Genomic DNA, 144179 nt, shown 5'->3' on the forward strand with positions numbered 1-144179 from the left:
AAGATGAAAGTAAAAATAGTTCTGCATTAAATAAGATACTAGTTAATCACAATGCAGATTACTACAAGGACTTAAAATGGAGTAATAACAGCTGGTGATCATGAAATAGCTTCATCCCCAATCATTTAAAACATATTTATAGAACACCTACTCTCTCTTATGTCCGAAGAAAACAAGGTGAATAAAATATAATTACATTGTGTCTGATTTCTCTTTCATCCTCTTATTCCTCACTTCATCTTTCACTTCAAGATTTCCCATCTTACATGGGAAAGACTTAGAGAAATAAGCAGGCACATTCAGTAAAATATGTCAAGTTTTATAATAAAGATATGCATAGTGGTCTTACTCCTTGGGAATTAGCGAAGTCTTCCAGAATATGTCATTTGGCCTATATAATAAAGCATCGGAGAGAACAAGGGATGGAAGACCAGATGTGGAAGGGAGAAAGTGATTCACAAAATTAATGTACATGAAGATCAGTTTGATTGCATGGCAAGTAATCACTTAGAACTTTGGTATAATGTTAAGTCAGTATCCTGAACACTCATAACATGAGAGACTTAGAAGTAATATTCAATTTTCAATAGCTAGTGAGGACTAGGAAGAGAGAGTATATATGACTTCCCCTCCTCCATCTTAAGTTATCATAAATAGAAGTAAATATCAAGTCACTGAATACTATTTTTCAAACTGGTAAACTATGACTTTTATATACTCCTTTTGCGATCCCTTTAATCTCAAAAAGCTCAGCTTTCAAATTCTAGTAACTTAAAAGCTTTTACACATTCATTTGATTGGTTAATAATTAATAGTATCTCATGGCACAAAACTGCTACTTTGTTGGTTTTTAATATCATATCTACACACCTGTGTGAAATGAAGGACTAATTACTGCGTCTATTAACATTATTTTTAGAGGTAGAACTGATAGAAAAATATAGCAATACATTTAATTCAGTATGATTAAAGTAAAATTGTCTTAAATTTGAAGCACATGAGAGGTGCCTGAGTGGCTCAGTCAGTTAAGAGACTCTTGATTTCACCTCAGGTCATGATCTCAGGGTCATGAGATGGAGCCCCACATCAGGCTCTGTGGGTAACACGGAGTCGGCTTGGGACTTGCTCTCCCTCACCCTTTCTTCTTTTTCTTCTTCTCCTTCTTCTTCTTCTTTTCTTCTTCTTCTTCTTCCTTCTTCTGCTTCTGCTTCTTCTTCTTCTCTCTCTCCTCTCTCTAAAATAAGTAAATAACTTTTTACATGCCCCCACCAAAAAAGTTAATCACATGAGCAACTGGAGAAAATGATCTTACAGAAAATGCTTTCACTTGATTTTGAAAAATACATATATACACAATAATGCAGTTCTCTACTGAATTCATATTTTTTTGTTTCATCCTACTTCTTTTCAGCATCTCTTCCATTATTCCTTTCTCCTCATACCTTAGCAATTTACCTTACATATGTGTCTATTTATTCTAAAGGTTATAAAAATACAAATCATATTTCTCAGTGATCTTTTGTAAATTAACAAATAGCTAGATGAATTGTTGGGTAAATATAGCTACACACTAGAAGGTGTGAAGCTTTCTGAGAAACTTCAGAAAAAATGTTTTTCACACCAAAATAATATGGAGAATGTTTCACATGCAAATAGACCAAGAAAAAAAACACAAGTAATAAAACAACAACAACAACAACAAAAAAAACACAAGAGTAGTCATACCTGTAAAAAAAAAAATGTACTATACCAGAGGACCTTAGCCTTTAGGGATTTATACTTTTGGTAAAGAAAACATTACATATTATGTAGTTTTAAGGAGTAAATTTTACATTAAAAATCATTTAAAATGTCATAGAATCTACTCATTTCAGTGAAGTCATTCTTTGAATATTTATTAATCTTTCCAGTTACATGGGTCCATTTTGTAAGGTTTTTTTAAAAAAATTCAAATACTATTCCTTAGTCACTGAATAGAACTTCAGTGAAAAAGTTCAAGTCCTTCTAAAAGATGAGAAATTTCACAAATAATATATAATTATATGAGCCATAAATATGTCACAATATGAATGTATTAATTTTAAAAATCTTAAAATTGCTTACAGAAGATTTTAAGATATGAGAAACTGGATTAAAATAGTAATATTTTATATTTATACATTTTCTCTATTATTTTCCTCTTATTTCCAAAACAAAGCTTTAAATTCCTCATGAGTTAAAACTACTGCCCTCAGGGACCACCATCATGTCCATCAAGCAGAATACTAGGAAAATATCAGGAACATACAAGGTTCTCATAAGTATTGTTTATTTAGAGAGTAGCTTATATATCATTGTTAGCTGCCTTATACTTGATACTGTATAAAATATTTAAAATAAATATACCTTCACTTAGAACTTATTTTGCATGCATTTTGACATACTATGAGTCATATCATTTAGAAATAGCTTAAGCAAAAAGATTGAATTTGAGCCATTTAGTTGGTTGGGGAACATAACATCTATTTTTAGTTTGACTCAACCTTTCGTTACTCAGACTGTTTTGGTTTTGGGTAAATACAGCCCAAAATGTTCATTCTGAATAAAGACTGTTATAGAAATTAAGATCTTCACTGTGAAGCCAGCAGGAATATTATCTGGTGTTTTATATTTTGGAGGCGTTATACATTTATTTTTACTAGGATTACAAATCAGGTTAAGAGAAAGTTATCAAATCTGTTTAGAGATATGCTTGTAAAGAGTTAGGTTACTTTATAATACTAATTAGTTTATAATGACTGAAATGGTATTTGCAGTTGATGGTATAGATTCAATTTTCTTAGGTGAAAAGAAACAAGAGACCCTCTTTTTTTTTTTTTAATTTGTGTAAATGGGCTTTTTTTTAAATTTAAATTCAATTAGCCAACAAATAATCCATCATTAGTTTTTTCTTAATGTTCGATGATTTGGAAGTTGTGTATAACACCCACTGCTCATCACATCACATGCACCCCTCTTTTATAAGCAATACACTCTTACAAGGCTTATAAAACTAAACTTCAAGTTCCCTCAAAGTCCACATTCAAGCCTGCAAATGTATAAAGACAAATTCCAAGATCTTTCTATTTCAACTTTTGATCTGGTCCTCAAAAAATAACTGAAATCTTTTTATTTAAAATTGCAATGTCCTTCCTAATGACAAATTTAAGTCCAACATAATAATACCAATAATGCCAATCTACATTGGCATGTTTACAAATTAGTATTTTTGGCTGAGAATAAACTAGACCATATGGATACAGATATTCCAAACACCCAATTTGTTCCATATTTTTTGAGTTTATAAGTCAAGAGACCTAGCTATAGGCTCAACTTCTAACATTTAACTGCCTGTGACTGTTTGAAAGTCTTTTAATCTATCTATGCCCCAATTTCATCATCTTGGTAAGCAAAGGTCTTGAGGAATAACATGTGTACATGAGATGACGGCATATTCTAGTGATTTTTACCTGTAGAGGGATTGCTTCAAGGGAGAGAAGATGGTTTTCACATCTGAGAATCTGAGAAGAATGACACTGAGAGTTTACAGAATTGCTGCAGTAACTCCCACACACTGTTCAGAGGCAGAGGAGGCAGAGCATGTGAAGTGTGGCATGGAGACACAAGTAGGCAGGACCAGTGGGGCAGGGAGAGCAGTGAGAACATCTGGAGGAATAAGCCTGTGGGAGTTAGGAAAAACACAACTTCAACTGTGTTCCACTTGCTTCTGCCACGAGTCTGGTGAGTCTCAGCTATCATCTATAATCAGGACCATCGAGGGGCAGAATTACAGAATAAAGATAAAGAAGTGGAACACAATAATAAAAATGAGGCCTGAAGAAAGAGAGCAAAGTAAGGTGAAAAAGGAAAATCATGTCTGTAGGTCTAGCTCCTTCATCATTTGCAAAACTACAGGATGAAACAAAAGAAAGAAGAGTGAAAGTAAGAACATCTAAGAGACTTTTGCAAGGGAAAGAGGTCCATGAAGAGCACCTTCAGGAAGCTGCACTTCAAAGGGATGAAAGCAGCTCTTTCACAAGCGCTATGTGATGGAACCCATTAATGTCATGTGAATTCAAAGAAAACACAAGATTAATAGCAGGTGATAATAACATTTTGCCAAGTACTGTAGTTAGCTTTATCATAAGGTTAGTATTAATCATCTAAATCATATTGTGATGATTTTGATGAGTTTATTAATCAGATCTCAGATAAGGAGTATATTTTCTTTAGGAATAATCAGTGAAGATAAAGAAATTAAAACCTGATTAAAGAAACTGTCTGAAAACAGCACAGAAGTGCAGGCAAGGTTGAGACTTTTGGTCAAAGGAAGACAAACCATGGGAAGGGACTTTGGGATTGAATTCACTGAAATTTATTGTCTAAGACAATGCCTGACTCATGATAGAAACATAATAAATGTTTGTTGACTCACCTTACTGACATATAAAACTTAGTATTTTATTCACACAATTTGATATGGCTTCCATTCTGCCTCATTTCTGGAGTCACAAGCAGACTTTGTTCAGTTCTCTAGAGAGAGCCAGAGGTCTATAACAGATGTGCAGTGGCAATAGTCAGGTACTGGAAGGCAGAGATTGAGCTGCACATCCTGGAAAATGGAGGGAAAAAAAAAATTTAAAGGGCAGTTACCATACAGAGGTCAGAATCAAAGAATGACCTGAATAGAAGAAGATTGGTGCTAGTGTCTGGATACTGTACCACCAAGTTACAGATCCCAGGCTGTATTGTCAAGACCAAGAAAATTGTCATGATATGAAGTAGGCAAGGCCCAGTCCCTTTAAGGCACACATCTAGGTGAGGATTTGAATAGAAAGAATGTTTGGTTAGCCAGGACAAGGCAAAACAGCAATAATGAGAACCGTGCAAGTGTCAGACAGGGACAAGCAGGAAAGTTTTCTGTTCAGTCAAATAGAATTGAGCTAAAACAACTTAAACTCTTCCTTTTAAAGCCAGAACTTTTCCTTATGGCAGAAGTAGAACTGAGATTGCACATTGCAATCAATTTGTACTGGCTATGAAAGTGGAAGTCTGAAATTCTAGGAATTAGTCCTGACAAATTAGATATTAATGTATTGTGTCTTTAAAAATGACTCCTTGGAGATACAGGCAGTAAAACTCATATTTGACACTGGAAACATACAGTATTATCAATGCAAAGTACTTTATGATTTTATTGGGTTTTAGAGATGAGAGCAGACAGAGATGGCCAGTTGAAGTCAGGGTTCAAAGTAACTTGTTAACACAGTAAGACTGCAAACTAAAGAAATGTAAGGATTTAAAAAAAGGGGGAGGATATTGCTGATGTCACTAGGGCAGATATTTCAATGATGTTGTACAATATGATGCCAATAAATTTGCCATATGGGAAACATCCAGGTATTTGCAGCTCAAAATAGTTAAATTCAAATTCCTAAAAGGACTCTTCTAGGAATTTAGTGGACACAATTTCACAGAAAGCAGAATCTGTAAAAGATAGATTATTGTGCAAGGATCAGGTGGGGAAAGGATTACTGGGAAGGAAAATTAGAGGACCCTGATTGGTGACAACAGAGCATTGAGATGAAAGTACCGGGTCAATAAGGTTCACCACCAAGTGGCAAATGGCCAGGAATAATACACTAAATACATTAGGTCACAAAGGGACACTATTGGTGACTCCAAAGGATGATGACTTTTCTACTTGGAAGGGTTTAGGGAGTCAGCACCATGCTAACTATAAGCTACCACAATAACCATGGGGAACTATTCTGTACCTTGGTGATTTTTCCCTCTGATAACTCCACACACAGGGGTCTCTTCTCTTAGATAGTCAAAGTTCAGATCTAACGTGATAACAACCAAGATCTAGCAGAAGCTAGAGACAATGGTGGCACAAACAGGAAGAGCAGGGCAATGGGACCACAGAGAAGACCAAAAGCAGACACAATGATCCTGATGTGTTAAAAATCTTAAGTTGAGGGGCACCTGGATGGCTCAGTCGGAGAAGAGGATGACTCTTGATCTCGAGATTGTGGATTTGAGCTCCAAGTTGGGTGTGGAGATTACCTAAATAAATAAACTTAAAAAAAATAAAATCTTGAGGAGAAGTCAAGATGGCGGAAAAGTTAGCAGGCTGAGACTACTTCAGCTAGCCGGAGATCAGTTAGATAGCTTATCTAAAGATTGCAAACACCTGAAAATCCATCGACAGATCGAAGAGAAGAAGAACAGCAATTCTGGAAACAGAAAAACAACCACTTTCTGAAAGGTAGGACCGGCGGAGAAGTGAATCCAAAGCAACGGGAAGATAGACCCCGGGGGGAGGGGCCGGCTCCCGGCAAGCGGTGGAGCAACGGCGCACAAAATCAGGACTTTTAAAAGTCTGTACCGCTGAGGGACATCGCTCCAGAGGCTAAACCTGGGTGAAGCCCATGCGGGGTCAGCGTGGCCTCAGGTCCCGCAGGGTCACAGAAGGATCGGGGGTGTCTGAGTGTCGCAGAGCTTGCAGGTATTGGAACGGGAAAGCCGGCTACAGAGACAGAGCCGACAGTAAGCTCACAGCTCGGGGTTACCTTGAACCGGTCGCAGGCTCGGTGAGCTCGGAGCGCGGCCGGAGGTCAGGCAGACGGGAGTAACTGGGCGCTGTTCTCTGAGGGTACTGAGGAGTGGGGCCCTGGGCTCTCGGCTCCTCCGGGCCGAGACCAGGAGGCCGCCATTTGTATTCCCATCCTCCAGAACTCTATGGAAAGCTCTCAGGGAACAAAAGCTCCTGAAAGCAAACCCGAGCGGATTACTCACATCGGCCCCTGGTAAGGGCAGTGCAATTCTGCCTGGGGCAAAGACACTTGAGAATCACTACAACAGGCCCCTCCCCCAGAAGATCAACAAGAAATCCAGCCATGACCAAGTTCACCTACCAAGGAGTGCGGTTTCAATACCAAGGAGAGCAGCAGAATTCCAGAGGAGGAGAAAGCAAAGCACGAAACTCATGGCTTTTTCCCTGTGTTATTTTTTAGTCTTGCAGTTGAGTTAATTTTTTTCTTTTTCATTTTTTGTTTTTTTTCTCGCCTTCTGGTAAATTTTTTTTAACTTTTACCATTTTCTTTTTTAAAGTTTTTTAACTAGTTTATCCAATATATATATATTTTTTCTTTTTTATATTTTTCTTATTTGTTTTCTTTTTTAAAATTCTTTTCTTTTTTTTTCTTTTTTCTTTTTTTTCTTTCTTCCTTTTTGAACCTCTTTATATCCCGTTTCTCCCCCCCTCACGATTTGGGATCTCTTCTAATTTGGTTAAAGCATATTTTCCTGGGGTTGTTGCCACCCTTTTAGTATTTTACTTGCTCCTTCATATACTCTTATCTGGACAAAATGACAAGACGGAAAAATTCAACAAAAAAAAAGAACAAGAGGCAGTACTGAAGGCTAGGGACCTAATCAATACAGACATTGGTAATATGTCATATCTAGAGTTCAGAATGACAATTCTCAAGGTTCTAGCCGGGCTCGAAAAAGGCATGGAAGATATTAGAGAAACCCTCTTCGGATATATAAAAGCCCTTTCTGGAGAAATAAAAGAACTAATATCTAACCAAGTTGAAATCAAAACAGCTATTAATGAGGTGCAATAAAAAATGGAGGCTCTCACTGCTAGGATAAATGAGGCAGAAGAAAGAATTAGTGATATAGAAGACCAAATGACAGAGAATAAAGAAGCTGAGCAAAAGAGGGACAAACAGCTACTGGACCACGAGGGGAGAATTCGAGAGATAAGTGACACCATAAGATGAAACAACATTAGAATAATTGGGATTCCAGAAGAAGAAGAAAGAGAGAGGGGAGCAGAAGGTATACTGGAGAGAATTATTGGGGAGAATTTCCCCAATATGGCAAAGGGAACGAGCATCAAAATTCAGGAGGTTCAGAGAACGCCCCTCAAAATCAATAAGAATAGGCCCACACCCCATCACCTAATAGTAAAATTTACAAGTCTCAGTGACAAAGAGAAAATCCTGAAAGCAGCCCGGGAAAAGAAGTCTGTAACATACAATGGTAACAATATTAGATTGGCAGCTGACTTATCCACAGAGACCTGGCAGGCCAGAAAGAGCTGGCATGATATTTTCAGAGCACTAAACGAGAAAAACATGCAGCCAAGAATACTATATCCAGCTAGGCTATCATTGAAAATAGAAGGAGAGATTAAAAGCTTCCAGGACAAACAAAAACTGAAAGAATTTGCAAACACCAAACCAGCTCTACAGGAAATCTTGAAAGGGGTCCTCTAAGCAAAGAGAGAGCCTACAAGTGGTAGATCAGAAAGGAACAGAGACCATATACAGTAACAGTCACCTTACAGGCAATACAATGGCACTAAATTCATATCTCTCAATAGTTACCCTAAATGTTAATGGGCTAAATGCCCCTGTCAAAAGACACAGGGTATCAGAATGGATAAAAAAACAAAACCCATCTATATGTTGACTCCAAGAAACTCATTTTAAACCCGAAGACACCTCCAGATTTAAAGTGAGGGGGTGGAAAAGAATTTACCATGCTAATGGACATCAGAAAAAAGCAGGAGTAGCAATCCTTATATCAGATCAATTAGATTTTAAGCCAAAGACTATAATAAGAGATGAGGAAGGACACTATATCATACTCAAAGGGTCTGTCCAACAAGAAGATTTAACAATTTTAAATATCTATGCCCCCAACGTGGGAGCAGCCAGTAGAAATATATAAATATATATAAATATATAAACTACCACAACTGAACCAGGAAGAAATAGAAAGCCTGAACAGACCCATAACCAGTAAGGAGATTGAAACAGTCATCAAAAATATCCAAACAAACAAAAGCCCAGGGCCAGAGGGCTTCCCGGGGGAATTCTACTGAACATTTAAAGAAGAACTAATTCCTATTCTCCTGAAACTATTCCAAAAATTAGAAATGGAAGGAAAACTTCCAAACTCATTTTATGAGGCCAGCATCACCTTGATCCCAAAACCAGACAAGGATCCCATCAAAAAAGAGAACTATAGACCAATATCCTTGATGAACACAGATGCGAAAATACTCAACAAAATACTAGCCAATAGGATTCAACAGTACATTAAAAGGATTATTCACCACGACCAAGTGGGATTTATTCCTGGGCTGCAAGGTTGGTTCAACATCCGCAAATCAGTCAATGTGATACAACACATCAATAAAAGAAAGAACAAGAACCATATGATACTCTCATTAGATGCTGAAGAAGCATTTGACAAAGTACAGCATCCCTTCCTGATCAAAACTCTTCAAAGTGTAGGGATAGAGGGCACATACCTCAATATCATCAAAGCCATCTATGAAAAACCCACCACAAATATCATTCTCAATGGGGAGAAACTGAAAGCTTTTCCTCTAAGGTCAGGAACACGGCAGGGATGTCCATTATCACCACTGCTATTCTACATAGTACTAGAGGTCCTAGCCTCAGCAATCAGACAACAAAAGGAAATTAAAGGCATCCAAATCGGCAAAGAAGAAGTCAAATTATCACTCTTCACAGATGATATGATACTATATATGGAAAACCAAAAAGACTCCACTCCAAAACTGCTAGAACTTATACAGGAATTCAGTAAATGTCAAGATATAAAATCAATGCACAGAAATCAGTTGCATTTCTCTACACCAACAACAAGACAGAAGAAAGAGAAATTAAGGAGTCAATCCCATTTACAATTGCACCCAAAACCATAAGATACCTAGGAATAAACCTAACCAAATAGGCACAGAATCTATACTCAGAAAACTATAAAGTACTCATGAAAGAAATTGAGGAAGACACAAAGAAATGGAAAAATGTTCCATGCTCCTGGATTGGAAGAATAAATATTGTGAAAATGTCTATACTACCTAAAGCAATCTACACATTTAATGCAATTCCTATCAAAGTACCATCCATCTTTTTCAAAGAAATGGAACAAATAATGCTAAAATTTATATGGAACCAGAAAAGACCTCGAATAGCCAAAGGGATATTGAAAAAGAAAGCCAACATTGGTGGCATCACAATTCCGGACTTCAAGCTCTATTACAAAGCTGTCATCATCAAGACAGCATGGTACTGGCACAAAAACAGACACATAGATCAATGAAACAGAATAGAGAGCCCAGAAATAGACCCTCAACTCTACAGTCAACTCTTCTTCGACAAAGCAGGAAAGAATGTCCAATGGAAAAAAAGACAGCCTCTTCAATAAATGGTGTTGGGAAAATTGGACAGCCACATGCAGAAAAATGAAATTGGACCATTTCCTTATATCACACACGAAAATAGACACAAAATGGATGAAGGATCTCAATGTGCGAAAGGAATCCATAAATCCTTGAGGAGAACACAGGCAGCAACCTCTTCGACCTCAGCCACAGCAACATCTTCCTAGGAACAACGCCAAAGGCAAGGGAAGCAAGGGCAAAAATGAACTATTGGGATTTCATCAAGATCAAAAGCTTTTGCACAGCAAAGGAAACAGTTCACAAAATCAAAAGACAACTGACAGAATGGGAGAAGATATTTGCAAACGACATATCAGATAAAGGACTAGTGTCCAGAATCTACAAAGAACTTAGCAAACTCAACACCCGAAGAACAAATAATCCAATCAAGAAATGGGCAGAGGACATGAACAGCCATTTCTGCAAAGAAGACATCCAGATGGCCAACAGACACATGAAAAAGAGCTCCATATCACTTAGCATCAGGGAAATACAAATCAAAACCACAATGAGATATCACCTCACACCAGTCAGAATGGCTAAAATCATAAGTCAGGAAATGACAGATGCTGGCGAGGATGCGGAGAAAGGGGAACCCTCCTACACTGTTGGTGGGAATGCAAGCTGGTGCAGCCACTCTGGAAAACAGCATGGAGGTTCCTCAAAATGTTGAAAATAGAACTGCCCTATGACCCAGAAATTGCACTATTGGGTATTTACCCTAAAGATACAAACATAGTGATCCAAAGGGGCACGTGCACCCGAATGTTTATAGCAGCAATGTCCACAATAGCCAAACTATGGAAAGAAACTAGATGTCCATCAACAGATGAATGGATCAAGAAGATGTGGCATATATACACAATGGAATACTATGCAGCCATCAAAAGAAATGAAATCTTGCCATTTGCGACAACATGGATGGAACTAGAGTGTATCATGCTTAGTGAAATAAGTCAAGCAGAGAAAGACAACTATCATATGATCTCCCTGATATGAGGAAGTGGTGATGCAACATGGGGGCTTAAGTGGGTAGGAGAAGAATAAATGAAACAAGATGGGATTGTGTGGGAGACAAACCATAAGTGACTCTTAATCTCACAAAACAAACTGAGGGTTGCTGGGGGGATTATGGACATTGGGGAGGGTATGTGCTTTGGTGAGTGCTGTTAAGTGTGTAAACCTGGTTATTCACAGACCTGTATCCCTGGGGATAAAAATATATGTTTATAAAAAATAAAATAAAATAAAATAAAATAAAATCTTGGTTGAATGTTGGATTCATGGTTCAAAAATTTTTGTGTTTCATAACTTGTTGCATACACTCTTTTGTGTATTTTCAAAAACTAAGTAATAAATTTGAAAATAAAAGAAAATTTAAAAGAGTAGAAAGTAAACATGTGGACTTTAGAGTTAATGAACTTCATAACAAAGGAAACAATTAAGTATAATCATAACCATATTTTTCCTAAGACATCATCATTTCTACCTATTTTCTCAGTGTAATCATTAACAAAGTAATAGTGTCCTCTTCATTTCAAAAGTGTCCCATTTTGAACATTTGTTACCAAGATTCCTGCCCATCAGGAACTGCGGCTTTGATAGGTTTCACTGTCATGATTAGGTTATGTTGTATGGTACATTTGACTTTATGAGAGAGAGACTGTCTCGGATGGATCCATCTTAATCAAGTGAGTCCTTGAAAGGGATGGGGCTCTTCCTGAAAAAGAGATTTAAAGTGTGACAAGAATATGATACAAGGGAGATATTCCATTCCTTGTAAAACAAAGGTAAGTCACATGACAAGAAATACAGTCAGATTCTAGGGAGTTGAAAGTGATTCTGGCTGATGGATAAAAGGAAATTGGGAACTCAGTTCTACAACCACAAGGACATGAATTCTACCACGACTGTGTTATCTTGGAAGAGTTCCAGATGTGTTTCAGCGCTAGCCAACATCTTGGTTTCAGCTTTGTAAAACCTGGAGTACACTGTGCCCAGACTTATGCCCTACAAAAGTATGAGCTAATAAAGTATCTAACTCCATACACAGGGATCTCTTCTCTTAGACAGTCTGTGGTAATTTGTCTGTGGTAATTCGTTACATAGCAATTAAACTCAGTTAACCCTAGGAACACTTGAATATTCAAATTTTAGTTTCAAGCTATATGGTACAAGAAAAGTTACCAAAAAATAAGTTTAAAAAAATGTTGAGTTTAAACAAAAAGCACAGAGTTCAAAATTATGATCAAGTGCTAAAACTATCTTAATGAACCTGTCAACATAATAGATATACAAGAAGCAGGAGTTTGCTGAAAACTGAAAACTCTTAGACCAAAGCTGGTGATAAACAGCCATGTGCTTTACTTGCAAAATTTAAAACTTCAGGTTTGTGATTTATGGTTTATGTATTTAGCAAGAAGTATTTCCATTTGGTCACCAAAAATTCCAAGTTAGCCATACATTCAGCCTATGATAACTTGAAAAAATAATAATAAAGTGAAGTTACAATAAAGTGGCATAAGTACAGTATATTAGTAGAAGTTTATGTTGTAAAATATGGTTATATTTATATTCATGCTTATACTCCTAAATACATGGATATAACTCAACAAAATAAGGGGAGTTATTGCTTATAAACAAAACTGATAATATAGTCCTATTATTCAAATACTTCTGTAGGTTTGCTATTATAGCTACATGAAGATAGTTATTCAAAAGAAAAAATCAAATACTATGTGAAAAGTACTTAATATATTTTTGCAGTCTCTCTCTAAAGACTCTTGTCTATGTGTATGACTCCTCTTGAACTTGAGTGGGGGACTTCATGATTGGCTCAGCCAATAGAGCATAACACTGTAGCACAACGTGAAATGCAAGGCTAGTTGAGAAAAAAAAATGAAATATATCTTCACCTTGTTTGCTTGAGACCTTCCTGAGCTCTTAGAACCTACCTTTCCATGCTGTGAGGAATCCCAAGCAGCCTGTGGAGAGGCTTATCTGTAAAATACCCAAGCACCTCTCAGTCAATAGCCACCACCAACTAGCCAGATAGTAAAAGAGTCACCTTGAAAGGAGGCTTTCTAGTCACTAGTTAAGCTGTCCAATAGAATAAGCATTATTCATTTCTACCAAACACTACACAGAATACAGATTAATGAGTAAAATAAATGATTGTTGTTTTAAGCCATTAAGTTTTAGGGTTGTTTTATAATAATAAATAATTGGAACATCATCCTTAAAGATGCAGTTCAAAATTTATGTGTTCCTTATAACATTCCTAAAGTTCTAAGGCAAATTGGGTGTTTTTTTTTTTCCTTTCTCTTTGTTATTCTTCCATTTGGTTTATATCTCTTTTGCAATATCTAAAGCATAGTCTTTTATTTCACCTTTTGAATAACTGTCTTTCTCTTAGGACTATGAGATCCTTAAATGTAGTAACTGTTTCTATGTCTATCTATCTGGTGCATGAGTCAAGTAAAAGGAAGATAAAAATAGATACATAATAACTGCTTATTTATTGAAATATAAGCTGCATAAATGAAGTAATTAGAGAAAAGATAGCAATGATAATTTGATTATTGTGTTGAAATGGCCATTGCTTTTGTTTGCCAGGAGGTTTTCCTCACTGGTCCTCCCTTCTGTCTGTAACAGATTCCACTCCTTTAGACACAAGAAACACAAAATCAGTTCAATTATAAACCGATCCCCCAACCTGTGATCACAGGTCAGAGGATGGAAACTTGATCCAAGTTTATTTGAGTTTCTCAGACTCTTTTTTCTAGTTTCTGAAATGAGTGGAGACACTACCACTGAGAGTTATTATAAAATAGTGCTAAGTCAGTTCCCCAGCTCAGGGGTCAGCAAAATTTTTGTGTAAAGGCCAAGATAACAAATATTTTCAGTTTTGCAGGCAACAGGGCGACTGTCACTACTGTTACTACTCCACTACTGTGGAGCAAAAGCAGCCATAGACAATACATAAATAAATGGGTGGGACTATGTTTCAATAACACTTTATTTACGGACACTGAAATTTAAATTTTACATAGGTTTTATGTGCCACAAAATAGTATAGTATTCTATTTATCTTTTCAACCATTCAAAAATATAAAACAAATGAAATAAACCCTTCTTACATTGCAGGCTGCGCAAAACAGGCAATGGTGCTCTGTGTTTGGTCTATGCCATGCAGACTATCGTTTTCAAACTGTGGATGGAGAGAGAAGCCCCACTAGAGTCCCAGTTCTGAGTCCCCCAGCTGCCTGACTCTGCTCCGTGAGTTTCAATTTCCAGTAATCCCTCTGAGCATGTTAGCACCTGAGTCACCTTTTAACTAATCCTTTTATTTACTTATTTGTTTATTGCCAGTTTATTTGTTGGAGTTGACCCATTCTTGTACGTGTGTTCAAAAGGCACCAGTGCTCATTTAGTTTAACAATTGCAAGATTTTTTAATTAATTTTTATAACTCAGCAGCAGGAAAAGACTATACATGTGCAGGAAGAAAATAACTCTCCTAATTTAAAAGAAAACAATAGCTCAAGATAAATGATGTGCAAATAGCTTCACTATTTTACTATTTCACTTGACTATAAGAATACTGAAAGTAACAACTATGTCTAATGATTTGTATCCCCAAGTTCTCAAAAAATGATGAATTGATAAAATTTGTAAATAGAAAGCTTAGTAAAAAATGAAAGAAATCATCTCCTGAGTGAGGCTTTTAAATCAAATTGTCAGAGCAAGACTTCAGGTATGAATACATTGACTAGGTCCCTATGCTACTTCATGCAACTCAAAGTTGAAAAATAATTCTAGACAATAAATTTAAATATAATTTGACCTAATAGTGCCTGTATTACCACACTAAGTAACTACATGAGAAGTGTTTTAGTCAACTTGTTTTTTGTGGCGCATCTGTGAAAGCACATGAACAATTCAATTGGCATGTGACTGTTCTATCTTGTGGCTCCACTATTTATATAAACCAGGAATAAGCTATCCAGCTGCACATAGACAACTAGCCACTAAACAAATGGCATGAGAATAAATTGTTAATATGTCGTCTCCCAAAACAATTGTGCATATCCATTCATACATACACAAATTTTCTGGGTAGGAGATTGAGACTTCACAGGACCATCCAAAATAATAATATAAATCCTTTTGGATATCTATAGTAATTATGAACTGGTTGTAATTATTAAGATTAATGTTAGTACTTTCATTTTAGAAAACTCCTCAACTGGTAACAGCATACTACCTAAATAACAAGTATCGGGGAGTTGTTTAGCTCTGATGAATGTCTGCCCTGTTTCCTATTTGCTGTGAGTCACATGTGGGTGATGTGATATTTCATTTCAACCTTTTTTATTTCCTGTCACTGATTTTAAGTCAACAACAAAAGTCTATTAGAAACATAAGTGATACTCGAGTACGCACAATTCTTTTCGGTCAATCCTCTGCCCCTACTAGAGTCTAGATTTTTTTTTCCATTTATGATATTTTTATGCTCATGACTCATCTCTTCTTATACTTTTACATAAATAGATTTTGTCTCCTGGAGGCATGAATTATGCCCCCTTCTTAAATATTCCCAGGAGCCCTGAGTTGGTTTATCCTTTTCTTCACAGCTATGGGACGACTGAATCCAACACAGTATTTTAAAGCTTTAATTTTAATTACAAAATGCATGTATGCCTGGGCACACACAGAACTGCCTTTAAGAAAAAATGAGATTGTTAGGCCTTTAAGCTTCTCTGGAAGATCATTTAAATGGCTGTCATTTCTATTTTTTCAGCATGTTCATCAAATTAGGAAAGTATTCGAGTGAGAAAATTAAATCCTTATTTATCTTCATACTTTCAAAACAGCCACAGGCAGCTTTAAATGACTTTACATTTCTCTTAAAAATATGCACATGAAAAAAATATGCACAAGAATATTTTCAACTGAAATTTTCTGTAGTTGTTAAGTCAAAATTGGACTACGCATATTTATTTAGACAAATTTTTATTTTATTCACATTAAATCATATTAAAGGGATTAAAATAAAAACAGGCATAGCTGTGCTTAGCAATGCCTATATTATGAGCAACTTACATGGGAAAATCCTAAACATATAAATAATAATTTTTAAAATTTCTCTTACTTATTCTGTCACTCTAAAGTCATTCTAATTCTATATCTTGCTATATCTAGGGACTCTGAGAACATAGTTATGTCACTCTCTTGGCCTGTCCTGCAAATTGATTGGTTAGGGAACCAATCAATTAAATCATTTGATTGGTTAGGGAACCAATCATTAAATTATTTTCCCCTCTTTCTTCATCAGAGAAATGCAATGTGTACACAGAAGTTTAGTGGGTTTCCCGTTCCATCCATAATTATTCACAACTTAGTGTGTGCTACCCTAGATACATATATATTTATAACACGGACAAAGCCATATATATGAGTTAAATTAATTTTTGCAATGTATTAATGAAAGTACGTGCACATTCAGTAAAGCATTTGACCACCCAGTGTTTCTATTAGGTATAGATCTGGGATATGTTACCCAGTTGCATATATGCTGTTTATGACTATGTCATAGATATATAGTATTTACATAAAGTCAATATAATGTGAGAAATGAGTGGGTGGGCTCCAGAGCCAACCTTTCCAGGTTGAGATCCTAATACCACGAATTCTTAAGTGTGTGAAATTAGAAAGTTTTTAAATTACTTTATGCTTCGGTATACTCCATAGTGAAATGGGATAATAACCCCACCTACTTTACTGTATTGAGGATTCGTGAATTTCATATGTAGGAAATGCATAGAACAGGATCTGGCACATGGTTTGCACCTTTTGAAAGTTTTTTTTTTTATTGTCCTTTTTTACTCCTTAATTTTTTTACTCTAGGTTTTCCAGTTCTCTCAATTACCTTAAGAAGACCTCATTATTCTATATTTCAGATAGGTATATAGACAGATCTAGATCTGTATATAAAGAAATAAATGGTCCGTGCTGTCCTGGGAACTATTTAAGAAAACCTCAAATAAACTGGGCTTATCGTGCCTTTTTAAAAGCCCTACTATCCATCTACTTCTTTATCATCCCATATTTCTTGAATTCAAAACAGCAATGCTTTTTATTAATTCATTTATTTTTTAAGTATATTAAAACAAGCTGTTTCTCTACTTTATATAGAGTACTTTATTCACGTTATGGGTTTAGTTAGAGTAGCCCAGATAATTTTTGATCCTTGATAAAAATAAATAAATAAATAAAATGTTTCTGCTTTCCACGTGAAGGGAAACCCAGGTAAGAATTTAACACCAATGGCACTGGAACTGACCCCCACACCTGAGTAATTTTTATCAGCTTTTCTTTCTCTTTACTACTGACTCTTGGTTCAACTGGGTTCAACACATCCCACACGGAACAAATCATCAGCAATCACACTTTCCCTACACACCTGTCTAATTCCAGGTTTCATTCTAGACTCAGATGGCACAGCCTGAATGAGGACCATCTTTAAGTCCTTCCTTCTCCTCATTCCTCAAACCCCCCAAAATCACTAATCTCCATTGAGTCTTCCCCTAAGTACCTATCATATCCTTCCATTTGGCTTCATCACCACTGCCGAGACACTAGAATAGGGCTCTCACATGAACCTCCTAAAGTTTCCCTAACTGACCTCTTTATATCCAGGCTCTTTTCCCTTCAACTCATCCTTCATGACAGCAATGTGAGTTTTTTAAAGTGCTTCTTGTTTCTCCACAGATTATAAACTTTCAAAAGCTTTCTATTACTCTTGGAATGACAGTCAGAACCTTTAACAAGAATGACTGCATCAGCAGGGCCCTTTCCCTCTCTAGTCACATGCACTCATGGCCCTACCAACTGATTTTTTTCTATTTCTCCCCACATACAGTTAACTCTTTATCCTCTGCTGCTGCTAGCAACTCACTGTAATTCACCCTCTTTGCCACCGAATTCCATTTTAATCTAGCCGTCTCTTAGTCATCTTTCCTTTCTTTCTTTTTTTTTTAAGATTTTATTTATTTATTTGACAGAGAGGGAGATCACAAGTAGGCAGAGAGGCAGGCGGGGGGAGGGGTGGAGCAGGCTCCCCGCTGAGCAGATAGCCCAATGCGGGGCTCCATCCCAAAACCCTGAGATTACAACCCGAGCCAAAGGCAGAGGCTTAACCCACTCAGCCACCCAGGTGCCCCTCCTTTCTTAATTTAAATGGCTTGTGTTCTAAACAGAACTCCTCTGCACATGTTGGGTAACTTTGAAGCATTTTATATTTCCACTTTCAGATCACTTGTAGTATTCCTTCTAGTATTTTTTTGTTGTTGTTTAAAGAAACTGCTCCCTGACCTTACCACCCATCACCCTCCCCACCTATTGTAAACTTTTTGAGGCTAAGACATATTTTAGAAGTAAACACATAATTTAGTTCGGTCCCTTGTATATGGAATAAGGTATGGCACAAGAATGAAGAACAATAAACACCTGTTACATTTAGTATAATTGTCAGCCTCTCAAGTTTCCATGGATGGACAAAATACAACTGCAAAAAGTCAGAGAGGAAAATGTGAAGGAGAGTCATTAAGTGAATATGAAATCTCAATACGTTCTTGGAGCAAAGCAAATAAATAAATGGGTGCCTTCTAACAACACAGAGAGAAGGAAAACTGTGTCCCAGGATATGCTGTGAGGCGCTGTTATCTGAGATGAGTCTATATCCTTATAACCCTGGAGAAGACCCCACCTTGCAGTCAGCTAATATGATGGAGGGATGTTGAGAGTAGGACTGGCTGAACATATAAGAAACTGTTGATTCAGTCTCATTTCATTATTTTAGCAACAGACAAAACAGTATTTATCCCCAGGTTAAAAAAAAAAAAGTATCCTTTCTATAAATTATTATTATTTTTTAACATAGAGGAACCTCTGGCTTTTAGAACTGGCATGCTACTCCAGAGGTGTATGTAGAGCCCACAACCTTAAAGTTACCATCCCACCCTCTCATTTAAAATAGAACCTAACCGTGGACTGAATTCACCCAGAAACATAAAATTCCTCACCAATGATTCTTCTTCCTCAGGTGTCAGGAAAAGAGCAGAGGAATTCCAGAGCCATCTAGGGGGAAAAAATAAATAAATAAACAAACAAATAAAAAAATAAACCAGTCCAGTTCTTCAGCTTTCAGTATAAATGGACAACTAGGATCTTCAAACATGAGGATGGTTTGAAATAAGAAGTCGAAAAATAAAACAAAACAAAAAAAAAAAATATTGATCTCAAGAGAATCAGTATAATTCAGGAAAAAAAAAAAAGAAAACATTTAAAAATTCCTTAACAGGGATGTCTGGATAGCTCAGTTGGTAAGCCTCTGACTTCGGCTCAGGTCCTGATCCCAGGGTCCTGGAATCGAGTCCCACATCAGGCTCTTTGTCCAGCAGGAAGCCTGCTTCTCTCTCCACCTCTGCCTGCCACTTTCCCTGCTTGTGCTTTCTCTCCAACAAATAAGTAAATAAAATCTTTTAAAAAATTCCTTAAGAGATTTGTTATAGAGATATAAGAAAAAAATTCCATTTGTAAGGTAGGATCAGGAAGTTATGAAAAAGAAACAAAAAGAAAACAAAGAATTTCAGGAAATTAAAATATGTAACTGCTAAACAATTTAGTAGAAAGTCTATCATATAAAATGCATTAAATGTCTCAGAATATATTATAAAAGAGATAAGAAATATGAGAGAAAATATACAACATAGAAGATCAATCTTAAAGGGTCAATCCCAACTAAAAATAAATCCATGAAAAGGAATTAAAGAAAAAGATGCTATACATGTTCAAATAAAAACATGAAACAATTTCAAAAGGGTACCTAGTGAGTACCATGTGCTAAATTAATGAAATATCTAGGCCTAGATACATCTTTGTGAAATTTCAGAATTCCAAGGAAAAATAAAAGATCTTAAGAGTTTCCAGAGAAAGAAAAAGTATCACATACAAAGGCACAAAAGTAAAACTAGAGTAACCAAAGAAAAATCTGCATAGTAAAATTCAAATGCAGGGGGAATAATAAAGAGGAATTTTGGATTCCCAGTAATGTACACCGGATGGAAGTCTTGGAAATATGAAAACTTACACATGCACTTAAAGGTCAAACAGCTCTAAGTGAGTCACTTTGTGGACAATATTCCATCATTTTAGTTACAAATAACCTATCAAGCTTTTTCTCAGTTCCCAAGCATTCTTTCCACTCAGCCATCTTCTTTCCAATATATAATCAGGTACTGGAATCAACTGTGGTTCTCAATCAATAATCCTTTTGTATTGTGGAACAGTCCTGAATGGATTAATCCAACACAAGAAACTCAGTACCATTCCCTGTCAGCTTATGGTAACCCATTGGTTCAAGGACAGTGTCAAATATGAGCATATAAAAATTTAGACACAAAAAATTTTAAGACATGTAGCCTTGTTATTAGGAAAGAAACAAGAAAAAGGTGGCTGCTCTCTTTATCTGGCCATTAGCTAACATGGTCAGATGGCCCAGAGAGTCGGTAGCCATGTAGGTGCTAGCCTAGGAAACAAGTCAATGCACAGAGAATAGAATGAGGAGCATCATGGTAAAAGAGACCAGAAACCACACTGAAGCCCACCCTACCTGGAGACTTCAAGTCATACTGATAAGTTCCTTCATTATTTTAAGCCAATTTGAGCTGACTATTTTATTGTCAGGTGTGCTGCTGCAGGATTCTTAGGTAGAAGGACGTATGTATCATCGGCTCCATATTCTATATTCTGGATGCTCTGACCTTTTCTGAGATTTTTCTTGCCATAGGCCATGAGCCCTCCTGTTGATACGTATGAAGACAAAGCTTGATTGGTCAGTCATCACAAGTCCTATCCTAGTGCCCCTATTCAAGTCCATGGTCTCTCCTGTACTCATACTCTGCAGCTCCTTTATTAGTGCTTCATCTTTCAAAAACAAATGGATTCTCTCAACACTCCTTTCCTGTTCCTGCAAAGTGCACCAAAACTGTGTTATGCCCAACCAACCACATGCAGGCCTAAACAACTTGGAGTGATAGCTCTGGTCCTTCTATCGGGACACTTTTATTACTGAGACTACTCTGTTGTTTCTATGCTATGTTGCAGAAAAGAAGCATAAAATTCAATATGCAAAAATTTGATGTACCAACATGTGATCAAGGATATGTCTCTTCTCCTCTCCCCTTCTCGCTCTTATTTTGTTTTTGCCCTTTACCCAGTCTTCTAAAACTCAAATGAATTTACACTTCCAATCAAAGAGGATATTATCTTAAAACACATTATTTTTCACTATAGTTTATCCTTAAATTCTAAGTTCTAAAATTAAAAAAAAAATACTCTGGTTATATAAGTAAAAACTTAGAATTTAGAAAGCCTTTTTTCATTATAAGGCTTTCAAAATAAATGTTTTATCATACATTGAGAAAGTATAATTTGAACTGAGCAAAGATCACTATTTTCTAGATTGAATTGCTCTCCCATTGAATTGGATCTCATTGATTATTGAGCCATCGGAGAAAAAGGAACAGGGATTACCCAGAGCAGAGATGCATTAGTTTAATAATTTAAAAGTATTGTTCTGCTACATCAGTATCAGTTTTCTCACAAGAAAACTGTTAAAAGATAATCAAGCAACAATTTCATTGTTTAAAGGAAAGTGATTTGAACCTAGAATTCTATACCCAACAAACTGAAATCAACTGGAAGACAAAATAAAGAAATGTGCATAAATCAAGGGCTAAGAAAATGTATCTGCCATCTTTTCTTGAATGGTACTTAAAAATATATTTATCAGGCACTTGAGTGGTTCAGTTGGTTAAGCTTCTGACTTTTGATCTCAGCTCAGGTCTTGGTCTTAGGGTTGTAAGTTCAAGCCCCCTACTGGACTTAAAAAAAAATTTGTTTTAATTTGTCAAGAAAATATTAAGGGGTGCCTGGATGGCACAGTTAGTTGAGTGACCCACTCTTGGTTTCAGCTCAAGTCATGATCTCAGGATCAAGGGACTCTCTCCTTCTGCCCCTCCCCTCTATGTTCATGTGTGTACCCTCACTCTCTCTCTCTAAAATAAATAAATAAATCTTTTTTTTAAAAAGTTAAAAAATGTATGTGTCAAATTTATTTTAAAAAAGGAAACAAGAATCCAAGAAAATACAACTTTAAAAGAGAAAGGCAATGTGAAAAATCTTAGGGATTATAAAAATATAAATATATAAAGGATATAAGATGTTGAAAGGGTAGAAAGTAAAAAGGAAAGTTTTCTTCACCCTACACAGAAGAGGACTGAAGTTCAGATCAGAGTCAATGGAATAAGATGTAGTGTATTATTTGAAGTTGCAATGATAAATAATAAAAAATCAAACATTAGATTCTCAAATTAGTATGAGTTACAAAGACAAGAAGCAGACATTTATTTAATTCAATTTTTAAATTATGTTCTGCATTTCACAACCTAGAAGCATGTCCCTTGTCTATATCATATTATCCTTCTGCTCCAGAGTCCTGCCTCTTCTCTCTCCTTAGCACCACCTATTCAAAGCCAAAACAAGAGGCAATGAATAGGATTTTACATCATAAGGTAAGAAATTAATTTAATATTACATAACTTGAACTGCTAAGAAATCAGGCACCTCTCTCTTCAACTTGGACCACCTTTTTGTCTGCTTTGCCACATCTATAACTAACCTTATTCTTTTTGTTGCTAATCAACTTAGCTTCTATTTCTCCAGCCAGGTTTATAAAGATCCACATCTTTCTGACAAAACAGCTCTACACATGTCCATTTTTATACTAAGTCTTATGGTCTTCCTCTAAGAGAAAACTCTCCCACTATTCTTTTTCTCCTTTCTTTTCCTCTTTATCTCCAAATTTTATATATATATATGTATATATATATATATACATATATATATTAATATGTTAAACAGAGGTGAGTTGTTATATTTTATGAAGTAGCAAAAAAAAAAATCTTTGAAGATTTAAAAATTCCTCACCAAGGAAACTAATCAAAGATTATCCTTAAGATGTCTTTCATCTTTAAATGGCTGTCATTTATGAAATAAAAACTACCCTAGTTTAAGAAGTAAATCACTTCATGTATTTGTCATTAAAAAACATGGTAACTTGTAGATTTTTAATTTCCTTATAAGTACCTTCACCAAATAACATGTGATGAAGAAATATGAAGAACCCCAAAAAACTGAGAAAGAGATTCCAGTGCTATCTGGGAAGTCAAGGAGATGCTCAACACACCTCCTTTGGTGGGAGAACATCATAGACTACATACAAACAGTGAAGAAATGAACAAAGTACAAGTTTTGAACTTACATCAAGTACCTTTTCTGTGACTTTCTCTTCAAGCACTACGAGTCTGAGCACCTCCTAAATTATCTGCTCCTTTCCAAGTATGATTATATTTCTCTACAAAGATTAAAAAACCTTGGGATTCAAACTTCAGAGTTGTTTCCATCACAATATAATTCAATATTTCTTTATATCACAAGTGAGTACCTAAATAAGTGTTAATGGGTGACAATAAACTTTTTTAAAAGGACCTTTATGATCAATGCATTAAGCATAAATTATTAAAAAAATAGGGATAGTAGAGAGCATGGAAGAAAATGTATACTTGTAAAAGACTGTTGTGTGAATAATATATATGATTAAAGCCAATGTATTCTATCCCTAAACATCTTTTTCCCCCACCCAATTTCAGAATTGCTTTTGCTAAAAGTATACCACAAACTTATTATGACTATATCTATGTTCCAAAGCTTGACAGTTTTTAGGGTATGGGTTATATAGTGAAAGTGGGTAGGTACTGATGAGATTCAGCAACATTAAGGCAAACGGTTTCATTTCAGAGGAAACTAGAGGGGAGAGATCAGTCACTACAGAATTAAAGAGTTCAGTCATACTAAGCTCTATAAGTCATTAGTATGTGTCTTAATTCCTTTTTTATGTACAACAGTTTGAGGTTGCAAAGCACTTCCACTAAAATTGTTTTAGTGAATAAATGCAACTTTGTGGTTTTTGGGTGTTTTGCCTCATATGATAGCCACAAGTTTGTCCTACCTGAACCTGACCTAAGCTAACAGACATCAATCATCTTTTGTGAATTATATTATAATAATATATACTAGGAAGATAGGCTACTGAAATTAGTCATATATAAAATAAAATCTTATTATAATGCTCATACTGACTCATATAATGCACTATCTCCAAAACTTCCGTACTTCACTTATCATTTTGTCATACCATCACACAATCATATCATCAGTAACATAGCATGTCTCTTTCTAATGGTCTACATTTTTTTAAGACTTATTTATTTTAGAGAGACAGATAGCCCTTGTGGCCAGGGGGAGGGGCAGTGGAAGAGGAAAAGAAGCAGACTCCCTGCTGAGAGCAGAGCCCAACTCCAGGCTGGAGCCCAAGACCCTAAGATCATTACCTGAGCCAAAATCAGGAGTCAGATGTTTAACCAACTGAGCCACCCAGACCCCCATAATGGTCTACTTTTAAAAGATATCCTTCTGTCTCTCCTGAAATCAAGATTTGAATGTATTTTTCTAATTTACATAAAACAGTTAAAAAATAAAAAGATTGTTCTTGTGGCTACCCCTAATATTAGTTTCATATTCTATCAATGATATATTTATCTCCCCTTGGGAAATGCTATTTTAATGATATCTGTTGTATGCTATATATTATTTAATATTATATTTTCTCTTAATAAATAGGTATATATTTATCAGTTCATATTAAAGAGAAGTCATGAATGAATACAAAAATATAGGTAGAGGGTGTGGTCAACAACATGTTTGTCTTCAGATATAGTTACATAGAAATAAATATCTGTCAAAGGTATATGTGATTCACAGACCTGTACCCCTGGGGATAAAAATATATGCTTATAAAAAATAAAAAATTAAAAAAAAGGTATATGTGATAATCAAGATGTGCACAAAAATAAGAAAAATGAACTAAACTCTCTTTCTTTCTCCTCTCTTTCTTTCTTCCTTTCTTTCTGGATTAGGCTTTTGTTGAATGTTTGATTCTGTACAATTTTTAGACTTATAAAGAATCTGTCCTTTATAGGTCAGATTTTAAGTAGGTCTATTCACATTCTTTTCAATCAAGATACAATTTCAAAGTTCAGTTTATACTTAAAGAAAAACAGCATTATTCTTCTAAGCCCCATTACTTTATTAGACTGATTCCTCCTAACTTGATAAATCAAATGATAAAAAACCACAATAAAAACATTTATGACATAAGGAATTTTCCTGGCTCTATTTATTGGCTAACATATTTCACTAACAAAATTGAATAAATTCCGTAAGTTCATTCTGTTACAAACCTATAAAGATACCAGGAAGAAAAACTATGTGCAAGGATGACAGATGGTCCTAATGTTTGCAGTAGCCAGATGATTTATTAGTTTAAGCAAAGGGTACTTATGAATATTTCAAAAGATAACCAAAAAACAAACAAATAAATAAATAAATATAAATAAAGGCTGAACTCATCCAATATATTTCAGGTTTGTTTTCAGGTTTTTTTGTTGTTGTTGTTGCTTTGATTTTTTGGGTTTTTTTTGGGTTTTTTGTTTTGCTTTATTCTGTTGGGTAACAGTTGTTAAAAATAAACTCAACAGAGTATTGCCAAAAACAGACACATAGATCAATGGGACAGAATAAAGAGCCCAGAAATAGACCCTCAACTCTACAGTCAACTAATCTTTGACAAAGCAGGAAAGAATGTCCAATGGAAAAGACAGTCCCTTCAACAAGCGGTGTTGGGGAAATTGGACAGTCACATGTACAGAAATGAAACTGGACCATTTCCTTACACCAGGCACAAAAATAGACTCCAAATGGATGAAAGACCTCAATGTGAGACAGGAATCCATCAAAATCCTTGAGGAGAACACAGGCAGCAACCTCTTCGACCTCAGCCACAGCAATTCTCCCTAGAAACATCACCAAAGGCAAGGGAAGCAAGAGCAAAAATTAACTATTGGGACTTCATCAAGATCAAAAGCTTTTGCACAGCAAAGGAAACAGTTAACAAAACCAAAAGACAACTGACAGAATGGGAGAAGATATTTACAAAGGACATATCAGATAAAAGGTTAGTATCCAAAATCTATAAAAAAAACTTATCAAACTCAACACCCGAAGAACAAATAATCCAATCAAGAAATGGGCAGAGGGGGCGCCTGGGTGGCTCAGTGGGTTAAAGCCTCTGCCTTCGGCTCAGGTCATGATCTCAGGGTCCTGGGATCGAGCCCCAAGTCGGGCTCTCTGCTCTGCAGGGAGCCTGCTTCCTCTTCTCTCTCTCTCTCTCTCTCTCTCTGCCTGCCTCTCTGCCTACTTGTGATCTCTGTCTGTCAAATAAATAAAATCTTAAAAAAAAAAAAAAGAAAGAAATGGGCAGAGGACATGAACAGACATTTCTGCAAAAAAGACATCCAGATGGCCAACAGACATATGAAAAAGTGCTCCACATCACTCAGCATCAGGGAAATAAAATCAAAACCATAATGAGGTACCACGTCACACCAGTCAGAATGGCTAAAATTAAGTCAGGAAACAACAGATGCTGGCAAGGATGCAGAGAAAAGGAAACCCTCCTACACGGTTGGTGGGAATGCAAGCTGGTGCAGCCACTCTGGAAAACAGCAAGTTTTCAACAGAAAGTTGAAAATAGAGCTACCCTACAACCTAGTAATCACACTACTGGGTATTTACCTTAAAGATACAAATGTAGTGGTCCAAAGGGGGGCAAGTGCACCCAAATGTTTATAGCAGCAATGTCCACAACACCCAAACTATGGAAAGAACCTAGATGTCCATCAACAGATGAATGGATAAAGAAGATGTGGTATATATATATATATATATATATATATATATACACACACACACACACACACACACACACACATATATATACGTATATATATACGTGTATATATATACGTATATATATACACGTATATATATACGTATATATATGTGTGTGTGTATGTATATATATATACACACACACAATGGAATACTATGCAATCATCAAAAGAAATGAAATCTTGCCATTGGCAATGACGTGGATAGAACTAGAGGGTATTATGCTGAGCGAAATCAGAGAAAGACAATTATCATATGATCTCCCTGATACGAGGAATTTGAGAGGCAATGTGGGGGGCTTGGGGGGTAGGGAAGGAAAAAATGAAACAAGATGGAATCAGGAGGGAGACAAACCAGGAGACTCTTAATCTCACAGAACAAATAGCATTGCTGGGGGAGGGGAGTAGGGAGAGGGTGGTTGGGTTATGGACATTGGGGAGGGTCTGTGCTATGGTGAGTACTGTGAAGTGTGTAAGCCTGACGATTCAGAGACCTGTACCCCTGGGGCAAATAATACATTATATGCTAATAAAAAATAAAAAATTAAAATAAACATATAGTATGTTGCATACATGAAAGAAGCAAATTTGAGAAAGCTGGATACTATATAATTCCAACCATGTGACATTCTAGAAGGGTCACAACTATGGAAACAGTAAAAAGTTCAATGGTTGCAGGACATAGTAGGGATAGAGAGATAAATAAGCAGATCACAGATTTTTAGGGCAGTGAAACTATTCTGACATGACGTTATCAGGGTGCTTATATGTCATTATACATTGTCAGAAATTCACAGAATATACAAAAGCAAGAGTGAACCCTTATATAAACTATGGACATTGGATAATAATGATGTGTCCTTGTAGATTCTTCAGTCATAACAAATACATCTCTGTGGTATGGAACTCTACATTTTCTACTCAATTCTGCTGTATCGCAATTGAAAATCAAATTGCCCCCCAAAATAAAATTTTTCAAAATATTAAAGATTATTTTCAGCACTATGCAAATTAAATAGGGCTTGCCAAAGTACATATAACTCCCTAATAGGAAGCTAGGCAGTGGGAATAAAATGAACCGTTTATTAAGAAAAAATTAAATAATTATTGGTAAACTTCAGTGTTTTCCAAGGTACTCGTTCAAGAAATTTTCCCTTAGGAAATAATTTTGAAAAACTCTGCCATATTCTCTCTTAGAAAACAACAGTGTATGTTTGCTAAATACGTCCTGAAATAAAGAAACCCATTTAAATTTGTTTAATGCAGTGCTTATGTATTCAGCAAACCCGTATATGACATTTTCTTCACAAGGGGTACTCTTCTAGGCATTTTTTCAAATATTAACTCTTGATTAATCTTCTCACAAGAATTAATTCAATTGGGGGTGCCTGGGTGGCCCGGTTGTTAAGCATCTGCCTTCAGCTCAGATCATGATTCCAGCGTCCTAGGATGGAGCCCCTGCAACAGGCTCTAGGCTCAGCGGGAAGCCTGCTTCTCCCACTCCCAATCCCCCTGCTTGTATTTCCTCTCTCACTGTCACTCTCTCTCTCTCTCTCTGTCAAATAAATAAACAAAATCTGAAAAAAAAAATTAGCTCAATTGAAATTCCCATAAGAACTATTTGAGGGGGGGCGAGTCACAAAGAAATTAAGTAAATTATGCACGTCAGCAACTAATAATCTGTGGCTAGGATTCATCAAACGTGTAAGCATGGAGTCAGTTTCTAATATAAAACTATGAAAATAAAATGCAATTAGTACTCTGATACACTTTCGAAAGTAGTGGTAGATCACGTTTTAGTTTTCAAAAACATTTCCTTTGGATTTTCTCTTTTGAAAGTACAATCACCCTAGAGATAGGTAGCACAGAAATACTTTACAAATACTAAATGGGTTTTCCAAGATTTCAGAGGTAAGTAAGTGATGAAGTTAAAGTCTCAGTTTTGGTTTACTGAACTCTGAAGTCTGTTCTCTTTGCAGTATGTTCTGCTAAAAAAAAATAAAATAAAAATTTTTTTTTAAAAAAGTGAGATTTTTTTTCCACTCTACAAATGAAGATGGCCAAGGAAGAGGTGAGGGGATGATGTACTTTAAGACTAGAAGGAATTGAAGGCCAAATATAAAATTGTAAGGAGGCTTACTTCCAGGCTAAGGTACTGGACCTGATTGAATAAAAGAAAATGGCGAATTAGTGAGGGGGTTTTGTTGATTAGGAAACAATGAAAGGAGTTCTCTATAAAGGTGAATCCACACAATATGAACGATGCTTGGAACACTGGAGGAATGGAATCTGGGAGAACCAGACAATTATTAAATTAGCAGTGTGGTCTAAAATAAAGGGTTGTCTGATTAACTCATTTTATGCCCCTCAATTATACACAAGAAGGTTTATATGAGCAACATTAGAGTTAAACACATTTACATAAAACTGGAGTAATTTTCTCTCAATTTACTGTTTTTATACATCTCTATTATCCTATTTCCTCTACAGTCAGAGTGAAGGTCCTTCTCAGCTTCTCTCAGGGAGAGAAGAGTAATTGCTCTTTTAGACTGGAGAGATTACTGCTACCCTACTTCACAAAATGGGGAAGCATGTGCTATAAATCTACAAAGAATCCTTTGCTAACTTCTATATGTCTTTTATCTGCATTTTACAGCAAGTCCTTCTTTCTCTTTCAAGTCATCTGGGCTCTTTTCAGCTTAAAACCAACAAATTCAAAAGAACCTATCTTAAGGCAATTATATAATGCTGTTTTCACAGAATTAGGTCAATTTGACAAATACACAAAACTGAAACAGAACTCCAAACCATGCTGCTCACAAGGACATGAGTACAGCCTTAAAGGATTTTTTCAAAGTTGTGACAAGAACATGAAGCAGGAATCTCTTAAAAAAAAAAAAAAAAAAGGCAAATCTGAGGAATGGAAAGTCAATTTTGACCATGACATATATATGCATATCCTTCTTAATGTGATTTTTAATATTGGATAACCAACCCAAAACAACTACATATGTTCCCATCTTTAGGTATGAGTTCATTCAGTCTCAGAGAAAATGATCTCATGGGCCCACATACTTACCCATAGACTTGCAGAACCCATAGGACTGTTTTCAGACAGGCCATTATGCAAACAGGGTCAAGGCATTACAAGGATCCCCATCTTGGGTTGGGGGTAGGGTGCACATTTTTAGCCCATTCCTGCTGGCTCTGTCAGTTAATATACTGCAGTCTGCATGAAGTTTCTATTCTCGTTTCCATTCTGTTGCTTTCAATGTTTTTGGAATCAGTTGAAGTTGAAACATCTTGGAAGTAAAGTTTGGTTTTCTGAACCCCCTGGTTTCAATTATTTTTAAATCTGACGCACAAACACTGCTTTTAAAGATATGTGACTAAAGTGCCAAATAAGGATCTTTTGATTTTTTGAAATACATGTGGTTGAAATTTGAGACCTGGCTGCTGCCAAGCTGCAGTTCACAGAATAGAATACTGGCACAAGAAAACGAGCTGTTGTTCAGAGGATAATGTTAGAATGAACTGTCCTACAGAAGGAAAATGTAAATTTTCATGATTTAGCTTATGCTTGTGGGACAATTCCATAATCCTTTGTTAAACATGTAAAAGTTGAAATGCTGACTCTCTTGTTGTTCATTCAGGTTCTCAGCTATAAGTTTCTCCTATTTATAAGCCTGTCATAGAGTGATTCCTTATAATACTAATTTTTAAAAACACATTTACAAGATACCGAGACCCATTCATAGTAATTCAAACAGTTCCATATTTTTAAGTGTAACCTATAGGTAATAGGTATTGATTTCTTTAAAAGGAAAGTACAGTAATTTAATAGACCCTTCTGGGGCAACTGAAACTGTGGTAAGATCATTCAGGCTAAAATGTTATTTGGGGGAAAAGGATCAAAGTATAATTTACCTGTTTGTGGCAGGTATTATAACCAAGTGTCTCTAATAACTTATACTAGAGCATTCATGGTAGAAGTCACTGTAGTTCATCATCTAGTATTTTAGCTAACGTTACACATAAAAAGGAAAATCAATAGTACTATCATTTTTGACTAGGTAATGGTAAATGCCACATCTGGCAAAATATACCAGAAACTTTTATACCAACTGGAAAGATATAAAAGTTGAAACTAGATTAAGTTGCCAAAGTAGACCATGAAGAAATAGTAAAATCATATAAGAAAACTAACATGCAATAAAATCAAATAGGGGCAAATTTTAAGAACTGTAACAGGAATGGAAAAAGTACCATTTAAATATTTCCAGAGTATATTACCAAATTCTTAGAATTGGTTACCTCAGACAAGTAGGACTAGAAGAGTAAAGCTATAATTTTATTATTTTTCATAATTCTGTACTGTCTAAATTATTTGTATAATAAGTTACTTTACAGTAACAAAAGAATATATGGAGAAAGATAACAGGTCTCTTTGGTAACTTATGTTAACTATGCAGTTAAAGAACATCAAATCTACAGGTAAAATGCAAAAACAAGTCAAATAAACATAAGCATATAAAGTGTAAGCACCATAGTGCTGAATATCCAGATAAATTATTTTTTATTATTCATTCAGATGCTCTAATAGTATAAGGCACAACCCCCAAATCATTATTTACATGTAAGAAAGAAGGACAAGATAGACACATATCATATGACTTAAATTCATGTGTATTAGTGTAGTAATCATATGGGAAATCACTGAAGAAAATAGCTAAGTGTGGTGAGAACATTTTATGAATAATATATGTTTATGAGAGAGCCTGGACTAGAAGGTATCTTTTTTTTTTTTCCTACATGTTCTTAAAAGTGTTCCAGAAAAAAAAAAATAGTATTTCAGAAATGTTTATTTGGAAACTAGTTGAAGTTTGGTAAACTTAAGACAATGATAGATTCCAATTAGATGTTTGAAAAGAGACATGAAAGTAGACACTGATAAATGGTACAAAGAAACTCATATGAGGAATGAAAAAAATAATACCGTGATTGAAGTCTAGGGCATTCACGCTGTAGGAAAGCCCACTCTCCTCCAGATGCCTTATTTGGCGTTTTTTTATGAATACCTGTAGATGCATGAATCATGTTGAAAGGGATTGTGTACCTCTTCTTTTGACCTATCTTTAATTCTCTCCCTAAATATACAACTGGGCCAGGGAGAACATGGGTTTAAGAAGGTGAAAGTGAAAGCAGACCATCATAAATGCCTGACTTGACTTTTTGAAGTTTAAGGATTTGATGCAGTAGTATAATTTGCGGTATCAATTTTGTTAAATCACTGTTCTGTAAGAGGAGCTGTTATTATTCCATTACCGGAAACAGAATGTCTTTGTTTTGTAAGTTGGCTAGGTTTATCTAGCAATGCGTGCACATTGTGTTGTTTCCCACCAAATTGTGCTACAACTTAAGCAGATCCACATGCAGGTGACTTCTTCCCACTGAGGACCATAGTCTATGAGCAAAGATTTTTAAGCCCTCTCACATAATGGTGTTCATGGTTAAGTCTTCTACTGCTTTATTTTCATGAACTATATTTAAGGTCATAGCTTTTGCTCCTATTTACTACACAGATATACGCAAATACTAGAATATATGCAGATTAGCTCTGCTTCATGCAGATAGTACAAATTTATGTGCTCTAACTCCACTGGCACCTACAACAGTATTTGTTCCCCTTTGGGGCTGAAATAAAGGAATTAATAAATAATTCTGGGTTTTACAGGCAAAAACATACATATATTTATTTTTTTCTAGCTGCAGAGAGTAAAACATAAGAAAATTATCTCTTCTATTCCCCAAATAAAGAAATGATAGATCATGGATTATTTTTATTTAAAATATAGAGATAAATTTATGAATTGAACAGGTATATATCCATGAATCAGAAAAAGATAACTCAGAAGAAGGAAAAGTAATTGAATTGAATGTAGCCCATGAACGTAGAGCCAAATACAGGCTAAGAGGTCATAGTCTAGACCTGCATAAACCTGGAAGCCAAATCTGTGCCTTCTTCCTATGAAAGGAAATAAATTTTGTAAAAGTTGAAATAAACTACCAGACTAGAGCCCAGCATAGATGCAAAGTTAGGGGTGTGTGGGATGGATATTGGCCACTACACAGGCCAAGAATTTTAAGCCAAACAGCTACCATGTTCAAGACCCATACCTTATACACCCAGGACAGAAACAAACATAAAACAATTATATAGACCATTATAAAACAATTATATAGATCATCAAAACAATTATATAGACCAAAACAAACATAAAACAATTATATAGACCATCAAAATTTATACAGGATAAATTTACAAACAAGATTCACAAAGAACAAAAAGTACATGAATTGTTGATGCAACAATTTATTGAGTATCTCCTATATGCAAGGAGCTCTGCCAGTGCTAGAGAACCAACAGTGAAAAACAAATAGTTACAAATCATGCCCTCATAGAGCATACATTATGCATAGGTGGAGTAAAAGCAAACACAAAAATATGTAAGAGGGTTTACTGCCTCCAGCAGAAGAGAATTTGAACCCAGGAAATCAAGCTAATCAAGTAATGTAAAGATATTAAGAAGGTTTAAATATCTCAAAGAGATAAAAAGAAAAAAGATTTTAAGAAAGAATAATATGTGATGATGAAACAACAGACAGAGAAAAAAACAAATTGGGAATTTTAGAATTTAAGAAATAGAGTCATTAGGGACATTTTAAAACCTATAGGCTAAATCTTAGCTTAAAACCAAATCAGTGAGTAGTAAAAATAAGACTAATGGAATCTTTCAGAAACTAAGAGGGTAGGGGAGAAGGAGGGTAATCAAGAGACATGAGAAACAGTTTGAAGATCATATATATCTGCCTAACTCCAGAAAGATAAACAAACAAACAAACAAACAACAACAACAACAAAACAGAAAAGACCACAAAAATGTAATATCTAAAGTTCAAAGAGCTGAGATTTTCCCAGAACTATTGATATCACTCTTCAGGGTTAAAAAAAAAAAAAATCTGCCACATGGGTAATCCAAATCTCTATACATCACAATGAAATTTGTTACTCTTCGCAATAAAGAAAAATTTTTAAATTTTCCAGAAAAGGACTAAATTTTCTATAAGAAAACTTCACCAATCAGATTGATGGCTGACTTCTTATTGACAGAAATATGTGACAGAAGTCAGATAATTAATATATTTAGATAGCTCTGGGAAAATTACCTTGTATTTCATTATATGCCCAGACAGACTATCACTTATCTAGAGTTAAAGTGAATTAAAGACATTTTTAGAAATCAAGAACACAGAAATTTTCATCAGTCTCTCACTGAAAAACTATAAAGGGGCTATTTCAGCATGAAGAAATTCACTACATAGTAAGCCATAAAACCTGGTGATTCACAGACCTGTACCCCTGGGGATAAAAATATATGTTTATAAAAAATAAAAAATTATATAAAAAAAATAAATTCCAAATAATTGATATTCCAAGACTCTCTTCTCTCATCACAGTCCCATGAAGTTAAAAGATAGAAATCAACAGAGTTAAAACAAAAAAGGATAAAAATATCACATACTTGAACACCACAAAAATGACATTCAAGTAATGCAGTAATGCATGAAGTAAGAAGAGAAAATTACATTGCCCAGGACCTCCAAAACTGATTACAGTTTGAGCACTAGCATTGATAGCAGGCATGACTTTTTAAAATGTTTCTAAAGTTAAAAATTAATGGCTGTATAGTATTCCATTACATATATATATATATACCACATCTTCTTGCCATTTGCAATGACAAGGATGGAACTAGAGGGTATTATGCTAAGTGAAATAAGTCAATAAGAGAAAGACAATTATCATGTGATCTCTCTGATATGAAGAATTTGAGAGGCAGAACAGGGCGGTTTGTAGGGGGAAAGGAGGAAGAAAAATGAAACAAGATGGCACCAGAGAGGACAACAAACCATAAGAGACTCTTGATCTCAGGAAATAAACTCAGGGTTGCTAGGAGATGGGTAGGGAGGGATAGGGGGGCTGAGTTATGAACATTGGGGAGGGTATGTGCTATGGTGAGTGAATTGTGTAAGACTGATGATTCACAGACCCATACCTAAGAAGCAAATAATACATTATATGTTTAAAATAAAATAAATAAAATAAAAAGTGGACTTAGAGGGTCCTAGGGGTTGAGCTAAGATTGCCTTTTGCCCTTAGCAAAGTATCAACATTGAGTCAGTTGAGTCCCTAGAAGAATGTTATTCTTCCTGTTTCAAGGACTTGTCAGTGGACTGTAGGTAGTAAAGAAATTTAATAATTTTTCCTCTGCCTTTGTTTCCCACATCAAAAAGACAAATATTATGTAATTCCACTTAAATTATATATCTAAAGTTAAAATCATAGAGATAAAAAAAAATAGAATAGGGGTTGCCAGGGACTGGGATGAGAGGTAAATGGAATTTTGTTGCTTAATGGGTATAGAGTTTTAGCTTGAGGAGATAAAAATGTTCTGACAATGGATAGTATGATTGTTGCACAACAATGTGAATATACTTAATATCAATAACTGTATACTTTAAAAGGGCTAAACAGTATAAAAATAAAGTTAAAAATTAAGTATATTGGTTTACATTAAATTTCAGTAGATATTCACAAGCAGGTTCAATGAAGTTCTCTGCTATTCTTAATACACACATACACAGACACACATAGGCAAGTGTATGTGGGTAAAATATTGAATATTATTGAATTCCTTTTCTGCATCTATTGTGATGATCAACAATTCTACTAATAGAGTAAAAAGATATCAGTGATGAAGTGGTAAATATTGATGTCAAATCTTCCTTGCATAAATAGTATTAATTTTGATGCAATCTTAAAATAACTTCACAAATACAGACATTTCAAAGTGATGACCCACATTAGTATTTGTAAAATGCCATTTGCTCTTTTTACTAGATTTTTGATTTACTGAAGAAAAATAAAACTCAGGATAAATATTCAAACAGTATAGTTAATACAGTGAAAAGTACTTCTCTAATCCTAATTTTCCTTCCCAGGAGGACACTCTTAAGTTACTCTGCATCATTCCAGAACTGTCCATATAACTATCTATTTTTCATTTTAACATAATTTCACATAAATTTTAATACTATAATGGGAGGGATGCCTGGGTGGCTCAGTTGGTTAAGCAGCTGCCTTCAGCTCGGGTCATGATCCCAGCATCCTGGGATCGAGTCCCACATCGGGCTCCTTGCTCAGCGGGGAGCCTGCTTCTCCCTCTGCCTCTGCCTGCCATTCTGTCTGCCTGTTCTCTCTCTCTCCCCCTCTCTCTCTCTCTGATAAATAAATAAAATCTTAAAAAAAAACTATAATGGGAAATGATGTGTCTAGTTGAAATATATTTGAGATTTCTTAAGGTAGTGGTTTTATAATATTCCATGGTATAGGGATAGCATGAGTAAATAAAAGACATTAAGGTAGTTTCCAGTTATGCTATCATAAACAGGGCTGCAGAAAAGATCTTTGTAGAAATGTCCTTGCATACACATACAAGATATACATGATGAATTCCTAGAAGCAAAATTGCTAGGTCAAAGCATTGTACATTTATATTTTTATAGATATGACAAGCTGCCATTAAAAGACGTTACAATAATTTCAACTTCACCACCTTTTAATGAGAACTATGACTTCTCCATTCAATATATTTACATACTGTACATCATCAGGTACTTTAGTCTATAAGAAAATAAGTGTGAATCAAGTTCTTGTTATCTTAATTTTTATTTATTTAATTATGAGCAACATTATGTACTTCAATGTGATGATAACTCATTTGCACTTCGTTTCAGTTAACTGGTTATCCAATATTAAAAATTATAACCCAAACTATATGCATATATATTTCATGGTCACAGCTGATTTTCCACTCCTCAGATGTGCCCTTTTTTGAAGGGGTGGAGGGATTCTTGCATCATGTTCATGTCACCTTGAAAATTCTATTCAGGTTGTGCTGTATCTTTCTGAGCAGCATAATGCGGAGTTCGTTTCAGGTTTGATTATTTCTCAAGTTGACCTACGCATGAAAAAATACCACATAATTGCCTTAAGAGTCATTCTTTTGGGAACAACTTGTTGGTTCAGTCATTTGAGTATCTGACACTTGATTTCAGTTCAGGTCATGATCTTGGGGTCCTGGGATCAAAGCCCAAATAGGGCTCCACCCTCAGTGGGGAGTCTTCTTGAGATTCTCTCTCTTCTCCTTCTGCCCCTCTCTCCCTCTCTCTCAAACAAATAAATAAAGCTTTTAAAAAAGAGAAGAGTTATTCTTTTGTGTGACACAGATACAGTACCTATAACAATTGGCAAAGGATTCCTTGTAGATTTATAGCACATACTTCCCCATCCCCATTTAGGGTAATAATGTAGCAATAGTCCTTTCTTCCTAGAGGGAAACCAGGAAGGCACTTCACTGCCTGTTCATGTCTTCTATATAACTTTCCAATATGTTATAGGCCTTTTTCTTATTGATTAGTTATGCACATAACTAATCAATAAGAATATATGTTACAAAAAATATATATTAAAATTAAAAAAAAAAAAGAAGCAGCAGGAAGAGAGGAGGAAGGAAAAAGAAAAGGAGGAAAAGAAGGTGAGGAAGGAGCCACCTCACATGGGAACTGATTTCTTTGCACTGACTCCTAAATATTGGATCCCTGATTCTTGCTGGTCTCTTTATACTAGTCTTGATCAACTGCCTTTAGACTGGATATAAAATTCTATCTCTACCATCTTAACAGAGGGGAATCCTTTATTACTTTTAAATTACAAATTAACCAGTTGATTATCTGTGCTGATTCTTTCAAAGTAGTGAATTTCTTAAACAGTTTGAACAGCTGAGTACTTACTGACATAAAATAAAACTCAGAATTACACTGTTGCTATTAACTTATTGAGTTTCATCAGTATTCAAGTCTTCCCAGAATTAAATTTTCCACAGAAACTACAGTCTAGTTTTCTTAGACATAATATGGTTGATTGGTGATACTTTTATTTCAAAGGGGTACAATGTACTGAAGTTTACCAGCCTGAGAAGCTTCTTGGTCTTACATTTAAGAGTATGTAAGAGTCAGTTCTTAGGCCTTCACTTTTCAAATTACACAGCTAAATGACATCATGGTTTTTTCTTTAATTTCTCAAAGTTTTGGAAATTTAAAGTGCACTGAATATGTAGTTATATCCTTTTATTGGTTACAGATGCAATTATATAGTTTGAAGGCTTAAAACTGGTATTTACTACTTGTGTTTTATTTAGTATGATAAACACAAAATGCATGAAAAAGACTAAAGAATTAGCATAATTGAAATATCATAACCAAGTAGTCTATGCTACAAAATTTTCAGTCACTGAAGCATAAATTTAAAAATATCTATTGATAAAAAGCATAGAAGAAAGCAAAGACTATTCCACTTGGGCACAGATCCTCAGAGAGACTGAGAATGTGACAGTCTATAATGGCTAAAGCAAACAGTAGTACAAAAGGGACTTTCCTTACAAGTTATATTTCTGGTCTGCTAAAATATGACAGTTATTTTTTTACTATACAGAAACATTTTTGAGACCCTATAAATAAAGTAATTAACTTCAAAGAAAAAGTCAAGGAAATTTAATTACATAATCAACAGATGTTTATTTAAATAAGGTTAGATCAAAAGGGTAGAAATTATTTCAAAGACATAGCTTCCAAATTATTTATGTAAAAACAGTTTTCTGGTCATTAAGCTATCTTATAAGCTTATAAAAATAAAAGAGATAACAAAACCTGCTTGAAGAAATATAATTTCTCAAAGATTTTGATTTAAATCTTTATCTTGGACTATTTCCTCAAAAAAGTAACAGAGGTTAAGACACATGAGACACATTATCTGAACCACACTCGAGTTAACATTTACCACTGAAAGAGTCAACACCTAAGATACACAACACCTGGGAAGTAAAATGGCATAGTCTATATTTGCTTTTAGTACAGTGAGCTAAGAACAACACTCACATACACAACAGAATTTAGTCCCACTGTGGATGTACCACACTCAGAAATGGCAAGTGAGGCTTTTCCTCCCCTCTCACTCTCCCTAAAACTGGTTTACCTGGGATTGTGGGGGATTTGGCCTCACAAGCTGTAGTTTGCAAATCTCTGCTCTTTTGTTCTAAACATAGTTGCTGTTACTGTAGAGTCTTCATAAAATACATGTATAATCCAAATTAGCATGTATTTACTACTTACCTTTAATGAGAATAATATTCTACAGGCAAGTTAATTTGGAAAACTGAGTCACTTAGTCAGCCCTGACTCACATAAACAGCTGTACTTCTGCCCTCATTCATTTTAAGAATAAATTCAAAATGGTGTGAAATAATTTGAGCCCAGTTTGGACGCAGTTCACAATTCCAATGCCTATGGCTCAATGTACTGCTGCATCTATAAATTCAAAATAAACAATGATAGCATAGTGATTGTAAAGATGAAGAAACAGTACTTGAGTTACCTTAATATTGTAATTCTTTGCACAAATAACCCCCTGAATCTTGAAGAATGTATTCTTTTGAAGGCATTCTTCATTTGTGTCTTTTCTATTTTCCAAAAATAGTACCTTTATGAAGTTAAAAAATCTTAATCCACTACTTTTATTGTTTTTTTTAATTTTTACCAGCAGGATTTTATATATAAAACTCAGTTGCTATTTGTATTCATTTTTCTGTTATTATTATTGTTAATATATATTTCATTTCATGATTACTACTAAAATAATTGTTATCTAATGAGTATTATAAAATGATCCACTTTGAGGGTTCCTTATATTAGACACAGCACTGTTTCATGTTTTATTAAACAAGTGAATGCATTTTAAGCATCTATTTACTTGGTAAGAAGTTTAAATGTTTTAAGTATGAAAATAATTAATTTAAGATTAAATTAATCTGAGAAATCAACAAAGTGCTAACAATATATTAGTTAAAGGTCAGAGAATACAAAGATTGCAACTTGACAGGACTAATCAGATAAAATAACAGATGTAAAAAATAAGCAAGCTGCTATCATGATACATGGCATAATTTCAGAAATATGTGTTATAATTTTAAGAACGTGGTAAACTTGAAAACTGGTCTCATCACTAATTAGATCTAATATAAAGGTGATTTTCCTCAAAAGATGCTATAAATTTATAGGTCCTATAAATCTAGCCTTTTCCAAATATCATCAGAAAGTCAGAGGGGAAACTTTTTTTCAAAAGCATATACCTTTATTATCAACTATATGTGTCTTTCAAGAGATGAATCACTCGACTCAGTAAGTATTATATCTAAGAACAGGGCTACTAATTTGCTTGAAATTAACAGTGAACAATTTAAATGCCTTTAATATCACATTCTTTAGCAGTTAAACCTGTTATACTGCTTCACAGATGTTAATAACACATAGTGTTATTGACAAAACTTCCCAGAAAATGTATTAAACATGAGCAAAATATATCAACACAAGCTTTTGCAAGTCCATTTTCACCCAAAAGTAAAGAAAGAGTACAAAAAGAAATGATAGTGAGAAGATTAGATTACATCACTGGATCTCAACTGCAAAGTATATGGTATCATATGCAAAACTTAATTAAATTCCACTGTTTTCTTGTCAGAGCAAAATGCCTCATTTTTTTTTTTTAAAGAAAACCTTGGCTTTGCAAGTGTGCTGTCCTTAATAAATATCTATATTGTTTGTGATCTCAGTGTTTGCTCTTTAACAAGATTTATAAACTTCTTCCACCATTACAAAGCAGTTGCCTTACATATGCCATTGGCCACAAATCCAAAGAATTGCCATAGCAAAATGTTTGTGTATCCCCAGGACTAGACTAAGCTGTTAGAATACTACCGGAGTTCTCTTAACATTAAGAAAACAATATATGTGTAATCTATATAGTTCCCCAAAATCTTTTAAAATTATGGGTTTTGAATGATTTTGAAAAATCTCTATAATCAGGAATTCCTGGTGCAGTAAAATAAAAAAACTTGGGCTGAAATTCTAGCAATCATTTAACCTCATTAAACCAGAGTTTCTTAAAATTAACAAATGATATCTGCATTTCTAGACTGCTATACTGAGAACATCTATCTAAAGACAAAGACAGGTTAGATTGGGCAAGAAAAAAAATTACTTTTCTGAAGATAAAATCTCAATATAAATAAAAACATTAGGTTATCAAATCTCTAAACGTAACTGAAGCGAACAAAACAATCTTCCATCTATAGTTGATAAAATGGTGGTTAAATGTTCACCAGAGTGGCCAACCTTTTTTCCCAAAAATCATTACAAATGAAATAAAAATTTCCACAATGACTTAGATGAGTCTCTTTATAAAGACATTCCCTATATGAACCATATTCTAAATACAGAAAATAAGTTCTGGGGATAGAAAGTTCTGGTGACAATTGTATAATAATGTGAACATATTTAATGCCACAAAACTGTACATTTAAAAATGTTTAATATGGTAATGTTTATGTAATGTATATTTTACCACAATTTGTAAAAAGCAAAAAAAAAAAATAATGTAAATGAGGAAAGACTGGAAGAGATAACATAAATGGTTTAAGTACAATACAGTAAGGATTGATGGGTATCATACTGGTGAACTCATGTCCTGTAACTTCAACAAATGTTGACTAAGAAATTAAAGTCTGATTTTTGTGATAATGTATTGAACATCTACAGGCATACACTCTTCCAGATATTTAGATTACTTCAACCCACAAATGAGTTCTTCATGGAAATTCATAGGACTTCAGTTCTTCATGGAATAGTTACTTCTTCATGAGTCTTCATGGAATTCATACTCTAGCAAATGTGTGTAGTGGGCAATTTCTGCAGTTCTCATCAAGTGTGGCCATATGGGAAGGTCTTTTTAATATTGCCCAGATCTTCATATTTTTCAAGAGAAGCCAGAAATCTGGTGTTTTAGGTAAAATCTCCCAATTTTGGATATTGGAAAATAATTCAATTATTAAAAAACACTGTGTGGGTCAAACATCCATAAGACAAAACCATATTTGGGGATATCATTTGCAATTTCTAAGAGGAATGTTATTTAGTGTTCACTAGTTTCATTTAGATCTAACATGGTATGATTAGTTCAGAGTGTCTGTTTAACCCTTGAAGATGGCTTTTTAGGTTGGCTCTTTCACTGTTTATTAGTAATATTTTGCTTATTCTATATTAAAGTAGAATTGTATCCAAAGGAAGGCAGAATAAGACTGAAAAATTACACACACATACACACACACACACATCTCTTCCCAGCATATAACATATCACATCTATATTTCTAGAAGAAAACAGCATGCTGCTTTCTGACAGCACAATGACCAAGACCACCCTAGGCACGCATTACACTACCCTAAGCTGTGTTTGTTCAGAAGAGAAACAGAACAAAATTTATGAGCCTCACTTTAGTTCATATCAATATATTTCAAGCACCAGAATACTTCCTCATTTTGCAGGTGGTGCTTTAAAGCTTGGATTTTAAAATAACATTCCTAAGAATCCTAAGCCCTTAAGGCCCATCAATTAACCCTGAATTATCAAACATTTTAAAACCAATCATTCACCTTCTCTGTACATGCTGAAGCAAATGCTAACAAGCTCTTTTACCTTAATAAATTAAGAGTTGTTTCAAAAGTTAAGATAGGTGTATGTTCAAACTGCATTATGTGTGTTGACAGGGTGATCTGGGTTATAAGAAATTCTTTATTGTGCATTTTAAAGAATTACCTTTCTGTGGGGAATCCATGAATTTCTTTCTGTCATCCTCCTCCCCCTCTCTAAGCCACCCACTAATCTAAGCATTCTTGAACATGAACCTTATAAGTATTTCTTCATGCATGTGCAATATATTGGGTAACTAAATGAAATGCAGCTGGGAAATATGAAGTAGACATTGAAATGACTCATTAGGCAGCTGCATAGAATAGACAGAAGAAAGTGGCAGGAAAATCTACCATGAAGATGCCTAGGGTCATACATACCATTTCCAGTGGATAACTAGAGGCAACATTAAATAAAGCTCTGGGAAAGAATATGGAACTGTAAGGTCCCAATGCTAGACAATAATAGAAATTAAACTTACTAAAAATACGTATCTGGTGACAAATTTAACACCACACACCACTGAATCTGAGACTATAATTAACAGAAACAAAGCAGGAGTATGAATGATTAAAACAAAACATTAGTGCTATTTTAGAGAGGTCACTGATTAACAGGGAGCTTGGGGCCCCAAATTATTTTTTTGTTTGTTTGTTTGTTTTGTTTTTTACTTTGTTTCTTAGTCCTAAACTTGGGAAAGTTGACACAACATGCAGGTCATGAAATGGGTTGCCGGGGGGAGGGGGTTTGGGAGAAGGGGGTGGGATTATGGACATTGGGGAGGGTATGTGATTTGGTGAGTGCTGTGAAGTGTGTAAACCTGGTGATTCACAGACCTGTACCCCTGGGGATAAAAATATATGTTATAAAAAAAAAAAAAAAAAAAAAAAAAAAAAAAAAAAAAAAATGTGAAACCTGAACCCCCTGTTTTATTCTGAACCTGGCCTTTTGCTACCTAGATGAATCAATTCATCCCCTAATCTAAAAATGGGAATAATATAGACTGCATAAAGCTAATTCTGCAAGGATTCAATGAAAAAGTAGCATTATTTGAACCAGACCAATTTGTTTCTTACTTTATCACTTAATAGCTGCCTGACATGTACGAAAATATATAATGTCTCTCTACCTCAATTTATTCTTCTAAGAAAGGAGTAAAATAATATATAAACCACAGAATTGCAATCATGAGGTTAGATACTACACGTAATGTGTTAACACAATGACTGCTCATTATATACTATAAAAGTTAATCATCACTAGTAAATGAAAGTACCTGGAAAACAGTTCATATTCCAAAAGTATTAGTCAAATCTGACTATGATAAATATAAGGATAAATTATCTTAAGGGCAGTTATACATACATTTTTTTCTTTTCCAATTATGTCCTACATATATTTGGAGTTTCTAATGACAGCCAGGATGAGCAGCAATAGCAGCCAATGCTACACACACACACACACACACACACAATCTTAACTACGGAGGTATTTTAATAAGGTCCCTATAGCTAAATATCTTACCTAATAAAGAGAAGAAAGGTATTATGATATGGAATTAAGAGAGCATTAGCTAAGATAAGCTAAGAGAAAAAGTGTTGTAGAGCTGCCAGTAAACAGTGGAAAGCTAGCCTAAGAATTCAGAGAATAAAAATGCTAATTTGAGAAACATAGCACAGACTGTAGCCAAATGGCCTGGTTTGTCTCTGGTCTGTAACACTTCTGGCAACTTCCCTTTCTCAGGTGTACACTTCACTTGGTGAACACTGCCATCCAATTAGCTCCCTAAGGCATGTCATTTCTCTAATCAAAACATTTCCAAGATGCTCACATTTTCTAAATGTTTAAGTACAAACGTCATCTAAGTTAAAATCTCTCTAAAATGAGGAGTCAAGTCCCTCTTCCAGGTTTAGCTTTCATTCCACCCTACAGAGCACTAAACTCAGCATATGGGGCCACGCACAGCGCCTATGCACTTCCTAAGTGTTTGCATTTCCTTCTCCTCCACATTCAGTTCTTTTTCCCCCAGATGCCTGCTTTTCTGTCTTTACTTGCTTGAATCCCCAGCTAATTGAAAGAATCTTGAGAACAAGTAATATTTACATACCTTTATATATAACTTGCTTTAGCTAACAAAATGCTTCCATCTGCTCAACTCATTCCCAAAAATCCAGTGTCAATTGAGTGCCAATTATGCAGTCGGCATTCTGAGAGATGCTATAGGCAAACTGCTAAAAAGTATTTGTTGAATTTAATTAACCCTTCAGCTCTAAAGATAATGTTCTTTAAGGGCTTCTGGGTGGCTCAGTCAGTTAAGCAACCCGTTCTTGATTTTGACTCAGGTCAATCATCAGGATTGTGAGATGAACCCCACACAGGCTGGGTGCTGGACATAGAGCCTGTTTAATTTTCTCTCCTTCCCTCTCTCCCTCTCCCTCTGCCCCTCACCCAACCCCTAAAGATATAATAATAATAATAATAATAATAATAATAAGTTTTAGCTATTATGCACTTAAAACAGCAGTATGAGGATTCTGGTTTTATTTGTTTTTATTTCGGTGTGTGTGCTTGTTTTAAACACACAGATGTGTAATACTTGAAATTTTCAAAAAGACCTGTGATGCAGTAACTTCCCTATAGCAACAACTGCTGCCAAATTAGAAAATAAAAAAATATTTTTAAATTCATCTATAAGGTGACAATAAAATGTCTACATTTTTACACTGGACCTCATTTTATAAAACAAGAGAAAATTATTCATTATTCAAAATATACCAAAAAAACTCAAAAAAAGAATGTAAAGTCAAGCAGGCAGAATAAGTGCTGTCTATAGAGAATGCAGTCAGGATAAATTGGGTAAAACTTCACTTTGCAACATGTAAAAAAATCTTTTTAGACTTCATGAAATTTTTTCATACATTTCATAATAAATCAAGTATATGGAATCATCTTGATTATTGCCATCATGTTTAATCAATGTTCCTTTGCAATGTAATGTTTTCCATTTCTCCATTTAGAGTTTTCCAGGTCTAACCTGGAACTCCTCTCCTATTAATGAAACATGAAGTGACTTAGTATACTTTGATTTTTCCCTAAATGTGCCTCACTGGCAGCTATCATTTGTTTAATGTGGGGTTCATAAGTGTTTACATATAACAGAAAACAAGAAAATTTATGTTAAAAAATATAACACATTACAGAGCATCAACAAATAGGAAATATTTTTGTACTTAGTTGAACAACTGAAACCACTGCTTTAAACTTAGATATTTGACCTGAAAAAGTATCTAGAGGTTTGAGGAAAAAAATACATTAAGCGTATTATTGGAAATGCAACAAATATACTTAGGAATAAGTTTATGCAACGTTTCCTAATCAATTGGACAATCTTTAAGCATACACCAAGAAAAAACTATAGACAAACAAGTGGACATTGTTTTTGAATTCTGAAGAGAAATGTTACTCTCCTAATCCCATTTATTTTAGTTCCAGGGAACACTGTCACAAGTATCACCAAATAAACAAATGGTTGGATACTCCATTGAAAGATGACCTATTTTTACACTACATGTAATGTCCAACATTCTGGCCTGTATCTTTCTTTCCTCCTGACTATAACAATTTCAAAGAATATCTGGTAAATCAAAAGCCTGTAGATTTTTTAAATCTTCAAATATTTAGCACTGACAGTTTGAGAACATTACATGTTTTTGCATTTTCCATTATTAAATCATTTTTGTTTTAAAAATATTATCCTTTTCCAAGGGGAATTCTACCAAACATTTAAAGAAGAATTAATACCTATTTTCCTGAAACTGTTCCAAAAAATATAAATGGAAGGAAAACTTCCAAACTTATTTTGTGAGGGTAGCATTACCTTGATCCCAAAACCAAAGACCTCACCAAAAAGGAGAATTACAGACCAATATCCTTGATGACCATGGATGTAAAAATTCTCACCAAAATAGTAGTCAATAGGATCCAACAGTCCATTAAAAGGATTATTCACCACAACCAAGTGGGATTTATTCCTGGGCTGCAAGGTTGGTTCAACATCTGCAAATCAATTAGTGTGATACAATACATTAATAAAAGAAAGAACAAGAACTATATGATCCTTTCAATAGATGCTGAAAAAGCATTTGACAAAGTACAGCATTCCTCCTTGATCAAAACTCTTCACAGTGAAGGCATAGAGGGTACATTCCTCAATATCATCAAAGCCATCTGTGAAAAACCTAGAGTGAATATCATTCTCAATTGGGAAAAACTGAGAGCTTTTCTGCTAAAATCAGGAACATGGCAGTGATGTCCACTATCACCACTGCTATTCAACATAGTACTAGAAATCCTAGCCTCAGCTGTTAGACAACAAAAAGAAATGAAATCATCCAAATCAGCAAAGAAGTCAAATTCTTACTCTTTGCAGATGATACAATAGTTTATGTAGAAAATCCAAAAGACTCTACTCCAAAACTGCTAGAATTCATACAGGAATTCAGTAGTGTTGAGATATAAAATCAATGCACAGAAATCAGTTGCATTTCTATTCACCAACAGCAAGACAGAAGAAAGAGAATTTCAGGAGTAAATCCCATTTACAACTGCACCCAAAACCATAAGATATCTAGGAATAAAGCTAACCAAAGAGGCAAAGAATCTGTACTCAGAAAACTATAAAGCACTCATGAAAGAAATTGAAGAGGACACAAAGAAATGGAAAAGCCTATGCTTTTCCATAGAAATGGAAAAGTCATGCACATGGATAATAAGAATAAATATTGTGAAAATTTCTATGCTACCTAAAGCAATCTACACATTTAATGCAATCCCTATCAAAATACCATCAATTTCATTCAAAGAAATGGAACAAATAATCCTAAAATTTATATGGAACCAGGAAAAAAAAAAAAACGCAAACAGTCAGAAGAATGTTGAAAAAGAAAGCCAAGTTTGGTGACATCACAATTCCAGATTTCATGCTCTATTACAAAGCTGTAATCATCAAGACAGTATGGTACTTGCACAAAAACAGACACATAGATCAATGGACAGAATAGAGAGCCCAGAAATAGACCCTCAACTCTACGGTCAACTAATCTTTGAAGAAGCAGGAAAGAATGCCCAATGAAAAAATAAAATACAGTCTCTTAACAAATGGTGTTGGGAAAATTGGATAGTCACATGCAGAAGAATGAAACTGGACCATTTCCTGACACCACACACGAAAAAAGACTCAAAATGGATGAAAGACTGCAATGTGAGAAAGGAATCCATCAAAATCCTTGAGGAGAACAAAGGCAGCAACCTCTTCGACCTCAGCTGCAGCAACTTCTTCCTAGGTACATCGCCAAAGGCAAGGGAAGCAAGGGCAAAAATGAACAATTGGGACTTCATCAAGATCAAAAGCTTTTGCACATCAAAGGAAACAGTTAGCAAACCAAAAGACAACTGACAGAATGGGAGAAGATATTATCAAACTCAACACCCAAAGAACAAATAATCCATTCAAGAAATGGGCAGAGGACATGAACAGACGTTTATGCAAAGAAGACATCCAGATGGCCAATAAACACATGAAAAAATTCTCCACATCACTCAGCATCAGGGAAATACAAATCAAAACCACACTGAGATGTCACCTCACGCCAGTCAGAATGGGTAAAATTAACAAGTCAGGAATCGACAGATGTTGGCAAGGATGTGGAGAAAGAGGAATCCTCCTACACTGTTGATGGGAATGCAAGCTGGTGCAGCCACTCTGGAAAACAGTATGGAGCCTCCTCAAAAAGTTGAAAATAGAGCTACCCTGCGACCCAGCAATCTCACTACTGGGTATTTACCCTAAAGATATGAATATAGTGATCCAAAGGGGCACATGCACCTGAATGATTATAGCAGCAATGTTCACAATAGCCAAACTATGGAAAGAACCTGGATGCCTCTCAACAGATGAGTGCATAAAGAAGATGTGGTGTGCGTGCGCGCGCACACACACACATGCACACACACACACACACACACATTGGAATACTATGCAGCCATCAAAATAAATGAAATCTTGCCATTTACAATGAAGTGGATGGAACTAGACAGCATTATGGTGAGTGAAATAAGTCAATCAGAGAAAGACAATTATCATATGATCTCCCTGATATGAGGAGTTTGAAAGGTAGAATGGGGGGGATTGGGGGAGAGGAAAGGAAAAAATGAAAAAAGACAGAATCAGGAGGGAGACAAACCATAAGAGACTCTTAACCTTACAAAATAAATGAGGGTTGCTGGGAGGAGCGGGGGGCATGGAGAGGGTGGTTGGGTTACAGATATTGGGGAGGGTATGCGATATGGTGAGTGCTGTGAAGTGTGTAAGCTTGACAATTCACAAACCTATACCCCTGGGGCAAATAGTATATTATATGTTAATAAAAATAATAAAAATTTATCTTTTATGTAGCTATTATTTCAAAAGTATATTTTCCATGATTATGCACTAAGCAAATGGAAAGCTCCAAAATTTTCTTTATTCATTTTCCAAAAACTACATATTGTTACCTAGGACACAATAAAGAGTTATTAGAGTTACATTTAACTTTAAAGTTTGATGTGGGCTGGGGCTCCTGGGTGGCTCAGTGGGTTAGAGCCTCTGCCTTTGGCTCAGGTCGTGATCTCAGGGTCCTGTGATTCAGCCCCGCATCAGGTTCTCTGACCAGCAGGGAGCCTGCTTCCCCCCTTTCTCTCTGCCTGCCTCTCTGCCTACTTGTGATCTTTCTCTCTGTCAAATAAATGAATAAAATCTTAAAAAAATAGTTTGATGTGGGCTTATTTAAATGAAGTCAATGGATGCTTAAATAAAGCTCCAAGGTGTACAACTGACTTTGTTTCCTTGACTCATCAATAACATAAAGCATAAGTCATATCCACATGACATAAAATCAATAAGCTGGTAAAAAAAATTAAGGAATTTGGTTTCCTTTCAGGTTTTTTGTCCACCAAGAATCAAATATATTTATCTTTTTCTTTTTTCATCTATGCTTTGAATCTTATCATGAAGTTAGAATCTATTTGGCTGTACTAGCTACTGTAGAACACTAAATCCATTCACATTTAACATTTTTCAAAATAGCCATAATATTATTAGGTCACAATCTTAAAAATTCCAATCTCCCAAGAGCAGGTGACAAGGCAAGAGAAAACATTTCTTACATCCTAGCCCAAAGAGACACAGCAATATATGAAAGGTCCCCTTACAGTAGTGGTCTCATACATATTCCATGCTAGTAATGGGCTTCTAAAAAAGATCTACAGATGTCTAGTGCCAAGATGCAGCTCACCAGAGTGTATTTCCTAGACATTAGCTCCTCAGGAGATTCTGTAGAAAAAGGAGTTCTATAGTTGAAGATCTCTGGACAACAGTGCCTACAATATACACTACCCTTTTAAAGTTATACAATGCACATAAGAGCCAAAATTCTATTATAAAAATAGCAACACTTAAAATCCTTACCTGGCTAACTCAACATTTTTAAAAAGTGATTTGACTATGAGGATTGCTATAGACTGAAGGCTTCTGTCCCCACAAAATTCATAGGTTCGATTCCTATTTCTCAGTGTGATGGTAATAGGAAGTATAGTCTTTGGAAAGTAATTCAGTTTAGATGAGGTCATGAGGGTGGGCCCCCCGTGGGATGGGATGAGTGCCACTATGAGAAGAGGAAAAGACACAAAGGCTTCTACTCTCCACTATGTGAGGTGTGCCAGAAGACAATAGTGTGCAAGCCACTCAAAGGGCCTTCACAAAAATGAACTCAACCATACTGGCACCCTGATCTCAGACTTACCAGCCTGCAGAACTTTGATAAATAGATGTCTGTTGTTTAAGTTACCCAGTCTATGGTATTTTACTGTAGCAGCCCATGTGGTCTAAGACAGGGCTTTTATTTCTTTTTTCATATCATGTCTATTATATAGTTACAGAGAGCACACATTGGCAACACTGATATAGGCTAACAAAAGGTTTTATACAAGAGAGGGGAATGAATATGTTCACTTTGGAAATTCATCGCTTCAACTGTATTTGTAGAGAACAGATGGGAGGGAGGAAATCTCAGAGGTAATGGAAGTAGACACACCAATAGAACAGATGAAGGAGAAATGATGAATCCAGCTTCCTGGGTTGAACACATCAGTAGGTGACAGTTGTCACTGACTGAGATGGAAAGGACTGGAAGAGAAAAGAGTTGTAGGGAAGATCAATCCACAGCACCAAATAATTAGTCTATACTCCATGTGTATATATTTCTTAAGCAACAATACCAAATCCATCTCATCATTTTACTTATCTTGGGGCATTTTGTTATTGTTATTATATATGATAGATAGATATAGATATATATTTATACACACACACATATATATGTATATGTGTATACACACACACACACATTTTATTTAACATATATTATTTGTTTCAGGGGAACGGGTCTGTGGTTTAACATTCTTACACAATTCACAGTGCTCACCATAGCACATACCCTCCCCAATGTCTATCACCAAGCCACCCCAACCCTCCCACCACCTTCCTCTCCAGCAACCCTCAGTTTGTTTCCTGAGACTTAGAGTCTCTTATGGTTTGTCTCCCTCTCTGGTTCATCCTGTTTCATTTTTCCCTCCCTTCCTCTATGACCTTTTGTCTTGTTTCTCATATTCCTCATATCAGTGAGATCATATGATAATTGTCTTTCTCTGATTGACTTATTTTGCTTAGCATAATACCCTCTAGCTCTATCCATGTCATTGCAAATGGCAAGATTTCTTCTTTTTTTGATGACTGCATATTATTCCATTGCATATATATACCAGATCTTTATTCATTCATCTGTTGATGGACATCTAGGTTCTTTCCATAGTTTGGCTATCGTGGACACTGCTGCCATAAAGATTGAGGTGCATGTGCCTCTTCAGATCACTACCTTTGTATCTTTGGGATAAATGCCCAGTAGTGCAATTTCTGGGTTGCAGGGTAGCTCTATTTTCAATTTTGAGGAACCTCCATAATGTTTCCCAGAGTGGCTGCACCACCTTGCATTCCCATCAACAGTATAGAGGGGCTTGGGGGTATTTTTAAAAAATATAAAGTCCCAAGACCTATATACATAGATTTTGTTTCTGTAGATATGAAACAGAGTCAGAGAATTTATATTCCTATACAACTTCTCAAGTACTTCTGATGATCAAACTGGCTTTAGGGTCACAGCTACATTTTTTTGCCTAGTCAGATCTCTTGCACTTAGCAAGTGCTTAATTAACATTAATTACAAGAAGGATCTTATAACGCAGTGAAGAAAGGGATTAGAATCTTGAGTTTTGGGAACTGGGAAGTAGTGAAACTATACAGAGATGAGGAAATGAGTATAGGCAGTTAGGATTCCCAAAGCCTAAAACCTGTTCAAACTGTGATTGGACTGATCTTCATTTACTTCATTTATAAAATGACCTATAATGACTATTCTGTCTCCAAAATTCGTGTTTTCAAAGGTATCAGATGGTGAGTGTCTGCAATGGGTAATTAGAAGGGCAATGATGTCTTATTTTATCAATTCAGACAGAACATGAAAGACTTAGTCTTTAGTATAGGAAAAATAATGTTGAAGGGTCAAAACTACTAAGATGCATTCTACAGAGCACTGATATATGGAGTTCAAGAGATTGCCCATGCAAGAGTGTTTTACTTTTTCTTGTTACCATTCTATTCCAAATGATTCACCATCACTGAATAAAACAATTTTTACAGCAAAAGTTTGTACCTTTTATGAAAGAAGTAGTTTTTTGATCCGTTTGCTGGATCTACACTGAAAACCACTTTCCTACTTGGAAACCACCTGAGTAATTTAAGAGTCCAGCTCCTGTGACTTTCAAGTTTCTGTGGAGAGTATCAAAGTGAAACAGAGAAAGAGATGATGATTGCAGTTTTAGAGCACACTTTCTACAAGAAAGACAAGGAAGGTCATACTGAAGTCGAATCAGGCCGTGACTGTATGTTCACATTATCACCATAGACCTGCCTCAAACAGAAATTAACTTTCAAGTTTTCTTTCTTCATTCAATACTTTGTGTATAATAAGTAAGTATAATGCTTACTATATCAACAATACTAGATTAGTGTCTTTTACATCGTCCTTCTTCAATTATACCAATACCCTACCCTCTAAAAATCTATGAACCTTCCAAACAGAACAAAATCCACTGAGTCACAAGGATACGGTATATTATTCACCACTCTATTTTCATTTCTGTTTTCAAAGCACTGATTCTTTCTTCCTTCCTAATTTGTTTTGGATAAGCCTTGCTCAAGCTTGTTCTCCCTCCTGTAGAATGGAAATATTTACAGCAATGTATCTAGTCACCACAAAAAAATTTAGTTGTCTCATGAAATCCATTATAATGGGATTTTTACCTGCTCTTGATTATTCCATGTTGCCTCCCTCACTTTCCAAAACTTTTTTTTCACCAACAGTCTGATGAATCCAACATGAGGTGCCTGCTACACAGCTGTGTAATGATTTATGCATAACAATATATCTCATTTGGCTCTTTCGGGTGAAATTTTTTTCTCTTACTTCTAATATCAGAGCAGACCATATCCCAGATCCTCCTTCTACCAGTACATTTCTAATATTCACAAAATTAAAATTTGTCATACTTCCAAATTGGCTTACCCACTCCTAATTATTTAAAAATACTCTGTTCTTTGAAACATGACATTTTACTGAATTATGAACCTTACCAAACAGATGCTAACAAAACGTCTGATATTAAAATACAAATTTTTCAATACTGGATTATGATCTTCTGGGCAACAAATTTATAAGGATCATCTGGTTGCAAAATGTGATTTTAGGATTGGAGCATTGCAAGTATTTAGCATATTTTTCGGTATATGCACTATAAAAATCAACATCAAGAGGGTTCTCAGGACTTCAGGATGTGGTGAATGTCAGAAAATCAATGAGGACTATGCAGTGTCTGAAAACTTATGCTAAAAAATAACCAAATTGCTCCTGATAATAAAAGTGACACTGTGGAAGAAATAGTTTTGAATTAGTACTCATTATTACAACCCACTACTGGCACATACAACCCATCACTGACACATTCACCATGGCTCTTTAATTCCTACAGTCTTACAAATCACTCAAACTGTTACAGCTTCCCCAGTTTCTATTATCTTTCCCATGTAGTGTTGCAGCCTACAGGTGTCAATTCTTTCTGATTCCTTTATTAAATACACTTTCACATACCTTACAAAGGGTTATCTCGTGAAATTTGATACCACTCAGTTAACTTTAACATTATAACTGAAAGAAATGGAATCCATTTGGGCATTTCAAAACTACAAAATAAATGGAAAAGAGTGTTTTTCAAGTCCCTGGGGTGAGGATGAGGGGCTGTCTGGCGGAGAGGAGCAAAACTAAAACCAATTTGTAATAAGAAGCGAGTAGTAATCCTAATAAAAATGCATTTGGGTCATAAAGCCATGATAAACTTTATAAGACAAGCCAAAGGGTCACTATTCATACCTATTTTCTATTATTGCTCTCTTTAAATAAAATCACATTATTACTGTTGGTGAAAAGCCAATTCAGTGAAACATCACTGAAAATCCAGAGTGAATGCCACTTATAATTCTGTGAAAGAAAGGAAGCTGGTTCAAGTATGTTAAAAGTTATACACAGTTCTACCAGCTTCTTAAGCAAAAATAATTGTTCAAAGAAAAAAAAAAGAAGGAAAGAAAAGACAAATCTAGCTATCAAATCTTCTGTGACATACACGTACAGACACATCTTGATATCCATCCACAATGCTGGGTTCATACTTGATCTTCTGCAGTGGTAAACAGCTCTAAACCTCAGCTTTCTTTGCCATAAAATAGCCAACATCCCGAAAATAATACCTTCATCTTATTTATAAATTGCATACATCTGACCAAACTTTTCATATAGCAAACTAAGAAGTCTCTAAAATGCGGAAAAAAAAAAAGAGAATATTTATTATCTTTTTGTCTTTGCTGAGAAAAAAAAGTATCCACTCCTGCAATATACATATAATTTTCATATAGTAAAAGTAACAAAATTATAACAATAAACCATCCAAATACAGGATTATTGCTTTTATGTGCTTCTATTTTTAATACCAAAAAATGTAGTTTTATATTCTAGCTGGCACTGACTACACACGCAGTCCCTAAACCAAACATGTAATGTGTCATTTGAAAATGCATTTGTTGACAAGTTATGTCTTTTTAAAATTATAGGCATACCTCATTTTATTGCACTTTGTTTACTGCACTTCACAGAGACTGCTTGTTACGAATTGAAGGTTTGTGGCAAAGCTGTGTAGAGCAAATCTTTTGGTGCCATTTCCCCAATAGTAATTGCTTACTTCATATCTCTATGTCACATTTTGGTTATTCTTGCAATACTTCAAACTTGCTTATTATTACTGTGTCATGGTGATCTGTGATCAGCGATTATGACTCACTAAAAGCTCAGATATGGTTAGCAATTTTTAGCAACAAAACATTTTTTTAAATTGAGGTATGTATATTTTCTTTTTAAGACAATGCTTTGCACACTTAATGGATTACATTACAGTATAAACAAGACTTTTATATGCATCAGGAAAAAAAAAAATTCATTGGACTCACTTTATTGTAGTATTCATTTTATTACAGTAATTTGGAACCAAACCTGCACTATCTGAGGTAAAAAAGTATACAATACTTAGTAAATGGGAAAATAACAAGTTTTGCCTATGAATTATATAAACGTTATATTAAAACATTTAATAGTATATGATCTAAAATAATTTTTCCTTGTCACATGCACTTACACATTATTACTAACATTCTAAAGCAGAGTTTGTCAGACATTGCCATTGTGAAAGTGTTTTCCAGCCTGTCTTCACAATCACCAGTAGGTACTGCCTTTGATAGTTTTTCATGAAGTATTTCAGTCAAAGAATTTGACTACTGAGCTCATAAACCATATTAACTATCTCCAACAAATGGAAAGCAAAAAAGAGTTATCTTCAATTTGCTGCATCTATGAAAAACACCACTAGTTGAATGATTCTCCAGCCCCTAATGGTCCCTTTCATACAGTGTTCACATTCAGATGTTTCTTAGAACCTAGATCTCTAGGATTTGGCCTTAGGATACAGACATTTTATCAAAAGTCATATGAAGGAAATAGCAATCAGACCAACTATGTTCTAAAATTGTTTTAAGAAGCAAATACATAGGGACACCTGGGTGGCTCAGTGGGTTAAGCCTCTGCCTTCAGCTCAGGTCACGATATCAGGGACCTGAGATTGAGGTCCTCATTGGATTCTCTGCACTGCAGGGAGCCTGCTTCCCCCTGCCTCTCTGCCTACTTGTGATCTCTCTCTGTGTCGAATAAATAAATAAATAAATTTTTAAAAGGAAATACATAGATTATATAAATAGCAAGTAGAAAAGTTTAGATTCTGAGGAAGTGTTTTGGTTTTTTTGTTGTTGTTGTTTTTATTTTTTTAATGTAATAATCTAAGGTTAAAAAAGTTATCAAGATCAAGAAAACCCAACCTGTTACATCAGTCTTTATTGTGATAGCAGAAGGCAATACCACCCTGATCAGGGGCATTGTTAATGGAAATTTTTATTTTATTTTATTTCATTTATTTTATTTTTTTTTTAAAGATTTAATTTATTTGACAGAGAGAGACATAGAAAGAGAGGGAACACAAGCAGGGGGAGTGAGAGAGGAAGGAGCAGGCTTCCCGCCTAGCTGGGATCTTGATGTGGGGCTCAGTCCCAGGACCCTGGGCTCATGACCCGAGCTGAAGGCAGAGGTTTAACTGACTGAGACAACTAGGCACCCCACTTTTGGAAATATTTTAATTACCAGCCTCACTTTTTCAATCCATAAACCTATAACGCACATCTCCACAAATCTCAGCATATTTCTGTTAGTTCATCTAGAATAATGTGAAAGACTTAATAAAAATGCAATAAATATTTGCTAAGTGAAAAAAAAAAAGAATAAACACAATGAATGAAATTCTGACATTCATACTGTTCTTCAGGAGTCACTTGAGAGCAGCTAATATTTCCAGTGCAAAGATCTAGATTTAAGGCAAGTATTTTATGGCCTTAGAAACCACTCTCCATGACAACAACACTGCTCTGAACACTGCCTCTCCTATCATACTTCTAGTAGAGAATCACTATCTCGGGTTTGGTGAGCCTGCCACTTCCACCTTGAGGTAGGGAGACAATGTCATAGGAATTTTTCCTGGCTCCTGAGTCTTGTCAGCATTCTAGGAGAGTCCAGCCCTGTCTGTAGGCTATCTCTTATCTCATTTAATAATACCTATTATTTATTGAGCAACTTTTCCAAATCAAGGACTGTCATAGTAGATTCCACACAGATATAGTCATTATTACCTCTTACAACAGAAAATAAAAACAAAAACAAAAACAAAAACAAAAAAACTGACCTCAAAGTGATTGAGCAACATGGTGCAAGGTCAAAGAATTATTAGTAAACAGTGTAACAAGGTTTCAAACTCAAGTCTCTTTTACTTCAAAGCTGGGTTTATTTGACTGATGTCATGTTGCATTTTATTTATTTCCTAGTTAAATGATGTACAAATGCAAAGAAGAATGTTTTTACTTCCAAAATATAGTACATATGGAGATGTGTCTGTATAGTTACTAAGTGTCAAAAGTCAAATGGAAAACAATTTTGAATTATATTAACAATCCAATATTATAACTATATACACAAACATATATAGAAAAATACTGTGATGCTCAATTTGTGCCAGTCTGGCTAGAGTCCCCAGCTATTCGATAAACGTTAATCCAGGCAGTGTTGTTATGAAGGTATCTGGTAGATGTGATTAAAATCCATAATCAGTCGTTATAAATGAGGAGATTATCCTAGACAATCTAGCTAGGCCTCATTCAACCAGTTGCAAAGCCTCTTGAGCAGAGCTGAGGATTCCACAAAGAGGAAGCTCTTTCACATATGGATCACAGCTTCATCTGAACCAGAGTTCCAGTCTACCTTCCCCAACAGCTTTTAGGATTCCAGATTTGCCTAGCCAGTACTCATGTACTAAGCCAATTCTCTTAATATAAGCCTCCCACTGGTTCTGTTTCTCTGGTTGAACCCTACCTAACTGATACCTACATCTTCCCAAATACCTATTTGTAGGCATGATTCTTAATCTTGCTCTTGTAGTACTTTAGTCAAAATTACCAATAGCACTATGGCAAAGGTGAGGCAGGAGGTTATCAAACCTAATTCTTTTTCCTCTTAGACACACAGATAAACAGTATCACCCAGCAACCTCTGCAGTTAGATGAGGCCACATGGCTGAGTTCTGGCCAACAGAATTTTTTTTTTTAATATTTTATTTATTTATTTGAGAGACAAAGATCACAAGTAGGCAGAGAGGCAGGCAGAAAGAGAGGGGGAAGCAGGCTTCCCGATGAGCAGAGAGCCCGATGCGGGGCTTGATCCCAGGACACTAGGATCATGACCTGAGCCAAAGGCAGAGGCCTCAACCCACTGAGCTACCAAGGCACCCCCAACATAATTTGAGTAGAAGTAGTAACTATTATTTCCAGGTTTTGCCCACACAACATAACATCTGCAATCTCCCATGCTCTTTCTCCTTCTGTGGCAAATTTAGAAGCCAGGTGTGGAAGATTAGGAAGCCAACATAAAGGGGTAAACTGGGTTACTGAATCAATGCTTTGACAAAATCTGCCTGCCACTCTGATATATCTACTTTTCATTAGCAAGAATTAAACTTCCATTCTGTCAAGTAACTGAAATTATTGTGCTTATATTTTACGCAAGTTCTGCTACTATTTAAAAAAGTGGAAAGACAACCCAGACACAGCGAGTACAAACACTTCCTATTTTTTCCAGAATATAAGTATTCCCGTTTATTACCATCAAAGCCTTGGGATATCTATCACTACTGTACACTTCTCTTGCCTGAACCACACAGAGGAAAATTCATTGATCTATCTCATTAAATACTAAAAATGCCAGTAATTCCCAAAAAATCAAAACACTCTGAAATGTAACTGAGACCAGGAATATTCAAATCATCTGGATCATAGAATTATTCCTAAGGCATTTTTGCATTAAAGTGAAGCTTATGTCATAAAAAGCTAAGAGAAAAAATGCAGCACATACTTCACGTAAATAATTTACAATGCTAAGTGTGTCTGCTTGCTGTCCTTATGAATTTCAACTTAGAAACCAACCTATTGTGCCTTCTAAAGGGATTAGTGATTTGCTACTGGTAAAGAAAATAATACATTATGTGAAATTTGAATAAAGAAAAATGCACTTCATGGAGAATTTAAAGCTATTCTTATCTCTGACCTACCCTGTATGTGTTTTCTTAGTATATTGATGTTATTTCTGCTGTGGCCCTGCCACCTTGTGTTCTCTCTTCCTTAGCACACAAGTAATTGTAGCTTTTTTTTTTTTTTTTTGCTTTTTGCTTTTTCTTTTTTTTCCTAAGTACAATGAGACATGTTATAAGAGCTCATGTGTCAAGGATTTCAGATATTTTACTTTAATAAAAAGAAAACTCAAAATCACCTCTTGCCTTTGGCTGCAACTCTGTATGCACAAAGAACTGGAAATTTAATGCAAGTGTCAAGACCCACATAATCCTGTTATTGAGGGGGAAAAATTAGAGATGAAACGATCCAGATTTGCTGTGCATATTGGTCACATTTTTCAGATAATTCTTGAACTCTCTACTTTTACTGGCTCCCATTGTTTTACTGTGTAGTCTTTTATAAAGTGCCTAGAAACTCAGGAGATAAGTTAACTCAACACTCTTAAGATCTCTGACTCCAGACAATGTACTTTGGTGGAAAGCCAGGCTTTAAGTCCTTGGGGGAGACTTTTGGGATAAAATGATACAAGAGGAGACAGAAAAAAAGTGGGTTATAATCACTCATACAAAAAAAAAAGAGAGAGAGAGAGAGATGAGGAAGAATATTGGCTCTGATTAAAAAAAGGTGGATTTAATCAAGTGTATTCATAACTATGGTGAGGAAAAATAAACTCAATTAGAGAGAATACAATTGGTCTGTAGATGACAAGTGTTGATGTGAAGAAAATATTCCTAAATATATATCATTGCTTAATAAGTAGTATACTGAAAAACTGATAAAAAGAAGAGATTCTATCAGACAGTATTTTATAACTACCTGTTAGAGACAAATTCCAAAAATACAAATGTAGCTATAAAAAAGATCAATTGATTTTTAAGTATATAATTGATGTTGGAAGAGTCAGTGTTCACTGATCTAAAACATATCCATATCCACATATAACTCTAACATAACTATAAACCTTATAGCAAATACAAATACTTTAACTGTCACGTACAATTTAATCTCAGTAAAATAAACATATTATTAACTCTGAAGAAATTTATCTCTCTACAGAAGAATCTGTAAACTAGCTAAATGCCAAACTTAGATTAAAAACATATTTTTGTACCTTGCTCTTAAACCAGAGTAAATACGTTTCTCACAATCCATCAGTATTTAATTAACATATAACTGTCCTATTAAACCTAAATTAAACCCTTATTAGAAAGACAGTTTAAAGTGCATCTGCAGCTTCTTTTTATGTAAATTATAACTATTCACAAAGACCAAAGCAAATCTCAAATGCAAACTATCTGAAGTGATTATATAGTTTGATTTAGGAGAATGGAAACTTGGAAACCAAAAGAAAGCAAAATGTGGAGGGAAGGAGTTGACATGCATCAATAATTTCTTTTCTTTCCTTTAATTTTTTTTCCTTAAATTTACACTTCTGCCATGAATTCAACTGGATTCATTCAGATATCCAAATAGAATTTGGGATCTAAAACTGTTTATATGATTTCCTCCTGCCTAGCAACCCAACTGCTTTTGACTGCCTTCCAGAAAATGTGCCATTTTTCCTTCTGTTTATTTCCCCAGTATATCAGCATTCATCTGTTTGAGTCTGCTTTAATGGAAGTCTTTCAGTATGCCATGCAACATTCTGCTGGGGTAAGGAAGGTTTCTGATTAACAATCATGTGTAGCAGACCAAAACTGAGGGTTTGCAGGGAGAATCAAACGTTAGGACAGTCTGGGAGCCCTGAGAATGTTTATACTATTTTTTGTGTTAGGAAATGTCTGCAGGAAGGAAAGTCCCCAATAAAGTTGGTTTGGAATTAGTTGTAACCTCCCAGTTTGAGGATATTGCACGATTTGAGGATGACATCAGGTGGGAATAAAAGACAGATATAAGACCAAGATTGTGTTTTACTTTCTTTTTAGGCAGCCAAGAATAACTTGCTTTGCATGATCATGGAACCACTTCAGTAAAATGTTTAAATCTCGGGATTTTATGCATAATAAACCCACAGGAGCATTTAAGCTCTGAACAACCTTCTTTTCTTAATCGAACCACATAAATCACTATTCTACAAAGCATAGATTATGTGTACCTGAAAAATATTTTCAAAGAAGTATTAACAGGTCTAACATATTACATAGTATTTATCCTTTTAAATGAATTTAGTAAGAAATAACGTGGGTAATAGAAACCCTCGTGTAACATCAGAACTCTGTATTATAGACATCACCCATACAAACAAACAAAACTGAAGGGTTTACACAGTATCTAATACTATTATTAGAAATAGCTTTAAAACAGCAAAGTATCTGATACTATTGTTAGAAATGGCTTTAGAACAGTAAAGTAACAAAAAATTAATAAGAATTAACATACTATTTTCAAACTAATTAATTCATTGTTCATAAGGCCACCACTAGCGAATGGAACCAATTGTTTAACCAGTGCAATGTGACACAAATGATTAAGATGGTCCTACAACAGTAAAATTTGTATTTCTATGTACTCATTACTCATAGGATCTCATTTATCTCAAAGAAATTTATCAGGCCAACATGTACTATGAGAATTAGAATTCTAAGTTGAAGACAATTCCTACTTCCCAAAGTAAAACCAAAGTAAGCCGAAGTGTGATTTGAAATATATCACAGATTTCTTTCCATCATATAGGCCAAGTCCACTACACACAGAACATGAGAATATCAAAGTACCTAAAATTTCCCAAACCCATGCCTCCTGAATGACAAGGCACTCTTTGGAAGAAGGTCATACCTTACTCATCCAGTCAAACATTGAAAAATGGAATAAATGAGATGAGGAAAGAAGAGGTCAAACACAGTAATTTCGTCCTTAAGGAACCACACTAGAATTCCAAGAGACTGAAGACGAACTGAGATTGCCTTGGATGAGGAAGTAATGAAAGAACAAAGGAAACGATGGGAAGGACAAAGGTGGCCCAATGAAAGCTTCCTCTCCGCTAAAATTGGATAGGCCCATCCTATTCTAGAACAGCCTAGTTTTAGGTTATTTTCCACCTCTAACATTACTCTTTAAATTATTTTTTCTAAAATGCCTCAACCTCGCCCTGTCTCCTTTATGAATTTGAAGGAAAGAATAGGTGTCAAAGCATTTTCAGTTACTTATAATGAAGACTCTCAATAAAGAGCATTATTTTGGGTATTGCTATTATAATTTTACTAATTTTTTAATATTATTTTGAATCTATTCATCTAACTTGGGAATCACAGTGAAAAATGCGGCATCACTTGGATAGCATCTTCCTGCTTAAGTTAATCTTTATAACTTTTAAAATCAATATAAGTTTTTTTTTTTTAAATCAATATAAGTTTTTAAGAAGGTCATATCTTTAAGCCAACCATAGGAAAGTCACAGACTAAGCCTGATTTGTTTTCTTTTCTTTTTAATACTTGAAAGCCAATTTATTAATAAAAATACAACTGTTAGATACTCCAGTTAGCCAACCTAGTACATTCTCCCTTCTCCCTGTATTTTGAAACTAAACCTGATTTCTGAAGCTCCATGCTTAGCCCGTGAAGGTGACACCCATAAATAATTCTCCAACACAGACTTCCAAACTTACTCTATGTTTTGGAGCCATCATACTTCCCCTAGCAAATATTTGTGTTTGTATCCCCATTGTTCCCAAAACCCTTGACTATAAAAACACAAAAATGCAAGAAAAACAGCAGTCCAAATGACCACACATGGGCCAAACTGAACTGCAGGGTAGTCAACCCTCCATTCACACAGCCCCAATTGCTCACTATGCAATTGTAGGAAACAGGAAAAAGATTCAGATTGTATTCATTCACTTCACTCTAATTTTATTCCTGAAAATAGATGGGAGCCTAGAGTAGAACATTTGTGTCACTTATTATTCAAGCACACTCACAATTTCTCCTTTATTCTTTTTTCACTTTACATATTTGGTTTCTTAAAAGTGGCATTAGAAAACCTTTACAACTAGGGGCGCCTGGGTGGCTCAGTTGTTTAGCATCTGCCTTTGCCTTGGGGTCCTGATATCAAGCCCCACATCCGGCTCCCTGCTCAGCAGGAAGCCTGCTTCTCCCTCTCCTACTCCCCCTGCTTGTGTTCCCTCTTTCATTGTATCACTCTCTATTAAATAAATAAAATCTTAAAAATTAAAAAAAAAAAGAAAAGAAAACCTTCGCAACTAAAGACAGAGTTCTTTAAAATTTGTATGCCTGCTATGTTGAGTGCTGTGAAGTGTATAAACCTGGCAATTCACAGACATGTACCCCTGGGGCTAATAATACATTATATGTTAATAAAAAATAAAAAAAAATTTAAAAACTTGGATACCCCTTCGATAAAATTTTTACTACCTACTTAAGAGCAGCTGCAGTAACTCCCAACAAAGGCAGAGACCAACACCAACTCTTTTTTTAGTATATGTGCTGCCGAAGCGAGCACACCAACACCAACTCTTGAGTGCAGTGTTGTTGTTGTTTTTTAACTATTTATTTATTTATTTTAGATGGGGGGGAGGGGCAGAGGGAAAGAGAAACTGAAGCAGACTCAACATTGAGTGCAGTCTCACAACCCTGAGATAAGGACCTGAGCCAAAACCAGGAGTCAGAGGCTTAACCAACTGTGCTACCCAGGCAACTAAAGTTTTTCATGATTTTCTTAATTATTTATTATCAAGTTGAGATGTTCATTGTTACCCTTTTTAGATTAAAAGTCTTTATTATGCCTGTAGACAAATATCCTGGTTCTTTATCCATGATATGAATTAGAGATATGTAAAAACAAGCGGAGAGAGTCTAAGCTAAACAGACATTAAAACCTTCTTCGTTTTTACTTTTAAAAAAGATAAGAAATGGTTGGACTCTGAGGATTGCAAAAAAGGGGAAATAGGAGGGTAGAATGGAAAGGAGACAGTTTGGAAAGAAATGTTGAGAGACTTCACACAGAATTGATAAAATAGTTAAAAAAAAAAAAAAGAATTTTCGGGACGCCTGGGTGGCTCAGTTGGTTGGGCAGCTGCCTTTGGCTCAGGTCATGGTCCCAGCGTCCTGGGATCGAGTCCCACGTCGGGTTCCTTGCTCAGCAGGGAGCCTGCTTCTCCCTCTGCCTCTGCCTGCCATTCTGTCCGCCTGTGCTCGCTCTCTCCCCCTCTCTCTCTCTGATAAATAAATAAAATCTTTTTTTAAAAAAAAAGAATTTTCTCCCATTCTCATTTGTCTCATGCACTGTATCTAGAACACTCATATTAAATAATTCTATTCCAAATACAAAATGTGGAATCTTCCATTTAGACATAGTTCATACTCTATTTTCTTGAATCATTGTCTTTTAATCCTAGAAGAATAACTATTCAATTGGAGAAAGTATAATGAGGAAAACATTTATTTAAAATGTGTATTTTATTGTCTCTCTTTTGTGTTAAGCCCTGAAACTTGCACTTGTTTATATTATAGGGCTTATTATATCAAATTCAATTTATTTATTTATATGGCTGAGCCCAACTAAATTTTGAGCTTTTTTTTTTTTTAATTTTGTTTATTTATTTGACAGAAAGAGATCACAAGTAGGCAGAGCAGCAGGCAGAGAGAGAGAGGGAGAAGCAGGCTCCCTACTGAGCAGAGAGCCCAATGCAAGTCTCAATCCCAGGACACTGGGACCAAGACATGAGCTGAAGGCAGCAGCTTAACCCTCTGAGCTACGCAGGTGCCCCTAAATTTTGAGCTTTAAGTGACAAGTATCTTGTCACATTAATCTTTATACTTTCTAACCAAAAAATCAGTGTTATTATAAGTGAGTTCAAAACACATTATCCTTATGTAAGCAGAACTTTGATTTCAGGAGGGGTGGGGAGGAAAACAGAAGAGAGAGGAGATGAAAGAGAGAAACTAGTTCACAAGATTACACCCAAGAATGTCATATAATATTATTTTATTTTAAAAGAATTTTCTTCTAATATTTAAACGATATATAAGAAAAAAAATTCAATGTGATTGAAAGGCATTTGGCTTATCCTTTGACAATCATAGTGAAAATTTTCTAGCTTCTTCAGCTTCTATGTTAGTCGTGCTCAGTTATCCAAGGAGAGAGTCCTATCAGACCAAGAGATTTCTAGCTAACCACCACCTACATTATACTCACTTAAAAAAATAAATTATTTTAAGTGCTGTCTGTGTCAGATCCTTCGTGTGGTGATTCCAGTCTGCCATCTTCTGTTCCAAGCTTTTTTAATACTATAACAAGTCACAATATACTAGTCGAGTATGGTTTCTATTCATTAGAATAATTCAACTTTATATTCCATAATTGTGACTTCTTCATGTGGCCAAACCAAGGAAGATATGTGCATGCAGCAGTGGCATGAAAGTTTAATAAAGAATTTGCATAGTAAGTTCAGTTTCTTGTGATTCTCCTTTGCATTATATTTTTGTGTGTTGTACTGAAGATCAATTTTGGTGTCTAAAATGTGGGTTCTTTCCTTTTTTACCAGATTTTAAATTGGCTGACTTGAATAAAGTGAATAAGTATGAAAAAACAGTTTGCATGATAAAATACCAATCTTCTAACCATTAGACTCCTCTGGAACTCCAGAGACAAATTCAGATTGTACTTTCAGGAAATCAACCTGATAGGTTTTAGATTTCCTCCTAATTATCGCTCTCAATAACACTATATCCAAATTCTATCAGATTCCTTGATTTCCCATTCTCCACTTTTTTACAATAGACAATTCTCCTTTTGTTAGACTGACCAGCAATAGCAAATCACCAAGTCACTTTCCCACAGTCACTTGGAGCTCCTTGCTTTTCATTAACAAACTAATTAACATGAGCCAGTATGTTACGTGCATTGTATTTAATGATGATACTTTGGCCTATCCAATCTTCTTTCATGTTAATACTGAACACTATCCCATAATCACAATTTATCCTTTTAGAGAGAGCCTCATCCAAAGCAGTTTAAGACAATGAGAAAAACTCACTCTTCCAATCCTAAAGACACTACTGAAATGTGAGATCAATATTTCTCTTTCAATATATAGCAGTGAATGCAGAAGACCAAGCATAAATTGAATATTTTTATTCAAGTCATCATACTTAACAACTGAGACTTTTATTATCATCTAAATAATCAGAACCTTGAGTTTCCTGGTGGGTTTTTTGGTGCTATCAACAGTTGAATTCACGCCCAATTTCTCTGTTGTTCATAACTTCAATATAGGCAAAGCAGCAACATTTGTTCTGCTTTATCGTGGACAGTAGTCCAACCAAAAAATAATTGGATATATCTGTTTCCTGTTTCACAGAGCTGGCACTTTGCTTTCAGCACTGTTCACTGCATTAACGCCTCTCTCAATTAGGCAGTGAGAGAAGAGGGAAAATATGCACATACTGTGCTCTGGCATTTCAACAGCAGTGACTCCAGTCAATTCCAACAGAGCATCTTGCCTCCTGATTTAATCCCTCTTGTCAATTGTTCATCATAAACTGTATAAAAATGTTGCATATATTTTACAATTCACAATTCTGCAATGAGAAAGAGGGTGTGTCTACAAATGTATAATGAAAGAGCAAAGCTTGAGCCACAGGAAAATGATTTGCATGCCTTTAATTTTTATTTTAAATCAGATAATATATGTCACTCTAATTGCCAAAATACAATAATTGATCGATACAGAAAAGACAGAGAGAGAAAATCAGTTATATCTAAGTTTACTTAATAACGAAGTTGATCATAAAATGAAAACATGAGTAACAGATTTGTAGGATTCCCCCACAGTATCTGAGAAAAATTAGATCTTGCCTAAACAAATGTAATTCAGCACTATGGAGCTGAGTATGAAAAATGGCATAATTATTTCTCTGTATGAAGTAATTTCTCCATTAGAGCAGCAGTGAGACTAAAGAATTGAGATAATTATCCCTTAATATGTTATCTATTTTGAGTCTGCTACTCATCTTCTATAAAAATTAAAAATGATCAGAAACCTAAGATTCCTGGCACAAACGCACATTGAGAGCATATGCTTCCTGCCACCTAGTCTCCATCTTCACTTACTTTCTGCATCTCCCCTATGGCCCTTCCATCTCATTTCTATCGCAAGCTTTACCCCACTGTTCTTTCACTTCCCATTAAAACCTTGTTTTTCCCCCTCCCACTAATACTTCTACTTTATTGCCAATCTTCCTCGTTTCAATTTTCTCTGCCTTTACACACACACACACACACACACACACACACACACAAACACAAAAGAAAAGGGAAAACAAACAAACAAACACTTGTTCATAGCGCTCTGCATTAGGAGACAAAGACTAAACCCTAGCTGTTATCATTTTTCTTAACACATTTACAGCAACTCCAGGCATTTTCATGTGCCCTGGTGAAAATAAAGCACTTTGAATATAAAAAACAAAGATATGGCAGAGTCTTTGTCATCTGGGAGCCAATAATCCAATGAAGAGATAAAACACACAATCACTATAAATAAAGACAGTAATTGTGAAAAGAGACTTAAAATAAGAAATTTCAAGATGAAATGGAACAAAAACTAAAGCCTGTACTGTGGTTGGGCTGATGGGTGAAAGAAGTAAGAGGATATTATGTTTTATATCCTTCTATTGCCCCCCCAAGAAAGAGGCGTCAGGCAGAACTGGAGCCATATCAAAACCAGAAAGTAGAAAACTTTGTTAAGTGTTCTTGTTTGAAGTTTGGTTCAGCACCATAATAGGTACTGGCTTTTTATCAACTGCACAGGTGTTTGTGGCTATCATGCAGCAGGCACTGTCCTAGAAACGGAGCTAACACTGTGCTTGCCCTCCCGTTGCTTTCAGCCAGTTAGGGAAGATGAACACCTAAAGAGACAATTATCATATAAATACTCAGAGATATGCAGAGACTGTGCAGGAGAATATAGCAAAGTCCTCTAAGCCTCTGTGAAGATTAGGAGCATTTTTTTGAAGAGGAAAGGGGAGAAGAAGAAAAACCATGGTCAAACCAAAGATCTTCCAAAAAATCCAGCATGTCAGAACAGTTATAATCTGATGTCAAAAGTACCATCCCTCGTGCATGCTGCCCTCTCCTCTCCCCTCAACCCCTCTGCCTTTCCCTGTCTCCCCACTCTCCATATCTCATGCCCTCTCTCATCTATCTATTTTCTGATTACAAATCACCAAAATAAGTGCAAGGATACCAGCTTTGGCCTTCACTCCATCCTCTGGTGATTTCCAAGTGTGTCTTGGCAGGTATGATGGATCGGTGGGGGCACCTTCTAGGAGATAATTTATGTGATAGCTCTGGAATGAGTAAAGGAAACCTCAGGAAAAGACAGAATTTTGTGCATCATGGACATTGGTTACCTCACCATGTCTCATGGACTCCTAGTTGAGCCTCAAAGAGGAAAAGGCTATAAAGCGAAAACTCAAGAAGCATTTCCACAAAACCTTTGATACTCAGAAACTCGTAAGTACCACTCTGGTGTCTAGCTAACAACTACAAGGTACTTCAGCTCCTTGTAAAAAAAAGAAACAAATATTTTCCAAAAAGAAACAAGCATTTCTAAAAAGTTATTTAAATTATCATGCTCTGACAGAATTTTGTAAAAGAAAAAACTTTTTACTTGTCAGACTCTCTTCCTTGACATTTCTACAGAAGGGTTTCTCAAGTTTAGCATTATTAAGCCAGATAATTCACTGTTGTGGGGACTATGTTGTGTATTGCAGGATGCTACTAAACATCCTACAAAGGCTGCCCCTACAAATGTGAGAAGCATCTCCCCTCTAGTTGTGACAATCCAAAATGCCCCAGACATTGCCAAATGTCTTTGTGGGTGGGGGAAAAATCACCCCCACTGAGAATTACTGTCCCACAGTAATGTATAGTCATCTGGTACTATATCTGCTGTCCTCTGTCACTGCCTAATTTTTCCACCTGTCTCCCTAATAAACTTCTGCTCATGATGATCACATAGTAGGCACTCAGGAAATACTCACTGAGAAACAAACCTTCACAGCAAAGCATGGTTTTACTTTTTCTAAATTCTTTAAAGTTGAGGCAACATATGCTTTCTCATGTGGACCTCCCTCTGTGAACACACAGAACAGGCCAAGAAGCCAAAAGCAAAATTTGGCTCCAAAAGAGAAATGTGTAGGACAGAGTTATTTATTAAGAACAATCCAATCTGAGAAACATCTTTAAAGATAATTTATCTTCTCTTCAGTTGCATCCATTTTGCTCCAGGGAAGCTTTATAACTGTGTATAAATGTTTGTAAACTCTTGCTTTCTCCATGGTTACAAACTATGAGATTTTATTTGTTTACACTAAGAGGGGCAAGACTAAGGCTATTACTGACCAGAGACACACTAAGATAATGGCACTCTATTGATATTATGTTGGGCAAATATTTGTCAAAAGTATAAATTGAAGCTCCTTAAATGAGTCAAAACTTAGATTTCCTTCCCACAACTCTAAATTCTGAAAAATCTCTTAAAGGAGGAGAAAAACCACAAGCAGAATAGCTATGACGATATGAAGCCGGGCAGAATAGGAAGTGAATCATGGGCAAAAAGGAGTACAAACATCAGGGAATGAGATAGTCTGAATGGTATGCAGCATCTAAGAAGAAAAGTCAAGCTTTGAAACTTTGTACTCTACAAATCAGGATCTGATAAATGCCATAACAAAGGAGGCTGGTATCATGTCCCTTAACTAAGCCTATTGCCCAAATGTTTTACATTTGAAAGTCTTGAGGCATTTATGAGAAGTTGAATGAACTTTCGTGGTCAGTGTCTTGAGGCCAGAATGCTTTCAACCTCATCATTTCCTAACTTGAAGACAGGAAACTGGAAAAGCTTCATGAAGTGTAAGGGAGACAGATTTCATGTTTAAATGTAACAGTATGTTTCTCAAAATATTTAAACGAGCTAGGGAATAAATCTCTTAACTAGAAAGTTAATAAACCAAATGCATGTGTTTTATCCATCTCAAAATCTAGTATAGTATTTTCTTTAAATACTTTATGGCTTTAAAAGGGAAAAGGGAAAAAAAAAAAAGGAATTTTCTCCTTTATTTCTTTCACTCACATATGGTGGAAGTTTCCAGAGCAGGGGAGAGGAAAGAAAGAGGACCTCACATTTACCGAGAATTTACTACATGACACCTACTAGATTCTTCAAAAGAAGCGTTTCATTTACTCAGAATAATCCTGTGAGGTAAGTACATATAACCACATTACACAAATGAAAAAACTGATGTCCGACTCATATAGCTAGTAAGGACCAGAATTTGCCCCCCCCAAAATCTGTATTATTTCCCTAGTCTACCCTCTCAATTTACATCCAAAAATGCAAAAGGTATTCTGATTTTTTTCCTTTTGTATCTTTTTTCTCAAAAAAGTCCAAATACAAAACAAATAAAACATATGTGAGAACTCTTCAAAGATCCTTGAATGTCTCTTTTTAAAGTCTAAGAAAAACAATTTTGTCACTATATGTACAGTACTTCTCATAAAGTCTACTCAATTCAATTAGATTTAGGTTAAAGTAAAAAAATATATAATTTTCGGTTAGAATTATCACTGAACAATCAAATAGAAAATAAAACATTTAACTGATCTCAGATGTAACTAACGTAATCACTCCTGGCTAAAGTATACACAACATTTACAATGGTTTTAGAGGGTTTATTTTTAGCTTAATAACCATAGTTTAGGGAATGTTTCTGACATACAAATCAAGATATATTCTTTTCCCTATTAGCCTAATTATTTTTGATTTTGAGGCTATCATGATGATACCAGAAAAGGAAAAGGATTGTACAAACTCTTCTGAGTTGAAATGTAAAGTTATTGTACGCAATTTTCCTATTAGATACCCCATGACTATATATATTGATATCTATATAGATATAGATATCTCTATCTATATGTAGACTGATAGGTCTCCATAGCTGATGTAAAGTATATCTGACATGTAGGGAGAAAAAAAGAAAAAGGCAAGTGGTCCTATTCCAGTAGGAATAGGAGTCAGTCAATATCATTACTTTACAAACATGGGCCCCTACCCAGAATATCCTTCCATATTCCAAGGTCTAAAAGAAAATCCCAAAGATGCTCTTTCTCATTCATTGAGGGTCACTCCAGGAGGCTCCACTGGTTGGTGCTCTGCAGTGCTGAAACTCTCATTTGCTCTGGGAAAAAAAGGGAAGAGATGAAACATTTGCTACTGAAAGATTTTACTTAAAGTAAAATCATATGTTCCCCCCCCACCACCATTGCTCATATTAATGTATGGTGCATTAACATTTAGTCCCATAAGTCTTCATTATTCAGGCATTTAATCATATGGAAAATGTGGTAATTTAATTAAAACAAGCAACATAGGTTAGATATCCCTTGGGATACAAACCTAGGAAAATGATCTAATCCATCGGGTTTCCATTGTGAAAATGTATTAATATTAGACCACAAGACCACAGCAGAAAAAATTGCTGCTTATTTGCAAAGCAGTAATCTGATGCAGAAACAACTTGAGTTTAGGAAGGCAAAACGTACACCATTCTTTCTGAACCGAGTGGAGGGTTTGTAAGATACTCTACTGCCTCTGCTCTCATGGTGGTTGGAAGGGAAATTGCCACAGGAGATGCATTTTCAGTGATAAGAACTCTGCTATGTTTAGAATATAAATGCTGATAATTCAAGTAATGAGAATCTCTTGAATAAACTTTCATGACCTGCAATCATCTTTTCAGAGCATGATATTTCATCTTTTAGAATATGTTATCTTCATGAGAAAAAGGATTTACATCATATGAAAATAAAATCATCTCCTTTACACCTGAGTATCTAATTGCCCTGACTGTTGTTGTTACTATAAAGGTTTCTCCTTTCTAATTCTAAAGTCAAGTTTATTTCCATAGATTAGACAAATGCCATAATCCCCCTGGTTTGAGAACACAAATTAATATAATAATAATAATAATAATAATAAATCAACCTTAGATTCACAAGGTTCTGTAATGAGATATTTTTTAAAAAACATTAACCCCTCTATCAGTCTTGCCACAGTAAATGAAATTTGCACATCATTCACTCCTTGCTGCTAGGTTTTCTTGCTGCTAGGTTTCCTTGCTGCTAAGCCCCGGATGTATATGATTTAAGACAATTGTCTGCTTTTAATGTTAATGTGTTTAACCATCATCCAGACTGCAATATCTTAGGTTGCACTATTTTATCAAATTTTACAACCCTTGAAAGCTAGAAGTCATGATGATAGCTTTTCTTGAGGAAAGTGGATAAGAGAACTTGCCTGGTACATGGGGCACTGATTTGCATAAAAATACCAGATAAGCCCTAAGGTACATTTCCTAGACTATAGTCTATCCATCATAGATAGCTCTGGAATAGAAACTTAGTGGGTCACCCAACATGTCTCATGATTTTTGGAGGTCACGTGATTTTTGAATGATTCTTCTTTAACCAGTCAAACCAGTATAATGGGAGACAGCATTCGCAATGTTAAGGAAGCACCTGAGAATTTCTTAACAACTGGATAGATAATAGTGACCTTTAATTGTAGGGAAGAATTTGGGAAGATTAACGAAGTTGATAAAGAATTCTTTGTTGGATGGTTATGTTTTGGATGTCAATTAGACACTGAAAGTGAACTATCAGTTAGGAAACTATATATACAAGTCTGGAGTTTAGAGGAGATGTTAGGGCTAAAACATAAATATGAGTGTCATGAAGATATACATTATATTTAAACAATGGGAATTAGTAACAATATCTGTAGAGTGTTAGGAGGTAAAAAAGGTGAGGACTAAGCACGTTCTCTGGCATTCAACCTGTATAGGTTGGAAAAAGGAAACGGACCTGTGAAGAAAAATGGAAAGGACCTTGCCCATGAGGAAGGAAGAAATATGAGACTGAATGTCCCTGACACAAGGCAAAGAATTCTTTCAAGAGCTGCAAAAATGTACCTGAAGGGTTAATTAACACAATGTTTGAGAAATTATTGAACTTTTTGACATGAACCCATAAGTAAACTTTATTAAGAAATAATCTAATGATTTGATGGTATAAACTCTTGATATGAATGAGTTGAAGCAATAATGGGAAGCAGGAGAAGTTGATAAAATAAGTGTTGTGGTGCTTTTATACTGTGATGATTTGAGTAAGCTAGAACTAAGTTTTATAAAACCCATTCTCTGTATGTCTGTAGATTAGATTCGGACAAAAGAGAAATTTGTATCCAGAATGAATCAGTAGCCGTTACTCTCTGAAGACAACCAAAGTTAGATGAAGTGAGAGACACAGAATTTGTCAGCTTGGACCTCTGTCTCCTCTCCCTCTGCATGTAGCTCTTCTTCCTTACTACCAGCTCTGCTGATATAACAACCCCAGTTCCATCCCCAAGTTCATAGGCAACAGTCTTCCATAGGCTTCTCCTTTAGCTCTGCTCTATGGCCCCACTCTGGAAGCTGGACATGCTTGGCTTTCCAGAAATCTCTGACTTATTCACCCACACAAGTGTTTCAGAAGAGTGGTTAGACTTTTCTATGATCTTCCGATTCCCTTGTTGTGGCCTTATTTCGTACCTTCTCCCCCATAATTTCTATAGTTAATCCCATTTTCCATAATATTCATTTGGTTTCTGTGAGTACAAGTATAAAATTGGCACAAGGGGGACACCTGGGTGGCTCAGTGGGTTAAGTACTCTGCCTTTGGCTCAGGTCATGATCCTGGGGTCCTGGGATCGAGCCCCACATCAGGCTCACCACTCGGTGGGGAGCCTGCTTCCCCCTCTCTCTCTCTGCCTGCCCTTCTTCATACTTGTGATCTCTGTCTGTCAAATAAATAAACAAAACATTTTAAAAAAATAAAATTGGTACAAGTATAAAATGTTTCAAGAAGTTTTGTTTTAAAGGGAAGGAGAGAAATAGGAAACATCTAGATATAGACAGAGAGTCAAGAACAAGTTTCTATAATTTTTAAGATCAGATACATTATGGCATGTTGGTATGCCAAAGGCATTGATTCAAAAGGAGAAACTGATGATGCAGGACAGAATGGAGATACTGCAGAAGTGAAATCCTTGAGTAAGCAAATGGAGACCCAAAAAAGGGTTGGTTGTAAACAGATTCTAAGGCAGTTCATCTGACATAATGGAAGGCTGAAAATATGAATATGAATAGAGAGGAATTGATAAATACGAACACAATAAATTACAAGGAAGTTTGTGTCATCATTGCTTTCTTAGCTCAAAATGAAAAATAAGAAATGGATGTTGAAGGTTAGAGAAGAAGGAGAAACTGCAAAATAGATGTTGAAGCTTAGGAGGAAAAAATGACTAGGAAAACGTAGTGGAACAGTTGAACAGAGCTCAGTGAAGCTCGAAATCTCTGAAAAATAGGCCCAGTCCACTAAGTTTTCTGTTTGTCAGTTTGTTTGTTGGGTTTTTTTTTGTTTTTGTTTTTGGGGGATTTTTTGTTTTGTTTTGTTTTTAACACGTCCATCTCTAAGTTACAGATGTGGAGCAGAAAACTTGGAAAGGGGTTTGGTAAATTTAGACGAAGGAGAAATGTAAATGCATCCAAAGTGATGATTTTAGTAATAGGCTTTAAGTATGGTAAGGGGAAAAAATAGCACATAAAGGAGAGCATTATGGAGAAAATAACATCGAATTCCTCAACTAGGCATAAGAATTTATCCAGTGAGGATACGAGAGAGAGTAAACTAGAAAGTTATTAGAGTTAATGAAAAGTGGGATGTTTGGCATCTATCTATATATTGGAACTGGTGTAGTCTTTGGTAATAAGAAAGTCCATTGTTTACCATTAAAAAGCAGAGGGGATTAAAAGAAAGATCATTGGAAGACACGTCTGTCAAGTCAAAGAACTGAGATTCATTGGTACAGAACAAACCATCCTTAAGGAAGTTGACCCTGTCAAATATTGTCACATCAGAAAGAAAGAAAGCAGATCTGGGACTAAGGTGAAGCAAGCAAGGCACTCAGGATTTAAAACTTAATGAGGCATGTACTCTCAGGAGTTGATCTTGCACTTGTGTTACCTCACTAATGTTAAGCTGGACATTAAAAAGCATGAAAAACAATAGAAAAAAAGTACCATCCATTGAAATAATAGAATCACATAATTTTTCATAATTAAAATTTACATTCTTTAATGGGCATCATTTTATTAGATCAATAAGGGGTCTGCTCATAATAATCAATGTGATATTAAAATGAGAAATACCCAGTGAATCAGAGTATTCCAGCATAACATAACTGCATTGTTGACACATGAACCTCAAATAGTCTCACTCCTTTTGTGTCTCATAACTTCAGGAAGGTTGAGTGCTTAGCAGCTAAGGTTGGGAAGTAAAGCCATTGTCTCTTACACCATTTAGATTTCTGATTTTTCTGTTTCTTATTCCCCCTGACAATAAATTTAGGAATGGACTTTAGATAACTATAGAACCTAAACCCGATTTCATGAATTCTTACTGATCAATGGTTGCTTTTTCTTGAACCTAATGAATCTCTAATTACTTTCTTAACCTTACAGGCCCTCAAATACCCATTTACTCTCTCACTTAGATTTGTCACAGTACTTCTGACACATCTATTAATCTGGTAAGAAAGGAGAAAAGAATATATTCCATAGACAATATGGGAAATATAAGTAGCAGTCTTCAGAAAAAATATTAGGACAGGGGATATTTTTCTTAAATGTATTCAGAATTCTTCTGAGAACTCTAGACAGACTAATGAAAATTGTTTTATTTTCCCAATTAAAGAGAAACTATTTTTTTAAATTTTTTAAAATATTTTATTTATTTATCAGAGAGAGAGAGGGAGAGAGAGCGAGCACAGGCAGACAGAATGGCAGGCAGAGGCAGAGGGAGAAGCAGGCTCCCTGCCGAGCAAGGAGCCCGATGTGGGATTCGATCCCAGGACGCTGGGATCATGACCCGAGCCGAAGGCAGCTGCTCAACCAACTGAGCCACCCAGGTGTCCTAAAGAGAAACTATTTTAATCTGTAAATCTACCTCATGTAGGCTTTTGTTTTTAACTAAATCCGCACTGATGGTTCCTGGTGCCCTATAAAATACAGTGCTAACTGGCACTGCTTTGAGAAAAATAATGACATTCTATAGCTCAATCTTCCATTTCAGAGCAATCATCATAAAAACCTCCCAATGCTCTCAATGCAACTTTAAACTATGTAAACCACAGTGTATGTAAGGAATGGAGATAATAGCTTTGGTAACCAAAAAAGACACTACCCCTGCCTGAAGAAAAAACATAACAGAATCCACTATGTTGAGCCAAAACATGTAATTATAAGTGATATTAGCCATCCCAGGGATGTAATTAGATTCCTTTAGAAAATGAACAAAGGCTTTAAACTACCGCCTGAAATAATTACTTTACAAGTCAAAGAAATGAAAAATACTCAAAAATCCTTTATGAGATGACGCTCATGTTCCACTTCATTGAAATATGAGGAAATTAGTTCAGGTCCTCCTAGAAGTAGATCCAAGGTGGGATTAAACATGTAAAGATTTTACTAAGGAAAATACCTGTGTGAGGAAATGGGGAGAGAGCAAGGGAGACTAGGAGAGACAGCAAGACTTGATACAACCCTAACTCCAAGTGAAGGAGAGTCAAAAGAAAGATTGGGTGAAAGCATTCTAGACTTCCATACAGTTTGAAGAAGCTTCAACAAGACGGTCAGAATGGCCAAGCCAGAGACACCTATCAGAGGAGACCTGTGTTTGGTCAGAACAGGCTTACCTTAGTGTCCTTGCTGTGCTATTACAGCCTAGAAATAGTCCATGGGAAGCATGCCCCATGGGAAGAAAATGCCTTGATAGATTCACAGCAGGGCAGCTGGGGCCCTCTCAATTACCTGCCATGAAGATGGAAGTCTGTGACACACATTCTCATGGTTGCCAGAGGTGGGTACATAATGAATATTCTACTCAATATCTGATTTACATTTCAACCTCACTGGCATTTTATGTATTTTTTAATTGCACTGTTATTGTTAATGAGAATGATCACTGAAATAGCAACAGAACATGCACATTAGGCACACACATATAATAATGATTTTAATCAGGAATTCACACTGGCATCTCGGTATTATTCCTGCCCAAATACATAACTTAAGTTCTAATTTAAGATGCTTTACTGTATTTTTTTTTCATTTCCACTTCTGTTTAAAAAGTTTTTCAACCTTCTTTCAGGTTATAATTTTACATATCAGTGTTGAGATAGAGACTTTGGTTCTATTTTATACAAATGAGTCATTTAAATTTCTACCTTAACAATTTTAAAGCTTATCTGTGTGCCCACTTGTTATTAGAAATACTTAGTAAGGCATCCTTCACGATCCTAAAATTAAATGGAACAATGTTTTTTGCCATTTTGAAATTAAAGTCATAGATATATCATCTATTTACACATATAATTTCTAGCTGCAACATAAGAGGGAATATAATAAAAGTATTCCTAATAAATAATTTTAAAATATCAACACAAAAATGTTTGGTGATTACTATATTATATAATACCATGAAGTAATTATATGCTTACATCTACTTAAAATAAAGAATCTTAAAAGTAAAACAAAAAGAAGAAAAGTCATTCTGTACAAGAAATTTGGGGAAATCTTAAAGAGTGCTGATATGGCTAAACAGTAAAATAAGACTAATGCAAAAGTAAATTGTATTGTCTTATTTATTTCTACATGATAAAATAAAGAGGGAAATAACTTTAACTGAAATAGAAGTAATATAACAAGGTAAATGACTGAAGTAAAGAAAGTATCAAATTATTGCAAATGAAATGGGTCTCATTTATGAGTGTTTTCATCCAATTATTTTCCTATGTGATGACATGTGATAGGTAGAATTCTAAATTCTATAATGATTCCCACCCTTGTGCAATCTCTTTCCTGTGAATTGAAAGAAACCTGCAACTTACTTCTAACCAATAGCATATAATAAAGGTGATAGAGAATCATTGAATGAGATGTAACATGACAAAATGCATTTTGCATATGTAATTGAGGTCCCCAGTCAGTTGAATTTGAGTTAATAAAAAAGGAAATTATCCTGGGTGGGCCTGATCTAATCAGGTGAAGCCTTTAACAGTAACATAAGAGACCAGAGAGATTCTATTGCTGACATTGAAGAGGTAAGTCTCTATGAGTTCTGTGAGCTGCAAAGAAATAAACTGCGCTAAAAAACACATAAGCCTAGAAGGCTCTCAATCCTTATATGACAGTCCAATGCTGGCCAACACTGATTATAGACTTATTAGACACTGAGAAGCATACCCAGCTAAGTTGTACCTGGTATCCTGACCCACAGAAGCTTTGGGACAATAAATGTAGCTGATTTAAGCCTCTAAAATTATTATGCAGCAATAAGAAGGCCAACACAAGAAAGAGTAGTAATTAAGAATTACAGAAAACCAACAAAAAAAGAATTATAGAAAACAAATCTTTATCTTGACATTTAACACATATTCAGCATCTACCACTTCAAAAGACCTTGCAAGAATGCATCCTTCAATAAGTGATGGAGACATGAAGACTGGAGTGGAAAAAGAACAAATAATAAAGAACACAGAGTAAAGCTCTGAGGACAGCATCAGAATAGGATGAAAAAAACAACAGATAAGCCATTATTAAATTATTCCCATATTTAATTTTACAATATAAATTTCTTACTGTGTCATAAAAAGTTAAACATTATAAGCTTAAAATACTATGAAATACTTTCAAAAAATCCTGCATTAATTTAATGCAATGAGATCCCAGAATCTCTACTTACTCAATAATGTTTTATTTGAATCCCATCTTTTGAGAGATTCAAATATCCTCCTATACATTTTGAGTCATTATTAGGTAGCGGCTGAAATGAACAAAACAGAAAAAGGTCCTTCATCTTGTGAAGCTTATATTCTAGGAAGGAAGGATAGAAAGGAAATAAAAACAGTAATAATGTATACTGTGTTATATGGCAATAAATCCACAGAAAAAAAATGACTATAAAGGATGATAGAGGAGATATTGCTATTGTAAAATAAGGTGGCATGGATAGGAGTTATTAACCAAAGACTTGATGGAGATAAGGCAGTAGGTTGAAGTTTTTCATGGTGAAAGATTTTTATTAGTTTTTTTAAAGATTTTTTAGATTTATTTATTTGAGAGAGAGCAATCATGAGCTAGGCAAAGGGTAGAGGGAGAAGTAGACTCCCTACTGAGCAAAGAGCCCAATGTGAGACTCGATCCCAGAACCCCAGGATCACGACCTGAGCTGAAGGTAGCTGCTTAACCAACTGAGCCACACAGGTGCCCCTCATGGAGAAAGATTTTTATCCATGGGAAGGCAATAGCTAGAACAAAGGCACAGCTGGAGAAACAGGCCCCCTGGAGAAACAGCAAGAAAACTATTGTGGCTGCTCTGGCATGAGCAAGGGGAGGGAATGAGATAGAAGCTGAAAGAATTAACACTGAGGAGTCAGATCATACAGGTCACATAGAGATTTTGGATTTTTCCCCTGGGTGAAACTGGAAACCACTGCAGAGTTTTGAACAGAGGAAAGATCCAATTTACACGACTTATCACAGGAGCCAGGTAATTTCTTCTCCTATTTGGAGAAGAGAGAGGCAGGCAGCAAGGAAGCAGGGAGACCAGTTAGGAGTCTTTTATAATCACTCCAAAAGAACAGAGTGATGGTGGTGAGTAGTGGTGGTGAGTAGTGGTCAAATTCCTAATAGAGAGACAGTAAGATTTCTTGAAGGATCGGATGTGAGGTTTCAAAGAAAAAGATGTATCAAGAACAGCTCCAAAGCTTTTGGCTTGGAAGGATGACATTATCACCAACTGAGTTGGAAAAGACCAAGGTGGAAACTGTTAAATCCGACCCATTTTTAAAGAGCATTCAAGAAAAGCAGTATTTTCAAGTCAGTCTTTAAATCTACCCAAAATAAATTAAATAAATGGCTGAAATGTGGAAATGGAAAATGCCTGGTAAGCAAATGTGTTTGCTTAAAGTAAGTTTATTTATAAATAACAAATTTCCCTTCATTTAATGAAATTAATCTCATATCCTTGAGGAATTGCAAACACATTCAAAAGCTATCATATTATTTTAACAATTTCACTAATAATATTAATTATGATGTTTATTTTTATTAAAGATTTGTTTATTTTAGAAAGAAAGAGGGAGAGAGAAAGTATCGGGAAGGGGAAAGGGAGAGAGAGCCTCAAGCAGACTTTGCACTGGGCACAGAGTCTGACACGGGTCTCAGTCTTACTGCCGGATGATCACAACCTGAGCTGAAACCAAGAGTCAGATGTTCAACCAGCATATCACTCAGATGTCCCCCTCAATTATAATGTTTATTATTTTATTGGTTGAATAAAAAATATAAAACAATATGAAACTTTTTTAATGTTAAACTATTTACTTTGAAGAGTCAACTACTAGGTGTAGAATGAGACTCTTTATAATATATACAATAATCTATTAATCTAGCGGTCAATCATATACATTTAATAGAATTAAAAACAACATTCATTAATTTGTTGACTCAGACCCCTTAGACTAAGAGTTGTCAAAGTATAAGGCAATGAATTCCTACAACATCTAATGCCAGTTTTTAAAATGGACTGAAAATTTGTATAGTGAATAATCACATCTTATATCATACCTCGGTATAAGCAATGACATTGGATGAAAAAACATTTTTCTGTGAAATAACTTATATTTTATATATTAGCATCCCTATATAGCCATCATGAGTAATTCTGAAAGTAATTTTTATATTATGATTATTTCGTGCTTGCTTCGGCAGCACATACACGCTGACTATTCCTTATGAACCTTTTATGTGCCAAAAGTGAAATGGCATTATCAAGATGAAAATTCACTTGACTGCAGTTCATTACATAAATTTCAACATTTTTCATCATCTTGACAATATTACTCAAACTTCAGTTATAAATAAAACAGATAAGGTTATAGTATTTAGATTTTGGCCAACTTGTTAAAGGTTACTTTTCCCCTTATGTTGTATCAATTATGGCACTCTGCAAGTCTTTAACCTATTTCATTAAGAAATACAGTGTGCATCCTTCTGACCAGTAGATTTTTTTAAACATTCCAAGAAATATCTTTCACCCTCTGATTTTATCAACATGTTTGCTTCTAAAACTTTCATTTTTCTTGACTGGCTTGTTGCTTTATTAGGAAAACAGTGTATTGGAAGGGTAAGCATTCATTACCTGTTCAGTTGTGGGAAATGTCATAACATCCATTATCAATATTCAGCTGAAATATCATCAATACTTTTTCACTATATTTGCCATTTTTAAAAAATGGACAGGTGAAGAGAGGTGGTCCAAGATGGTGATGAAGTTAAATTCTGAACTCCCCTGCTCCCACAGACACATCAAATCTATGGCTACATATCAAGCAACTCCTTCTGAAAAAGACCTGATGACTACCTGAATAGCTCCTTCACATTAAATGAGAAAGGGGCCACATCCAGGCAGGTAGGAGAAGCTGATACAGGGTCTCACCATAAACCCCACCCCTGGTACAGGCACCCACAGTCCGGGGAAACAGAAAAATTGGAGCTAAGCCTCCGATGAGGAGCAAAGGCTTTTTTTCTACATTAAACAACACAACACTTCAGACTTGCACCTGAGCTCTGAGCCCCTAAAACCTCTGGATTTGAAAGTCAACAGGACTCACATCCACAAAACCCAAAGAGCTGTTGTACACCTGAAACTAATATAGTGCTATCTGTCAATTATACCTCCATAAAAAATAAGAAAATAAAATTAATGAATATTTTGTTATAAACAAATGCATATGCAATTGTGTTGGGTTAATGAATTCAGTACCATAAATTGTGATGTGATTTCCAATATGGTGAATAATTTTTGGAAAATTCTCAATATAGACAAAATACTATGCATAATACATATTCCATACCCATTTTTTTCAAATATGTTTTTATATTTTCAGTTTACAAGAGTCCTTTTTCTATCAGAAATATTGACTATCAGACTGACACAGATGTCCTTCTTTCCAGACAAGTTTGCCTTCTGACTGTGATATAGCCCAATCATTCAAACTTCTCACACTTCCTTCTCAAATCAAATATATTTATCTTTTCTGAGTTTCCTATTTTGTTTAGAAAGATTTCCTTTATTGGGCTAATAATTATACATTTATTATTATTAGATTTGTACCATTGATCCTCTAAATCTCAATTTGTTAAAGTCTTTGCAAGGTAGTTAATCAACTAGGTCAGCATCTTTAATTAAATAACTTGTTCTTTTTCCACTAAACTGTAATATCATATTCACATTATTTTAAATCCCTTTATATCCTTGATTTTATATCTGGGATCCTATTGTGTTAAACTAATCTGCTTTTCTACTCCTCTTCTGATGCCATGCTTTTTAATTACAATGGTTTGGTAATAAGTTTCAATATCAGAGAAGGCAAATTTCCACTTAAAATTATGTTCTTATACCTTTCTTGAATAGTCTAGAACACTTATTCCTTCACATATATTTACAAATAATTTTATCTAATTTTTGAAAACACTGCTCTTCTGCCTGGAATTACATTAAATATATAAATCAAAAGAACTGCTAGGTTTATACTGTTTTCCTATCCAGTACCATCAGTATCTTTCAATTTGTCTAGCTTAAATTTTATGTCCTTTAACAAAATTGCCTTTTTGCTTTCTTTTTTTTTTTTAATTTAATTTTTTATTTTTTTTTATAAACATATATTTTTATCCCCAGGGGTACAGGTCTGTGAATCACCAGGTTTACACACTTCACAGCACTCACCAAAGCACATACCCTCCCCAATGTCCATAATCCCACCCCCTTCTCCCAAACCCCCTCCCCCCATGCAAGCTGGTGCTTTCTTTTTAAAACTATGGAATATAATGGGCCAAGACAAAAGTAAAAAATAAACATATAAAGAATAAAGAAATAGTAAACACCTTTGTGTGTACTACATAGATCAAGAAATAGCATATAACCATCACCTAAAAGTCCCTTGACCAATGTGTCTCTGCCCAAATACGCTGAAGTGAGCACACCTTCTAACTTGCATCAACATGCTCTGACTCCACCCCACAGCGCGCGCGCGTGCACACACACACACACACACACACTCTCACTCTCACTCTCACTCTCACTCTCACTCTCACTCTCACTCTCACTCTCACTCTCACTCTCACTCTCACTCTCACTCTCACTCTCCTGTTTTTTATTGACCTGAGAGAAGGGTAGAGGGAGTAGAAACAAGAGGTAACAGCTTTCTTTAAATTCCTCCTACACTTTTCTCTAGTGAACATATGGAGAAGGAAGCTCAAATGAAAGACTGCTAAACCACTATAGATTCAGCTTTAATATAAGATTAATTTTACTAAGTAAAATATTCCTAAAGCACTGTATATTTGCCTTTTGACTTTGAGATAGTATTCATTTTATTTTATTATTTAACCATAATTATTTTTTTAAGATTTTATTTATTCACTTGAGAGAGAGTGAGAGTGAGAGAGACTACAGAGGGAGAGGGAGAAGCAGACTCCCAATTAAGCAGAGAGCCCAACGTGCGGCTCAATCCCAGGATACTGACATCATCCCAGGACATCTGCCAAAGGCAGACACTTAAACCTACTGAGCCCCCCAGGTGCCCCATATTTAACAATAATTCTTAACTGCAGTTCCACATGATGTAAAAAAAAAAAAGGTATATTGCCATGTTTAGTTATATAGGACTTGATGTTAAAAAATGAAAATATAATCTAAATAATCAGGCTAAATAGGTTAAAAAAAATCAGAAGACACAGTTGATTGAAATGCAGCTTTTTATGTAATAATTCAAGTAATTATCTCAATTATCCACTTCAGCTAACATATGCAGATTACAACTAAGCAGTTTCTTGAAATACCTTAACAGTTCTTGAAACAAATGACATAAAAATTGTTTTTTTAATTGCCTGTGTGCCAACATAGAGCAACAGCACATATCTGAAATAATTTAAAATCAAATGAACCCATTAGTTAAATGTATATAATAATCACTATGATGCACTTATGTGCTTTAATCTTTTTACATTAAAAAGAACTTCCAATCTCAAATGAAGGCACAAAATTTAAAAACATGCGTAACACTGCCCTCAAATACTTGCATATGATTTATAATGTAATTTAGCTAATTTTAGCTAAATATTGTATGGTTTTATTTTCCAGTCTTCCTGCAACAGAAATTTGACTTTGAGTCCCTATGCAGACTCAAAGACAATTTATATATAAAACACTATTACATTTTTGTCTCCATCTGAAAAATCAACTTCTTCTCAATTGTGTGTGTGTGTGCGTGTGTGTGTCTCAGTGGTTGAGCGTCTGCCATTGGCTCCGTTCATGATCGTAGGGTCCTGGCATCAAGCCCCGCACAGGGCTCCCTGTTTGGCGGGTGGCCTGCTTCTCCCTCTCCCACTCCCCCTGCTTGTGTTCTCCTTCTTGCTGTGTCTTTCTCTGTCAAATAAATAAATAAAATCTTAAAAGAGAGAGAGACAGAGACACAGGGAGGGAGGAAAAGAAAGTCAAAACTAATACATAATGGTAATTAGAACCAGTATTTGGTACCTCAGTGATCTCAAATGACAAGTGAAAGAAAAGTTAAAAAGAAAGAAACATAAGGGCAAGCAACATTTGGGAGTCTTCAATATGAAAATGTTCTGATAACATAAACTCAGAACTCATTAAAATTTAGGTAGATTTTCTAATGAAAATGACTAAAAATAACAGGACATGAAAATGTGAACCAAAAAATATCAGTTTTAAGCAGTTTTTTCACTGTATTTTCCTAGTCTGATCAAATTGATTCTGCTCTTTTCACCTTCTCTTTTTAACTCTTCCTGCCTTTTTTCCCATAGACACAAAGGGCACAAAAGAAGTCAAGCTCAGGCGAAGAGAGGAAAAAATAAAACAAGATGAAATCAGAGAGGGAGACAAACCCTAAGAACCTCTTAACTATTAGAAACAAACTGAGGGTTGTTGGAGGGGAGAGACAGGGGGATGGACGTTAAGGAAGGCACATGAAGTAAAGACCACTGGGTATTATGCAAGACTGATGAATCACTGAACTCTACCCCTGAAACAAATAAAACATTATGTGTTAATCAACTGAATTTAAATTCTAAAAAACTTTATTAAAAAAAAAAAAAGAGTTGCTAACCTTAAAAAAAGGAGAAGTCAAGCCCAGGATGTTCTCAGTGATTGTGCTGGAGGACGCTGGGTCTGAGATGAACACCTGGTGCAATCCTTCCAGATGTCCCTGTCCTGAGGTAAAGTGAAACAATTCTGTCTCTTCGTTATCTGCCCAGTACCTGACACTTGATAGGTGCTCTCTAAATACTACTAATAAATGAATCATTGTCACTGAATTTAATGTATACAATTACGTTTTAATTCTAAGAGTGTCTGAAAATCAGCATCACCAGGTGAATGTGAGGTGTGAACATAACTGACCAATGAATTATTTAATGGACAAGGACAAGACCAAAATGGACACTGGCTCTGCCACTCACAACTTACATAATATTCACAGTTTACTTTCTATGCTTCAGTTTTGTCATCAGTAATAAAGGTACTCTTAATATCTGTATCATAATGAAGGTACTCTTAATATCTGTATCATTTCTATTTTGTTTCAATTAAAAACTATTAGGCAAGTTTTTAGTGCTTAATTCTAACAATTATAAGTGAAGGGCAGCATGCATTTGGACACTGATCAAAAGACAAATTTGTCCTCATAACAGCCCTGAGTCCAAGATAAAGATAAGATTTAGGGTATGATCGGGTAAATGAATTACCTTAACCTACCAACACTATGCATATCAGTGCCTTATTGGGATTATCAAAAAACTATTCTGGTATTCCTAGCCCAGTTTTATAGTAAATGCAGCAGGCATTTTAATAATCAAAGAACAAATAATTTTAGTTTCATCAAAAGACTGGGATAATTCCTTTCTATATGGCTTATCACTGAAGAACTATGTGAATTCACTGATGCTGGAAATGATTTTAAAACATGTTAGTTCCATATATTATATATCAGGATAAAAAATAAGTATCAAAATTCTAAATCAAAACAGCAAAATTAACTCAATGATGCAAACATATGTAAATAGGTATGTATTTCTTTTTTTCCCCTTTTTAAAAATAGGTATGTATTTCTATGTATGAATGTTCTAATTGACTACAATGCAATTATGACACTAATTACCTGGAGTTGAGCCAAATTTCACAGGTTAAGGGCACAATCTTTTCTAACAAGACATCCCTCACTTTATTTCTTTTTTTAAAGAATTTATTTTTATTTAATTGAGAGAGAGACAATGTGAGAGCGAACAAAAGCAGGGGGAGTCGAAGAGGGAGAAGCAGGCTCCCCACTGAACAGAGCGCCTGATGTGGGGCTTGATCCCAGGACCCTGGGATCATGACCTGAGCCGAAGACAGACACCTAATGACTGAGTGACCCAGATGCCTTCACATTCCTCACTTTAGATATAAGCCAAGCTCTGGGGTTCCCAGGCTACCTACATGCCTGACCATTTGGCTACAAATTCAGGAGTTCCCACTACTTCATCAGGTTCAATAATTGGCTGAGATGATTCACAGAACTTAGGAAAACACTGTACTCATAATTATGATTTTATTATAATTGATATAAATAAAGACAATCAAAATGAAAAGATGCATAGGATGAGATCCAGGGGGTCCTAATTGCAAAATTTCTGTGTTCTCAGGATGTACCATACTGCTAGCAAATTGATGTATATCACCAAACAGAAAGTTCACCCAAGCTTCAGGTGTCCAGAGTTTTATTGGAATTTCATGATGTAGGCATAATTGATTGAGTCGCTGAAATCAATCTCCAGCTCCCCTCATACCCTCAAGGTCAGGAGTCCAGTCTTATATCATACAGTTCAAAGCCCTAACTGTCTAATCAGCTGCCATGCTGAAATTATCTAGGGCCCACCAAGAGTCAACTTGTTAACATAAACTCAGGTGTGATCCCAGGTGTCCACCATTAATAACAAAGACAATCCTAGAGTTTGGGAAATTCCAGGACCTGAGGTCAGCCAAATACTTTATTTTACAACACGAGCATTAATAAAATTGTTCAACATATCTTTGAAAAGCATAGAAATAAAGTAAGTTATCAACATGTTATGTAGTAGAATTTCCTAGCCATTAACAAATTCACATACATAGTTTTTATAAATAATGCCATATGTTCAGGTACCAACTCACACTGGAATTTAAACTCTATCATTGTAAATCTATCCATTAATGTGAGAGTAATGCCTCTCTACAGTTTTTAAGGTTTCTTTTTCTCATGTCAATACAAAAGGAAGAAGACAGGTGCCTCGTTTGACTAAAATTAAGGTTTGATTTTAAAAGACAAAATTGATTGCAAAGCAACACTGGGTCCTTAATGCTTAGTCTAGTGACATCAGTTGGTGTAACTCCTGCAAGAAAGCGAATCAGCCACCGTGAAGGGCTAGTAACGAGAGAACATACTGTTGTGTGATATTGACCTGTCTTCCAGCTATGCCAGCTTACTAACCCTCTTGCTAGAATATGAGTAAGATCCTTGTTTATCAGATACAAGCTTTGGTAAAGTTCATATGACAATGTTCCCAGGATTCTTTCCAAGAAATCAAATCTGCCTGGTCTTAATAAAACTGCTTTCACCATGACTGCTGAGAGGGACCTACGAAACAAAAGATGGAAGCTATTACAGCCACAGTGGAAGCAGGAGGTCACTACTACAGTCCTTCAGCTGTCATGAAAGTAGCAGTGAACCCAAATAATCCCAAATAAAGCAAATTTACGTGTGTGAACAAAAACAAAGAAAAAGAAAACAATGTAGTTTTTGAAAACCAGTTTGTCAATGAACAAGATCAAAGCATCAGGATTTACTTATAGACTAGCTCATTCTATTGTAAAAAATAAACATGCAAATGAATTTTCTACCACATTAAGTCTTCAAAGAGAAAAATTCCAACATTATCTAGGATATGAGTAGTTAGCATTACTCCCATTTCACATATTAAAAAAGAAGACGAAGAAGAAGAAATAATAAATTCCTAAAGCACAACCATAAGCAGAAACTTTTATGTTCATCTAACAAATCAGGCCACACCATTTCTAAAGAAGGTCACAGCATAAATGTGTGCTATTTCCCAGTTGGGGATAAAACAGGCCAACTGTCTGATGCTCATTGATCTGAGAGAAAGGAGAGAATGAATTTGTTGGTGAACCCTAAAGGAGAGAAAGCATCCATTTATATCCCTTTTTATTCTTAACTTTCCTTTAACAAGATCTTTCATTCTTTTATGTAAGATACCAAATCTACTTATAATTTAAAATGTTCTATCTCTGTCTCAATGTGTATTCGTTTCCTATTACTGCTATAAAGAAGTGCCATAAACTTAGTGTCCTAAAACAACACAGATTTGGTATCTTACATATACTTCTGGAGGTCAGAGACCTGAAATTGGCCTCGCTGAGCTAAAATCAAGTTGTCTGCAGAGCTGCATTCTTTCTAAGGCTCTGGGGAGAATCTGTTTTCTCTGGGCTTTTCACCTTTCTGGAGGCTGCCTGCATTCCTTAACTGCTGGCCCTGTTGGTCCATATCCAAAGGCAGCAATGGCCTTTAAATCTTTCTCATGTCACATCTTCCTGATCCCTGACCCTGACTCCTCTCTCTCCCTCTTCCACGTTTAAGGGGCCTTGTAATTATACTGGGCACACTTGGATAATAGAGGAGACACTACCTATCAACTGATCAACAAATTTAATTTCATCTGCAACTTTAATTCTCCTTTGCTATGTAATACTGTAACATAGTCAAAATTTCCAGAGATGAGGATAAAATCACCTTGTGAGGGAAGGGTTGTCAAAGGTTTATTTACATTATAATAGTATGGTCTATTGGGTATGAAAACACAACACTAGGAGTACTTAAACCTTCAATCTGGTTCTGGTCGGACAACAAATAAATTTTACGATCTTGATTAAACAAATCATACAGCCTCTCTGGGCCTCAACTTCTCCACCTAGTAACTTTCTAAATAGTCACTGATTCTGAAACAATTAACTAAATTGAATTCACTTATTTGAACTATTAAATAATGAATTTTAAATGAATCATAGAAAACATAAGACAGTTACTCAACAAAGGACTTATGTTTACAGTTTCATATACATGCCACCCTAAAACTATCTTCCTATTAATTTTTATCAGCACTGAAAACATTCTGATTTTCATGCCCTTATCTCTAGTAATTATAATCTTTAGAAACCTACCTAGAACTATTCATTCAGTAGGTGATATTCTTTGAAGTTCATTTTATTGAACAAAAGTAATGCCTTCCAATTTGTTAATATATTAGTCCTATTGTTAAATTATATGTTTAGGGGCACCTGGGTGGCTCAGTGGGTTAAAGCCTCTGCCATCAGCTCAGGTCATGATCCCACCTGGGATCAAGCCCCACATTGGGCTCTCTGCTCAGCAGTGAGCCTGATTCCCCCTCCCCTCTCTGCCTACTTGTGATCTCTGTCAAATAAATAAACAAAAAAATCTTTTTTAAAAATTATATGTTTGAGTTGTTAGTCTATCATTTAATTATTCAAAAGCTTGATTTATCGGGGTATCTGGGTGGCCTAGTCAGTTAAGTGTCTGACTTTTGATTTTGGCTCAAGTTATGATATCAGAGTCATGTGACTGAGCCTACAGCTGGCTCTGTGATAGACATGGGGAGTGCTTGGGATTCTCTCTCTCTCCCTCTGTCTCTCCCCTCCACCTTTCACTCTGGCATGCATGTGTATTCTTTCTTTCAAAAAAAAAAAGACCAGCTTGATTTCTCAGTCAAGGTATTAAAACTGTACCTATATTGAATCAAAACATGCAGAAAGGGAAATAAAATAACTCAAATATTTCAAATAATGCTATAGCTAAGATGTTGAGGTACATATATTCATTTCAGTATATGAAATATATACATGTGTTGTATATATTGAAGAATATACTTGTGTTAATTATATATGTGTGTATATATTTGCATATATATACATATAATTTATATGTATTTAATAATGTATATAAATTTAAAATTTCAAGATTAATCTAAGCCTCAAACACTGAAAGTGTTGTAACAGAGTCAAATTGGATCTCTTCTCTACTATAGTTAAAATTGAAATATTTTTCTATTTTATTTGTCAATATTTTTTGAGAAACAAAAAAATAATGCTGGAGAATTTCCTCTATTAAGAAAGTGAGCATTTTCAACATGTAAGGAGACATTGGTGCGTTGGTTAGTCTTACCAACATACAGAAAGCAAGTGTAAATTGAGTTTCTCTAAAAGACCATACCTAAATAGTTTGTTTTGGACAGAAAATAACCAACCTAGTATTAGAAAACAGGAAAAAGTATAGAAGTTCATGTATCACTGCAGGAAAACAAAACGAATTTAGATCTCTATCTCTATGCTAGTTGTGTCTTTATGTTAGACCATTATTTCCTGTTTCATATTTTTTACTCTATAAAATTCTGATAAGAAGGTTTCAATTTGGTTGAACTGGTACTTTAAAAAAAAAAAAAGTACATTATATTTTCCCACTTGGGAAGGCAAGTCCAGGAAAGACATGTCCCTTATCATGCAATGAATGATTCATGATTCTTAAAATTTCTTTCAGTTCAGGACACTAAAAATTTTTAAGAATGAAGTCTCTTCTTCAGAATTATATTATGTAAGCCATGCATAACCATGAGAAAGTATTGGTCAAAGACTCATATTTCCACTGTTAAAAAAAAAATCATAGAATATTGTGATGCCAGAGGAAGGAAAATATAACTGAGTATGAGAAAAAGCAAAACCTACTAAAGTAAAAATTCAGAATCATGAGATTATTTTAAAACCAATTTATAAATTTAGATTAAATCAGATGCAAAAATACATTTATGGAACCATTCTAGGAAGTTTCCCCTAAAGGAATTGCTTTAGCCAATAAGGATGATAATTGTTTTTCCCTCTAAACAGGTCAACCATCTTAATACCTTTTCATTTACATTTGCTTCTTAACTCTTTTAAAAAATACAAAGAATGATAGCCAATGACTCACTCTGAAATTTGACAAAATCCCCACATACCTACATTACACTCTTCCAAACAAGCATTTTGTTATATAAGCCTGGACAGTCAGGCCAAAGCAACGGTGACCAGCCTCTACAAGGCCTGGTCTCCTCAAGACAAATTCTCTTTCTGCCAGGATAAAACTTTGCAGAGCAAAGGCATACAGTTAAGTGTCCCACAGACATTAAGCTCCTGTCAGTCGCCATCTTTTTCTTTTACGAAAAAATAATAATCTGATTCCTTTTTGTAGATTCCAGAGGCACAGTCAAGGTCATAGTTAATGAGATCTAGCTTATGCCTGAGTAAGAGCTGTAGAGATAACAATGCAATGTGACCTATTACTCAAGTTCATTTCTAGCTGTGTTTTGGTTAATAAAGCCTACCTGCCAAGAATCCAACCACTTGGAAATGGCTGTTTTAGTGGTTGTACAGATGTACCATATGAAATGGCACTGGAAATCTGTAATGACTCCTTTATTCTAGTTTTTAGTTGTGGAGCCTTTTACACAAACAAGAACTTTTTAATTCCACTTCAAAATACCGAAAATTCAAAGTAAACTATACATATCTTTTTCAGACAATTAAATTAAGGGGAAAAAAAGATAAAATTTGAGTATACAAGGCCTAATGTGAAAAATATGTAAATTAGGTTAGAGAACAGAAATGTCAGCAGTTTCCCAAACTATTTTGTAATGGTGTAATGGAACTGTTTTGTTTTGGGGGGTTTGGGGGGTTTGTTTGTTTGTTTGTTTTTGTTGTTGTTGTTTTTTGTTTGTTTGCTTGTTTGTTTCTTTCTTTTTTTTTTTTGTAATGGAACTGTTATTTAAGAGCTCACTCACTTGGGGTGTCTGGATGGCTCTGTTGGTTAAGTGTCCAACTCAATTTCAGCTCACGTCATGATCTCAGGGTGGTGAGATCGAACCCCATGTCAGTAGGGAGGAGCAGGAGGCCTGCTTAAGATTCTCTCTCTGGGGCACCTGGGTGGCTCAGTGGGTTAAAGTCTGCCTTCGACTCAGGTCATGATCTCAGGGTCCTGGGATGGAGCTTCCATTGGGCTCTCTGCTCAGCAGGGAGCCTGCTTTCTCCTCTCTGCCTGCCTCTCTGCCTACTTGTGATCTCTGTCTGTCAAATAAATAAATAAAATCTTTTAGAAAAAAAAAAAAAGAAAAAGATTCTCTCTCTCCTTCTCCCTCTCTCTGCCCTTCCCACCCCATCTCTCTATCGGTTTTCTCTTAAAAAAAAAAAAAAAAGAATTCATTCACTTTTACTATATTTTATGAAAAAAATGGGAGTGGAGGGCCTATGAACTTTTAGGTATGGCTGATATTCCACAGAATAGAGTTTTACCCTGAAAATGCAAGTAGAAGTAGAAATAGAATCTGATAATTTAATCAAGAATTTTAAGATGAGACAGGTAAAGAATTACCCCAAACTCTAGTTCTGAATCACATTTTTCAGGCTTCAGTAGGATGTATAAACACCTTGTGATGCAAAAATACTAATTTAAAAGGCACCTGTGTTCCTAAAAGGAAAATTTCTCACCCTGCCCCACCAATGTAATCTACTGAAATAGTTAAATTCCAACTAGATGTTATTCTCTTTTCATCCCAACTGCCATTTACTAATATTAGACTAAGCATATAGAAGTGACTTAAAATAATTAAAATAGACTTGATTTAGGGAAAAAGTAATAATAAGTCAGGAATATTCAAATCTGCCACTCCCATGTATACTTTATTATGGAGAAAATTGTTATAGAAAAGTGTGGTTTATTTCTATATAATCAGGAATAATGTACCATTCTGTAAATGTCAATTTTTCCTCTATTATTGTGAGAAGTTGAGAAAATAGGTTAAAATAGAATCTTAAAAAGCATTTTGAGTAAGAAATATTAATTTAGTTGTGAAAGTATAAAGACTTAACAGGCTAAAACTATTTTGAGGCGCTCATGGAGGATTTCATATTAAGTCAAGGCATAAATAGTCTTAGTTTTATGCTATTTTGCCTAGGAAGAACATCAAAATTTCCTGTGTTATATTAAAAAAAATTACAACACTTCAGATTTAAATATTTAGATATCTTCCAATATTGCAAAATCAACTTATAAATTAAATAAAAGTTAATCAAATAATTGGGAAGTAAGACAATTTTTTAATCTTAATTTTTTATTCACATTAAAATTGTCATTTCAGAGCAAACTGAACATAAAAGGCATTTTGAGAGACATTTTACTCATCAACAAATACCTAAAATCAAAGCGTGACACATAGCAGGCACTCAAGATTTTTAACGAAGTTAATAAATCACACAAATATTTTGTGTATGTATGTTCATTAACTTAATTTTTGTAAAACTTGACATATGCTTATTCCTGGAAAAAAAAAATTCCAAATCAGCACCCAAAAATGTATTACATCCCTCATTCACTATGTTGATAGAATTTGGGTTTGAAAACACTCCTGTAAAATACATTTCTGATTTGTTAAAACAATTGTTGAAAGTTCAGATTGTGCTCTTTGGTGCTGGTGGGGGGAAACGCCACTAGTAGTTTTAAACTGAGTTTTATCATGCACATCTGAATTAAATTATATTTTTCTTGGTTTCAGATGAATAAACACATTTCCCCCATGGCATTATGCCAGTAGAATGATGCACCTGGAATATGTTAATTTTCTTAATGACCTCACAGTCTGTTATAATAAGCTAATCATATCCAGACAACAAGATTAGCATGATTTGTTCATTCAGAAAAAAAGTGCTTAAATGCCAGCTTAATTATTACTGAAATTAATCTTCTTATTTATAAATTTAAGGTCCAAATTTTGTATGACAGTGTTTCCTCCTAAACTTCTTTATTTTTTGATACTATTTAATCATCAGGTTGGTTTGATATTTACTCTTAAAACGTTTAGAACTGTATGCCCTTATTTAAAATGCTGGAGAATTTAAAAGTCTAGAGGCATGTTCAGTAATTCAAGTCAAGCTAATGGCACCACATATGTTTTCTGTTATGATAAGGATACAATCTTACATGTAGAATATGTAAAATATATGTATTTTTTCAACTCTTTTTTTATCCATATCCTCTAAAGTTTATACCCCCAATGAAATCTTATGCTTAGAACTACCCAAACAGTTGAGCCAAAACAATCCATTCTCATTTTTGTCCCAAAAGGACCACTAGATTTCACTTGGCAAGCATTTGTTATACCTATATAAAGCGGTAAACAAAGTATTTACTCCCTGATTTGTTTCCACCTAATGTGCTTTATATCACCAGAAGTAAGAAATCAATAAATATATTCCCTGTGACCATAATTATTTGACCTCTATATGCAGGAAAGAAATATAATTAAAGCAGTTCTGGATTATAATTCACTAGATTTAACCATTTTCAAACCTAAGCTGTAGATACATGCAGATTTAATTTTATTTCAAATACTATAAACCAGTTTATAATTGCTTCAGGGTTTGATTTAGTCAGGCAAGTTAAAGCCTTATTACTCAGGGGAAAGGATTGATGACAAAAGTGACAATCCATCGATATGTCATCCCTGAAAATTTTGTGATTCTTAGAAAAGTTCATTTTCAGCTTGTTAAAAAGGGCCAGCAATTTGTCACAAAAGAATTAAAGTATTACAAATATTTCTACAAGTCTGGAGTTCTTGCATATCTGCTAATTTCTCTCCAAATGAAGTTATTGTCAAGTAGTAGAATAACAACAGGGACTCTAGCAGAAGTATACCATCATAAGGAACCACAAAGAACTAGCATCAAGAGATATAGCAGGAGAGGAGTGGTCATTTGGTTGATATATCCCTTATTACACTGGGGCCTATAATAAGCTCAAAATTTTGTTCATTGTCCTGCTGGCCTACTGTCATTCCTTGCTTTCATCATATAAAAATATTAGCCTTTGGAAAAGAGTGGCCTGGACAGAAGAAATTAAGAGAGAAATTAAACACTTTTCCACATGTGCCAAAGGGGTATAATGTATCTAGTCACAACTGAGAGTGCTTTTAGCCCCAGCCCCCCTTTTCCTATAGGATGTTGTTGGTTTCTTGAAGTGGGTCTGATTTGGGGACTTACTCTTCCCTTATACAGATGATATTACATTAGACCTGCTCAATATCAACTTACCTAGTGGGTTAATAAAGTGTTGCAAGTAGTTAATAACTTTTGAGAAAGGTTTTAGGGTTATTTAAAAAAAAAAAAAAAAGGCAGGCACCTGGGTGGCTCAGTTGGTTAAGCATCTGTTGGTTAAGCATTCAGCTCAGGTTGTGATCCCAGAGTCCTGGGATCTAGTACTGCATCAGGCTCCCTGCTTCTCTCTCTCTCTGCCTCTACCCTTCTACATGGCTTGTTCTCTTCTTATCTCAAATAAATAAATGAATAAAAAGGCCACAAAAATCAAGTAGATTTTTCTGAAGACACATTATGTCCTGATACACTACCTATAAAATAATAGGTAAGATGGCTTAGCATAAGAAGCATGGGCTTTGGAACCCTGCGGACCTTATATTCAGATGTCCAACTCTGCTACTTCCTAATTTCTAATTTCAGGCTAGCTGTTTAACCATAGTGAATTTAATTTTCTCATTGGTAAAATGAGAATTGGATGAAAGAGGATATGAGAAGCAGTGTCTCCCATGGAACCCAGCATGCCTTTTTTCTTTGTGTTGCTGATATTCTTTCTAGATGTTAAATGCCACCTGGGGACAGAAGCTAGCACAGAGTCTGAATCACAGGAGGTACTCATCTAATTTTATTTCCCTTTCCTGAGAGGTCATTAAAATTAATGACTTAATCATATCATTATATCATTACATAATAAAAGTATCAAAATACTAAATCACTCAAGAGTTGACCATCTTGTCACAAAAAGCTATAAAGAGTTTGAAATATATTCATATATGTGAATCAGTGACTTTGTATATTATATTTTCATATGCCCTAGTTTGCCCAAGACAATTAAATATTCAGATACTGTAAGAAAAATAAATTGAACTCTAACTTCACCATTGCACTGGAAAAGTTGCAAAGTGATGAATAGAGCCATCCTCAAGGGCAAAGACCAGATGATAATTATTTTGCATAGCCTTTGTTGCAATACTAGACACAGTACAAAATCAGCTATAGACAACAGATAAACAAATGGTATGGCTGCATTATAATAAAACTTTATTTACAAAAATTGGTGGAGGACCAGATTTGACTCATAACCCATGGTTTTCCAGCCCATCTAATAGTGAAGATCTCTCAATACTCAACCAATTACCACTTACATGATTTCTTATATTCTTGATATTTCCTGTTAGTCAGCTAGACAGTCACAATTATATGCAAAGATTTAGAGAACATAGTAAAAGAACAATTGCATACTGAAGATTAGGTATAAATTCTAAACACATTCTTCTTAAAAATGTTTATTAGAAAAATATAGAAGAGTGGGCCAAGAAAGGAAGATGGCTAAATTCATAACTAATAGCATGATACCTAACTAGCATAAAAACCCAATATAATACATCTGCCAACCCCAAAGGCCATAGTTTAAATCTCCAGTCAATCAAGGGAATATTCCACATAATAATTTGTTATTAACTGGTATGCCAGTTACAAATTATGCCAATAACCAAGCAAGAACAGAAAACTGTCACTAGGTAACTAGGTAACTAATCTACAGTAGCTGGAGACCATATGAAAAACCAAACCAAAATATCTTTAATCCCCCCACTTGCAATAAGATTAAGCCAAAGCATCATAAATCACTGAATCTACAAATGCAAAAGAATTTTTAGATATTTGAACAAATGGAGAGAACAACAAAGATACTGCAAAACATTTGGTAATCCTCCTCCACAAAGCATGTTTCAAATCATAGAAGTTGAAAAACAAAGTTAAAAGAAGTAAAAAAATTGTTATGTGAAGATGGTTGAGTAGTTTTCTTCCATTGCACAAGGTCTTCTACAGATAAGCATTAAAACAATCAACTCATTTTTTCTCATTGGTTGATAAGCTCTCTCTTATTAGATTGTGAACTCACTGTCATGAACAATGTACTGTTCACTATCTCTGTTAGTGTGAGCTATAAGTAATATAGGTGTACTGGACAAAAATTTTAACAATAGTAGGTACTTAGCAAATTATTGTTCAAGAACACTCAATCCATGAACCCTAATGGAGTTATAGAAGTCACAAATTTGCTCTTTATATTATTACTGCAAGACCCATGCATCTAAATAGCAAGATATTTCCTGAAAGTGTAACACTTAGTCTTTTACTTTTCAATGATGTGCTGCAAAGACCAGAGTTCTTACTAGAAGACTAGAACATTTAGAGCTGCACCATTTGGCAATTCAAAGAAGGTTCCTGTCCCTCTTAATTAAACAAATCCCTCAGCCCTGCGCAAGCAGGCTGCTTTCCAGGATAAAAGAGATGTCATACAGATGTTTCCAACAAAATTTTCAAAAGCTTTACCTTGCTGGGAAAGAATGACTCCATTCAAAGTAAGAATTTTATCAATCCTCTAAGAATGAACACAAGCAGAAGGATTGGAATTTGCCTCCTTTTAAAGGAAAACACATACACAACGTACAACCAGACACTTATTCAAAATGTCCAGATGTCTTCACTGTGTAGGAGAATGATTCTTAAAATAAGAAAAGGCACTAGGAGAATGATTAGAAGGTGTTGCAAATCTGAGAAGTGAAAATACACAGACCTCTCCTGGATTGCCAACTTGATTAGCTCTTCTCCTTTACGGAAAGATGCTTTAGCCATTGACATGCCAAAAGAAAAACTCAAAACTTGCCTGATTTCAGGTCAAAGGTGAAAGAAAGAAAGGCCAAGAAGACAAATGCTTACAGAAGAGACCTGTGAAACAAGGCAGTAAAGATAGGTTTTATAGATCTGTAGTACAGAAGATGAAATCCAGTGTGGAATAGATCATGTCTGCTTGTGAATTTTAATGCAGATGATGGAACAAGAGGGCATACATAAAAATTAGGGAGAATCTGATTTGAAACAGATGTCACACAACCCTTCATTGCAGAGTCATAAATGAATGGATGGAGTACCAGGCAGGGAAAAAAAAAAAAACAAAAAACAACTATCCAGGTGAAGAACGCGGAATTTTTTTTTTTTTTTAAAGAAAATACTGCATATCTTCCCATGTTAGAAGAGATTAAAAAATATTGAGTCTTCTCTGGATGACTAAAACCAATTTCTTCAAATATGAGTGTTAATTTTATTTTTTATCACTCCAGAACAACATAGAACAGCAACAGCTTTTATTAGTAATGATGATAATAGAGCCCAGAATTAACATGTGGTTGAAATTATGCACATCTAATTTGGAGTTTGCTACTCTGCTGTCTTGGCATCATAGCCTCTGATAGTGAATTTAGAGATTTCCAAATTACAAAATATTAGATTATTTTGAAGAATAAAGCTCTATAACATGTTGTATTTTGTTTTTTAAAAAAAGGTGGAACACCTGGGTGGTTCCATCAGTTCAGTGTCTGCCTCTACCTCAGGTCATGATCCAAGGGTCCCACCGGGCAGAGAATCTTAACTCTCCTTCTCCCTCTGTCACTCTACCCTGCTTGTGCTCTCTATCTCAACAAATAAAAATCTTTTTTTTTTTTTAAGATTTTATTTATTTGTCAGAGAGAGCGAGCGAGAGCGAGCACAGGCAGACAGAGTGGAAGGCAGAGTCAGAGGAAGAAGCAGGCTCCCTGCGGAGCAAGGAGCCCGATGTGGGACTCGATCCCAGGACGCTGGGATCATGACCTGAGCCGAAGGCAGCTGCTTAACCAACTGAGCCATCCAGGCGTCCCTCAAACAAATAAAATCTTTAAAAAAATGAAAATAATAAAAAATTTCAAAGGTAAGGAAAGAGAATAGTTCTTTCATTTTTTCTCTATTATAATCTAATGTTCTCCTGAGGAATTTTTGTTTTATTTAATGGACACTTGAAATTGAATAACTAAACATTTTTACTGGCTACTAGAAATTTTAGATCCACATTTAGCACTCACCCAAAGCAACTGAATAACTTCTAACGTAAGTATTTCTGTGCTGTGCCATCTTAAGTCATTTTCCTACTGTGGATTTACTGTCTTCTTTTGCAAATATTTTTATCAGATTCTAATTTGTTCTACTTTACATATGTTTTAAGTCACTTTAAATGATTTGAAATAAAAGGAAGTACAATTAATTATTTAGATCTTTCCGATAGAATTGGACCATGAAACATCACAACCTGATCACTCCTTTAGTCTATCTCACTTCATTTAATATTAACTTTATACAAGACATCCAGAAAACATAATTACAAGGTAGCCAACACAGTCTTCTTCTGTCAAATAAGACTATACAAAGAGTTTTAAACAAGAGTGACAACAAAAAAAATAAACATCATGAATACAGAAACTGAGAATTCTCTGAAACATCCCATTTTATAAAATACCCACACATACACCCAGGTTTCATAGGGTTTCAGAAAGTGTCCCTTGTGCTTGCAGTTCCTAGCCCAACGTCTCAGCAATAAATCTTGCTTTCAACGTCACGGTGCTAAGCCTCCAAACCTTGTCATAATCCATATTTCATGACACTAATCTGACCACTGAAAATGGCATAGGTACACGGTATACCATTTATCATGAAATAAACAGAAAGGAGAAACCTCATGTCTATTTTCCCATAGTGGTACCACTTTTTTTCTTCTTTCATTTTTATTCTTCCTGTCTCAGAAGCTCTTTTCTACAACTCAAAACCATAAAACTTAGTCCACATGGCCATGGTGGTACCCAGTGAATTTTCTGCTTATACACTACCTGCTTTTTTATTACAAGTGTTTGGGGATGGAAGGAAATAACTAAGGTATACCGATTTCACAAATTCTGAAACTGTCATATACAATATATTGTCTGAATCCATATTTTGTATATCCTTTTTTTTGATAAGCCAGGCACTAGCATCCTCATCTTTGAATTCATCCTAGCAAAATAACAACTACAAATTTGATTTAATAGAAAGAACATGCTTGCCTGCTATTTATCTTTGTACTGACCCAAGGGTTCAACAAATTTCAATTTCATAAATGCTTATCAAATTTCTCATCTGTTTCTCACTGGAGAGAATGGCTTTGTCTCTGATACAAAGTTATGTTTTATAAATTTTTATATAGAAATATAGCCACAGAACAGAGAAACAATAAAAAAGGTGGGGGGGATGACTTAACAAGTAGATCACCATGATATCAGGGAAGATTTTCAAAATATATGCACCTTTCTTTTCTAGCCTACCTCCCAAATTGTGAACTACACATTTTTCACGTGAACTAGGCTAAGAAGGGAAGAGAAGTATTCCTAGTTTTATCTTCTCTTGTCAAGGTTCCTTGAAAGACTAATTAGTGTTTTAGCCACTGTATAAAAGGTCTCAAAGTGCACTTTATCCTTGATACTTGCAAAGCTCTAATCTGGCTATTATTTCAACTTACCAGAAGAATAATCATTTTCTGGGAATGTGGTGTGAGAGCAGAGAAATACTATTGTTAAAGATCAAATGAAATTGACTTAGATTTTTCCACTATTAGGACTTGGTCCATACAGAGAAGGAACATTCTCAGCATAACTCATCTGATCATAAAGTATTTCTCATTACCAGACTGCTCAGAATTCTATGGTAGTTAAAAAAAAAAAAGGTGCAGAATAATTTTCTAAAGAATAATAGGAAAAAAAGCTTTTTGCTGAAATAAACTGTAAACCATTCACTCATTGGAAACGGACCAATTTTTAGACTAAAGTTCCCAATTCATAACATTCTTAACCTAACATATATGAATTCAACACCAAGAACAGTAACTCTACACATCATGTAGCACTTCACAGCTCACAATACACTGTAAAGCAGATAATCCCATTTGATAAAAATCCATTTTAGTATCTCAAATTAAAGACAGGAAAAATGAAGTTCAGAGAGATTAAATTACTTGCATTGGTCACAGTGACCCTGCCAGGTCTCCGGTTCTTGGTCTAGTCTCTTATGCTCTATCTCCTGGAGGTCAATATTAATTTCTTTGAATTAGCAGAGTTTCAATAAGGTGACTCTGACAATATTCAGTTGTTTTTCTACAGGCTAGGTTTTCTTCATCTATACATTATCTTCCTCCTAGTATCTTTTTAACAATAAATTATTAGAAGAATTTCAATGTCACGTGCTGGACAGCAAAATTTACAGGAGGGCTGAGGGAGTCACAAAGCAGGTTCTCAGGCTGGTGTGTATTGGTCTCCTGAGAGCATCAGAAAGAAATGCTGTGGCTCTTATTAACAAAGAGGAATTGACAGATGTTTTTATGGTTTGCATCTAAGTGAGCACAAACAATGCCTGTGCTGCCAAAATGAAATTATTCTATCCTTTTTGCATTAAATATTTTCTAAATATTGTTAAGGAGCTAAAAATAATACTGACTTACCAATATTGTGATAGTGCAGCAAACAGAGACCTAGTCGTAAGGTGGATCAGAGATAAGTTATGGGGCTCATCAGAGCCATGGAAGAGTGTATTCTCTTCACAAGGGTCAATAATTTATTTTTATAAGCAGTTAGTCACCAGAGGGTCAGGTGCTATTACAGTCAATAAAGCTCCAGGAAGGGGCTTCTTCTCTGGCACATGCTTATTCCTCCTCAGCAATATAATGGTGACTTAAACAAACCTATAAAAGTCAATTTTAAAAAATCACTCTAAATTAACATAATCTCTTATGATAGGAATGTTTATGTTTACCTATTAGTACTTTAGGACAAGCTAAGGTTTCTATGGTATTTCAACTACCTATGTACTTTGAGCTGCACATCCAATATCATCTTACCCTTGATAAACATAGAGAGTCAGTCATGAACAGCTAAAATGTTTGTTCAAAATTATGTTGGATAATAGGATCAAAATTAGAGAAAGAATTTCACTATCCCAAGCCATTACAAAATCTAACAAAACTGTTCCTTACATGAATATGTTTTAAAGAAGAAAAGGTATGAAGTAGGAAAGAGAGAGAGAGACAGAGGGAAAGAGGCGGGGAAGAAAGAAAGGAAGCCAGGCATAAAAATCTATAATTTGATGAGCTACATTTCTCCTAAATATTTATTACTAGATAATATTCAAAGAATACAGCAGAGCTCCTAGGGAAATAACTATAGCTCTTCAACACAATAGTATATGTCTCCAGTCTATTTGTTTATTAATAATTCAGCTTTTATCACCACATATACTTAATCATTTCAAGTGTGAAACTCATGAAATGTCATTTCCATTCATTCTTAGAATATCGTCTTGGCAGTCAGTGGAGAGAATTATAGGATTAAGATCCCTGGCTATATATAAAACAAGGCAGAAACATAAAAATCTCTTCTTCAATTGCTAGACTGATGTAATGATCTTAATGACTTGCATACTATTGTTCTTCATTCTTAGGAATGGATTATATTTCTGGAAACTGACTTGACTGATGAGGTTTCATCCAGTCTCTCTGGATTTTGCTGCTGAATATGATCACTTCTATCACATGAACAGCAGGATCCAGCCATCTGGTTCTTCAGTACAGCTTCCATGGTATTATTGTTGAATGTGTGAGCCAGTAGGATCCTGCTGAATAAAGTGCACAATTCAAATCATAAAATTTTTCATATACCAGAGAACACTTGGGAGGCAACCCAAAGGTGAAATATAATACCTATCCCAATGAGCTATTTGCTACAGACCCAGAGACACAAAAGAAAGAAATCTTTAAGAACAATGTTTCTCAAAGTGAAGTTTGTGACCAATGGCCTCAGAATTATTTACAGAGACAAATAAGAGATGAAGATTCCTGGGCACCTTTAGGATTTAGACTCTGATAACTTCTAGACATAAATTCCAAGGATCTGCATAAGCTCACCTGGTGATCCTAAAATTTTAAAAGTTCAAGCTAAAACTGCCCTAAAAAATATTCTTAATTTTTAAAAAAGCCACTATTCTATTATTTTTTCACTGTTTTAAAATCTTGAGATCTTGAGCCTATACAACTCTCAGTCTCCAATGATGTTCCTTTGAAGACTTAAACGAAGCATGTTTTTGAACTAGACCAGTTTCTTACTATAGGTTGTCATGTAACCCAAGTGGGTAGAGTCTAAAAATGTTGGGAAAATGTCCCAGTAGGTTGCTAAGCATAAGACTTAAATGAAATAGTTAGTGCATCAAGATAGAAATCATGGAATAGAATTTTTCAAAAATACGTTATAACATAAAATATGAACTTAGTTTAAGATGTCTTATTGACATTTCTTTCCCAAACTAGATTATAGTGCTGACGACACAGTATAAATCCATACACATATACCACATGGGTAGAAGCATATGGCAGAAAAATGGCTGCTTTCTTTGCCATATCCACACTTGCCACATGTCCTGGAACTTATTAAAATTCTGTTGAAGTGGTCAGACTGTTCTTAGTGTGCTTGTTTTTTCTCGGGGAAATCCAGTGCCCTTTCAATGAGGAAACATTCAGTTACCAAGCTATTCCTGATTTTAAAATAATTTGCAAACTCTGCCTTGTAAACACTTACAGATCTACCACAGAAGTCCCTGGAGCTACCTTGGAAGTAGCCCAAATTTATCTCAAACATATCTTGCTCATGTAAAATAAATACTGAAACCATTATTCCAAAGAAACTATTTTTCTAAACCAGTTGCTTTTCAAACTGAAAGTCAAAGGCATCACCATGGAGATTGGAAATGCAAAGTCATGTGTTAGGTGAAACTGTCAGTGCAGAATAGGGACAGGAGGTGTAGCCTCATTGTTCCTCTTCCCACTGACATAGGTTCTACTATTCACCATCTCCTATCCTTTATGAAAGAAGAAAAATGACTACAAATAAAGAGCTGGGCTCTAAGGGCCCCTGTGTGGCTCAGTGGGCTAAGCCTCTGTCTTTGGCTCAGGTCATGATCTCAGGGTCCTGAGATTGAGTCCCACATCAGGCTCTCTGCTCAGCAGGGAGGCTGCTTCCCCCTTCCTTTCTGCCTGCCTCTCTGCCTACTTGTGATCTCTCCCTCTCTCTCTCTGTCAAATAAATTTTTTTTTCTTTTTAAGAGCTGGGTCTAATCTTGGCTTATTCTCATAAACTTTCCACTTTCCTTCAATATTTCCTATAGAGCTGGGTTTACAAAACTATGGTCCATGGGCTAATACATCCTTCAACCAGCTTCTGTAAGCAAATTTTTATTGGGAACTCAGCCACACACACTTATTTACACCTATAACTCTTTCCCTATTACAAAGTCAGAATTGAATAGTTGTGAAGACACCCTTGGGCCCACAAAGCTGAAACTATTTACATTCTGGTTCTTTACAAATAAAGTTTGCTTACCACTGATCTAAAGAATAGAGTTGTCTCAGTAGTGATTGCTATCAGTAGAGGTAAGGAGAAGCAGAGGTGGTGGATACCCAGAAGGATACAAGAGAGATTTCACCTGAATACTGTTACAGGAAAAATAGTTTGATCACCAAAACAATTCTATTCTTTTTAACAAAATAATTTCTTTAAAAAGTGAGAATTGCTCAGTGTGAATTTTTCACTATAAATTTTTTCAGTTAAGAATTTCACTGAATTGCTATTTTTGAAAAGTAGATCAGAAATGACCAATATGGGGGCATCGAGGTGACTCAGTTAGTTAAGTGTCCAACTCTTGGCCTCAGTTCTAAACCTCAGGGTTGTGAGTAAATTCAAGCCCCTCACAGGGTTCCACCCCAGTCATGGGGTCTACTTAAAAAAAAAAAAAAGTGATCAAGACAAAATAATGACTGTGAAAGCACTATATCCCCAAACTTTTCTTCATATTCAACACCTATTTTTGCTATATGCTTGATCTTGGTAAACATGTAATAGCCCTCCTGATTTCCCCAGATAAATACTGAAACTGTTTTCTTCTTGCTGCCCTACATTCTCTCATTCATTTGCTCATGCAACATTTTTTTAAAGAGTTTATTTATTCATTCACCAGAGGGAGAATGAATAAATAAGAGAGAAAGAGATCACCCACAGCATGGGGAGCAGCAGACAGAGGGAGAAACAGGTTCCCCACTGGCAGGGAGCCCACTGTGGGACTTGATCCCAGGATCCTAGGATCATGACCTGAGCTGAAGGCAGATGCTTAACCAACTGAGCCACTCAGGCACCCGCACAATAATTCTTTAACAAGTACTTAATACATGTCAATCCCTGTGGTAGGCACTTGGTATATAATGGTGAACAAATGGACATGGGTCAGCTTTCATAGAAAGGCTTGTCAGGTATAAGTAAATTTTGAACCAGATGGTCTTATATTAAAATAAAGAGAAAATAGAAAAAAATCAAACTCATAAATGAATTTTTCTCAGATTACCTATATTATTATGTTCTGATAGATAAGCAATGCAACTTATAGCAAAAATGAGTTAATAATATAATAATATACATTACTATATCATTAAATTTTCCACATCATGACTTTTATTTTACACTACTCAAAACTATTTTGTTATTTAGGATTTTAGTTAAAAACTTTGGCAATCTCACTCCAGAAACCAATACTTTACTGTATTTAATAAGTATAATTTAAATTAAATTAGAAAAATTTTAAAAAATTAAAAAACTTTGGTAATCCTACTCACAGAGCTTAGTAAAAGGAGTTTCAGAAAATTAAACCTACAGACACACAGAGTATCATGAGTTTTAGGAGAGGGGAAGTGCAGAACATTAGGGAAGCTATGTAGTAAAAAATTGGGGGAGAGGAGCTGCCTGATAGAGGGAGTATGAGACTTTTAAAAAGAAAAAATGAAGAGGAAATGGGAAGAGGAGAGAATACCAAATTATACATGTTCATATTCATTGTGTAAATAATTTTGGTTGCTGTTTGTTTGTTTGTTTGTTTGTTTAAATGGGAAGCAATCAGAAGTCTTAAAAAGGGAGAGGATGATCACATTTTTCTTCATAAACACTACTCTGGCTGGGCCAAAGAAGAATGAGGACTGGGGGAAGTTGGGAATCCCTTGGAAATCACATATCAAAATTCAAGAAAAAGATGATGGAGGCTGATCTATGGTGATGTTAGTGGAGATGAAATTAAATAGAGAGATTCAAAAGGTACTAAAATCAACAGGAAATAATAATTTATCAGATTTGATAGCTGAAGAAAAGAAGAAAAGCAATAAAGAATGTCTTTTACCTGGGTTTGGTTTGGTTTTGAGGGTTTGGGTCTTAGTTTTTGTTTTTGTTGTTTTTTGTTTTGTTTTTCTTTTTGCCTTGGACTACTGCCTGAGTTGTTGGGGCATTTGTTATTGGAATTGCAGAGGGATGGTAGGGTAGGAGAAAACATGATAAGTTCAACCTAAGACACTGAGTGTTTGGTACCTGGGAAACACTGAGATGAGATATGGCAGATGCAGAAGGTAGGCACACCTGGGGCTCAGGAGATTGGAAATGAGGATGAGTCATCAGTCTAAAATAATAGTTGAGAGAACTGGAATGGATGAGATTACCCAGGCTACATATTTGGAATGAACGAAAAATAACCCAGAATAGAATCCACTGAGTAGAACATGAAAATTCTGAAGGAAAAAAAAAAAAAAAAGGCTAGAAAGGTGTAGCTAAGTAGGTAGGAGAATATATGTTGAATTTTGAGTCAGAGTGAAAAGAGAGAGTTTCATGAAGAAAATAATGGTCAATCATATCATTTTAGCCTGAGGAAAAAAATTATGATAAAACCTAAAATATGTTCCTTAGATTTACTGTCATTGCCAATTATGGTGACATTAGTTAGGAGGGGGCAGAAGCCATGCTGCAGATAGTTGAGAAATCAACAAAGAAATGAAGTGGAACAACAAATTTAGATAATGTTTTCATATGTTTAACTGTGAAGGAGAAAAGAGAGATAGAAGAGTATCTAGAAAGAAACATTAGGAGGAAGTTATGATCAGGAAAGCACAAAAGCCAGGCTTCTAAAGGACTCCCAATGTTCTGTGCTCAATTGGTGGATGGTCACATGGTTTCTTTGTATTTCAAATAATTAAGCTGAACTTTATGTTTTGTAACATACAATGGTAGAAATATTAGACTGGCAGCAGACCTATCCACAGAGACCTGGCTGGCCAGAAAGGACTGGCATGATATATTCAGAGCACTAAATGAGAAAAATATGCAGCCAAAAATACTATATCCAGCTAGGCGATCATTGAAAATAGAAGGAGAGATAAAAAGCTCCCAAGACAAATAAAAATTAAAAGAATTTGCAAACACCAAACCAGCCCTACAGGAAATATTGAAAGGGGTCTTCTAAGCAAAGAGAGAGCCTAAAAGTAGTAGACCAGAAGGAACAGAGACAATACACAGTAACAGTCATCTTACAGGCAATACAGTAGCACTATATTCATATCTCTCAATAGCAACCCTGAATGTAAATGGTCTAAATGCCCCAATCAAAAGACACAGGATATCAGAATGGATAAAAAAATCAAAACCCATCAATATGCTGTCTACAAGAAACTCATTTTAGACCCAAAGACACCTCCAGATTTAAAGTGAGGGGGTGGAAAACAATTTACCATGCTAATAAACATCAAAAGAAAGCTGGGCTGGCAATCCTCATATCAGATAAATTAGAATTTAAGCCAAAGACTATAATAAGAGATGAAGAAGGACACTATATCATACTTAAAGGGTCTGTCCAACAAGAAGATCTAACAATTTTAAATATCTATACTCCCAACATAGGAGCAGCCAATTATATAAACCAATTAATAACAAAATCAAAGAAACACATCAACAATAACATAATAATATTAGGGGACTTTAACACTCTCTCACTGAAATGGACAGATCATCCAAGCAAAAGATCAACAAGGAAATAAAGGTCTTAAATGACACACTGGACCAGATGGACATAACAGAAATATTCAGAACATTCCATCCCAAAGCAACAAAATACACATTCTTCTCTAGTGCACATGGAACATTGTCAAGAAGAGATCACATCCTGGGTCACAAATCAGGTCTCAGCCAGTATCAAAAGATTGGGATAATTCCCTGCATATTTTCAGACCACAATGCTCTGAAGCTAGAACTCAATCACAAGAGGAAATTTGCAAAGAACCCAAATACATGGAGACTAAACAGCATCCTTCTAAAGAATAAATGGGTCAACCAGGAAATTAAAGAAGAATTGAAAAAATTCATGGAAACAAATGATAATGAAAACACAACTATTCAAAATCTGTGGGACACAGCAAAGGCGGTCCTGAGAGGAAAGTATATAGCCATACAAGCCTTTCTCAAGAAACAAGAAAGGTCTTAAGTACACAACCTAACCCTACACTTTAGGTAGGGTTTAGGTAGGGTTTAGGAGCTGGAGAAAGAACAGAAAGAAAGCCTACACCTAGAAGGACAAGAGAAATAATAAAGATCAGAGCAGAAATCAATGAAATAGAAACCAAAAGAGCAGTAGAACAAATCAACGAAACTAGGAGCTGGTTCTTTGAAAGAATTAATAAGATTTATAAACCCCTGGACAGACTTATCAAAAAGAAAAGAGGACCCAAATAAAGAAAATCATGAATGATAGAGGATAGATCACAACCAACACCAAAAATATATAAACAATTATAAGAACATATTATAAACAACTCTACACCAGCAAATTTGACAATCTGAAAGAAATAGATGTATTCCTAGAGACATACAAACTACCAAAATTGGGGAGACAAGATGGCAGAGAAGTAGGAGGAGGCGCCATTTCAACCTGTCCCCTAAAGTGAGCTGATTACCTACCAAAGAACTCTGATCACCCATGAAATCAGCCTGAGATTAGAATTATACACTTCTGGATCTCTACAGGGGCAGAAGAGGCCAGTGGACAGGTAAAGTGGAGTGGGAACATTGGACTGATATCAGAAGATAAAGAAAAGTGAAGGGAGCCACCAGAAGTGACCCCTTGGAAAGTAATACCCTAAAACAAGAATGCCCTGTGATCAGGGGACCAGCATTAACTAGGAGTCTGGTTGAAAGCATTCAAAAAGAGCAAAGGATCATAGGGGGGAAATTGGGGGAATCGGGTGGTTAGGGACAGGGGCTTAAGCCCACTGACCTAGGACAGCCACCGCTGGCCCCAAGCCAGAGAGAGTGCAGCAAAGAAGCCAGGTCTTGGTCCCTGAGCTGCCCGCGCACATGACAGTGTCTGGGTGGTGGCGCCCATGAGAGTAAGGGGGTCTTGCGGGGGGGGGGGCAGAACCACCTCCGTTAGCATTCTGCACGCACGCTCTTATCGCACGCATTCATGTGCATGGCCCCACTGCGCAACCAGAGTCTGAGTCGCACCCTACACCCTCACCTGAAAGAGGTGCATGCAGGCACCAGCTGGCGCTCTCTAAGACCTGGAGAGTCTGAGCACTCCTAGTCTGGAACCAGCGTGAAAATCTCAGTGCAATATCCCTGCTTGGGACCTCTCTGGCAGTCTCAAGCTGCCCAGACAGCTGCAGCCAGTATTTCTCATTGTTTTGGGTACAAGCAGGAGCTCCTGTGACCCCAGAGACCGTGACTGGGAATGGGCTCTGCCAGCGGCAGAGGGGGAATTTATGTGCTCTGGAGCACCCAGAGGGGAAGTAACTGAGGCTTCTCTCTGAGAGGGAGATCTGGGTGCAGTTTGCTTTCCTCTAAATCTCCAAAACTACCAAAAGCCACCAAAGGGAAAGAAAACAAACAAACAAACAAACAAACAAAAACCTCCAGAGAACAAAAGCCTGAGAAACTGCTTTCCTCAGAGCCCAACCCCTTGATTGGGGCAGGAGGACTTTAGCAACACTGCCTGAAAACCCATGCAGCAGGCCCCTCCCCAGAAAGCCAGCCAAAAAAAAAAAAAAAAAAAAGACAAGAGGAAATACCACCACAACTTCATAGATACAACTTTTATTTTTAATTCGTTCCCACTATTCTGGTTTTTTTCCATTTTTTTGTATATATAACTTTTTAACCTATTTACCATCACAATGAGATTTTCAGTACATCAAATTCCATAATAACCTCTTAACCTGAACTTTTTTGATACATATACCTGTGTTTTTCTTTTGCTTTTCTATTTTTTAAATTTATTTTATTTACTTTTTAATATTCATATAGAGACAAGCTTCAAGGTAATCCCCTTTCCCCAATCAATGCTACCTCTATAGGTAAACCAGTTTTAACCCCCCTTTATCCAGGAAAGTTGAGTCCTTTAACAAAGATATCAAGATACATCCAGGAAGAATCAAAGTAAACTTCCTCGTCCACATTGAGAATTTTTAACCACTCTCCCATCTTTTTTTTTCTGTCAGTGTTTCTGTGTCTTTGTTTTTGTCCTGGTAGTATATAAATATCATACTTGGACTTCTTTTTGATGAAGTTCTTTTATTTATTTATTTATTTATCTCTTGTCATCTACTTTTGTCGGTTTTTTTGTTTGTCTGTTTTTGTTTGTATACTTCATAAATCTTACCTTGGGGCCCATTTGGGCTGGGCCTTCTCTTTTATTGTATCTTTCTTTCTTTCTTTTTTTTTTTCCCTATCTCTCTCTCACTTTTCTTCTTTTTTCTTTCTTTTTGGTTGGAACTCTCAATTGTTCAGAAGTGTTCCAGGGTGCAACTTGCCTACACCACAGTTCATACATTCAGCTACACTTCTGTTCACCCATCTCTCACCAAAATGACGAGGAGGAGGAATCCAAACAGAAGAAAAATTCAGAGACTGGGCCCTCTCCACCAGAGCTATTGGATATGGACATAGAGAGAATGTCAGAAAGGGAATTCAGGTTAACAATTATCCAGGCAATAGCTAGGTTGGAGAAAGTCTTTGATGACAAAATGGAATTGATTAGGGAAGAAATGAAAGCCACCAGGGATGATGTTCAAAATGTTCTCAATGAGTTCTAATCTACTCTAAATTCTCTAAAAGCTAGGGTAACTGAGGCAGAAGATAGAATTAGTGATCTGGAGGACAAAAAGATAGAGAAAAAGGATCAGGAATAAGCCTGGAACAAACAGCTTAGAAGCCATGAAAACAGAATTAGGGAAATGACGCCATGAAACATTCCAGAGTCAGAACTATTGTAATCCCTGAGGGGGAGGAGAAAGAAAGAAGACTAGAACTACTCTGGAAAACAGCATGGAGGTTCCTCAAAATGTTGAAAATAGAACTGCCCTATGACCCAGCAATTGCACTATTGGGTATTTACCCTAAAGATACAAACGTAGTGATCCAAAGGGGCACGTGCACCCAAATGTTTATAGCAGCAATGTCCACAATAGCCAAACTATGGAAAGAACCTAGATGTCCATCAACAGATGAATGGATCAAGAAGATGTGGTATATATACACAATGGAATACTATGCAGCCATCAAAAGAAATGAAATCTTGCCATTTGCGACAACATGGATGGAACTAGAGCGTATCATGCTTAGCGAAATAAGTCAAGCAGAGAAAGACAACTATCATATGATCTCCCTGATATGAGGAAGTGGTGATGCAACATGGGGGCTTAAGTGGGTACGAGAAGAATCAATGAAACAAGATGGGATTGGGAGGGAGACAAACCATAAGTGACTCTTAATCTCACAAAACAAACTGAGGGTTGCTGGGGGGAGGGGGTTTGGGAGAAGGGGGTGGGATTATGGACATTGGGGAGGGTATGTGCTTTGGTGAGTGCTGTGAAGTGTGTAAACCTGGTGATTCACAGACCTGTACCCCTGGGGATAAAAATATATGTTTATAAAAAATAAAAAATTATATTTAAAAAAAGAAAAAAAGAAATATAATTTCAAACCACAAAGAGGTAAAATATCATGTAAAAATTTTAAAGTAAGTCAATATCTCTGTGCCAGAATATGGACAAAAGGACTTGTCCACTTAGTCACTGCTGGTACTTATGTAAATTGTTACAAACATTACAGAAAATATTTAGCATTTAAAGTTGAACATACACATATGCTACAGCCCTGTAATTCTACTCCTAAGAGAAAAATCTTACATCTACATACTGGGAGACTTGTATAAGAACATGCATAGCAGCAATGTTCTTAACAAACCACAAATGTTTATCAAAACAAATGTTCAGCAAAATGTGTTAAGCTATTGTTGCTACATTGTTATGTGTGATATGTGGAGTGGAGAAATAAATTGTGGTGAATTCATATATTGAGATTTCCTACGACAATGAAATGAGTGTGATACAGTACCACATAGCAACAAAAGTGAATCTCAATGTTGAGCAAAAGATGTAAGGCATGGAAAACATACATCATACATAATGATTCCACTTTCATAAAGTTTAATACCAATAAGCTAAACATACTGTTAGATTATATACATGTAGTTGGACACAAAATACAAACAGGGAGAAGAATGTGATCTGGGAGGTGTTTACAGGCATATTTTATTTCTTAACCTGGATGATGGATACATGGCTATTTCTTTTGTTTTTATAATTTTACAGTAATTATGAATTTATCTACTCCATTGTATAATTTATTTTCTAAATGTTTCTAAGGAAAATATCATATGCCTCAAAAGATGTGGAATCTTTGGTGAGAAAAAAAAAATTTTACCCAATAGAATTCATCTGCCCCTTTGAACACTTAAAGATTGACTTTGTTTCTTAAATCCCTTAAAATAGGGAAGTAGTAAATAGCTAGGAAACTGCAATAGTCCAGCAAAAATGGCCACTAGGGGGAAAAAAAAAATTCTTTGTCAGGGGGAGGGGTGCTTGGGTGACTTAGATGGTTGTCTGCCTTTTGCTCAGGTCATGATCTCCAGATCCTGGCATTGAGCCCCACATCTGGCTCCCTTCTCAGTGTGGAGTCTGCTTCTCCCTCTCCCTTTGTTTCTCCCCCTGCTTGTGCTCTGTTTCTCTCTCTCTCTCTCTCTCAAATGAATAAACAAAATCTAAAAAAAAAAAAAAAAAAAGACTCTAAATACACTGAAGCAGAAGGAGAATACAGGGGATTAAAAAATATTGAACAAGGCATTAATAAAAATTGGCACAATGTTTTCTGCATTTCACTTTATTTATGTCACCTCCAAAAATACAATGAATTAAAAATTCAAAAGCCAAATAAAGAAATAAAATCGCTATTTTTGTAGAAAAAGCAGAGGAAAGTTACTAGCTTCGCTTTGTAAGTATTCATGGAGAAAAGTTTACTATTTGTTTTCATAAGTCATGTTTCATCAGTTTGAAAGTTATAGGTAAGAAGAAAAGAATATTTCAACATGAATATACTTAAAAATATCTTCATCTTTTAAACTAATGTCATTTAACAAACACATGCAAAGAGATTGCCATAGTAAAAGAATATTTATTTTTATGGCTGTGTATAACTGTCAACCACAAAAAAGCCAAAATCTTAGAGGGTGTAAGATTAGATTTAGGGGTATTATGTATTTTCTTCACAGGAGGTAGATAGTTACTTGAAGGAACTAGAAACGAGTTTCCTCACTTTGAACCTAGTCCAAGTGGTGAATGAGTCATGACCAAATATTTTCACAACCTACTAGACATTCAGTGATCTTTGAGACACGAGCTGATGGTCTTCCATCATTCTTTGGTGGGCAGGTGTCACCACCACTAATTGGGCTTTTGCTTAAAATCTGCCCCGGGAGAGGGGAGGCCAGAAATCAAGGAGGTCTTTTGACTGAACAGCCAATTCATGGCCCGTGGTGGTCCTAGTTAGGTTGGCATAGAGGCTCCTGGCCAAGTCTGGCTAGTAAATGTACTATGTATGGTGTAATAAAGAGGGGTATTACCTTGTAGACCTGTCAGTCTGGCTCCTTTACCAACATTCACTTGACATTGACAAATTTTTAAAAAATGTAGGTGCCTTGCTGAATAAGCCTTTATCTGAATCAGCCATTTTGAAAATCTCAGTCTCAAAAACTTTATATCTGATATCTCATACAACTTACTGTGGTACATTCTAGTAAAATCTATCAGCCATAGATCAGAAGAATCTTAGGATAGTAGATAAGCAGGTACATGTGCTTCATAAATAGCAGGGTTATACTACAGATGTAAACATAAAACACAGGCCAGAAAACATTCTCAAAATAATGATACTTTCTCATTATATAAATTTTACAATTTATCAAATGATTTGACATATCACAAGAGGTGAAAAATTTTAATTTTAGAGGTAAAAATTTTGCTCATGTTCAGAAAGGTAATATAGGACTGAATCAGGACATATTCTGAGCAGAAGTTAATGTCTACTGTTGGATGCACTACATCACAGATGCTTAGAACTAGTAAGAATAGTGATAGCAGCTGCCATTTTTAGTGAGCACCTCCTAAGTTTGAGGCATTGTGTTATGCACTCTGTATATCTCTGTCTAAATTTAAAATACTGGGGCACCTGGGAGGCTCAGTGGGTTAAGCCTCTGCCTTGGGCTCAGGTCATGATCTCAGGGTTCTCGGATCAAGTCCCACATCGGGCTCTCTGCTAGGCAGGGAGCCTGCTTCCTCCTCTCTCTCTCTCTCTGCCTGCCTCTCTGCCTACTTGTGAACTCTCAATTTGTCAAATAAATACATAAAATCTTTAAATTTAAAATACTGAATTATATTTAAATGTATAGCAAGACCTGCCTATGAAAAATCCTTTTACTATAATAAAGATTTCTTACCAGTTTTATAAGTTTAAATGTCCATGTTTTGCTCTCTCTAACTGGAGCATAATTGTACTGATTTATATATATGTAAAAGATGTATAATGATTGATATGTATATTTCTACATAATATGTTATATATCATACTATAATTTATTTATTATGTTCTTTATATTTATATAATTTTTATTATAATAATTATATATAAGCATATATATGAAATTGGCCACAAGGACAGGATTGATCATTTTACTAAACTGTAAAAGAAATTTTTGAAAGATCAGTATTTAAAACTAAATTGTTTTTGGTCATTATTTTTATTCTATTATTTACCCTTAGTATCAGAAAAAGCAATTGCTTGTTATAAAAGTGCAAAGTAGGCGAAGTCCCTTCTAAATTAAAAGTGTTATCTACATACCTGTTGATAACATTATTTATGAAAACAATCACAATTACACTAGAGGATTCTATTTCATAGATATTTATTGAAAGTCTACTGTGTTATAAAAGCAGGAGATATGCAAATGTGAGATTAGACAATACATATCTTTAAGGACTTTATACTCTAGTAAGATGAGTAAGAAATGCAGGTAGAAGATAATGAGAATTAAGCAGAATCAAATACTTAATATCTTTAAGTTCTTCTAATAGAAAAGACAGTATATTTTAAATTAACATATTTAAAATTAACATTTCAGCAACAGCAATCCTTTATATCATCTAACTGATCTTAGAGTGGGTTGAAATAGCATTATTTAGTCAAAAAACTGACCCCTAGGAATCAAGAAGGATGAGAGGCAGGCGGTGTCTCTACATTCTCATTAATTTATTTCAGCACAATTAATTGCATTTATCTGTGTAACTAGCAGAAAACTTTTCATTCTGGTATTTTTCATTCAATACACAAGACTTCCCGCCTCCTGACAATAGACACACACACAGACACACACACACACATGCAAAACCTGAACCAGTCATTCTGATACACAAAATCCTGATCATACATCTAATACTTTTAACTCCACTTTTACCTTAACCCGAACCAGAACTTTGTTACTGATAAACAGTATATAATTCATGACAATTTAGTATGAATCTTTTAACATGGCCCCATATGCTAGAGAAGCAGAGAAAATAATATGATACAGATTTCTGAATCTCCTTTTAGCTCAGCAATCTTTTCATACAATAATTAAAGGCGTACTTAAAAAATCCAAATAAAGAGACCATTTGCTGTATAGATCTATAAACTGGATATTGGTGTTACAGATGCCAAAACACAGTTAGGAAGATTAGCTCTCAGCTCCATTCCCGCTGAGGAAGTTCCCTGAAGGATGAAAGAGTCCTGGAACAAAGTGAGATGCTTTAGCTGATCAAGCCCTATTTGGTCACTTTCATCTTTGCGATGCATGGAAAAGGAGCCCCTTTCCTGCCAGCTCTTGGCACTGTGACCAGGGAGAGAAATAAAGGGAGGCAAGGCAAGACCAGTACAAAAGGGGAAGTGGTTAAAGGCAGCAGCCCATTCCAAAGAAACAAAGGTGCTGGCAGGAGATGTTAACAAGGAAGATGCCTGTGCCTCCATGGCAAATAGAGTGCAATGGCCTAATAATAAACCTGAAAGACACAAGTGAGGATGGCTGCATGCAAAGTGGGGGGAAAACCTCCCAATTACTGCTTTAGACAGCCCTATTAATCCTTAGGAGCAATCCCGACAAAAAGTCTATTCAATTTTCCCTCAATGTGTTCTGTCTAATGGGAGCAGTATTATGTCTGACACTGAGGGTAATTACCTCATGAGAATTTCACATACAGAGAAGTAAAGTCTTTAATTTTCTGCAGGTGTCTTGGACACATTCTGCATAATTCTTTGCCCCAAAATGAGGTGCACATTCCTCTTCTGCAGGGCTGCTTTCAGATTGGGATGGTTTGCATTTGACGACTGAGTTAATAGTCCTTTATCTCAACCATTATGGAAAGCAGCACATAGTATATTCTCCCTTCATCACATCAGAAGTGTCATTAACATCTTCAACAAAGCTCAAAAATATAGGGATCTTTGTACGTAGTACTTATGTGTAAATACACATATACATAAATCTTATGAAAATATTCCCGAGTCACAATCATTAGCAGCAGATAAGGAGTTAGGAACCTCAGTCTACACATTGGTTATAAGAGTTCCAACAAGACTACAGCCCTGCAGGGAGGCACTTAACTGTTTACGCCTGCCAGTTCATAAAACGGAGAAATTATACAGGAAAGAGGGTCAATGGAAAGGACAGTATTTAAGGCCACTTTGTATCCTGAAATAATTACATATGGAGCATGTCTGATTGGTTTATTCTAAAGACTCTTCAGTTAGACATAAAGGGATTACATTTTGCTGAATTACACAGAGCAGTTTTATTATTTCAGCATCACCTGACAGCAGAGATAGGACACAGGGAAGGTTTAATATAACAACTTAGTAAAATGTACACCAGAGAGAAAAAGGCCTTTTAAAAAAATTGCTTTTCGATGATGGAGCAGTTGAGTGTAAAGAAATAGGTTGTAATGTGGCAAACTTCACTCAACAGAAAAATGATTAAATACTTCTCAGAGGTGGTGACTTTACTAATGAGACATTCTTACAGTGTAAGAATAAAGTTCATTTTATTTATTTTCTACTAGTGCATAAATTACATAAACAAGACCATGCCAATTTAGCATGATATATGTTCTTTATAATCCAGTGTTTAAACATGGCACTTAAGTCATCACAGTATGGTTCGTGGAAACTGATATGACTGGATCTTTTTATTTCTAAATTGCTCCCAACTCTACAATGATTTTATATTTCAGAATCTATGCCTGCATGGGTCATTCATATTGTTGCCCCAAAAGAACCCCTACTCCCAGCACTGTCTGTTGTGGAACATCTTACAAATAGCCTAAAATGTTCACATTTCATTCTTATCCAGGCATCAAACACTGTGGAACATTCTGACTATGTTCAGGTCCCCAAAAACCTGACCCAGTCTAATGAGAAATTTTATATAAACATTTACTTTAGGCATAAATTAACATCTTCTGGAGAGGAAGTTATCCTTAATTTTCATTGTGAAATGATGTAAAACTTTACTAAATTATCCCTAGGAAGTGTTGTCTTCTTTCAAAAGCCCAGGGCATCCTTTCAGAGAGAAGACCAAGAATGTACTCATGCTCTTTTCCCTCTTCTCTCAACCTGAAAACCCCAGGACATGAAGCCATTGGAGGAGCTTTGGTTAGTACAAGGATATATTGTCCTTGACTTCTGTTATTTCCCAGTCTACCCAGGCAAGACAAGACATCCATCAAGGCAACAAGTTTTAAATTTATCAGCATCTCTCAAAACTTCTCCAAAGTCTCCCAAGGCTGAACAGATTCTGAAAACTGACCTGGAAAATTCTGTAACTAAACGTATATACAATACATATTTTATAACTCAGTAAGAAGTATAGACTTGCTGATGCCCACTTACCACACATGTTCAGAGTTAATCACTAAGGTTGCTCTAATTTCATAATGTAAATACCACAGGCAAAGGTGAAGATGCTTCCAGTTACCTACTCAACTCTGTGCTTAGAGGATACCACCAATGTACTATGCTTCTCGTTCATATGATGGCTGAAGGTAAACCTTGGTTATTAGCTTACTTATGTAACATGATTCTTTATAAAATCTTTAACCACAAGTTCCAAATTTCTCACTGTGAACTTGTTATCATGGCTATCAAATATTGCACTGTCACATAATTCTCCTGTGTATTCTTTAAAAGACACTGACTTCTAAATTAGATCAAGTTAGTAAACGCTAAGACTAGCTAAACTCAAATCTAAAAAAAAAAAAGAAATCTACATAAAATATTCAAAGTAGGATTCAAATTTTCACTAATACCCATAATGTTCACTGCTTTTTCATAAGAAGTTTTTCAAATATCCAAACCCTTAGCAATTCAGAACAGGCTCAGGAAAGAACATTGCTTCTTACTCAAGAATTGGTTCCAAACTAATACAGATGATGGAACAAGAAGGCATACATGGGAAATAAAATGTGAAACAGATGGCAGGAGGCCCTGTGTGAGGAATTATACAGGCATAGATGATCTGACCAAAGAAATTCTGGTACAAACACTGGGTCCATTCAGAAGACAGTCAAGAAGAAAGATGAAGTAAAATAGTCTAACCAATAAGTGGTCATCATTAGGCAAAAATATATTTAAAGTTTACTTTTCGTGATGTAATTCACAGTAAGGTATTCTGGTTTCTAGGAAAAAATGAAAACAGAACGTGCATTATTCATCCTCATTTGCATGCAATAATGCCCATAAAAATGAACTGAGTGGGACATGTGTTCAAAGGCTGTGTGGACTCCTATATGTCATAAGAAAAAGCTTTATAGCAGAGAAATACTATTCATGGGTTTATGACAATTGCATGAAAGGATGAATGAAGGTTCAGAATGTGTGTGCTAAGCATAAAAAAGAATGTATTTATTAGTACCCAGATTATTTTTCTATTTCTGAACTGATTTATTTTAGGTGTCCCTGAGGTCTAAAGCATCCTGAAAATTCTAGTCAATCTCCTTTATTTTTAACTCAGTCTTCCTTGCGGAGGCTGTACATGCTTTGCATTTCATAAGTACTTAAAACAATAACATGGAAGAAGACTCCAAAATTAAATCATAAAATTTTAACAGCTTACAAAAATCATATTTAAGGGGTAATGGAGGTGGATTTATGCAACACATTTTTGACACTTCCATTTCTCATTCTAGTCAATGTAGCACAATGATGACTTTCACAAAGTAAATGGGGACTGTCAGCTCTAGTCACACATAAAAAATTTTAAGTCAAAATAACTCCTTCCCAGCCTTTTTAAAAACTTTAATTTTGTGCTAAAAACTCTATGAAGATGAAAGTACTGGAGAATCATTATTTTTTGCACACTTATTACATGCAAGCCACTCTTCTATTGGCTTCACATACAGTAGTAGTTCTTTTGTTTTTTTTATAGTAGGTCCTTTAATCCTTAGGATTCTCTAGAACTATTTACTGCTACTTATCTCTATTTTATAGATAAGGAGGTTGAACAAGCTTTCCATAGTCAAGAGTCAAGTAGCAGAGGTGAAATCCAAACCTAGCTTCAAAATCCACTCACAAAACTGTTACCCTCTATTATTTTTCTATACCTAACATAACCATAAATATTCTTCTTTAATTCCTAACAAATACAAGAAGACATCGCTGATTATTGGTAAGGGATCTATGTCTACTGTTCCTTATTGAAGTAGTTTTTGTCTTGGGTTAGTTTATTCATCTGTTATTCTCTGTCATATAGAACTAAAGAATATCTCTTTTGAAAACATTTTCCTTCCTAGACCTAAATGAGCAAAATATCCTGATTACCCACTAAATTATTTTCTGTAATTTTATACCCACAGCTGACTGACTGACTGACTGAATGAATGAATGAATGAATGTGTGCAGATGTGTTTATGTGTGGTGCTCTTTATCCCCCCAACTGGAATCAATAAGAATTGCTTTGAGACATGCTCTAATACTTAACTCTTTTACACAGCTATACCGCAAATTGAAACATTTTATTTATTTTTTTATGTATTTTGTATTTTTATGTATGTATTTTGTATATTTATGTATTTTATGTATTTTCTTATTTATTATTTATAAGTAATCTCTACATCCAACCCAGGGCTCAGACTTGGTACCCCAAGATCAAGAATTGCATGCTTCACCGAATGAGTAAGACAGGCACCACTATAACATTTTATAGTAATCTTGCAAAGTCATCTTATTGTCAAATATAATATTTAACTCTCTGACATCCAATTCATAGTTTTCTTTTATACATATTTTTAAATTTTAAAACCTGTATATATTACTCAGTTAAAATACTAAATTGAAAGGTAGAAATTTTAGAATAAAAACTTCCAGGTATTACAAAGGCCAGTACTTTCCACAATACTTCACAATCTTTCCATATCCCTATACTCATCTGTATACAGTCTGCTGACATAAATGTTAATCACACCTAAAAAATACCTTCACAGCAACTCCTTGATTGGTATTTGACCAAACAATTGGATACTGTAGCCTAGTCAAATTGACACGTAAAACTAACCATCACAGCTGCTCATATGTAAATTTCCAATTTGGGGAACTTTGAACATCAGAGAAGACAAATATTAGTGGAACTGGTTTTGTTATTTTCAATTTTAAGTAAATCTTAAGGTTTCAGTGGTTCTGTAAATCTGAGCATATCAAACCTCGAGTAATTATACAAAAATTCTTTCCACATAATGAACACAATTCTCCTGAGGAACAACACTACTAATGCAAAGGAAAGACATTTATAACTTGAATTGGGATTTGTAGACCACACAAAATACTGCAGTGTCCTATACTATATGCCATTTCAGCAACTGGAAAGAGAGCCTTGGCCTGACATCATACTGTTGTTATGGCTTCTTTCCAACAGACCAAGGGACAGGGAAAATTGGAAGTCACTACTGTACCCAGAAGCAACATATTAATGTCAAGTATAAATCTGATAGTACTGCATACATTACATCAGTCATCACATTCACACCTAATTTCATTACAAAATTAAGACTGGAAACTCCTAGCATTCTGGCATGTAGTTTCAGGGCACCGTCAAAACCTCATGTCACCTGAGGCACTCCGGGCAAAATTCCAGACTGCCTAAAGCACTACCTAATTTGCCTATTCAGTCACATATTTTTGCTGTGAAGATAAAGAGGGCAGCATTGATATTTTCCTGCATTTGCACGTTACCAGATAAGTGGCTTCAAAGGGCTTGTTTTTCCTTCCTTCGCACAGTAAAATTCTGAAATCATCAGCTCTGTGTTTGCTTTCTGAGAAAGAAGCTGACTTTGGCTTGTATTTAATTTAAGTGTCCTGCCCACAGCTATTAAGGCTGATTTGTAGTATATACTTTGCCAAAAATGCTTTCTATAGCATATTCTTTGAAAATATTACTACCAAAATATTTAAAACAATTGTAATATATTGATTGTTGTCTCTCTGTTTTTAGTGGATTAAATGCAAAATATTTATGATCAACCCTTTCAATAATTATAGATGAAACAATCTCAGATTTAATAACTATCCTTTAAATATTCTCTATGTTTGGCCTTTTCTCATGTATGCATAATACAGTCAGCCAGCCATGCCATCATTCAACAGAAATTAATGAGCATTACTTTGTTCTAGACATGGGCACACAGGACACTCATGGAAAAACAGGACACAGAAAGAAAGAAAAAGAAAGAAGCTTACAACCTTCTAAGGGAGAAAGAGAAGTAACTTATTAAAACACAGCACAGTAAGGGCTAGCGTTGAGTACGATGGGAGTTCAGGAAACTGCAAATCTCTTAGTATGACCACGGCTCAGACTTAACATAAAGTGGAATAAAGCTATCCATGAAGCAGTATAAGGATTAAGAGACATTACTGAAAGCCCAATTCTAAAGCATGACTCTGTATAGGTAGAAATCTATATAATAAATATAGACTATTCTTGTTTAATCTTACCATATCATGTCATTCTGATTATAACCATTCTGATTGTAATCAATGTTGTAACTGGGGCTCAGAGACATTTAACCAGCCAATTTTGTCGAGTACTGTGGTAGACAGAATAATTGCTCCCCAAAGATATCCACATCCTAATCCCTAGAATTTGTGAATATGTCACCTTCATGGCAAAGAGCATTTGCAGATGTGATTAAGTTAAAGATCTTGACATGGGGAGATTATCCTGGATTATCCTGGTAAACCCAATAAAAGGGAAGCAGGAAAGTCAGATTCATAGGAGACAATAGAAGAGTTGGGAGGAAGGGGCGCTGAGGTGAGGAATGTGGGCAGCCTCTAGAAGCTGTAAGAGCAAGGAAACAGATTCTCCCCTGGAACCTCTAGAAGGAACACTGCACTCTGGAACCTTGACCTCCTAACTGTAAGATAATGTGCATTATTTTAAACCACTAATATGCCTGGCATTATTATAAGTGCTTTGCATGAATGAAATCATTGCAGACTCACTGACTATGAATCAGGTACTGCTAAGGAATTTGTATTATATTTAATCATCACAAAATCCTTATAACATAGGCATTGACTTTATAGACATTTTACATGTATGAAAGCCAGGGCATGAAGAATTAAAGTAATTGCCTAAGGTCTGACAGCTAGTCACTAGCAAGCCTTGAGCCTGAACCCAAGCAATCTAGGCTATCTCTTGATTTTAAATGAGTTTGTTTTGTTTTGTTTTGTTTTGTTTTTGTTTTTGTTTTGTTTTATCAGGTCCACACACTTAGTAAATCTCTAAAACAGTGTCCTACACTGTATTTCCCAAAGAAGGCAGAACCTGAGGGGAAAATTTGGGTGCAGGTAATTCATTTTAGGTATAGATCCTAAGAGACAGGAATAGAAAATGTCATAGTAGTGAGGGAGAGAAGAAGCTAAAAGTAATTTCAAGGATGCTTTATAAAGCTGGTCTAAATGATAACAACTAGGGTTTTATCCCACTGGTACCTCTGAGGAGTGTAAAGAATGCATTTCAGAATTGACTACTCTAGGGACAGCAGAACCAAATATTTACCCACATTCCCTATTGATCAAAGGTTTCCCACTTAGTTTTAACTCCTCACATTTTGAGGGCTGCACACCCACCAGGGTAGTTGAATGGGTTTCCATATCTCCCACATGGAGGCATCTGAGAAGCTGCATGGTGACAGATACTCAATGAAATTGAGATGAAGTTCTGTCAGGTTACTCCTGCCTCAGTTAGTTGCTATAGCAACGAATGGGGGAGGCATGGAACATTGGTTGAAAGAAGGTAACCTCAGTCAGATCTGGAATCTGATAGTCTTTTGATTCCTATTTCTAGATTCTTCCTAGTGTATCATCATGCATCTCCTCAAGTAGTCACTTGTTTTTGCATTGATATGATCTGATATTTTGAAAGATTAGGTTTCTGTGACAACAGCTGACCAAACAAAATGTATTCTTACAGTATATTCCATGAAAGGTGTGTTATACAGTTTTATATGGATTATTTCTGCCTCACTCAATGAGTGTTAAATTCCCACAGGCAGATATAATAATATATAACACTTGTTTTTTCTGCTATGTCCAGTTCAACAAAAGACTCAAAATAGGAATTCAAAAAATATGTACTAATTAATGTTTATTTGAATTTCAACTTCTAGGATAGTTTTATTAATAATGGCAGGAATTTAAGTGGGCCCACTAAGGATTTTTGTAAAATGCTTTCTTCATTTTCTCATGATCCTTTCAAACCTGTTGCCATTCTTTCATCTTCTAATTTTAATAGCTTTATGTTTTCATCCAAACATAGCATATAGTTTGCTTTCCATAACTGGACAGCAGAATCACCAAGGACCAAGCCTGCAAATCCTGAAAAATGTTTCTTTCCAGATGGACCACAATCAAAATTTAACAAAATAAAGCTTCAAAAAATTCCCAAGTATGATTCTATTTTCATAACTTTGTCATTTCTATAAAGAACATTTCTTCTCAATTAGACAAAGTGTACACTACAGCAGACCATTTCAAAAATGGCAGCATTAGAATATAAGATAATATGATTGAGGCTATCAGTTATTAATTTGAGTCCAGTTAAATAGCTATAATGGAAACTAATTATTTGTGATATATTATTATGTAACATATCTGGCCAGTTAGTGAAAGACAGCCAAGTATTTTGTACATTAGCATCACAGGAACATTTCTTAGGATACAGCATTCTCTCTCTCTCTCTCTCTTTTTTTTTAAAGTACTCTGCATTTACCTTACTTCCAAGACAAAAATAGTCCCATGAAGAAATACACATATTAACTTAATTAAGAGAAATACAGAAAGTAAGTTTAGTTGTAAATAATCAAATTTGCTTGAGATTTTTCAATCTCTTCTTGGTTATTACACCTATCAGAATAGCATTAGGTTTAGAATAAAATAAAACAAAAAAGTGCCACTGAGAATCACTGGTATTTGGGACCACAAAAAGTTAAATGAAATTTTATGCCAAAGACTTTTATCAGTTGGAATACACTAATCTACATAATTGGCTAATTACTTTGAAAATTTATTCTTGAGTATAATTGAATTTAATGGTTAGTTACATGTAATTTTCTATACATATACATCAGTCATGAGTTATTTCTGTACATTTATTTTAAAATCATTTAAAGTTATTTAAATAAAAGACACTTATCTTTAATTTTGTCTACATGTAATAGAACTGTTTTCTAGAATACAACTATATACAAGTTTTAAAAATTAAGGTTTCATTAGTTTTTTTTAAGTAATTAACACTTGTTAAGGATAAGCCACACACTTAGTATTTTGGAGACTCTAGGATTTTGTGAGCCTCATTAATCATGATCAAGTACACCTTGAAAAAAAATCCTATGCCAATGAAAAGAACTATTCAACTATGGTAATAAATCATCAATTCACAAGGAAATGTGGGGCCTCAGTTTTTATAGGTTCATCGGAAAGACCTGCACACCATAAACACATATACTTGGTATTTGGTGTTACTGCTTTTAAAATATGGGGAATGGAAAAAAAAAAAAACCTATCTTCCAAGTAAAAAGATGATTAATCCAAAATTCCAAAGTCTGAGAATCATAGACTCAGTTTCTTAATAACAGGCATGTATCTTTAAGAAGGGCTCTTTGGAAGCCTGATGCATTTGTTCAAACGACAGAGAACAGAAATCTTAAACCAATTTTTCAAAGGTAAAAACACAATCTTTGAAGAGCAATACTTTTTTAAAACTAAACAAATATTTTCTCATGTTTCATTAGGAAAAAAAGAGGCTCTCAAACTGCAGTTTCAAGTTGCAATTTTACATGAAGTTTTCTTTTTTTTTTTTTTAAGATTTTTTATTTACTTTTTGACAGAGATCACAAGTGGGCAGAGGGGCAGGCAAAGAGAGAAGAGGGGAAGCAAGCTCCCCGCCCAGCAGAAAGCCCAACGTAGGGCTCAATCCCAGGACCCTGGGATCATGACCTGAGCTAAGAGCAGAGGCTTTAACCCACTGAGCCACGCAGGCACCCCAAGAAGTTTTTCATTCATAATGATGTTATGTTTCTCCACTCACCTGTTAGGGTCCCACATTCTTCCTATTCCTACAGTGAGATTTCAGAGAATGGCTCCAATTTCTGTACATATCAGTGAGCATTTACTAGAGAGTAAGGCTCAGTACAGCTTCTGTAATGCTGGGAACACCAGGGAAAATGTATGAAACATAACATATAGCAACTTATCCTGCCTCAGCCCACTTCTGGCTGGTTAAAATTGTTACTACTATATGTGTCAATTCAATTATCTAACAGTTCTAAAAGGTATGTGAGTAATATCAGGCATGATATTAGATGCTGAAGAACCTAAGGTCTACTACACTGGGAAAAGAACAATGGAGAAGATCGAAACCCAAAGAAATGTAAAACAGAAACTCTCCCATAAAATAAAGACTTAGCCATCCAACATCCCATCAATAATAAAAATAAATGAAGTATTCGTATGTCATGGTAGAGTGTCTGAATTCTTAGTAGAAGAGTTTCTGACAGTATTCTGTGAAATTAACTCTGATCACTCACACTAAAAATCTCAAACCAGATGCATGATAATCAGCCAGGTTTAGATGGAAGATTTTTATTCTCATTAACCGGTTAACAAATAAAAATGTCAGTAATGCCATGTGATGTAAGGGAATAGAAGGCTATATTCCTCCAGTTTCAATAATTTCCTAATACATATTATTTGTTTTTCCTTCTTCCTACACTTTTCATTTCAAACAAATATGCTTTCATCACATACTTTTCTTCTTGAATCTACTGGAGTTTTCATTGTTTTAAAATTTTTCTATTATAATTATATATGTCCTCAGCTGAGTGGTATGCTAAAACCCCAAAAAGAGAAAAAGTAGAAAAAAAAGGTAGAAACTAGAAACAGGGCCAAGCACAGGAGGTAAATGCTGCTTCCATGCAGACTTATAATTTCAATTAATAAAGAGATATAAATCAAATGAAATATTGAAAAATACTTAATTTTTTGCCAATTTTATATAAAATGCTGACATTCAGATAATGTAAAATATTCTAATATGATGTCATTAGTGACAAACTGGTTATGAAGATTATGAAATCAGAGGATTTAAGATTAAACACTGTACCAAAAAAAAGTTGTTATGTTCTGAGAAAGCTTATTCAATGAAATAAAACTTGGAGGTTTTGAAAAGCAACCTTAAACCCTGTCAAAAGATTACCAATGATGATTTGTAAAGATGAAAGTTTTTCTAAACTGTCAATAATGCATCTGTAATCAATCCTGCTAGAGAAAAGATTGAATTACCCTATTATTTTCCTCTATGAAAAGTACTAAAAAATTGTTTTATTTTAAAAAGTGATCAAAGTGTATGCAAGCATGAAATGTAAGAAAACAGTATTATAGAGATCTGACAATTAATACAAATATAATATTATACTTCTGAATTTGGAAGATGATTATACTATTTGTAAGGTTTCTTAAGTTAATAACTTTTTGTGATTTTTTAATTATAAATAAATAATCACTTTATACATAATTCTTTATTTGTAATTTGGAATTCTTTTTCTTCGAATTCTCTGACTTGTAAGCACTTTAGGCTGCACAGCTCCTGGAGCCACTCCTATTTCAAAACTGAACATCAATCCACAACTTGGAAGGAACAGAAACTAACACAGACACCAGGAAGAAACATCCAGCAGAGGAGACAAGAGTAAGCCAATGACTGAAGCTTAGAATTCTAGAAAGCAGCAGGGGGCTCAGGAACCTGGATTCCTTCCTGATTCTCAGAATGGCCTTTAACTTGAGAAGAAAATGCAGAATACTGTGGTGTAAAGGTGCCAAAGTCACCAAAGGCAAAAGATATCCACTTTTAGGGTAGTAAGATTACTTCTAAACCCTTTCCAGATGGCTCGAGAGGAGACTCTTAGGGCTATAGATGCCCTCTTATCAGAAGGATTAGGAATAGCAATTTCATTTTAACTTGAAATGTCCCAAGAGTACATCCTTGACCATTTGTTTGATGTAAGGTCACAGGATTTCCTCTGATTTTAAGTCACTGATTGATATATCACATCCTTTCAATAAACTATACTCATGCCACTGAGTCGATAATTTTTAGTTTCATTTTCTGTTAAGTAAAATTAAAACTGGAAGAATCTCTCAAAATTACTTGCTTGTGGAATCCTATATTTCTGACATTTTCCAACCTTTTATATTAGTGTTTTCCATATAGAATGTTCAATTTTTAGCCATTTTGACCAAAATGGTCATATATATATATATATATATATATATATATATATAACATACAACGATAGCAATATTTATATATTTTGCAACTAATTTGATTTTTAACACTTTAATTTTTGACTCTTTAAAACATAATCAATTTAACTCCCATAGGGGAAAAAAATAACTTTTTCTGAATGTCTCTTATATAGATTTAAATAATGCTTAACTAAACACATGTGCTTGCAATAACTACAATCTCTATAACAGGTTTAGTGAAATCTATAATGTGCTACCCAGACTAAAGACTAAAGGTCTCATTCTTCCAGTGTTTGGGAGTATGTAGGAACAGCCCCCAGCTGCCAGCCCTCCTCAGGAACTGTCTCTGCTAAAAAGAAAGCCACTTTCTGGGGTAGCCCACAGCAAATGATCCATCAACAAGCAGGAAATAAGGTCTGGCTTGGCCTGCTGGCCCCCAACTAGAGAAATCTCTCAAGAGCCATTTCAGACTCACCTTTCTCTGGAAGTGGACCACAGGTTTTTTTGAGACTTATATATGTAAGCAGCCCAGCTTCTCCATCTGCTTGAAGCCTGCTTTCTTCCCTCACCTTCTACAGGTGTTAATTGAATAACATTCCCTAACAAACTTCTGGTAGGCCAATCTCCATCTCAGAACCTGCTTCCCAAGCACCTTAACTGTGGATAAAACAATTGTTTATTATAATAACTTAAAATATATAGGAACAAAGGTACATAAGAACATCACAGAGGAGCTAGCATGCAGGAAGTTTGCACATGCTCTGGGCCATGATCAGTATGTTTTACAGAGAAGCTGAAGGAATTGGCAGGTCAGTTAAAAGATCCCTGAAGAGATCTACTGTCCTCTACTGAGCTTGGTCAGGATTGCTTCTAGCACTGTAGGAGAGGGAGTCTGGATGACAAATGTTTTCTAGTTATAATTCATCATATGAACACCAAGGCCGAGCAATGGAATCAATTAATTTGACTCTTTCAATGAGTGAGTCAGATCATCCACACAATAATCTAATTTACCATTGAGGTATGTCCATTATGTGGACAGGAAACTCCCAAATGGTGCAAGGACAGCCTATCTCATTTTGATGTGACTCTCAACACAAACTGTCTCAGCAAAGAATGTTTCAAATGTTTCTTTGACCTTTTTATTTCCCATAGTACTCCTGTTTATAAGTAAACAATTGAAAAGTATAAAACATTATAGTGGAAAACCACCATAATTCAAAAAAGTGAGGAAGATCAAGATGTTTATATTCAAGAAGAAATGCATATAATTTTTATGAATAGTCCATTTAATTATGTATGTAGTAATTCATATTAGTAAGAAGAAACCAGGTATAAGGCACAGTTTTGGTATTTCCACATATTTCTAGGTCTATTGCCTGTTCCACACTCTTTGAAGAGATAGCGTAACAATCCCAACAGAATATTTTGGCTATCTACTTTAGCAAGGGTAAAAAACAAACAAACAAACCAAAAAAAACCCACTAAATCTGAAGGCTGGAATGTCATCTGATGACAGACTTTATTGAATGGACAAATCAGTTCAGTATATATTTTACTACAGGATCAAAGTAGGAAGTCACTGTTAAACAAATTCTCAAACTAGTCTTTTCTGTTTTTGCCAACATGTATGTGTGTGTATATTTCTCTAGATAGATAGATAAATAGATATAATATATATCTAGAGTCTATCTGCCTGGGTATAAGCACATTATAATCTAAAGGTATATCTGAATTTCTATTCTTCTGTAAGTTAAAAATAAGCCTTAGAAACCAATTTAGACAAACACCCTATAGTGTTACATCATATCTTTGACTTTTGTGTAGACTGCAGGCATGACCATCATTCTCTGTGTCTATTAAAGTAGGGAAGTACCTGGGTGGCGCAGTCAGTTATGTATCCAACTCTTGGTTTCAGCTCAGGTCATGATCCCAGAGTGGGGAGAAAGAGCCCCACATCAGGCTCCACACTAAGTGTGGAGCCTGCTTGGGATTCTCTCCCTCTCCCTCCACCCCTCCTCCCGCCAACTCATGCACACACAAAATCATTCTCTCAAAAAAGAAAAACAAAAAACTAAAGTACAAGTCCTAAAGAAACCATATAATCACCACATATATGTATTTAGATGAACAAGACAGCCTGCATAAGCAAAATAATGAGACACATAAGGACTAGTATACATTTTGGAAAGAAATTCCCAGTGGGTTCAGCTAATTACTACTTTAAAGCAACTGCCTATATTCAGATGCCAACTGAAAGACTAAACCCGGGGCTATGTCCATATTATTTGCCTCTTTAACACCACAGACAACGTGTCTATGATGGCACTCGCAGCAGGACATCAAATATTCAGCAAAGAATGATTTTGAGGAAATACAGTGGCTTTGGGGGGAAAAAACTGAGGAGTAAAATCTCAGAATGTTTTTTCTTTAGGCTATTTTGTACTTGTGAATGAAAAGCCCACTGTCTTATGCCCTCCCTCAACACACACACGCACACAAACACACATACACGCACACTTCATACTGATGAAATTATTGCCAAACCATGATGATTGTGGTTTCTGAAAGTCAGATGTTGTCTTGACTCATGACTAATTGAGATGACTAAAATAAATTTAGACAAACACTTTACACTATAAAATGAAAAAGAAAAGCTTTTTATATATGTTCCTCTAAGCCAAGTGTATGTGTGGAATATGCATGGATCAAGAGAGAAACTTTTCCACAAAGTAGCCTTTAATTTTCACTTTACTTCAAAACAAGAATGAGACTCTCTCATGCAGAAAAGGGGAGAAGGACATTTGAAGCAGATGGAACAGGGAATGTAATACACAGAAATGCAAAAGAGCAATGGACATACAAGGAACAGCACATTGGCTCTTCCAAAGGCCATAGCTCTGATCCAGCAATCACATACATTCTCTGTCATCATCTGTTGTCTGCAGCATATGCACCCCTGTGCTTGGCATGTGCCCCTACAAACACTCAGGTCAACCTTTCACCAAGACCAATCTATCATGCATAGCAGCTCAAACCTGATGCTGAACTCCAAAGACAAAATCTCAGAGGGAAGTTTCAAAGATGAATTAAGAAAAATATATCAGGGGTGGCTGAGTGGCTCAGCCAGTTAAGCCTCTGCTTTCAGCTCAGGTCATGATCCCAGGGTCCTGGGCCTGAACCCAGCATTGGGCTCCCAGCTCAGTGGAGAGTCTGCTTCTCCCTCTGCCACTCCCTCCTACTCATGCTTCCTCTCTCTTTCTCTCTTTCTCAAATAAAATATTTTTTAAAAAGAAAGAAAAATATATCAAACATTCTAAATTAATGAGTGCTACAGACTATAGCAAAATGGAAAAAACATTTCTGTATTTCATATTTCCTATTTGAAGTTCCCCAACATAACCCTGTTTTGTTGTACCTTGCTGCCTTTCTGTAACCTGTTTCCTCTGGAAAACTGTTCCTCTCCATGCTTCTACCCAGTCAGATGTAATTTTCTTTTTATGCCTAACTCAAAATGTTACCTGCTCTGTAAAACCTTTCTCCAATCCTGTTCTTTAATGTTTGAACGACCTAGACATCACTTTATATGTTTATTGTGATTTGTAATACTAGTTTTCAATTTTTCCCTCATCCTGCCCCTCATTCTCTCCTCTGCCCCAAATTATGACATTCTAAAGGACAGAGAGTGTGATTTATTCTTTTTCTATCTCTTGTACTTGGTATAGTACTTTACAAACAGAAGGTTCCCAGTAGATGTATGACAGATAAATAATTTCTAGACTTGTACTTGTTGTTGTGGTTTCTTTTACTTAAATTTTAAAAAACAGGTATCTCACTTGGTAAGGATGATAGTGCTGGCTGACATAGAACACCTCACCTGCTGCTCCAACAAGGATTAATTTATGAATGATTGGACTTAATTCTCTAATTAAGAGCTAGCAGAAGTCTCTGAAATTCCACAAGGAGTGCCATTGGAATCACATTTTTGCACTATGGACATGGAGTCAAAGTTCACTCTCACCTGTATCACTTAACATCCCTCTGGATGACAGGACAGAGCTGTAGTCTTAATTTCACCATATATTACTTCAGAAAATATATTTATAGTTTAAATGGTTCATATAACCTCCTCAAAATTGCATACAAAGACAAACACATACATTTAAAAAAAACAAAAACAAAACAAGAGAAAACAAAAACCTCTTTGCTCTTCAAGTTATTTAAAGACCCTACCTCAATAGTAATTCAGTTTCAGAACATAAGCTGGCTCCATTAAAAATTATCAGAACAATAAAGTATCTTCTCTTTCTCAATTAGGAAATCTCTCCCTGTAACATGAAGAGAAACAAGTCCAGGGATTATAAGTCCAGGGATAAATAATATATCCCACCAAATAAACAAACAAACAAACAAAACATGTGAGTAGATACCAAGTCTCTCAGCTAAAAATTATTTTAACTGAAATGTACAGATTGACCATTCCAGGATCAATGGCATCCCTGAATAGTCAACTATCAAAAGCAGGCCATGTTTCATCTTTAAGGCTAGGTATCATGAATTTTAAAGTAAGAAGAAAAACAATCATGGATAGATGTATGTCTCATATAAATGAGGGGATGTGTGGGGGCTGTGTGGAGAAGGAGTATCCGAATCGGGGTAACATCTGCCTGGAAAATGGATCTTTCTTGCTGAACTTTACAGGCTGTGCAGTGTGTAGTAAGCGGGATTTTATGCTGATCACCAACAAATCTTTGAAAGAGGAAGATGGAGAAGAAATAGTTACCTATGATCATCTGTGTAAGAATTGTCATCATGTAATAGCCAGGCACGAGTACACAATCAGTATCATGGATGAATTTCAGGAGTATACCATGCTCTGTCTGTTATGTGGCAAAGCTGAAGATACTATCAGTATTCTCCCCAGTGACCCTCGACAAATGACTCTGTTATTCTAAGGATCATGCTTCTAAAATGGCAGCTTCTAAAATGGCAGCTAGTCTATCTAAGAACTACATATGATACATCTGCCATTACACCAAAAGCTATCCATAAAGAACAATGCAGTATAATACATGGGCACTCTTCTCACCAAATTTTGGTGAGAAAAAAAAGTCAGCTCATAGAAAGAAATTTGTCATTAAGTCATAGACACTAACTCAAAATTCAATGGGAATTCTGAAAAAGAAGCTGATCAGTCCAGAGAGAAAGGCTCTGAGGATGATAGAACAGGGTCTGAGTTCAACCTTGATAAATGCAGAAAGTTTAAGAATTAAGTAAGAAAGGAAGAGAAGCATGCCTTCCAGGCAGAGTAGATAACTTGTGCAGTAAGTTAGCACACACAGCTATGTTCTTATTGGCTAGAAATGAGTGACAAAGTTAAAAATAACATTGGGGGGACTAGTGGTGTGAATATATACCCAGATCCTGTGATTGAGGTTAGATTTTATGTTCCTCCAGGTTTCCCTTCCAAATGGAAATGTGTTTTCACTTTATATGAAAGGGAAAGAAATGCTTTGATAGATGACACTCTTAGAGAGATGTCAAGGCTTCAGACAACAACATCGAATACCATCTAGTTCTCTTGATATCTTGTACCCTGGTTTCTTTGCTTCCTTCATGTTAAATTACTATGGACATTTGCATGAAAAGGGGACCTTTGTTCCTCAGAGTTCATCTGCTCCAGTAGCCATTTACTCCTCACTTCATTGTCACTCTTCTTCTCAGCAAAGAGAGGGTGACAACTCAAAGTACAGAACAGTAGCAAGGGCACACATACTCCCAAGGACCAGAGACTCTGTTGTCATGTAAATCAGCTAATAAATAAAAGGGAAGAGAAGCACAGAGAAAAGATTTTTAGAAGCAACTAAATAAAATGGTTTCCATGGGGGCAAGAGTGGCTCTTTAATATTTATCAGTGTCACTGAGTCCTTTTTGCAACAGTAATTCATCATCATAAATAAAGCCTATTTCCATAAAGTTTCTTGGGTATTGCATCACAGTAAGGGTACTCCCCTAAAAAAAGCCACTAGTAATGGCTCTCCTGGTTTCAAAATGCTAGATTCCTGCTGATGGAGAAGATGAACAAAACAAAAGACGATAGATGCAAACAGAAACATAACTTTTTCACAAGAAGAACTCAAGTTGAGCTGTGGAACATAATAAGGACACTTAATCTTTAAAATGGAAACTTAAAATCACACTAACCCTGGATGTCATGGATTTATAGGAAACCAGACCCATATGGACAAAATGGTAAAGACTGAAATTTGATCCATTTCACTGAAATTCTCTTCGTACAACATGAATTTCATTATACTGAAATGTGCAGCAAGGAAACATGCACAACAGACTGTGAGAAAACGTTTGCTTATCTCTTTTCAAAGTGTTTAATGTGTTATGGATAAGAGAAAAGCGTCTTAAAAAGTTGCTGTCAGCGGCTACCCATTGACTGACAGATCCTTTAGCAAAAGCTGAAGGAGTGAGTAACCCTGGAAGCAGTTCATGCATGCATGCAGCAGCGTCAGTTTTAAGTGAGACCTGGGTCCATTTCACCCACTGAACTCCTTCTAATGGTAAACAATTTCACCATTGTATAATAAAAGAACCACTAAGGGAACCTAAAAACTATTGAGAAGACAAAGGAAGCTGAAAAAACAAGGCTAAGCGCTTTAAAGTTATATAAGGCACCCTTTCCTTCAGAAAGGAGCTCAACTTCTCTCTGAGTCAAAGAATCTAGACAAGATGGAAAATAAAGACCATTATCTTACCTTTAGAGTCAGTGAGAGAGCAACAAGAGGAAATTAAAAACCAAAAGAAGTTTTTGTGTGCTATTGTTTGGGTTCCTCCCGCCCTCCATTATTGCCCACCATTGTATGGCCCTGCATAGTGTAGGATGGCATTCAACAGGGAGATGTAACTTGAAACAAGTGTGCCCCAGCCAGCTGCCTTCCAGAGTCACCTTTAAGGCAAAGAACTACAAAATCAGAAATCCCTTCAGAGACTCTCCTTCACTGCTTTAAATTTACACTGAGAGAGCCCCATAATTAAAGAGTGATAATTAAGAAAAAATAGGGCAATGCCAGATTCATTTGGAACCTAAAATAATTTGTTTCCGTATCATCTTGCTTTATCCAAGGTCTTCCATCATTAGTTTAGCCCTTGTAATCAAAAGATAACACATTTTTATGTCTCAAATCCAAAAGAACTAAAACTGGATTTATGGTCATTATCCATCAAATTTTTTTCTCCCCTGTTCTCTTGCTCAAGAAACCATTACCTTGACCATTACCAATCACCTAGAACAAAACCCCTAGTTCCTTCTCACCCAGTCAATTACTGATTCTTATTCATTCTTCTGCTTTAGAATCTCTTTCAGAATGAAATGTGGAAATGCCACACACACACCTTCACACACAGTTTATGCCCTAATTAATTACTGAGAGCTCATCTACACCATTGAAACAACACAGTCACTTACTTTTATCCCCCAGATTTATTCCTAGCTAATAAATCCTGCACATGTTACCAAGGTACTTGTTCAAAATTTCCCACAGTCACTTCCCACTACCTACACTATAAAATGGAGTATTCGATCCTCATCTGATAGTCCATTCTCATATCCTACCCTCACACAGCTCCTCTGCACCAGCCATACTAAACTACTACTTGTTCCTTGAACTTGACTTGCTCTCTCTTATCTCCCTATACAATTGCATAATTGATCTCCCATTCTCCCCTAACCCTAACCCTACATGCCAATCAAGTATCATATGAAACATATTCTCTTCTATGATGTCCTTCCTGATGTAGTCAGGACTCTCTCTTTCATCATCTCACTGTACCTTTGTGTCCTGTACTTCATAATGCTAAAAACAAAGACTCAGTCCACAAATAAATGGGCATTTGTTGTAAGAAGAGGAATATAAAAAGAAAGAGGGGCCCCAAAGGAATGCCAGAATACTGGTCAGGCTTCAAGGAGACAGCATTTGCTGTCCAGGAAAGAGAACAGCACTGAGAACCCAGGGCAGCTCCTTGACTTGTCATCTCTTCATCCCCAGAAACAAGAATATATTAAAGCCCTTTCTTCATATCCTGTCTTTATTATACCACAGTATATTCCAGCTTCTGTTCCCATTAACAATGGCCTTACCTCTTCTATATACTGAGTTCAAACTATTTGGAAAAGAATAACTAACTTATCAATGCAATTAGGCACCATGATCTCTACTGAGGACTTCTTTCCTACCACCCTGCCCCACAGGATACTTTCCAGCTTGTAGATATGCTGTTAGGGGTAGTTCAAGCCAGCTGAAGCCAGAGTTGCAAATCCAGTGGACAGCAGCATGGGATCCATGGTGAACAAATCTCATAAAGGGGCTGTGGAGTGACAGCATTCTGAGACTAGCCATATCCAATATAACCTCGTATATAGTTTACAAGAAACTTACCACACTGTGACTTAACACACTTATTATTACACTTGCTTGCTTGACTGCATGATATCTTCCTAAAAGATTGTGAGCTCTTTGTGAAAATTCTTATCCTCTATGCTCCAAATCTACTCTAAGAATATAGCAGGTACATAATAAATGTTTGTTGAATAAATGAATGATTTAAGGATGTTAAATGTTAAAGAATTTTATTTTGACATATTTGACATTGACATTTTATTAATAAGATTGTTTTAAGTGTCTGCTTTTATACCCCATTAGCTGAAGCATGTTATCCAAACCTGCATTGTAAATCTCCTGGATTACTATCGAGTGGAAACTCCCTTAAGTCACAGGCACAGAAACCCTACACCAAAAACAGCAGTTCCAGTCAGCCTGGAAGATGATGAAATCATAGACTATCAGGGCTGGAAAGGATCTGAGATCCATGTCCTCAACCTCTATCCATCAGTACACACACAGCAGGTATTATTTACATGAGGAACACACTTCTCCATAGGTAAAAGGGACCACAAGCTCTCCTCAGTTCACTGTACGTACAACACAAGTCCACTTCTTTCTTTCCCATAGATCCTTTTCACAGTTGACACACTTGATAATGCCTTGAGATCAGGAAACTTACGCCTTTAGAAGATAAATTGTTTGTTCAAGGTCATGCAGCTCTCTAATGGCAAAGCAAGATTCCAGTCCTCTTCATCTGGCCATCATTCTTTACTAGTTCTCCGTTTAGCATTCCTCAGTGCCAAAGGCCCAAACTAATGTTTTAGTCTAATATTCTAATGCAAATGTCCAACTTAACCCTTTGTCACCAGACACAGGGCAAACATAAGTGTACACAGAGAATTCAGCAAATTGCATTTAAGGGAAAACACCCATTTGCATATAATGTAGAGGCAAGGGCAAGAGCAGAGACATTGGAAAAAGTACAACTCTAAGAAATTCGTATAATTCAGTGAATTAGTCATTCAGTAAATTGACTTCTGGCAAACTGACCTACAACCACTACCTAAATACACAGCTGTCAAACACACATAGTTATAGCTATGAGCTAACTCAGAAGTCTCCAATAAGCCATTATCTGTTCATATAAAATAGTGCATGATACAAAGCGCAATAATTGTTCTTTCCCAACCTAGTTAACATTCAGTTGTTTTATAATATAAAAAATACCAGATATCCAATTAATTTAAGCCCATTGTTTTCCAGGCTTTTAAGTTACAAATTAGCAAGTTTCTGCTATACATACATTTAGCGTATCTGTGTAATTGAGAACAGCATTTGGAGGCTTATTAATAGCAAGCACATGAAGGGGAATATGAAATGCTGGCTACATTCATATTAAAACAAGAATCTGTAGTGTGTGAAGTATTTGGTATTTAAACTAAGAGCTAATGAAGATCAACATCAAAAGAAAATTTAAATTGATTACTATGAATTATATGTTTGCAGACTCCAGAGTAAAAAAACAAGGAAATGCAACTGAGAAATAAAAATGACCAAAATATTGGCCTATGCATACAACATTTTTCACTAATCTTACAGTTATTACTTAAATCACCGAGCTAAAAGCTACATTTACACTACTTCTAACTATATGAGTACACATATGTTTATATAAATACACATGAATGCAGAGAAAATAATTGAGAAAAAAGAAACCCCAGACTCTTTCCCATTCACTCTTACTTGCTGAGTTGAGGAAATCTAGTCTCACCCACTTCTCCCTTTGTTCTCCAGGAAAGCCCATGGAATAGAGACTTAACCTGGAGATTCATTACTAACCATGGTGGACATTTTTATGATTTCTGCCTCATCCTCCACATCATTGGATTGTTATTATTGTTTTTTCCTTTCTAAAACGTTCATTTCTGGCGTGCCTGGGTGGCTCAGTTGGTTAAGCTGCTGCCTTCCGCTCAGGTCAGGCTCTCAGGGTCCTTGGGATCAAACGCCACGGTTGGGCTCACTGCTCAGCGGGAAGTCTGCATCTCCCTTTCCGTCTGCTGCTTTCCCTGCTTGTGCTCTCTCTCTCTGTCAAATAAATAGATAAAATCTTTAAAAATAAAATAAAATAGTCATTTCTTTTTTGTGTTATTTACAATTAGCCAGAATATAGTACATCATTAGTTTTTGATGTAGTGTTCATTCTAAAATGTTCATTTCTAAGAATCAACCCCTGCTTTTCTACTAATTAATCCACTTACTTTTTTCTCTCAAGTGAGAATCCAGAGAAATTCCTTCAAAGCAGGAAATAACTAGGATACTAGGCCTCATCCATACTCCTCTCCAGGACACAGGATTTTCTTAAATTTGTCCCAGGACTGGACACTATTTCTGGACCCTGCATCTGACTTCTCTGAGAAAGCCACTTCCCCTCTTCTTCAAAAGAGTATCCACAAAACATGCTTACTTTGTACTATAGTTGCTGGATAAAACATAGATTTCCATTAAATCTGAAATTCAAATAAATGATGAATACTTTTTTTACTATAGCTATGTTCCATGCAAAACTTGAGACATACTTACATTTTTAAAATATACATTATTTACCTGTAATTCCAATTTAACTTTTATTTGATAAAGTTAACAATCCTAACTTATAGCCCTCCCTTCTTTTGAAAGCTTCCTCTAGGTTTTTCTCTCTTGAGTAACTCAAGAGTTACTCAAGAAAGAAGCCCTATGCTCCTTATTGTTTTATATTTCTTTGGGGGATTTCTTATGACAGATACAAATGTATGTGCATCATTACACATGAGCAAACACATGTAATCAAAACAGTTTAATGTCAATAACCACAAAAACATAGGGCTGAAGGAGAAGCCACTGTCAAGTGCCCCTCAAAAATTTTCTAATAATTTCCCATGTCATCCAACAGAAAGTTCTTCCAAAATGGTCCTTCATTCTCTAATTTATGTCACCATAGCTCTTGGGAAGATGGTACTAGGGATAAGACCTTCTTTAGTAAGGCTTACTGTGCAATCCGATTCGGTAGCTAGATACAGGCACATATTGTCAATCAGTAAATAGAAATTGCCCAGATTTTGACTTGACATAGTAAAGTCCTAAATATCTTGTTATAACATTTTGGCCTATCTAAAACTGTACACATTTTGTCAACACTCTAAATATAAAAAAGAAAAAAAGCCAATCATTCCTGTCTGACTCAATTTTTATTTTTCCCTTTGGCTTTCATTAAAGCTGTAAGAAAGGAGAAGAGGCAGAAAGAAAATGTTATAACACACACACACACACACACACACACACACTTCAGCTTAAAAGAAAAAATATATTGGAAAATCAGTAAATCATGGATTTTCTTAGTGAATATATGGAATAAAAATTATTTCCTAAAAAAACAAATTCTCTTTAAAGAGAGAAGCCAAAATGGCCTAGAAATAATGCCTGCTTTCTTCTACATTTTTCTAAAGATTATTGCTCCAAGATGATGGCTTCAATGATGGCAGATGCTCCCACCGCTGGCTTTCCTACACCCAGAATGGTAGAGAAATTATTCAGGACAGGAAAGAAAGGTAGCTTTCTTTCCTATTTTCTCCTAAAGAAAACGAAATGCCTAATGTGTAAATAGGACATAATTGCAATACTTGATGTCCTTTAAGACTCCAGGTTATGGGGATGCCTGGGTGGCTCAGTTGGTTGTATGACTGCCTTCGGCTCAGGTCATGATCCCGGAATCGCAGGATCGAATGCCACATCGGGCTCCCAGCTCCATGGGGAGTCTGCTTCTCCCTCTGACCTTCTCGCTCATGCTCTCTCTCACTGTCTCTCTCTCTCAAATAAATAAATAAATCTTTAAAAAAAAAAAAAAGACTCCAGGTTATGTATTTATAAGTTTTAAACTGATTCTTCTTACGGGAGTAGTGACTTAAGGGAACACTATACATACATGTAGAGAATATAAATCTTAGGCATGTGACAAATTCAAATATGTGAGAAATAATCAACATTTCTATAAAGCAACTTAATTTACATTTCAAGCTGTCATCCCCATAAACCAGAGGAAATTTATGGTCAGGCAATAAATAAGTTCTGTGGCCGATGCCAATGTTTAGAGTTACTATACCAAAGGGCTGATGTAGCACCAAGGTATTGGGGAGCTGTGGTTTCCTACAGCACCTATTAAACAAATTAGTGGGTCTGATACATGAAGATTATTACTGAGATGGATTTCTTGTGACTCTCTCAGCCTAGCCTCTTCATGTCCAGCAGCCTCTGATAATTTTTGCCATGCTTGGAAAGCTTTTGCAAGGTTGCCTGTTGTCTCGCCAAAGTGGATACCCCAGGAATCTCTATTCCCTAGATCCAACCCATATGCAATAAAAAATCAAGACAGTTCTGCTATGTTCTTGGGCCATACACCCCTTCTATTTTCCTTCTCTAAGTAAATGTTAAAGATACTTCAGAGAGAAATCATTTTCATCTCATGATCCTTTAAGAGAATTATTTTATAACCAGTAATTGCCACCCATTAAGTCCTTAAAAACATATGGACTATTTCTATTGTCTTGCCACAGGCCTCCCTGAGGTCAGGCATTATATAATCACAGTCTACAAGAAGGTGCAGGTAATGGGATGATGAGGGAAATGCAGAAGACAGAACCCTCAGACTAGTATCTCAAAATATCACAGAACCAGATATCTAAACTCAAACTCAACCAAAAGTTCTTAGTTTCAAAAAAAGAGAAAACAAACCATTAATGGTCTAAAGTCCAGACTTAAGTTGTTATGTTTTTTTAAATGTTTCACATCCAAAAGTTCCACTACAAAGAATATTTTCAAAGACTCAGTGTTCACCAAAAGATAAGTTTCAAGAACACACAAGAATAGGATATTTAATCCATATCATCACCTTTTTCATAAGGTGATGATATGGATTAAAAAAAAGATAAGTATATCAAAATATTGTCTTACATAATTAGCCAAAATTAAATGCAGAAGTTCCTGTTGTTATAGGTACTAATGAGCAGAAATAACATTTCTCTTTTTTGTTAAGGACAGAAATGATGGTCAACTTGAAAGCAACACTTCATTCTTTACTTTCTGACAGATTTACAAACCGATAAACATCACACCAATGTTCTTTTTAGTGCACTTGAACTGATGAATTTTTATTCCAAGAGACATAGCTCTTTTGAATAGAATATAAAAGTTATCTAAGCAAATAAAGTTGGCCAGGATGAAGCTATAGATTTTTAAGTGTGTGATGTTTTATACTTACCTAAAAATAGAGAAATTGACCCTACTTCATAGATAGCTTCATTTTGGCTACCCATGATAGAACAGCTTTCTAAAGAGTAGTTCCAGGGGATGCGTTTGCTGAGGAAGAATGTGAATGAGTAGTCTTGCTCTGGATGTGCAGGTGAACAGGAGAGACGCAGAAGGCTTTTAAGTAGCTCTGAAGGACCATCTAGTATAATATACTGATCCAATGGACCAGATCCTATGACCATCTAGCAAATGGAACTTTTCAAAGGCAAACTCCTTCAACATGCTTTGCTGGAAATAGCAATAGTTTGTCTTTGCCTAAGCCTCAGATATGCCAAAATATAAAAGAATTAGATTAAATTCTATATAAGGAGTATGAAGAAGAAAACTGAAAATGAAAAATCCTAAAAGAATAAAGAATGAAAAAAAAATGTTCATAAGCTTCAGTTATGATAAAGAGAGACACTAAAAGGAGGGAAGAGCTGTTTCACATGACCTGTTTAAATACCAACTAGGATAGGAGGTTAAAGCTCTTTTCTAAGGAACAATGCAACCCTGGCAGCAAAATGCTCAAAATGACCTAATGAGCCTCTTGAATTACTCCATGATTTGAAAGTCTTGTGCATCTGGTGTGTGTCCACCAAGGCTGGGGCACATGTGATGGGACAACTCATCACGGCATTGCCTGGTACCACATGTGAGTATGACAAAGCATGTTTGAAGATAATGAGTCTATTTTTAAAATGTGAGATTTACTATGACTCCTAATCCTACTTTGGAAGTCTGCTTCTTTATTCGTACCAACATGTTTATTTTAATTTTTGTTGTATTTTAGAAACATGACATTATTCCAAGGGAATAAAGAGAAAGAAAATATTGAGTCAAAATAGTTTCTGATCATTTGCTAAAGCTTATAAAGAAAGGAACAGAGACACAATGATTAGTGTAAGCACACATTACCTGATGGGAACAAATGTGTTTGTTTCTTCCAAACTCTGTCAAGATGACTTTTTTTTTTCAGCATAACAGTATTCATTATTTTTGCACCACACCCAGTGCTCCATGCAATCCATGCCCTTTCCAATACCCACCACCTGGATCCCCCAACCTCCCAACCCCTGCCCCTTCAAAACCCTCAGATTGTTTTTCAGAGTCCATAGTCTCTCCCCTTCCAATTTCCCTCAACTCCCTTCTCCTCTCCATCTCCCCTTGTCCTCCATGCTATTTGTTATGCTCCACAAATAAGTGAAACCATATGATAATTGACTCTCTCTGCTTGACTTATTTCACTCAGCATAATCTTTTCCAGTCCTGTCCATGTTGCTACAAAAGTTGGATATTCATCCTTTCTGATGGAGGCATAATACTCCATAGTGTATATGGACCATATCTTCCTTATCCATTCGTCCATTGAAGGGCATCTTGGTTCTTTCCACAGTTTGGCGACCGTGGCCATTGCTGCTATAAACACTGGGGTACAGATGGCCCTTCTTTTCACTACATCTGTATCTTTGGGGTAAATACCCAGTAGTGCAATTGCAGGGTCATAGGGAAGTTCTATTTTTAATTTCTTGAGGAATCTCCACACTGTTCTCCAAAGAGGCTGCACCAGCTTGCATTCCCACCAACAGTGTAAGAGGGTTCCCCTTTCTCCACATCCTCTCCAACACACATTGTTTCTTGTCTGGCTAATTTTGGC

The 144179-nt window shown here is 35.5% G+C and overlaps 1 protein-coding gene across 1 annotated transcript; it reads left to right on the forward strand.

Moving 5' to 3' along the window:
- Positions 1–133426: 133426 nt before the first annotated feature.
- On the forward strand, positions 133427–133765 carry LOC101691011 (protein Churchill). The gene has a single exon (XM_045066438.1). The coding sequence runs from the start codon at positions 133427–133429 to the stop codon at positions 133763–133765; it is 339 nt and encodes a 112-aa protein (XP_044922373.1).
- Positions 133766–144179: the final 10414 nt, after the last annotated feature.

This window comes from Mustela putorius, unplaced genomic scaffold (assembly GCF_011764305.1).
Source record: "Mustela putorius furo isolate JIRA1106 unplaced genomic scaffold, ASM1176430v1.1 tig00003866_pilon_pilon_pilon, whole genome shotgun sequence".
NCBI classification, from domain to species: domain Eukaryota; kingdom Metazoa; phylum Chordata; class Mammalia; order Carnivora; family Mustelidae; genus Mustela; species Mustela putorius.

Excerpts from the sequence above, each read along its gene's own strand:
- LOC101691011 (XM_045066438.1), top strand. The coding sequence starts at position 133,427 with ATGTGTGGGGGCTGTGTGGAGAAGGAGTATCCGAATCGGGGTAACATC.